Source organism: Glycine max, chromosome 1 (genome assembly GCF_000004515.6).
Source record: "Glycine max cultivar Williams 82 chromosome 1, Glycine_max_v4.0, whole genome shotgun sequence".
Taxonomy (NCBI): Eukaryota; Viridiplantae; Streptophyta; class Magnoliopsida; order Fabales; family Fabaceae; genus Glycine; species Glycine max.
Genome location: NC_016088.4, coordinates 33,612,276 through 33,756,454, shown reverse-complemented (window position 1 = coordinate 33,756,454; position 144,179 = coordinate 33,612,276). Strand labels below are relative to the sequence as shown.

The following is a 144,179-nucleotide window of genomic DNA, read 5'->3' as shown; positions in this document are numbered from 1 at the left end:
GTAAAAGGCACAGTCAAGCACTTTGCGAGCTGTCCTTTGAACACCCAGATGACCTCCCGGTGCGGAAGAATGACTGAACTGCAGGACTGAGTCAGTCTCATGATCTGGAATGCATCATCTAATGACCTGATCACTGCACAATTTCCACAAGTATGGGTCATCCCAAATAAAATGCTTAGCATCACTTTTAATTTTATCTTTTTGGGCCTTAGATGCTAAGGGAGGAAAAACAAAAGCAACTAAATAATTAACAATGTTAGCAAACCAGGGAGTAGAAAGAGAATCAAAAATACTACACAATATATATAAATGATCATTCGGGAAATCATCCCGAATGGGTGAGTTCTCATCAGACACATGTTCGATCCAACTCAAATGATCAGTAACTAAATTTTGTGCTCCGCTCCTATCACGGATCTCCAAGTCAAACTCTTGGAGCCAGAGCATCCATCGGATCAACCTAGGCTTTCAAGAGCAAAAACTACGGCTAGTAACTCTTTCTCAGTAGTAGTATAATTCGCTTGGGAAACATGTAAAGTCCTAGAAGCATAATATATCACCCTAGGCAATTTATCAATTTTCTGAGCAAGGACAGCCCCCAATGCATAATTGATGCATCACACATAAGCTTAAAAGGGGCTATCCAGTCGGGTGCTTGGATGATGGGGGTGGTAGTCAGTGCTCTTTTTAGGCAATCAAAAGCCTCTTTGCATTTATCATTAAAGTCAAACTCCACCTCTTTTTGCAACAAGTTAGATAGTGGAAGGGCTACTTTGCTAAAATCTCTTATAAAGCGCCTGTAGAATCCTGCATGACCAAGAAAAGATCGCACCTCTCGCATGCAAGAGGGATAAGGCAATTGTGAAATAACATAAATTTTTGCAAGATCTACTTCAATGCCCTTATTGGAAATAATGTGGCCTAAAACTATACCTTGCTCAACCATAAAATGACATTTTTCAAAATTTAGAACAAGGTTAGTTTCAGTGCATCTATTCAAAACTTTTTCAAGACTATCCAAACAAACATCAAAAGAGGATCCATATACAATGAAATCATCCATAAACACCTCTATGCCATTTTCTAAAAAATCACTAAAAATACTAATCATGCACCGCTGGAAGGTACCAGGGGCATTGCACAGGCCGAAAGGCATCCTTCTATAGGCAAAAGTGCCGAAGGGGCTAGTGAATGTGGTTTTTTCCTGATCCTCAAGAGCAATAGTGATTTGCATATAACCAGAAAAACCATCAAGGAAACAGTAGTGAGATTTATCTGCCAGGCGTTCAAGCATCTGGTCAATGAATGGCAGTGGAAAATGGTCCTTTTTGATAACCTGGTTCAGCCTCCTATAGTCGATGCATACTCTCTAACTGTTCTTCACCCGAGTAGGAATCAACTCCTCCTTCTCATTTTTGATCACGGTGAGGCCGATTTTCTTTGGAACTACCTGGACGGGACTCACCCATTGGCTGTCGGAGATAGGATAAATGATTTCAGCTTGCAAAAGCTTGGTTACCTCCTTCTTCACTACATCAAGAATCATCGGGTTAAGTATTCTCTGTGGTTGTCTTACTGGTTTAGCCCCATCTTTTAAATTTATTCGATGCATACATGTGGATGGGCTAATACCAGGAATGTCCGCCAAGGTCCAGCCTATAGCCTTCTTATGCTTCTTGAGAACTGATAACAACTTTTCCTCTTGCTCATCAAAAAGGGAGGAAGATATAATTACTGGAAAACTTTTGCTATCATCCAAGTAAGCATATTTTAAATTTGATGGCAGAGGCTTCAATTCTGGTGTGGATGGCTGGATAGTGGTAGAAAGAGATGGTTTCTCAGCCTGTACCTCATAAAGAAAGTTAGAGGTATGTGTACTTCCTGAAACATGGTTAGTTCTATCTGACTCTATAAAATCAATCTCAAGAGGTAAAACATCAGCAAACATGTAATCAATATCAAATTCAGATTCACTCTTAGCATCAAATTCAGACATATGATCAAGTACAAATTTAGATTCAATGCATGAAGAGTGACAGACATGCATATTAGAATGAAGATTATTCATGTATTCATCAACAATATGGTCAATTATTTCAACACGAAATACAGAAAGATCTTCAGATGGGTGTTTCATAGCATCAAGAATATTAAAATGAACAGTTACATCACCAAACTCCATAGATAGTGTGCCTGCATATACATCTATCTTAGTTCTAGCAGTTTTAATAAATGGTCTGCCTAGAATGATGGGAACTGGTCCTTTATAAAATCCCTCCTCTATATTTAAAATATAAAAATCAACAGGGAAAATCAGCTCAACAACTCTAAGACATCCTCTATGAAACCAGCAGGATAGGAAACACTTCTATTAGCTAAATGAATTACCACATCAGTTGACTGCAAAGGACCTAGAGATAGAGAATTAAAAATAGACAGAGGCATAACACTAACAGATGCTCCTAAATCTAGCATGGCATTGCCAAACTTATTGTTCCCTATAATACAAGGTATGCTGAATGTACCTGGATCTTTACATTTTTCAGGGATTTGGGGAACAGATTTACCAATCAATGCGGAGACATTTCTGCCCATACTAATTCTTTCACTTCCTTTAAGCTTCCGCTTATTAGTGCACAACTCCTTCAAGAATTTAGCATATCTTGGAATTTGCTTTATTGCATCCAACAGAGGTATGTTTACCTCTACTTTCCTAAATGTTTCCAAGATCTCCTTCTCTGCCTCTTCCATTTTTTTGTTGGAAATTGCTCTTGGAGGGAATGGAAGAGGGATATGCTGCTTCTCTTTAGATTCACCTGCATAGAAATTGTTAGGCAACTTACTCTTTAAATTTTTGTCATCATCTTTTTCTGGAGTAGAGTGAGGTTGCGCAGGTTCATTGGCGGATGAGGAAGATGCTACTGGTTGAGGTCCTTGACACTGCTTTCCTGACCTCAATGTAATGACACTCACATTTTTGGGATTCTGGACAGATTGAGAAGGTAATCTATCAGAATTATGGGACTGTTTTTGATTTAACTGTGTAGCCAACTGTCCCATCTAATTAGTTAAGCTCTGAATGGAGGCTCTGGTCTCTTGTATAAACTGCATGTTTTGCATAGTCATTTGCCTCACAAGTTCTTCAAGTGAAGGTTGCGGAGAGGCCTCAACTGTTTGCTGTTTCTGGGGCTGTTGCTGTTGTTGCTGTTGGATTGGTGGAGGAACGTATGGTCTGCTTGGGCCAGCAACATTTTGAAAATAAGGCTGTTGCTGCTGTGAAGGATTTGACCATCTAAGGTTGGGATGATTCCTCCATCCGGGATTGTACCTATTGCTGGAGAGGTCATAGTTATTCTGTTGTGGCTGATTTTGCTGCTGAGGTTGAGGAGGTCTGTTGTAGATGTTTGCAGCATAAACTTCAGGCTGTTCAATTGCTTCAGATTGTTGCACAGAAGGGAAAAGGTCTGTGTGGTGGTCGGTAGAGGAGCATAAACCACAGAGTCTGGCGACAGGTGCAGATTTTTGATTCATGGTCAGTTGGGTTACCAGGTTAACCAAGGCATCTAGTTTACCTTCAAGCTTCTTAGTCTCAGCTGATGAAGATGAATTCGTGGCTATTTCTTGCACTCCTCTAATGACAATAGCATCACTTCTGGCACTAAATTGCTGGGAGTTTGAAGCCATCTTCTCAATTAAATTTCTGGCTTCAGCAGGGGTCATGTCTCCAAGGGCTCCACCACTGGCAGCATCTATCATACTTCTCTCCATGTTGTTGAGTCCTTCATAAAAATATTGGAGAAGAAGCTGCTCTGAAATCTGGTGGTTAAGGCAACTGGCACATAATTTTTTAAATCTCTCCCAGTATTCATATAGGCTCTCTCCACTGAGTTGTCTAATACCTGAAATATCCTTTCTGATGGTCGTGGTCTTGGAAGCAGGGAAATTTTTTTCTAAGAATACTCTCTTGAGGTCATCCCAGCTCATGATGGACCTCGGAGCAAGGTAATATAGCCAGTCCTTTGCCACTCCCTCTAAAGAATGAGGAAAGGCCTTCAGAAATATGTGATCCTCCTGGACATCTGGTGGTTTCATGGTGGAGCAGACAATATGGAATTCTTTCAGATGCTTGTATGGGTCTTCACCTGCAAGGCAATGAAACTTTGGAAGCAAATGGATCAGTCCAGTTTTAATAACATATGGGACATCCTCATCAGGGTATTGGATGCATAAGCTTTCGTAGGTGAAATCAGGTGCAACCATTTCCCTTAGAGTCCTCTCACGAGGTGGAGGTTGTGCCATATTATTATAATGCTCAAAATCACCAATATCAGAATGCTCAGGATGCTCAAAAGGTACTAAATGATGTCTAACTAATCTATGAAATGTCCTATCTATCTCAGGATCAAAGGGTTGTAAGTCAAATGGATTTGAACTACAGCTACCATTAACTGTTATCCAAATGATTTGAAATTTTGTGAGCAACCTTATAAAATGATGAGAAGATAGCACAAAAAATTTCAAATGAAAATTCAAAGTCTAACTATATTATCTAAAAATGATAAGTTAAGAAAAATAAGAGAATAATACTTGAAAAATAAAAAACTTTTGATAGAATCACTTTTTTTGGACGATGGAGACCTCAGCCAGCCTATGGAAGGCTGTCACAGCGTAGGAAATTTTTTTCTACACAAATACATATATAATAATTGCGATTCTGATAACTGGAGCAAAAGTTATGGCCGTTTGAAGTTTTGACAAAAATCAAATTTGCTACTTTTTTAGAACTTTCAAATCTGACCAAACTAAAGGCTCTAGCTATTTTTCCCACAAAATATAGATTAAAAGAAGTTACCACAAAGAAATTCAGCCAAAAATAACAACTCTAGCTACTAAAACAAAAAATCCCAAATAATTCAGCAAGGGTGGTCGCTAAAATCCGTCGCTAAAATCCGTCGCTACATGATTTCCACTACTACTCTGTTTTGCCGCTAGCAAAAGTGGTTGTTAAATCTGTCGCAAAACACTATTCACTGTAAAACACCCAAAACTGAAACAGGGGAAGCGATTAACAGAAAAACTAAAATAGAACACACACTAAACAAAATACCAAGACACTAAACAACACTAACACACACACTAACACAACACTAACAATTAAACATAAAACACGAAACAATTAAACACTAACACGACACTAGCTATTATGAACCTTTGGACACCACTCCCCGGCAACGGCGCCAAATTTGATCGAGGCTGTACCCGAATCAAATAAATATTAAAATGTAGTGACTAGGACGTGATTCTAGGTCATTTCCCAACGAGCAATGATACACCAAATGTTCATAACATATAGTAGGAAATAGTAACAAATTGGGGGGGGGGGGGTTGTTTGCTTTTGTAAATTAAACAGCGAGTAAAATTGAATTAGAAATTATCAGAATTAAAATACGTTGCTTCCCCTTGATTCACAAGAAAGTCTCTTATCCTAGGTTGCGAGAATTTATCCTTTATCAGTTCAACCACTTAATCCAACCCTAAATTAAATTACTAAGCAAAATTTAACATAAAGCATTCATTATGTGATTAAGCATCACACACACCAATTACTCATAAACGATCATTAAGCATGAACGTAAATTAAGCGCAGAGACAATTAATCAAGCACTAAACATGCATGAATAAATAGCAACAAATTCAGAGTAATTAGTGAAGAGGAAAAACTGAACAAAATTTAATAGTAATAATAGAACCTCAAAGAGAACTGTGCTTGATCTTCAAGAGAAAACAATGCCGCGAACTTAGTCTTCCATTAATCAAATAGAGAACGAAATTTTATTGATAAAACTAAAAGTCTGAACTGGATTTGTAAAAAACGAAAATAAAAGAGAAAGAGAAGAGAGACCAAAACTAAAAACGAAAAATAGAAAAGAGGGAGGAGAGAGAGAGAGAGAGAGAAAGAGAGAGCTAAAATAGAACCTTGGTGTTGTTATATAGTTTTTCAGCCCCAAAGCTTACAAATCTGTTTTAAATTCAAGCCCATAAGTAAAATCTAATCAAATCTAGATAAGATAAGATAAGATCTAGATGAAATAATATCTAGATGAGATCAAATCTAAATAATATCTAGATAAGATAAGATCTAATTTTGTAGAATAAATTAGTCTGCCCTCTTCAAGTCCAAGCCCAATTCTGGATTCAAGCCCAAGCCCAATGCTTCATTAATTCCTGAAATTAGAGTAAAAACATCAAATTAGCTGAATGGGCCCAAATAATAAAACTGTCTCATAAATTTGACAATTAAGACTAAACAGTATTTAAAATGGTGCAAAAAGGGTTAAGAAATAGGAGAAAATAATGGCACATCAGTAGGTTTCTCTTAGGCTCTTATTCACAAAGGATCATAGGGCTGGGTACCTTAGTCTCTTTTTCTGGGTAGGAACTAAGATTGATTGTGATTGCTTGTAAGAATTCTATATGCATAGTGAAAATCTAATTCGTTTTGGATTAGATAACTGGAGTAGTTTCTCTAGAGATAAAGAGTGAACCAATATAAAAATTGGTGTACATCTTCTCTTGATCTTATCTTTCTTTCTCATTTTATTCTTGATCAATTTGCTAAAGGTTAAAGAAAATATCTTTTTGAATGAGAACTTTAACAAAAGGATTTTGTGTTAAGGGTGATTGATTAAATATTGGTTTTAACAAAAGTTTGTGATATGATCCTTGAAAAGAAAGCTTTTTCAAAACTCTGTTTTTGTTTTGTTTGATTTGATTTAGAACCAATTCACCCCTTCTTGGTTTGTGAGTTCCATCATCTTTTTTCATCTCGTACCAAGCTCTTAGAGATTGTTTTAGTCCATACAAGGCTTTGATCAGCTTGTATACATACTAAGGTTTCTTCTTGTCTTCATACCTAGGTGGCTGCTTCACATACACTTCTTTATTTATGAATCCATTTAGAAAGGCACTCTTGACATCTTTCTGATATAGCTTGATGTCTTTATGTGCTGCATAGGCTAAGAGTATTCTGATAGCTTCAAGTCTTGCTATTGGTGCAAAGGTTTCTTCATAATCAACCCCTTCACGTTGATGGTACCCTTGAGCAACCAATCTAGCCTTATTTCTGACTACTTCTCCTTCTTCGTTGAGCTTATTTTTGAACACCCATTTGGTTCCAATCATTGACTAATTCTTAGGAGGGGGAACAAGATTCCAAACCTTGTTCTTAGAGAATTAAGTCAATTCCTCTTCCATAACAATCACCCAATAATCTTCACTTAGTGCTTCATCAATATTCTTAGGCTCAATGGTTGAGAGAAGAGCCATCATTCCTTTTTCTCTATTTAGAGAATCTCTTGTCTTGACTTTGGATGTTATTTCCCCAATGATTAGATCTATAGGATATGAGGAAACAAATATCCAATCTCTTGGCATATCAACTTTTGTTTTTTGATTTGAGCTTTATCTTTCTGAAGTTAGCCTTTTTGAGCTTCCTTAGAAAGTTCTTCACTTTTCTTTGGGCTTTCTAAGCTAGGTGCAGTGTTCTAAGCATGTTTATTGATCTTTATTATTCTTTCTAGTTCTTCTTCTAGATATGAAACCATTCTCTTCTCAAGTGTATTATTATGTTCATCAAACATAACATGCACACTTTCTTCTATAACTTGAGTTCTCAGATTGTAGATTTTGTATGCTTTAGAAGATAGATAATACCCAAGAAAAATTTCTTTGTCTGATTTTTCATCAAATTTCCCAAGGTTTTTTTTATTGTTTAAAATATAGCATGTACAACAAAAAATGTGGAAGTATAACACACTTGGTTTTCCTAATTTCCAAAGTTCATAAGGAGTCTTGTTCAAAACCTTTCTAATAGAAACTTTGTTTAAAATGTAGCAAGTTGTGTTGACAGCTTCTGCCCAAAAATAGTTTTGTATACCATATTCACTAATAAGTGTTCTAGCCATCTCTTGTAAGGATCTATTTTCCCTTTCCAACACACAATTTTGTTGAGGTTTCCTCGAACAAGAAAATTGGGGGAGATGCCGTTTTCATCAAAGAAATTCTTAAAGAAAATATTTTCAAATTCTCCCCCATGATCACTCCTTACAGAGACAATTTTTAAATCTTTTATTTCTGAACTTTCTTACAAAACATTTTAAATGATTCAAAAGACTTATCTTTATGAGAAAGGAATAAAATCCTTATAAATCTAGAGAAGTCATCAACTATCACAAATCCATATCTCTTCCCATCTAGACTCAATGTTTTGGTTGGACCAAATACGTTTATATGTAATAACACTAGTACTCTCTGGGAAGATATTATATTTTTAAAGTGAAAGTTGGATTTTGTTTTTTTACCATTGACACAATCTTCACAAGCTCTGTCATACCCTAATTTCATCCGGGGACGATCATTGGCCAACATTTGGATTCTTGCCGGCCGAGTTGAACTGCGTAACGTTAATTGCCGCATAATCCATAGGGTTTTGTGACGTTTCGAAAGGAAATGTTCCAAATACTCAAAATGGGGGCAAAATGGTCACTTTGGGGATATTTCCCAGCCCCTGGACCCACTGAAGCCCATTAGAAAACTTAGAGATGAAGTAACTAGCTCGCCTGGGCGAGCTGCTGTGCAACCTCCTCCCCTTATTTTCCTATAAATAGGCGTGAGGGGCTGAAGGGAAGGGGTTCAACATCATTTGTAAGAGGTTTTCACTGAAATTAGAGAGAAAAAAGAGAAAGAAAAAGAAAAATCAAGGCCAAGGCATTTCAGTGATCAATTCCATGACCGTTCTTCCTCGTTCTTCGATCTTTGGCCGATTAGTTTTCTATTTTGAAGCTTTGAATTCATTCTATGCACCCTTAGGGGTCCATCCTTGCTTTGAATGCTTCATCTTCATTCTTCTATCATCGATGATCTTTTTCTGTGTTTTAAGCGAGTTTTGACCGATCGTTTAAGCCATAATCTCACTTAATCAATGTTAAAATAAATTTCAACCAATCGTTTGTGTTGTAATCTCGTTTAATCACCGTTAAAATAAAATTCAACCGATCATTTGTGTTATAACCTCAGTTAACCATCAAAAAAATAAGTTTCAACCGTTCATTTACCTTGAAAATTCTCTTTTAATGATTTGGAAAATAACCAAGTGAAACCAAAACTAAAATCAACTTGTTAGTCGTCTTATACGACTAACTTTTGTATAGAAAACATTTTCCAAAACTTGTATAGTTCCCTAATTTATGGTTATTTTGTAAATAAATCTTGTTTTATTGTTAAAGTTGTCTCTAGAATATTTCCATTGGATTTAATGATGAAATCTATGCAATTTCAGGTGAAAAAGAGGCTAAGTCATGAAGTGCTAAAAGTGACAGTTGAGCTTAGCTCATCAATTGGGCTAAGTGCGCATCCACCGCTAAGCATAGCTTCAGCATGATTAGTGCGATAAAAGAATTTGGCAGAGCATCAATATTAGGGTCGCACGCTAAGTGCGAGATCAATGCACTAAGCGCAGCAGTTGTCTTCAGCCAGGCTCAGCGCACGACTGACACTAAGCTCAAATCCACTTACTCGCGCTAAGCGCGAGGGTTGTGCTAAGCGCAACATCACGGGTTCAGAGCCTATTTAAAGCTATTTTGTGCAGAATTAGGGCAACAATCCAGAGAATCACCCTCACACATAGAAGTCAGAGCACACCACAATGCCTATTTCGGGAGAAGAGCTCTGGAGGTAGCAAGAGGAGTAACTTTTGCAGAGATACCTAGGTCTTGTAATTAGAGAGAGATTAATGAGTTGCAGAGTGATTGTGAAATGCTGAGAAAAGGAGGAGGGATCCCCCTTCTTGTGTAAGGAGCAGTTATTCTCTACTCTTAATCTCATTATTGTTAGGGTTTTTCTGTAATGGCTGGCTAAACACCCTTGTTGGGGATTTCTAAAGAACAGCTGATGTAATTACTTTAATATCTAATTGATTGTGTTTCTTGTGTTCAATTCTTCTTTTAGTGCTTAAATTTTGTATGCTCTTGGTCTGATCAACCGTTTGTGTGCATAGTTAGGTGACTTTAGCATTGGGAAATGTACTGTTGCCTTAGAACTTGAATGAAGCAGGATTGAAACTTAGTCTTAAATGAGGGATTTACGGATTAAGTTTTGGTTTTAAACATGATGTTATAATAATGCTGTTTGGTCTAAGTCTAGTCCAACAAGAGGGATCTGAGGACGAAACTTGGTTTAAGTTAGTCTAAACCTAGGAGGGCTGTCTAAATTGAGTCTAGTCCAACAAGAGGGATTTAAGGATGAAGCTTGGATTGATTCAGCCTAACCAGGGATCAGGGTTTAGTAATTTAGGCTACAACATAGAACACAAAAGCATGATTGATTAGAGAAATATCTTTATATACATCAGCTGGTTTGATAGAAAGACCCAACACCTTTACTTACTGCTGTCAATCTTACTTGCAATTTTTACTATTTTTAGCCTAGACTAAGTTTAATTCAGTTTTAAACCATCAGTTATCAATGTTTCTTTCAACAATGCCTTATTTCTGAATTTAACCCTGTCTAATACTAGTTCCCTAAGTTTGATACTTAGATTCATCCGTTTTAATTTTAAATACTTGACGACCCGATGCGCTTTCCGGCAAACTGGATTTCCCTTGAACATATTTGTATAAAGAAAAATTGGACCAAAAATTAATTACAGGGGAAATCCAACACAACTCATAATCAAGCTTTTGTCCACAAGAAAATCGCTTGAATCCGTTCAAAGGTCCAACGCCTAAAACGGTCTTTTTTACTTCTATCGGTTAAAATGAATTGTTTAGAAGTCTAAAATCAATATCAAAGAACTATGTAGCTCTGAGTTCCTCATCGCAAATGAGGATACGTAGGAGCGAGAGCCTTGCTCTTGTCGACCCCAAAAAGATAAAAAAACATAAAAAGGGGAAAATAAACTAAAAATTGAAGTCATGATATTGCACATTTGATTAAAGGTTGTCGTCCCTTGTGACAAACGCGTGGGGTGCTAATACCTTCCTCGTGCGTAAACAACTCCCGAACATTTATTTCTTAAAACTCATAGACCATTTCTTGGTTTTTCTAATGTTTTCCTCAAATAAACGTTGGTGGTGACTCCACGCATTTTCCTTCCTTGGAAGACGCACCCATGAGCCTCGCTTTTCCCTCCCGCCGAAGGATAGGTTGCGACAGTTGGCGACTCCACTAGGGATTGTTTTTAGAGAGTTAGGCCATTTTAATTTGTGTGCATTCCTTATGGTGACTTTCTCTGTTGTTTATTTCCCTTTATTTCTCTTATGTTCTTGTATGCATATAACTCTTTGATGCTTTTAGTGTATTTGTTTATTTAATGCATGCATTGATAAATATTCGTTCATTTGATGCACCCACAACACCTACACTTTTGCACACACTGTGAGTTGTTAAGGGCCCTATACCCGGGTCCTTGGGAACATAGGGAGTGGAGGTGAATCTATGGTCATGCTAAGTCTCCGACTTGCTTGATGACAGTGAAACCACATCTAGAGTTTTTCTCTTTGATGATACGTTGTCGTTGGTAGTCCCTACCGCCACAATGTTTGATATCAAAGGGGATGATATCTCTAGAAACCTTTGAAAGTTAGATGCAACCACCTCGGGAATTATCACTAAATAGCAAGCTTTTAGTTCCCCCCCATTAGGTTCCTGAAATAGGGGCATTGAGCCAACACATTACATGTTGTTTCCTTGATATTGCCATGCATATCTTTGCAATGTCATGTTTGTGTGCGTCTCTGCTATGTCATTATTTGATGATGTTACCACATGCTTGCTCATATAATATTTTTCTTTTCATTCTATTGCATCGTCACTCATGTGTTGCGTTGGTCTCGTCATTTTGTCACAAGAAGTCGGAAGGTCCGCATCACCTTCTTAAATGCATACATGGGGCACTGTGGTGATGATTGTAAATGAACCATGATGCCTAAATGTTATAAGTAAGAAGAGATGATCTTTCAGGCTCTCGTGTTCGTAAAATGCATTTGTGTCATGCATAGCATAAGCATTCCTTAATGCATTCATCATATTTCCTCCATGATAGGGTGTTGAAGTATTGATTCAAATAGAACTTTTTAGTCTAGCAAAACATGGGATCAAATCAAGCACCCTTGTTTAAGAAAAGGTTCTATCAAGTCAAAATTAAAAGCCTAGAGGTTGCCAGTATGCAAGAATTGGGGCAATTGATGAATCAGCTCCAACGTCAAGCTTTCCGCAAGACCTATGGGAAGATTTGGGATCTAGCTATGATAGAAGTCTCTATTGATGCCATTGCAGCTTTCACTTAGTATTACGATCAACCACTAAGATGCTTCACGTTTAGGGACTTTTAGTTAGTACCAACCATGGAAGAGTTTGAAGAGATCTTGGGATGCCCACTAGGAGGAAGAAAGCCATATCTTTATTCTGGGTTCTATCCCTCCATGGTGAGAATAGCCAAGGTAGTCAAAATCTCGGCACAAGAATTGGACCGAGTGAAGCAAAATAGAAATGGGGTGGTCGGAATACCGAGGAAGCACTTGGGGGAGAAGGCGAAGGCTTTGGTGGATCAAGGTGAATGGGCTTCGTTAATTGATGTCTTGGCGCTATTGGTATTTGGAGTCATCCTCTTTCCAAACATGGATGGGCTAGTGGACCTGATGCAATCCTACCCCGCAAGGGCATTGGATAGAAGACTCCAAGAAGATTGGGCCAGAGATGGAAGAGAAGACCCTAGGGTTCTCATGAGCCTTAGGGTAGATTTCGGGCCCATGGGCTAAGTATGAGCATGCTTGTCTTTGTACATATTAGATTAAGGTTTCATTATTTTTGGGCCTTGTATTTAGGGCTCTATAATATAGATAAGGTACCCTAGAAATGTATGATTTTTCAGCCCTTGTATTTTAGGGCACCTAGACTAGTTTTTGTATTAGGGGTAGTTTTGTAATTTCACATACATTAAGTGAATATTCAATGTGTGTGGTTCGAAATAAATTTAATTGAATTGGGAGAAGCCCAATCCAATTAAATTTTAGAGGGGGAGGTGAGCATTTGCTTGTTACACCCCATTGCCACATCATATAGTCACACTTTGTGCATATCCTTCATGCTTTACATGCCTCATGACACCTAAGCACACTTAGTGGAGAATCTTGGACTTGATCTTGGATTAGTGGGCTGAACCATAGCTAAAATTCACTAATCATAATTAGTGAAATTTTGGCTCCAAAATTTGGCTCCACAAATTCAATTTCAAATTCAAGTGAAATTTGAATAGAAATTCAAATTTTCCTCCAATTTTGTGTGACACTTAGGCTCTAAATAAAGGCCATGTGTGTGCATTTTTTGAAATTTGATCTTTTGAGAATTACACTTCAAAGTTCAGACCTTAATTGAGGCACAAAATTTTGTGCTCCTTCTCTTTTTCTCCCTTCACTCATCTTCTTCTTCCTTTAAGCTCTTATCCATGGCTTCCTATGGTGGTGAGTTTCTTCTTGACTCATCTTCTCCTTAAAGTGGCATCTCCAATCATCTTTCTTCCTTCTCCATTCAGCTGCCATGATCTTTAAGAAGCAAAAGACTCCATTGATGAAGAAGATCCAAGGCCTACAAGCTCCACATGGAGCTATGTCAGGACCTAGCGGCAATCGATGCCTTCCTTGCTTATCACCATAGCAAGGAAAGTCCACTCGTTGTTGTTTTGGCCGATGCCTATGACACATTTGACAGAAGATGCGAAAAGAGCGGTGCAAGGATCATCTGTTGCACACTTACTCTTTATGTATGGCTGGTCTCACACCTCTTTCTTCATGAAAGTAGACCTGTCTGTCCCCTGCAAGGTCACCGCACATGCACTGAGAAAGGGAAGGCCAATTGGGAGCAACTCCTGGCTAGTATAGTGGGGACATCTGTTAATTGGTTCCCCCGATGGAAGGAAGGAAGAGTTGGGGTTCTGTCCTCATGTGAGGGATTCTCAAATGTCCCATTGATGGGAACGAGGGGTTGTATCAATTATAATCCCATCCTTGCCATAAGACAACTTGGTTACCCCATGAGAGGAGCACCGTTGGAAGAAAGTACCACGCGCTTCATCGCACGGGGTTTCAGAGACCCCAATGCAAGGATATTTCAGAGGGTCCAAAAGGCATGGAGCACGGTGCAAATAAAGGATAAGGAACTTAGGGGAAGCAGCAATGGGATTGTCGGCGGATATCACAAGTGGTTGAAGGCTCAGACGCAAGAGCTAGATTGGCTCCTGAAGCTAAAGGCCTCAAGTGGGGAAGAGGCTAAAACCCTGGAGGAGAGTGGAGAGGTGCAAGCCTTAAAGGTGGAACTTGAAAAGGTGCAAGCAGTCAAGGAAAGGTTCAAGACGACGACCATCAAGGTCCGGAAAGAGTGCGACGAACTGAGAAACGTCAATGTGGCCACAACCAAAGCATTGGAATGGGAAACAAAAAAGGCCCGAAAGGAAGAATGAGGCTGAAACAAGTTTCGAGGAGCGTTGTGGGGTAGCAACAACGAGTTTAAGCTTCAAAGGGCCGAGAGAGACCAGTCGAGAGTCGAAGGCATGGTATTGGAAGACAAGTTAAAGGCTTGCCAAAGTTTAAAAAGGAGTTTGCTCGAGCAATTTAGCAAGACGAAAGAGAACATGTGGGCCATCATTGACCAATACAAAGAGAAGCTAAGTTTAGCCGCAACCCATGAACAAAGTCTAGAGGACGAGTATGCAAAGGTGTCAGTCCTGCAAGTAGAAAGGGAAGCAAGAGAAAGAGTGATCGATTCATTACATAGAGAAGTAATGATGTGGATGGATAAGTTCACTTTCACCTTGAATGGGAGTCAAGAGCTTCCAAGACTGCTAGCCAAAGCTAAGGCGATGGTGGATCTGTACTCGTCCCCCGAGGAAGGTCATGGGCTCCTCAATTATTGTCAGCACATGATTGATTTGATGGCCCACATAATTAGGAGCCGCTAAGGCAGTTGTATTTTTGCTTTAATTTTGACGAGATGAACATTTTTGTTCCCTAATAAAAATGAGTTTGGTTCAATCCTATGTCTTTGCTCAAAATTCTGCACGAGGCCAATACTTCGGTAACTTATCTTTAGCATGCATTCATGTTTAGTTCTTAGTCGCATTACTCATTATATTTTTGTTCTTTAGGCAGTAAACACCATAACTAAACACGCTTTAAGACACCCCTATCGAACCCGTTCCAAAACTAGAGTCATGGGTGACATAGAAAAGGTGCAAGAACAAATGAAGGTCGATATGGAGGCCTTAAAGGATCAAGTGGCTTCCATGATGGAAGCCATGTTGAGCATGAAGAGAATAATGGAAAGCAACACGGTCGCAATTGCCGTCGCCAGTGCCACCGTCGAGGCAGATCCTACCCATTCGCATGCCACAAACCAAGCACACCAACCCACCCCGGACATGGTGGGACAAGGAGGAGAGGTGTTGGGCAGCACCGGTGGTCCACTCATTGGGTATAATAGGAATGCTTATCCCTATGGCTTACCCCCCAATTATATGCCGCCCACCGTGCACATGCCCAACGAGAACGCTAATCATGTTGTTCCCGTTACCTTTGAGGGTCAGCAACCCCAGCCTATAGGAGGCGCCCATGAAGAACCTCAGGAGCCTGCTCAAGGTGATTTCGACCTATATCCCACATTCATCGCCGAGGGGCCGACGTTTAATGTTGTGCCTCAACCTAATATCACAGGAGCTCCTTGACCCCGCCATCTGCAACCATTGCATTTCTTAGTAGGGGGCCCGCCTCCAGCAGTGGAAGGGAGAGAGAAACTTGATCTCCTCGAAAAGAGATTAAGGGCTGTCAAAGGGTTTGGTGATTACCCTTTTTCCGACATGACAAAATTGTGTTTGGTACCTGATGTTGTCATCCCTCCAAAGTTCAAGGTACCTGGTTTTGATAAATACAAGGGGACCACTTGCCCCAAAAATCAACTGAATATGTATTTCCGAAAAATGGGGGCATACTCTAGGGACGAGAAACTGCTAATGCATTTCTTCCAAGAAAGCTTGGTCGGGGCGGCGGTTATCTAGTATACCAATTTGGAAGCTTCTCGCATCCGCTCATGGAAAGACTTGATTATTACCATCATTAGGCAATACCTATACAATACTGACATGGCTCCCAACAGAACCCAGTTGCAGAATATGAGCAAGCGGGAGCACGAGTCATTTAAGGAGTACGCCCAATGGTGGAGGGACTTAGCAGCGCCCCCCATGGTAGAAAGAGAGATGATCATAATGATAATGGGCACTCTGCCGGTGTTCTACTATGGAAAGTTGGTGGGCTACATGCCCTCTAGCTTTGCAGATTTAGTATTTGCGGGCTAGAGGATTGAAGTAGGCCTAAAAAGAGGAAAGTTTGATTATGTTGCTCTGACCGGTACGAGCAATAGAAGATTCGGAGCAACTGGGGCAAAGAAGAAGAAAGGGGACGCCCACGCAGTGACTTCAGCTCCTACTTGGTCGAAACCCCTCATAACACTTACCAATATGCCTAACATCAACCAAGCTTTTCATCCCGCATCAGAAACCCCTCCAGTCCAGTAGCCGTCCAGCAAAGGGCACCCGCTCAACCACAAAGTAGCCGTTCGGTAAAGAAGCCTATGGAATTCACTCCCATCCCGATGTCATACGAAGACTTGCTACCTTCTTTGATCGCCAACCAAATGGCAGTGGTATCCCCTGGGAAGATTTTCCAGTCTCCTTTCCCTCGATGGTACAACCCCAACCCAACCTACGCTTATCATGGGGGTGTCCTGGGACACTCGATAGAACAGTGTATGACCTTTAAACATAAGGTCCAAAGTTTGATCGACGCAGGTTGGCTAATGTTCCAAGAGGACAGTCCAAATGTAAAGACAAACCCTCTTGCCAGTCATGGAAGGGCACCGATTAATGCGGTAGAGGAGTGCAGACTCCAGAGGCCGAAGCAATTGAAAGATGTGATAACCTCTAGGAGGTTTATATTGAAGGCGTTGTGTGAGGCGGGCATCATTTGCTTCGACAGGGTCCAGGAGGACGCCTGCTTAATACACCCGGGGGCAGCACATGATGTAGAGGCATGCCCTGTGGCAAAAGACTTGCTACAAGGGATAATGGACCAAGGTTGGTTTGAAATTGGTTATGCAAGCAAGGAGGAGCAACATGTGTGCATGCAATCGGCTGACAAAAGCCCAAGCAAGCCCAAACCATTGGTGATCCATTTCACCAGAGATGCTGCCACCCAAAAGCCCTGGGGCTTCCAGCCTACCTCGGGTAAAAAGCCTATCCCTTTCCCTTACAAGAGTGACAAGGCAGCCCCATGGAAGTATGCCCGTCAAAAACCCGACATAAGGAAGGACGAATCCGTCGGAGATGACTTGTCCTTTGCCAAAGTTACTAACATCTCTGGCATAAGCGGTGTGACCCGTAGCGGGTGAATCTTCCCAGCACCAGACCTGTTGGTACGACCCAAGGACGCGAAGGGAAAGGCGAAGGTGGGCACGGAAGAAAGAAACCAGGTAAGCCCGATTCGCGAAGGAAAAGGCTAAGGGAGAGGAAGACTTCAGTAGAATGAAGATATCCGCCAAAGAAGTAAACGAGTTCCTTCGAATCATCCAGTAAAGCGAGTTCAAGGTAATTGAATAGCTCAACAAAACCCCAACTAGGGTCTCCCTGTTGGAATTACTCATGAACTCCGAGCCTCATCGGCACTGTTGGTAAAAATCTTGAATGAAGCTCATGTAGCCCAAGACATCTCTGTGGAGGGCTTCGGAGGTATCATCAACAATATTACCGCCAAAAGTTACCTCACCTTCGACGATGAGGAGATACCATCGAGGGTCGCGAACATAATAGGGCCTTACATGTGTCCGTCAAGTGTTTGGACCACATCGTGGCCAAGTTTCTTATCGACAATGGATCGTCGCTAAATGTCATGCCCAAGAGCGCATTGGACAAACTGCCTTTCAATGCGCCACACTTAAGGCCGAGCTCCATGGTGGTGTGGGCTTTTGACGGTAGCCGTTGAGACGTAAGAGGGGAGATTGATCTCCCAATTCAGATTGGATCGCATATTTGTCAGATCACTTTCCAAGTGATGGATATCAACCCAGCCTATAGCTGCCTTTTAGGCCGACCTTGGATTCACTCAATCAAGGTAGTCCCTTCAACGCTCCACCAAAGGTTGAAATTCGTGGTGGAAGGGCAGTTAATCATAGTCTTCGGGGAGGAAGACATTCTTGTAAGTTGTCCTTCTTCTACACCATATATGGAAGCCGCCGAAGAATCCTTAAAGACATCCTTCCAAGCTTTGGAAGTGGTAAGCAATGCTTATGTCGAGTCTCCCCCAGTGTAACCGTGCTCATCCGGTGCTACTTTAATGGTAGCCCGTGTGATGCTAGGGCATAGGTACGAGCCTGAAAGGGGTTTGGGTCAGAAAATGATGGAATGGCGAGCTTGGTGGAGTTCAAGGAGAATCGTGGAAGGTTCGGGCTAGGATATAAGCCAACACGCGCCAATGTAAGGAAAAGTGTCCTAGAAAGGAGGGGTAGAAGCATGGGTCGTCCACAAGGACCGCAAGTGAGAAGGACTCCCTTATGTCACATCGGTGAAAGTTTTGTGAGCGCAGGCTGGATGTGTGAAGGGCGGGTCGCCAGGATCCACGATGAAGTCCCTCGAGAGCAACCAAACTGGGTGCGGCCATGCCCTCCTGAGTTCGAGTTGGGAAACTGGAAAATTATCCAACAACCCAGAATTTCCGTGGCAAACATGATGTAATTTTTTAGTCCTAACCCTATAGCTGGGCCTAGGCTTTAGGGTTTTCTCCCTGTTTGGGCTTGTTTTGTGCTATCAAATATATATAAATACAACCTTTCTTCATTTGTTCTTGCACTTTCATCCATTCTCATTGGTTTGCATGTTTATTTTTGTTGCAATTAAACGATACAGATCTGACAAGGATTGAGGGCACACCAAGAAGAGACAAAAATCGTAAACTTGGGTGTTAGTGAGGAAAAGAAAGAGGTAAAGGTTGGCACAGACATGACCACGCCTATCCGAGATGCATTGGTGGCTCTGTGTTAGTCGTCTTATATGACTAACTTTTGTATAGAAAACATTTTCCAAAACTTGTATAGTTTCCCCAATTTATAGTTATTTTGTAGGGATTTGTAAATAAATCTTGTTTTATTGTTATAGCTGTCTCTAGAATATTTTCCATTTAATTTAATGATGAAATCTGTTCAATTTCAGGTTAAAAGAGGCTAAGTCTTGAAGTGCTAAAAGTGGTAGTTGCACTTAACTCACCATTTGGGCTCAGCGCGCATCCAACGCTAAGCGCAACTTCAGCATGCTTAGCACGATAGAAGAATCTGACAGAGCTTAAATATCAAGGCCGCGTGCTAAGTGCGAGATCTGCTCGCTAAGTGCGATGGTTATCTTTAGCTAGCCAGGCTCAGCGCATAACTGGCGCTAAGCTCAAATCCACTAACTCGCGCTAAGCGCAACGTCACAGATTCAGAGCCTATTTAAAGCCTGTCTTGTGCAGAATTAGGGTAGAGAGAGAAACACACAATTCTAGCAAGCAGTACAGAATTCCAGAGCAAGGACACCACAATGCTAATTTCGAGATAGAAGCTCTGGAGGCAGCAAGAGGAGCATCTTTGCAGAGAAGAGGAGGAGGGATCCCCCTTCTTGTGTAAGGAACTATTATTTTGTACTCTAAATCTCATTTGTGTTAGGGTTTTTCTGTAATGGCTAGCTAAACACCCTTGTTGGGGATTTCTAAGGAACAATTGATGTAATTACCTTTAATATCTAATTAATTGTGTTTTATGTGTTCAATGCTTCTTTCAATGCTTAATTTCTGCATACTCTGGGTTTGATCACCCATTTGTGTGTACAGTTAGGTGACTTTAGTATTGGGAAATGTATTGTTGCCTTTGAACTTGATAGAAGCATGACTGAATAACCACATTACCAGGGATGAATTGTTGGGGTTTTGGTTTTCTGAATATACTGTGATGATAATGCTGTTTAAGTTAAGCCTAGTCTTACAAGAGGGATCTGCGAACGAAGCTTAGGTTAAATTAGTCTAAACTTACGAGGGATCGAGGTTTAGTACTTTAGGCTAGAACATAGAACATAAGAACATGATTAATTAGAGAAATATCTTCATATGCATCAATTTGTTTGTTAGAAAGACCCAGCGCTTTTTACTTATCGCTGCCAACTTTTACTTACTTGCATTTATTGTTTTTACCATAGAAGTAGTTTGTTTCTGTTTTTAACCATCGATTATCAATGTTGTTCCAACAATGCCTTACTTCTGAATAAAACTTTGTCTAATAAGCAAGTTCCATGAGTTTAATACTCGGATCACTCCGGTTTAATTTTAAATACTTGACGACCCGGTGCGCTTTCCGGTGTTTCATTTCCCTTGAATATATTTGTTGAAAATTGGAGAAAAAGGAACCATATGGGAAAATGAACACTCTGCTATGAGACTATCAAGACATCTTCGTTTGGTTATACCAAGACATGCCAGGTTTAAGTCCCGACATTGTGCAACATAGGTTGCCTTTGAATCCTGGTTGTTCCCAGGTGAAACAAAAACTAAGAAGGATGAAACCTGAAATGTCCTTAAGGATAAAGGAAGAGGTGAAAAAGCAGTTTGGCGCTGGCTTCTTAGCAGTTGCTCGATACCCAGAATGGGTTGCTTACATTGTGTCGATCCCTAAGAAGGATGGGAAAGTGCGAATGTGCGAGGACTATCGGGATCTGAACCGAGCCATTCCAAAGGACAATTTTCCTTTACCGCACATCGATGTCCTTGTACACAACACAACCAATTTTGCTTTGTTTTCTTTCATGGATGGGTTCTCAGGCTACAACCAAATCAAGATGGCACCGAAGGACATGGAAAAAATGACGTTCGTCGCCCTGTAGGGAACGTTCTACTACAAGGTGATGTCCTTTGGGCTCAAGAACGCTGGAGCAACCTACCAACGGGCTATGGTAGCATTATTCCACGATATGATGCACAAAGAAATTGAAGTCTACGTGGATGATATGATTGCCAAGTCTAAAACCGAGGAGGAACATCTCGTCAACTTGTGGAAGTTGTTCGAGAAACTGCATAAGTACCGATTAAGATTGAATCCCTCCAAGTGTACTTTTGGGGTCAAGTCGGGAAAATTACTCGGTTTTATCATAAGCCAAAAAGGTATAGAGGTGGACCCTGACAAGATGAAGGCCATCCTTGAAATGCCCGAGCCGCGCACCAAAAAGCAAGTCCGAGGTTTCTTGGGACGCCAGAATTATATAGCGAGGTTCATATTGTAGCTCACCGCCATCTGTGAGCCTCTCTTCAAGCTTCTGCGCAAGAACTAGTCAATCCAGTGGAATGACGACTGTCAAGTAGCATTCGTAAGGATCATGCAATGCCTTATGAGTCCCCCTGTGCTTATGCCACCGGTGCCCGGGAGACCCCTTATCCTATACATGACTGTGTTGGATGAGTTGATGGGGTGTATGCTGGGACAGCATGATAAGTTCAGAAATAGGGAATGGGCAATCTACTACTTGAGCAAGAAGTTCACCGCTCGTGAGATGAACTACTCCCTGCTTGAAAGGACATGTTGTGCCTTGGTGTGGGCGGCCCATCGTCTAAGGCAGTACATGCTGAGCCACACCACTTGGTTGGTATCCAAGATGGACCCAGTCAAGTACATTTTCAAAAAGCCCGTCCTCACCGGACGTATCGCTCGATGGCAGGTTCTACTGTCAGAGTTCGACATTGTTTATGTCACTCAAAAGGTGATAAAGGGAAGCGCCTTGGCAGACTATCTAGCTCAACAACCCCTCAATGACTACCAACCCATGCATTCGGAATTTCCAGATGAGGACATCATGACCTTGTTTGAGGAATAGGTGGAGGATGAAGATAGGGATAAGTGGATCGTATGGTTTGATGGCACGTCCAACGCCCTAGGCCATGGAGTTGGGGCAGTTTTGGTCACTCTCGACAATCAATGCATACCCTTCACGACAAGTTTGGGCTTTGACTGTACAAATAACATGGCTGAATACGAGGCATGCGCCCTTGGGATCCAAGCAGCAATTGACTTCAAGGTCAAATTGCTCAAGGTATATGGAGACTCAGCCTTGGTGATCCATCAATTGAGAGGAGAATGGGAGACCAGGGATCACAAGTTGATACCCTATCTGGCCTACATCAAGAAATTGACAGAGTTCTTCGATGATATCTCTTTTCATCACAATCCTAGAGAGGAGAATCAAATGGCCGATGCGCTCGCCACTTTAGCCTTCATGTTTCAATTGACTCTGCACGGAGACTTACAATAGATCGAGTTCAGATGTCGCAAAAAGCCCGCACATTGCTGCTTGATAGAAGAGGAGAAAACAGTAAACCTTGGTACTTCAACATTAAGCGATACGTTGAGGACAAGGAGTACCCACAGGAGGCTTCCAACAACGACAGAAGGACGTTGAGAAGGTTAGCAGCCGGTTTCTTCCTAAGTGGAGGCATACTGTACAAGAGAAACCATGATATGGTATTGCTCCGATGTGTGGATGCCAGGGAGGCTGAGCAAATGCTCGTAGAGGTGCATGAGGTATCCTTCGGGACACACGCCAATGGACATGCCATGGCCTAAAAGATTTTAAGGGCAGAGTATTACTTGCTCACCATGGAAAATGACTATTGTATCCATATGAGAAAATGCCACAAGTGTAAGCATTCACGAATAATGTCAATGCTCCGCCCATGCCTTTGAACCTATTGGCAGCGCCATGGCCCTTCTCTATGTGGGGAATAGATGTGATTGGAGCTATTGAGCCCAAGGCTTCGAACTGACATCTCTTCATCTTGGTCGCCATTGGCTACTTCACCAAATGGGTTGAAGCGGCATCATATGCCAATGTAACAAGGAGCATGGTGGTTAGGTTTATCAAGAAAGAGATAATCTGCCGGTACGGGTTGCCTAGGAAGATTATCACTGACAATGCCACCGATCTGAACAACAAAATGATGAAAGAAATGTGTGAGGATTTCAAGATCCAACATCACAATTCCACGCCTTATAGACCCAAGATGAATGGGGCAGTTGAGGCTGCAAACAAGAACATCAAGAAAATAGTTCAGAAAATGACCGTGTCATACAAGGATTGGCACGAGATGCTCCCTTTCGTGCTACATGGTTATCGAACCTCGATGCGCACATCAACTAAGGCAACTCCTTTCTCCTTAGTATATGGGATGGAGGTCGTGTTGCCGTTTGAAGTAGAGGTCCCCTCTTTAAGAATTATGGCCGAGTCAGGGTTGAAAGAGTCAGAATGGGCCCAAGCACACTTTGATCAACTGAATCTTATAGAGGGTAAGAGATTGGCCGCCATGAGCCATTGACGGTTATATCAAAGCTGGGTGAAGAACGCTTTTGACAAGAAAGTACGCCCACGCAAGTTAAGCGAAAGGGATCTCTTCTTAAAGAAAGTATCCCAAGCTCAGAAAGACCATAGAGGAAAATGGGCTCCAAATTATGAAGGAATATTCGTCATGAAGAAAGCATTTTTGGGAGGAGCATTGGTGCTTGCCAACATGGATGATGAAGAGTTGCCTTTGCCTGTGAATTTTGATATCGTCAAATGATATTATGCTTAGTACTTGGGGTAGCTAGAGGAGTCAATACATGATTATTCTCCAAAAAGTTCATTGGGATCTCCAAAGTTTTCCAATCCTTTGTAAACCATGATCGCAACATTAATGAACATTGGATTGATGATTTGCATTTCAAATTTCTTGTGTTATGTCTTTTATGTCTTTAGAGTACACACTCTCAATCTGTGGGGTGCCGTAAAGCGTTTAAGTAAAATTGAACATAATAAACTCTTGTTTAATTGTTGCACTTAAACTTCCTAAGCATAAGCATACATACATTTGCAGCTTGTCATCTTGCGTGTTGGAAGATAAATGAAGTTTCATTTTGAGTAGTGATCAATATCACACCAAAATCAAGACAAAGGTAAGCAAAAGGTGGTATCGATATTTCGCGGTGTGGTTTCACATTTTACTACTGATGTCGTTTCCTTTAATCAAAAAGCTTAGGGGCAGGTATGAGCAGGTGTTGGGCCCATGATAAATCAACCATCATCCCGCGCCCGGCTCAAGACGTTAAAGAAGCACTACTAGGAGGCAACCTAGTACCTTTAAAATTCTTGCTTTATTTATTTGTCTATTATATTTGAATGCGCCTATTTTTATTTGTGAACATAGGAGTTTAAAATATGTAAATATGGCAAAAGGGGGGGGGGGGGGTAATCAAATTTTGAAAAAAAAAACAGAATTAGCTCACCTGGGCGAGCATGTCTGCACCAGATTTTAAAAGGGGGGAGGGGTGAAGCTTTTCTTCACCCCATTTTTCTCCCCCAAGCAATTCTAAGCACCCCAAAGCTACGGGATTCATGAAAACCAGCAGCCCTAGGTCCTTATTTGCGCCTTTTTGCTTCTATTTTGTTGCGTTTTGGTTCATCCCTACAAGTAAGTGCCATTTCCCTTTGATCTTGGGCTTGCCATTGCTGTATTTTAGTGCCTTGTTTGCCTATTTGTTGCAAAATTCGTGAGGCAATATGTGCTTGGATTCATACTTGTTTGTTTGAATTAGGACGTTGTAGGGGATGGCCATAGGCCTATTAAGAATGAATGGACATGTCACATTGCCCCCATTCCTTATTTGTTCATGTCTAAACATGCGCCCACCAAGTGTTCGGTGAAATGCCTCAATGGCATTTGCGCATGATTTTGTGAAATTCTGCTTGTGGAACGAATTGATGCAGGTGCGGTTGCCATTGTGAGTGTGTGGACAGCTTGTAGAAGCTAGAATAGAGTGCCAAAGTATGACTTAGGCCTAGGAATCCATGCTTTTGGGACTTTAGTGTAAAAAATTGCATAAAAATGAGAACATGTTGGTGAGGTTTCCTTTAGGCTAGCACTTGGTTCGGGCTGCATCATGATGAATACTTTGAACCTAGGTAGGAAAATGCCTTTCGAGAATACAAAATATATTTGAATAAAAAATGGACATATAGCAAAAAAATATATGTATATATGCTTTTCAAAAATGTGAATAGGTAGGGAAATACCTTTCAAGGGTGTTAATAGTTAGCAAAAATCACTTGCAAAACAATATACATGTGAGGAAGCAAAATTGTATATACGTATGATAGGTAGGTAGCAAAAAAATGCCTTGCAAAATGCATATATATGTGAGTCATAAAAAATGCCATTCAAGATGTGAGTAGGTAGAATAGAAAGAATACCTCTCAAACAAAATATGTATACATATGGGTACATACCATGGAAATGCCTTGCAAAATGTATATATGTATATAAATATGTATCATGAAAATGCCAAAAAAAATGTGTGTGCGTATGTATGTGGTTATGTAGCACCAAAAATTCTTTTCAAAAATGTAGGTATATGTCATAAAATGCCTTTCACCAAGATGTATGTATGTGCATGTGCATAAATGTGAATCATAAAATGATGCAATCCTACCCCCTAAGGGTATTGGATAAAAGACTCCAAGAGGCTTGGGCTAGAGCTACTAAAGAAGGCCCTAGGGTTCTCATGAACCTTAGTGTAGATTTTTTAGCCCATGGGTCAAGGTTGGATCCACTCTTCTTTGTAAATATTAGAATAGGTTTTTCCTTCTTTTGGGCCTTGTATTTTGACCATTCTAGTAGTATAGGGTTTTAGCCTTGTATTTCAGAGCATTTTGAGTAGTCTTTGTAGTAGGGACTTTTTTTTGTATTTTCATGTATTTTGTGAAGAAGGTGAGCTTAGTTTTTAGATGGGTGTGTGTAGCTAAGCTCCAGCTTCTCAAGGAAGCTTCTCAAGGAGGTGAGCTTAGTTTTTAGATGGGTGTGTGTAGCTAAGCTCTAGCTTCTCAAGGAAGTTTTCTCAAAGAAGCTTCTCAAGGAAGTTTTCTCAAGAAAGCTTCTCAAGGAAGCTACCTAGTCTATAAATAGAAGCATGTGTAACACTTGTTGTAACTTTGATGAATGAGAGTCTTGTGAGACATACTTCAAAGTTCCACTTCTCTCCCTCTTTTATTCCTTCAATTTCGTGCTCCCCCCTTTCTCTTTCTCTCCCTCTTTCTTTTCCTCCATTGAAGCATCCTTCCAAGCTTCTTATCCAAGGCTCATCTTGGTGGTGAAGCTCCTTCTTCCATGGCTTATTCCCTAGTGGATGGCGCCTCCTCTCACCTCTTCTCCTTTGTCTTCCACTGCATCTCCATGATGGAAAATCACCATTAAAGGACCTCATTGAAGCTCAAAGATCCAATCTACATAGAAGCCCCCCAAGCAAGCTTCCATCATAAAATGGCAAACATCAACGCGTAAGTTTTTTTATTACACGATGACGTTTGCGTTGTTAGAAAGATGTGTGCAAGGGTGCACCATTTTTGTTTGATTGGCCTTTATTGTGATAAATTGATACTTCTTGTAAACTAACTTTACAAGTGTGTCCTTGCAGGAAATGGCTCCAAAGAAACTCCCAGCCAAGAGGTCCAGGAAGGATGCCACTAGAGAAGGTTCCAGTGCGGCCCTGCAGGCAAATATGGACTTTGATGGACACAGGTTCTGGAGTGCAGAACACCAACAACGGTTTGAGGCCATTAAAGGCTGGTCATTCCTCAAAGAGAGGTGAGTCCAGCTGAGGGACGAGGAGTATGCTGAGTTCCAAGAGGAGATAGCCCGTAGGAAATGGGCCCAACTTGCATCACCCATAGCTAAGTTCGATCCGGAGATAGTCATGGAGTTTTATGCTAACGCCTGGCCGACAGAAGAAGGAGTCACAGACATGCGCTCTTGGGTGAGGGGCCAGTGGATTCCCTTTGATGGCATGCCATCAATCAGTTTCTGGGGCATCCACTGGTTTTGGAGGAAGGCCAGCGTTGTGAGTTCTCCTAGAGGAGGATTCAGACCTCCAGCTTTAATGAGGAGTTTATCAGTCAGTTGCTATGCGTTCCGGGGTAGGACTTTGCCCAGAGCGTAGCAAGGAGATGGGTGCGGATCATGCGCATCAGCATGACCACCATCACACATATCTAAATGACGTTGCTGCTTAGCAACATTCTCCCCAGCGACCACAACTCAGACCTCTCCTTGCCAAAGTGTCAGTTGGTTTACGCCATCCTGACTCAGGTGAGTGTCTATGTCACCCAGCTGATCTCTAATGTTATTTACCAATTTGCAGGGATTACGCCTCCGAGACACCCAGTGGACTCGGAGAAGTCCAACAGGGCCCTAGGCTTTCCTGCTCTGATCATAGGCCTCTTCCAGTTCTACAGAGTGTCGGTCACCCCCACCAAGCTCATCCAGCCTTCCATCAATAGGGTTTTCATTGAGAAGTACTGCATGCCCAGGAAGGTGCAGGGTCAGGCACCCTAGCAGCCAGAGGAGGACCAGCAGTAGCCAGCTGCAGATGCGCCACCACCGCCTCTAGAGGTGGTACCATCTCCAAGGTCCATTTCCAATCACCTGTGGAGGATAGAACTCTGGATGCACAGGTACATGCAGCACGTGACTAGCCAGCAGACATATAATCACAGAGGGCAGGTGCAACTAAACTAGACATTCTACCAGTACAATGTGCACCAGCAGAGTTAGGACCCTAGTCCTTTCCCTTGGCCTACCCCCAAGCAGTTCGAGGCCACGATGGCCTGACCTGGAGACATGACCGATTTTGAGACACGGGCAGGACCCGCAATGGCCCCTGGGGATGGCGGAGGAGCTCAGGAGGATGATGACATGGCTGACGTGTTGGATTTCTTCATCTAACGAGGTAGAGTTGCACGACCAGGATGCCAAAAATTATGATTTTGTTTTTATTTGATGTTATTGCTTTCAGTTGTTATTTTGTTATTTCATTGTGGTAAAACTGAACTTGGTATTATTGCTTTCAGTTGTTATTTTGTTATTTCATTGTGGTAAAACTGAACTTGGTGTTATTGCTTTCAGTTGTTATTTTGTTATTTCATTGTGATGAAACTGAACTTGATATTATTGCTTTTAGTAATTTGTTATCTCATTTTGACTAATTTTACCGCTTCTAGCATATTGTCGTATGTACTTTGTGATGGTTTGTCTGAAACGCCAAAAAATAAAGGGTCTTGTGCATTTTCATTCGCACACCTTTTATTCCTTTAGATAAAGTGTAATCTCGGTTACCAACTTTGCCCGGGTTACAAACCTTTTCTAACAAAAAAAAAGAGAAAAGAAGTTTGCTTGAAAGAAATTGATTGAAAGAAATAGCTGAAAGAAAAAAAAACTAACTAAGCCAACACGCTTTTGAAAGAAAATGACCGCCAGTTTTCTTTGGAAAATTCACGGGTCAAAACATTAAAAGATTTTTGAAAAGAAATGTGTGCGCTTGAAGGGTGAATGCAATGAAGATTTTTCCCGAAGCCCTGAATGGACTCGGATGTGTGCATAACTTGATAAAAGAGCATTATTTAGAAACATTGGGTTGATTTGAATAGGGAAAACAAACCCTAAGCCATAGTGTTTATATGGCCACAAAGCTTTATGTATGAGTGTCCACATGGATGTATGCATGATCAGTTTTGCATGAATTTCTAATCATCATTATCATATACGTGTCATGGAAATGATTTAAGGCATTCCTTTGTTCTTGAGCCGCTTGATAAACAAATATACCGACATGTGTCATGTCCCGCCATCCGTTGGCCTTTTGAGCCAAACCTCAATGTTTTGGCCATAACCTTTACCTAGGATGGAAATTTCCAACCTTACCATTGGAAGAAAGAACAGAAGGATCTTCCTAAAAAAGCTTCTTTTACCTTGGGTTATAAATGTGCTTCAAAAGAAAAGAAAAGAAAAAGGAAAGGAAGAAAGTCAACAATCAAAGATTAGAGAAAAGCAGAAAAGAAAAAAATAATAAATACAGACATATTTTCTTTGTACCAGACAATGTCTGAACAATATGAGACATTGTCAATAGCAAAAGGAAGGGAACAAGTAACAATAACTTGGTTAAAACCTGAGGGATGCATGAAGCAATCACCTTCTTAGTTACCAACCAAATCTTTGTGTCTGCTCTTGCTCCGTGTCGAACCAAAGAGAAAAACAAAAACAAAAACAAAAAAGGCAAAGGCCAAAACACCCAAAAGCCAAAGTTCCCCCAAAATTCAACTTCCTAAAAGTCCTATTGATCCATGATTATGCATCTTTGATTTGATAGGAAATGATTTGCAAAGTCAAATCATGACATATTTGTTGTTCGGAATTATGATGAAACACTTGCCTGTGTGAGATTTTATACACTTTGAGCGGTTTTCCTCTATTTCAATTGGACCTAGTGTTTCTTCTAAATGCTCATTTAGAGACAAAATGCTAATGTCCCAAATCTCATTTGTGGTTATGAGAAATTCTATCAGCATGCTTTCCTTCCCCAGTAGTCACATTGTTTTTCTTCAAAAATATATGTTGCTCTGATCGGTTTAGAGGTTTGTTTCTTTGCTAAGCGTATTCACATATTAGTGAAAGATTTCCAGAGACTATTACAGTCTCCCCTTGCCTTCCAGAGACAATCAAGTCCGTCGGCACGCAAAGAAAAATTATGGTCATCTTCCCCCTTTTCGAAGACTTCAATGTCTTTCGACCGAGATTATTACAGTTTCTCTTTGCCTTCTAGAGACAATCAAGTCTGTTGGCATGCAGAGACAAATTGTGGTCATCTACCTCCTTTTCAAAGACTTTAATGTCTTTCGACCGAGACTATTACACTCTCCCCTTGACTTCTAGAGACAGTCAAGTCCGTTGGCACACAGAGACAAATTATGGTCATCTGTCCATTTTCAAAGACTTCAATGTCTTTTGATTGAGACTATTACAGTTTCCCCTTGCCTTCTAGAGACAATCGAGTCAGTTGGCACGCAGAGACAAATTATGGTCATCCGCTTCCTTTGCCTTCCAGAGAAAATCAGGTTTGTTGGCACGCAAAGACAAATTATGGTCATCCACCTCCTTTGCCTTCCAGAGACAAGCGAGTCCGTTGGCACGCAGAGACAAATTATGGTCATCTGCTTCCTTTGCCATCCAGAGACAATCAAGTTAGATGGCACGCGGAGACAAATTATGGTCATCTACTTTCATTGTTTTTAAGACTATTACAGTCTCTCTTTGTCTTCCAGAGACAAGAGAGTCAGTTGGCATGTGGAGACAAATTATGGTCATCTGTTTTCATTGCTTTCAAGACTAATTACAGTCTTTTTTTCCTTCCGAAGACAATCGAGTCCGTTGGCATGCGGAGACAATCAACGTCCTCCGCTCTTTATCTTTTCTAAGACTATCAGAGTCTTTTGTCGAGACTTCAATGTCTCCCTTATTTTGCAAGACTTCAAGGTCTTTTATTGATGTACCTGATGCCTCTTATGCTCTTTCTTTTGACAGGTTTTGTTGATTGGGCTAGTGGTCGTCAGGTGGTGAAATCGCTTGAATGAAATTAGTGTCTTTATCTTTACTTCTCTTTTATCTCCAATAAAAGATAAGTAAAGAGGGGCAACTGTCATACCCTAATTTTGTCCGGGGGTGATCATTGGCCAACATTTGGATTCTTGCCGGCCGAGTTGAACTGCTTAACGTTAATTGTCGCACAATCTGTAGGGTTTTGTGACGTTTCGGAAGGAAATGTGCCAAATACTCAAAATGGGGGCAAAATGGTCACTTTGGGTACATTTTCCAGCCCTTGGGCCCATTAGAAAACTTAGAGATGAAGTAACCAGCTCGCCTAGGCAAGCAAGTTACTTCTGAAGGAAGCAAGCCTCCTCCCCTCATTTTCCTATAAATAGGCATGAGGGGCTAAAGGGAAGGGATTCAGCATCATTTGTAAGAGGTTGTCACTTAAATTAGTGAGAAGAAGGATACAGAAGAAGAAAAATCAAGGCTGAGGCACTTCCGTAACATTTCCGTGATCCATTTCGTGACCGTTCTTCATCGTTCTTTGATCTTCGACCAGTTAGTTTTCTATTTTGAAGCTTTGAATTCATTCTATGCACCCTTAGGGGTCCATCCTTGCTTTGCATGTCTTCATCTTCATTCTTTTATCATCGGTGATCTTTTCTGTGTTTTAAGCGAGTTTTAACCGATCGTTTAAGCCGCAATCTCACTTAATTAATGTTAAAATGAATTTCAACCGATCGTTTGTGTTGTAATCTCATTTAATCACCATTAAAATAAAATTCAACCAATCGTTTGTGTTATAACCTCGGTTAACCATAAAAAAAATAAGTTTCAGTCGATCATTTACCTTGAAAATTCTCTTTTAATGAGTTGGAAAATAACCAAGTGAAACCAAAACTAAAATCAACTCATAATCAAGCTTTTGTCCACAAGACAATTGCTTGAATCCGTTCAAAGGTCCAACGCCTTAAATGGTCTTTTCTACTTCTATCGGTTATAATGAACCGTTTAGATGTCTAAAATCAATACTCTGCATAACTTTCTTGCTTTTCAAAGAACTATGTAGCTCTGAGTTCCTCATCGCAATTGAGGATACGTAGGAGCGAGAGCCCCACTCTTGTCAACCCCAAAAAGATAAAAAAAAAAACATAAAAAAGGGGAAAATAAACTAAAAATTGAAGTCATGATTTTGTACATTTGATTAAAGGTTGTCGTCCCTTGTGACAGACGCGTGGGGTGCTAATACCTTCCTCGTGCGCAAACAACTCCTAAACCTTTATTTCTTAAAACTCGTAGACCGTTTCTTGGTTTTTCTAACATTTTTCTCGTATAAACGTTGGTGGCGACTCTGCGTATTTTCCTTCCTTGGAAGATGCACCCATGAGCCTCGTATCGCCCTCCTGCCAAAGGATAGGTTTTGACAATTATGTTTATAAATTTTAGAAAGGGTTTTCATGTTGAGATGACCTACTCTTCTATGCCATAACCATTTATCACTTTCAAAGGCTGTTAGATAGTATTAGCTAGGTAAAGTCTCTAGACAAATCCTATAGAGGTTTCTCTCTCTTACACCAGAGAATAAGATTTTTCTAGTTGATGTTTCTTTTATCAGACAAGCATTAGGTCCAAACTTAACTTCATAGCCATTGTCACATAGTTGACTAATGCTCAAAAGATTATTTTTCAACCCTTTTACATAATAAACATTTTCAATTCGAGTAGAGTTTGGTTTACCAATTTTACCTAGATCTTTGATGAGGGATTTTCTATTATCTTCAAAAGCAACAAACCCTTCATTCTTTCTCTCCTCAAGGCTGAGGAATTTTCTTTTGTCTACAATCATAAGCTTGCAGCATCCACTGTCCAAGAACCACAACTTTTTCTTCTTGTTATGGAGTAGACATTCCTACATCAGAAAATAATAAGATCTTAGGTACCTATAATTTCTTGGATCCTTATGTGTTAGTTACCTTTTTGAAGGGAATATTCCTTTTTTCTATAATATTTTGAGGTCTGGTGTCCCCATCCATTAAAGTTGGAGCATTTCCTTTTAGCGTTTTTGTTTTTGTTAGGCTTTTAAAAAACCCTTTTAGGATTCTTATTGAAGCCTAAACCATCTCTATCATAAAGGTTGCTTTGGACTCCAACAAGCTTATCCAAATTGTTTTCTCCAACCATAAAGTTAGTTAAATCTTTTAATATTTTCTCAAATTTTTCTTTCAAAATTTTGTTTTCATTTTCATGTTGAGTTTTTTCAAAGGAGATAACTTCTTTTGTAGTTGTCTCTCTTCTCAGTTTTGACTGTACATAAAGCTTGAAATGATATTTTGCAAACAATGGTTTTTCTTAAAAAGGATTTCATTATCCATTCTAATTTTTTCATTTTCCTTTTAAGCATTTGAAAGTTGATTTTTCAAATGAGCACATTTCTTAGTAAAAATATGAGAATCATTAAGTTATCAAAAGCTTGTTCTGATTCTTTTTTATTAGAAAAATCCAAATCACTTTCAGAATCAGATACCTCATCTTTGTCTGAGTCTTACATGAGGCATAGGTTGGACGCATACTCCTCATCTTTCTCTGAGGATGATGAGTCTATATCATCCCATGTGACCATCATTGCCTTTTTCTTTGGATCACTTATCTTGAAGTCTTTCTTAAGGAAAGGGTAGTCATCATTCATGTGGCTAGGTTTGTTACACTCAAAGCATTTAACTTGTCTCAAACTTTCTCCTTCCTGGAAGTCTCTTCTAGAGAAGTTCCTTCTTGGCCCTTTTCTTCTTCTATGTAGTCTTTGTAATCTTTTGTATAAGAATGTCAGTTCTTTTTCATCTTCTTCAAAAAGATCATCATCATTGTTCTCATCATCAGAGGCTACTACTAAGTTTAGTGCTTTGAACTGAGGTTTTGTTTTGGTTTTCTGAGAGGCCTTGAGATCTATGATTTTCCTTTAGGTAATTGTATTCCATTCATCAGCTCTTGTTCATGAACTTTTAAAGAACCAATAAGTTCATCCATAGCCAGGGTCTTCAAATTCTTGGTTTCTGTTATGATAGTGACTTTTGATCTCCAAATTTTGGGCAAACTCCTCAGAATCTTCTTGATTCTCTGATGTGTTGTATGCTTCTCTCCTAAAGCATTTAGTTCATTCACTATAATAGTGAACCTTGTAAACATTTCTTCTATAGATTCATATTCATGCATCTTAAACATTTTGAATTTAAGTTAAAATATTAACCTTTGAGTCCTTTACTTGATCTGTACCCTCATGTACTATTCAGAGTGTGTTCTAGATTTCTTGTGATATCTCATATTCTTCTATTTTTTTCATATTCTGATCTACTCATAGCACATAAAAAAATTGGCTTTAGAGTTCATAAGTGTTGGACAAGTGGCCTCAATAACTTAAGAGGGGGGGTGAATTAAGTTTTAAAATTTTCCTACTAACAAACTTTCACCCTTTTTAAATGATATGCTCAGAATGCAAAAGAAGAAGCAACAATCAATTTAATTGATGTTCTTTAAAAGTGCAAGACAAAATTGATTGCAATAAAATAAATGAGATAAGGGAAGAGAGAAATGCAAACTCAATTTACAATGGTTCGGCCACTTCCCGTGCCTACGTCCAGTCCTCAAACAACCCACTTGAGATTTTCCACTATCTCTGTAAATCTTTTACAGACTTTGAACACACCTTGGGGTCCCTCACCCTTGTGTTCAAGATTCTCCAAGAGACAACCAATCTCTTGATTACAATTCTCACAATCCAAGAGACAACCAGTCTCTTGATTACAACTGAGTTTCTAAGATGAGCAGAAAGATTTCTCTTCTTTAGAGTAAATGATACAAATTGAGGATCCTAGAAGAATTTCTCTCTTTTAGAGATGATAATACAAATTGAAGTTCCTAGATGAATTCTTAATAGATTTGCAAGTGTTTGCCCAATAGTTGTTGAGACAGCATTTGATAATTAAGTTCTCTTAGAACATTTCTCTCTTGTTTTTCAAAGTCAGACACACACATATATAGGCCCATTGTGCCTTTTCAAAATGGTTTGAAGAGATGTGTCTTTTCAAAAAGCTTTTCTGAAATTTTCTCACTGGTAATCGATTACAGGTTTCTGGTAATCGATTGCACGGTTATATTTTGAAGAGTCATGACTTTTCAATTTGAATTTCAGGAGTTCCATTATTGGTAATCGATTACAGGCATCTGGTAATCAATTACAAGATTCAAAATTCAAATTTCAAAACTCTTTTGAAAAGTTTATTTCCAAGTTTGTCTCTGGTAATCGATTACCAGTGCCTTTGATCTCTTGGAAACAATTTGTTTTGAGGCAAAAACCAATTAACCAAGGAGATTATTTGAGGCCTTATCTTTTTCTTGATCTTGTTTGCTTGACCTTGAATTAATCTTAACGCAATGTTTAACCTTTGAATGGTTGTTGAAGAAACCTTGTATGATTTTACTTTGACATCATCAAAACTTTGTATTCATACATTCACATTCTCCCCCTTTTTAATGATGACAATCATTATCAAGTGAATTCTTTTCGGCATCATCAAAAGCTGCATGATTCATATTCTCCCTCTTTTTGATGATGACAACCATTATCAAGAAAATTCTTTTTAGCATCATCAAAACCTGAAACCTGCATGATTCACATTCTCCCCCTTTTTGATGATGACAACCATATGTAGGTTAGGAGTAAAAAGAATATCTATGTGGATTGTTTACTCCCCCTTGATTTTGCAATGATTGTTTATATAAAACAATTTGAAGATTTCATAGAAAAAAAATTGTCCCCAAAGAATTAGATAATTCACTATCTTATCTTTTATCTATCTCTCCTCCTTTGTCAACATCAAAAACAAATCATGAGCAGAAGGAAGAAAAACATTTAGCAGTTTATAATGAATTAATAGAGTAGAGCATGCCATATCGTTCAAAGTACCATTTCTTGGCCTAATAGAGTTAATCTTCATCAAAAGAAATTATGAAGATCAAATGATAGCAAAAGGCCTTTATGACATAATTGGTGAACACGTGATAAACTATATTTAAGATCATTAATAAGTAAAACATTTTTTATGGAGGTAGAGGAATTCGTACCTATTTTTCTAACTCCAACAATTTTACCTTTGTTGTTGTCTCCATAGGTCACATGTTCACTATTTTTTAGAGAAATATGAAGAAACTTTGATACATCTCCCGCCATGTGTTTGGAGTAACCGCTATCAATGTACCAACTTTGCTTCAAGGAGTCCATCATTCATATAATCATATTTTGATTTTGGTACCCAAATTTTCTTGGGTCCTTGAATGTTAGTTTTGACTAAAGATCCTTTTGGAACCCATACCATTTTTTCCAATGCTACTACCATTCTTTCTAATATAACATGTTGATGCACTATGACCTTTCTTACCACAATAAGAGCATGTTAAGAAGGGAAAGAAATTTTTATGCATCCTTTGTTGATTTTCAGGATTATGTCCTAGTCCAGCCTTATCAAAAACACTTCTTTGTTTGCCTAATATAATATCTAAATTATTTTTACCAAGAGTAAATTTGGCAAGAGCAATTTTTAAATCTACAATTTCTTCTTTGAATTTATCACAACATTCACATGAATGAGATGCTTTATTGTTTTCTTGTAATAAGCATTTTGTAGATGATTGGTCTTTATCTACTGATTTTAATGTTTTAACTTCATATTTAAGATTTTCTAACTCTACATTTAAATTCAAAATTTCCTTTTCTAAACTTGAAATGGTTTTCTTAGAATATGAAACTAATTTGGCAAGTTTGATAGATTCTTTATGCAAGTTATTGAATGCATCTTGAAGTTCATCAAAAGAAATAGATAAGTCATAGTTAGAAGACATCACCTCTTCTCCGCTTTCATAATCATTGGCCATGAGGCCCAGATTTATGATTTGATTTTCTGAATCACTTGATGAATCCATGACATTATCTTCCCAAGTGATGTATGCTTTCTTTTCTTTCTTTGAAATTTTTCTTGTCAGATTTTTCCATTCTTCTTTTAAAGACAGGACATTCAAATCTCAAGTGCCCGGGTTGATTGCATTCATAGCATTTCAGAACTAAGGAGGAATCTTCTCCTTTCTTCTTTGGATTGAAGTTTGATCTCCTTTTATTTCTTTTGTTTCTCAAAAATTTATTGAATCTCTTCACAAAGAGACTGAAATCATCATCTTCTTTTATTTCATTCAAGTCCTCTTTGTCACTTTCTTCTTGAATAGAAGATGAGGCTTTAAGTGCAATTCCTTTCTTTTTCTTGCCATTTTCTTCATGTTGGTTTAGTCTCATAAGTTCCATTTCATGTTCTTGAAGCTTTCCAAAAAGAGTTGCAAGAGTCATGTTAGCGAGATCTCTCGATTCTGCAATTACAGTTACCTTTGGTTGTCATTGTCTGCTTAAACATCTTAACACTTTGTTAATGAGATCTTCATTAGGAAATATTTTTCCCAATGATGCAAGATGATTAACTATATGTGTAAATCTCTTTTGCATATCTTGTATGGTCTTATTTTGATTCATTCTAAACAATTCATATTCATGTGTGAGAGTGTTTATTCTAGATCTCATAACATCAGTTGTGTCTTCATGTGTAACTTGTAATGTATCTCACATTTCTTTTGCATTTTTAAAATTTGAAACTCTGAAATACTCATCCATGCCTAATGCAGAAGTAATTATATTCTTGGCTTTTAAATTATATTGAACCCTTCTTATTTCATCTTCATCCCATTGTTCTCTAGGTTTTTCTATAGTTGCATTGTCCACTATCATTGTAGGAATGAAGGGACCAATTTCAATGGCTTCCCATATATTTAAATCTATGGCTTCTATAAAGATCTACATTCGGGTTTTCCAATAGTGATAACCCTCGCCATTGAAAATAAGAAGCCTATTAATAGAATTTCTCTCAGGAAATGGAAAGTTAGATGAAGCCATAATTATTCTTGAAGCTTTTAAACTTTAAACAAGAATCCTGCTTTGATACCACTTGTTGGACAAGTGGCCTCAATAACTTAAGAGGGGGGAAGGGTGAAATAAGTTTTAAAATTTTCCTACTAACAAAATTTAACCCCCTTTTAAATGATAGGCTCAGAATGCAGAAGAAGAAGCAACAATCAATTTAATCGATGTTCTTTAAACGTGCAAGACAAAATTGATTACAATAAAATAAATGAGAAAAGGGAAGAGAGAAATGCAAATTCAATTTATACTGGTTCGGCCACTTCCTATGTAAATGTCCAGTCCTCAAGCAACCCACTTGAGATTTTCCACTATCTCTATAAATCATTTACAAACTTTGAACACACCTTGAGATCCTTCACCCTTGTGTTCAAGATTCTCCAAGAGACAATCAGTCTCTTGATTACAATTGAGTTTTTGAGATGAACAAAAAGATTTCTTTCCTTTAGAGTAGATGATACAAATTGAGGATCCTAGAGGAATTTCTCTCTTTTAGAAATGATAATACAAATTGAAGTTCCTAGATGAATTCTCAATAAATTTGCAAGTGTTTGCCCAATAGTTGTTGAGAGAGCATTTGACAATTAAGTTCTCTTAGAACATCTCTCTCTTATTTTTCAAAGTCAGACACACATATATATAGGCCCATTGTGACTTTTCAAAATGGTTTGAAGAGATGTGTCTTATCAAAAAGCTTTTCTGAAATTTTCTCACTGGTAATCGATTACAGGTTTCTGGTAATCGATTACACAGTTATATTTTGAAGGGTCATGACTTTTCAATTTGAATTTCAGGAGTTCCATTACTGTTAATTGATTACAAACATCTAGTAATCGATTACAAGATTCAAATTTCAAAACCCTTTTGAAAAGCTTATTTCCAAATTTGTCTTTGGTAATCGATTACTAGTGCCTTTGATCTCTTGGAAACAATTTGTTTTGAGGCAAAAACCAATTAACCAGTGAGATTGTTTGAGGCCTTATCTTTTTCTTGATCTTGTTTGGTTGACCTTGAATTAATCTTGAAGCAATGCTTAACCTTTGATTGTTTGTTGAAGCAACATTGTATGATTCTACTTTGACATCATCAAAACTCTGTATTCATACATTCACAAGAAGAACTTTGTCTCTCTCATCTGGGGTCCATTGTTCTTTTAGTTTGTGTATTTTAGCTCTAGTTTGATTTCTTTTCTATGGTTTGTTAGGATCAATCTATATGATGTCCCATAGATCCTCATCTTGAGATTCTAGGAATAGCTTTATTCTACCTTTCCAATAGTACATATCTTTTCCATCAAAACCAGAAGGCCTATTGGTTGAGGCACCTTCAGGTATGAACACTATTGGAACATGTCCAACCAACACTTCTTCCAGGATCTTCCTCTCACACTATCAAGTGTGCCTAACCCTGAGAGTTAAGCTCTAATGCCAATTGAAGTGGCAAGAATACCACAAGAACGGGGTGTTGAATTGAGATTTTGAAAACTTCGGTTTCCTTTGAAAACAAAAGGTTTGTGATGTTTGTTAAGAATGAACTGAGTTCCGATGAAGAACTGTTCTAAGCTCAAAATAGAAATATAAGTTGCTAAGAATGAAAATGCAACCAGTTCTAGAAATATCTTTTTTTGCAATTAAAAGCTTTTGCTTCAAAGATATTCGTATTTGATGAATTCGGTTGATAAAGTTCAGATTGATATCCCATTCTAATGTAGCACAATCTCATCACTCTTTAACACTAATTCACATGTTCATGCATTCTGAAGTTGGTTACTTCAGAAAGACTAAGTAGAAGTTTAGTTGTTGGATTGTTAGTGTTTTGTCCAAGGTCAGATTGAGTGACATTCTTCAATCTTTCATTCTAATGATTCTCATCAATGTTTCTTATGGATAGCTTCAACTTTCAACAGACTTGTATCTTCCTTATGTTGATGGCTTTCACTTTCCAATGTATCTTCAGTATATGTGACCTCATATGGAAGAATAGATGTTATCCTTGTGATGCATTCTGATGTTCAGAAAATCGTAGTCCAGATCTTTACCATTCTGATGTAGACTCTGCCATAACTACATTTTGAGGTTGGATTCTCTTCATGTAGCCTTTGATAAGTCTTCTATGTAAGGCCATGTTGTTTAGTTTCTTGCCAAGAACCAAGTACTCAGAGTGAAACAACCTTCATCATTCTTATGGGCTTCAAGAAATCTTCTGAGTTCTTAATTTGGACAACTGTTTTGAACCATTTTGAGCACTTCAGAATGAATGAACATGTCTACTTCTTAAAGTAGTAAACATTGAAACACTTAAGCATAAGGTTAGTTATCACTGAAACCCATCGTCTTTTCAATTTGTATTGCTAATGATTTGTCATAATTAAAACCAAGGATGTGGATTCAACACAAAGGAGACCTTTTTCCTCTCCTTTTGATGTTGTTTGCCTAAGCCTTGGAGTGGCAAACACCTCTTCTTCCTCCCTTTAACTTCATTTTTGTTTTTCTCATAAAGCACCCATTAGAGCTCATGAAAAAGCTTTATTTTTGGGTTTTTGATTTTATTTGTGGTCATTTTTGGATTTTGGGTGATGTTGTGATGGGCTTGCTATTAGAGTGGAGGAAAGCTCCTCCTTGGACCCAAAGCTCATTCCTTTATCCTTCTTCTTCACAAAGTTCTTTTTCTTCTTCTATAGAGGTAAGAAAAGCTTAAAATTCTTGTTTTATGATATGTTCGATGTTTTAAATGGTGATCTTTGGCTTATATTGTTATAAACTATGTCTTTTTGAAATTATTGAAGCATTGGGTACCATTTTGGAAAGCCATGGAGTGATTTTCAAAATTTTCTAAAAGTTGCACACCTCAGGCTTATGCACGAGTTTTTTGGGGCTTAAGCACGATAATTTTTAGGGATTAAATAGAGCATTTTGGGGGGCTTAAGCATGAAACTTAAATGAGCTTAGTTTTCTTTTATATATCCCAATATGATTCTGCAAATCGAACCCAAATGTAATTAACTTATCTTGTGAACTAATATGAGATTTATGAAGTTGATGTCATGCTATTATCATGTAATTAACTTTGTTTTACGAACTAATATAAGATGATTATGATATGTTATGTTGAGTAGTTATATGTACATGAGGACTTATAAATATTAATTGTTGAAGTGGAGATACATGTATATTTCTTAATTATTGTAGTATGAAATGTTCTTAATTTTGCATGTATTGATGAAGGATTAGGGTTGTGTTGGTTGATATCTTGATTATGATATGAGATGTGGTTGAGATGATGTTGTTTTATGATTAGAGTTGACTTTATGTTGAGATCATGAGATTCACATTCATATGAGGCGGCTAAGAGGTGGCCCCGTGTTCTTGGGAGACTCCATGGATATGTGTACTTGAATGTGAAGATGTGATTTTGTATGTTGTTTCTTTCTTAGCATCTTGTATAGTGTTGACTGGTTCAAAGTCTAAGAAGTTTACCTTTATAGAGTTGTATATGTTTATATGCATGTTATGAAGAGTTATGAGTTGCTATGATATTGTATAAGTTTATGTTATGATGGAGTGCCACAAGACACATAATTATTCAGTTGTATAGATATATCAGATGATGTTTTATCTTTGTATCATATGTCTTAACTTTGGCCTTTAAAACATGAAAAGTTTATGAGTATTTTCATAATTAAATTAATAGAAGAGTTTAAAACGAATTAAAGTTAAAGTCTTCTATTTGAGTTAGTCCTTAGTTTCATGTAATGGCATTGGGTCGTTACATTTATGGTGTAAGAGTTGAGCATGTCTTTTGGGAACAAACCTATAGGGAATTTGTTTGTTGTGTCTTCCATTGTATAGTTTTGGTTGTTAGTTTTGTTACGAATACCTTTCCAAGAGTAGAGTATGACATTTTGTTGGTCCTAGTTATGTGTTAGATCTCTAACTTGAGTTAAAAATCCTTTGTTTGATTGTCTAGTCCACTAGAAGTGGTTAGAATGCGATTGTGAGATTGATCACCTCAAAATCATGTTTGGGCACTAAAGGTGGGAGACGACATTTTATGACAAACTTGTTGAAAAATAGGTCTTTAGTCTTCTTCATTGGGTGTTGTGAAATCATTTTCATGAGATAATGATTATTTGTTGTTAAACCATATTTAGTTGATTCTATAAGGAGATCACTAATATGATGTTTGTTGCGCGTTGAGTACAGTTATTCTTAGAGGAGAATAATTGTAGTCGATGAGTATGCTTGTGCAATCTTACTATGATACCTAATCAATTCGCATTATTAGAGACTCTTTGTGAGATATGGGTTGTCACAGTTCTTCGTGTGAGAGCCCTCAAGTTTGTGATATATCGATCATATGGTTTATGATAGATGAAGATGTGAGTAAGGCCAAGATTCCCTAAACTGAGAACTCATCTCAGATAGAATATGTTGAGGCTAGTAATCCTCAAGGCAGTATTGTGTACTGAGTGAGATTTCCTTTTGATATAACCTATGATGCTGATATGATATTTTCATTGTTATTTCTTTGTTTCCTTTCAGTGTTTTAACATGTTTGGTGTTGTTGGAAATTGGTTTTTCCTTGAAAATGAAGATGTTGTTTTATCGTTTTGCCCAAAGTGGTTTTACAAAGGTTTTTGATTTATAGGTCTTGTTTTCTATATATGTTGGTGTGACCTCATATAAACATGTGTTAACTTGTTTGACGTTGTCTAAAGTGATTTCTTCTTTGAGAATAAAGATGTTTCTTTTAACCTTATTTACTCAAATTGTTTAGTAAAGGTTGGTGTTTAAACAATTTGTCCATTTATGTTGTTGTGTTTTCTCAATGGTATCTTTTTGTTTTAAAAAATCGGTTGATTTTATTGATTCAATTACAATGTATTTAACTTGGTTTTGCTTATCTACTTTATGTAAAAACAAACTACATCTTTTGATGCAAGATTTATGTTTTACAACCTAAGGTGTTCTAAACTCGTTTTGTGAAGTTGTTTCCTTATGTTTTTTTTTCTTTACATATCCCTTAATGCTTGTTTATTTGAAAGTTAGTTATGATGCATGTAGTGTTTTTCTATAATATCTTTTAGAACTTATTTCTAAAGATGAAAAAACATTTTAGTAATTTTCTTATTTCCGATAGAAAGTTTTACTATTTCTTCATTGGTGGAAATCAATTTTGAAAGATTTAATCCTTTGCATACATTTCTTCAATTTTGGAATTTCATTTTCTGAAATAGGAAATTGATTTGTTATTAGTCTATTATTGGTTCTTTTTATATTTGTGTTGATTTACCTTAATTGTTTCAAGAGAAATCTAAATTTGAATTAAGTGATATAAAGCCAATTAAAGGAGCATCTCATAATAACTTGGTTCATTGATTGTTTTAATTTGAAAGATTTCAAAAAGAAGTTTGGAAAGATTTTTAAAAAATAATAAGTTTTTGAAAAATGTTTTTAGTGATCCAATTCTCTTATTGTATTTATTAGATTTGCTATTGCCACTATTGATTTGACACTGTGGTTGTTTTTGACTCATCACCGTAGAAACACTCCCTTAAACTAATTTTAATGGTATTTTTAAAGCATATTTTAGTAGGGTTGAAAACTTTTAAAAGGAGTTTTTCTTGAAACTAAAATTAAATACTAATTGTTGTTTTTTTTAAACTCAACTAAAAGTCACTCCAAATAAACCCTTAATTTTTCTATTTCAAATAGAATATCTTTAAAAAAAAAACTTGTAGTTAGTAGTAGATATAAAAAATATGATTATTCTTCTACATTTAAATTAGTATAATTATCTTAAATAAAAATATTTTTAGATGTTATTGTGTAACGAGATTATTTTAGCCTTTAAGTGTTCTTTTCTGATGTTACAATGTTTTTAATCTCTTATTTCTTTCTACCTTTTTTAATCTTTATTTCTAATTTAAATTTTATTATTTTTAATAAAATCATCATTATTTAAAAAAGTCTCATATCACAAAATAAATTATTTATTATAAACTTAAAACATAATTTATAATTTATATATTAAAAAATTATTATAAATTTTATTGTAATATAGTTTTTAATATTTAAAAATATTTATTTATTTATTATAATTTTTAGGTTAAAATATATTTTTCACCCTCACAAATATGAAAATGTTTAGAATTCATCCCTTCAAAAATTTTAATATGTTTTTTATCCTCACAAAATTAAAATGTCTCAAATTTTGGCTTGGATGTAGGTTTATATAACCAAACCTAAATCTGAACCTATGTGTGCATTGATGTGGGAGAGATTAGGTTTTTTTAACTTTTTGCATCGGTTAGATGTATAACTAATGTAAAAAAAATGACACAAGCAACTCTCACCTCCATCGTCATGGGTGTCATCACCTACCTACCACGACTCCATTCAATTTCCCCCTTCTTTCCTAAATCCTATCTAATCTTCGAGAAAAAAAGTTCCTTTCTACAAGGCCATCAATCACAAAGGGAAAGAAAAAAGTTGCAAATGGGAGCACAATAACCAATTAGCAAGGGGAAAATACCAATAGAACAGGAATTTCAATCACTCCAACATGCAACAAAGGAAGGAATTAATTTAGAACAAACAAATTAATTTCCTACCACATTAAAACAAAGAAAATAAAAAGATTGAGATGCAACATTATATCTACAATACAATTGAAGAAGTAGCATTGGATAAGAACCCAATGTTACTCCTTAGTTTTGTTGTTCTGACCTTATATATGGTATTTCGAACACTAGATTTGGTTTTTTCATCCTCAGATCTGCCACAAACAACACATTTGGTTATAAAGAGGTGGCGTTGATAACATCAAAGAGACCTCACAACAAGAGGACGATGTCGTTGGCAATGAATCTAGTTATCACTTTGCAGCTACAAGAGGAAGACGTTGAAAGGAGATGGGTTCACTGCTACAAAGATGGACCACTACGAGCCACGAGAGAGTGAGAGGAGCATAGAAGAGACAACTCTATGAGAGGGAGGAACAATAGTGGAAGAGGGAAGAGAGCTTTGTGAGAGGAAAGAACAACAATGGTAACAAGAGAGGGAAGGAGAAGTCAAGAGCTGAGAACTATGGATGAGGGTTAGTGGGTGGGTGATGACGTTGGTGGATGAGGTTGTTGGAGGAGTCACCAGAGACAATGGAGGGGGTGTCGTAAAAGAAGATAAATAAGAGGGTGGGTTTAATTGGCAAAGATTTTAACACATGTTGGTGTCCAATTGACCAATAGAGTGACTCATGTATATAGTCATCAGAGATGTAGGTTCCTTATATCTGAACTGATGTTCAGACCAAAATTTAACACATCTTAATTTTGTGAGAACATAAAATAGATAATTTTTTTTTACAAAAACAAATTCTGAATATTTTGATATTGAAAAACATATTTTAGTCTAAATTTTAATTATAAAAATAGCTGATAATCATTCACACGCATAATAACAAAAGTTGCTTCCTCCCTAAAATTCCTATCCCTTTGTTGCTTCTCTCACATTCTTCGTACGTGGACACCAATGCATCCTAATGAAGTTTCTAACTTATTATTTATTAATTAAAAATAAAACAATTTAGCCCTCCCAAATCCCAATTAATCCAAACAATTATTTTTCTAATGACATTATTAAATACAAGTAATCAATCAAACAAAACAAAGCCACCAAAGTAAAAGAAAAAAAAAGAGGATAAATAGTCACTTTTGTTCTTAAATGTGTAATTCGCTGATAAATGTGTTCTTGAAAGATGAAAATACAAAATTTAGTCCCTATAAGTGTAAAAAGTGCGACAAATATATTTGACCGTTAACTTTCGTCCATCACTGTTAATAAAATACCATACGTGGCACAAATAGACAAATTTATCACTGAAATGATTACCAACATGACCATCTCTAATTTTCACCATAGAGACATATTTGTCATATAATATTTTTTGACTTTTCGATGTGTCCCTGAACGATGAAAATATAAAATTTAGTCCCTGAAAGTATAAAAAGTGCGACAAATATATCTGAACGTTAATAATAGATTGTGAATAATTATTATTATTTTAAAAATTATATAATGATTGTGACAAAATTTTGGGAGAGTTATATTATGGTGGTAAGTGTTTGTGTTCTGTTATATACGTTTTAAACTATCAACACAAAAAATATAAATTTTACTGTAAAATGATAAAAAAATCATTGTTTTTGTTTAATCAAACACTATTTATTTAATTATTTTTTTTTATAAATTTTTCATAATAAAATATGAATGTCTATTAATATATGCAATGACATCAAATTCCCAATATACACTACTTGGGTCACTTTTCCCCGTCCGAGAATATCCATCTGCTCTAATTGGGCAAGCTAGAATCCTTATGTGAGGTTGGTTGTTCAAAAGACATTTCTTTTCTCTTTACCCTTTGCATCTTCATCTTTTCGAAAGCCTAGACCCATTCTTCTGGATCTTTATTAGTCCTAGGTGCAAAGCCTCTTCAATCAATAAAGACCTTTTTCTCCTCCACTCCATTTATCATTTGGTTGATTGAAAGAGGATAAGTGTTATCCATTGAGTAAAGGGAGGGACGTAAGCCTGGTTCTTCAATGAAGGACAGGCGAAAGCCTTTCCTGCCCTGCCTTTCTAGTTGGATAGGCATTCAAGCTGTTCTATTATCCCCGATCTCTGGGCTTATGTTGGACTATTTATGATCTCTTATCCCTAGGCTGATGATAGAAGAAAAAAAGGTCGGTAGACAGAGGACTTCGCTGCATAAAAGACCACATTTTCTGATTTAGACGGCACAAGTCAATGAAGCAGTAGAGCTTGATTAAGCGATGGCAGAATCTTCTATTCTACTAGAGGTTCTCCCTTGTTCTTTGAATTCGATGGATTGATCAACCCATGACACTAGACGCTTAGATAAGATGTTCTGAAGAAAGATCTATCTGACTGATAGGGATTCTCGAGTTATGTAAGGTTCTCCTTTGTAACCTCAGTCCGAGAACATCCCATCCTCTGCAACAGAAGACTATTTGGCTAAAACAACCTATTTTGGAAAAGATCTTATGTTAGTGTTAGGAGACATTAGATGAGTCTTAAGTGGGCGCGGGTGATGAAGCTGTAGTGGACTCCCTTTTCCTTTGGGTAGTCTCTGTTTCATCTCTCTCTTTTTTGTTTTTGTTTTAATTTAAAATATTATAAAATATAAATATTATATTATATAATTTTTTTAATTGGTTTTAAAATTACTTATTTATAAATTAAATTTTATAATTTTGTTTTTTATTTTTTTAAAGAAAAAATATACAGATAAAGAAAAATAAAAAAATTGAATAAAATTATAATACAATTTTTTAGTTACTTTGTATGTACTTTTGTAGTTAAATTTATATGGTGTTGATATTTTTTTTTGTTATGTTTGTTAATTAAAAAAATAAGAAAATTAGTTAGTAGTATTAAAATAAACTAAAAAACACACTAAAAACATAATTGCTACATCTATCGTATACAATACATAGAATTTCAAAGAGTAGTAAATGAATTATTTTTTATAATAAAAATATATTAAAAATATCTGTAAAGATATTTAATCAGCAGTTATTTTTTTATGGCACCCGAATCAATGCGACAAAAATGCGAACGAGATTAGTGGAATCTTGATCCAAGGAGAAAGAGGACGGTAAAAGATCGTCCTGAAATCTTCTCATTTTCAATTAAATCTAATGACATGAACAAGTTAATTATATTTAATAATATAATTATATTAAAAATAATTATATTAGAAAATTTAGATTTTAAATAAAAATATTCATCTAAAAAATATGTTAAGTAAATTAAATAATAAAACAAAAATAATTATATTTAATAATATTATTTTTTAAAAAAAATTAAAAAAAATTATAAAATTTAATTTAATAAATAAATAATTTTAAAACCAATTAAAAAAATTATATAATATAATATTTATATTTTATAATAGTTTAAATTGAAAAAAATAAAAAGAAAAAATAAAATCTCAAATAATATATATTAAAAATTAAACTACAACAGTAGATGGAGAAAAAATAAAAGAAAGGAAATATGTATTTCCGAACAAAACCATGCTAAGGTCATAACAAATTTATTCCCGTGTCATAACATTTTGAATACTAAATTTTATATTAAGTATTTATTAACGAATTACACATCCTAAACATAAAATGTTGATCTCTCCGTAACACTGAAAATTTTCTTAAAGTAAAGAAAGTATCTATTCAAAAAACTTGGGAAGTTTTCTGACCTCAATCCGTCGTCGCGTCCTTCTTGTTCTCAGAACCAAAACCCGGTCTTCGTTTGAGTTTCTTTGGAGAATCCGTTTTCGATATTCGGAGTCTAGGGTTTGTGGATTCGACGGCGGCGGCGATGGCGCAGGCGGCGGGGCGGAGCAGGGTGGTGGGAGACTACGTGGTGGGGAAGCAAATCGGCGCGGGGTCGTTCTCCGTGGTGTGGCACGGGAGGCACAAGGTGCACGGCACCGAGGTGGCGATCAAGGAGATCGCCACGCTTCGCCTCAACAAGAAGTTGCAGGAGAGCCTCATGTCCGAGATTTTCATCTTGAAGCGGATTAACCACCCTAACATTATCTCTTTGCACGATATCATAAATCAGGTTAGGTTTCAATTTTATTTTGTTTTATTTGTTTTCGTTGTGGATTGCTTTTGTTTAGTTAGGACCTTTTAGTTTCATGGTAGCACCTTAGGGTATTTATTTCCGTAAGTTTCGATCCTTTAGGCAGATTATGAAGCCAATCCTAGGCTCAGTAGCTACTTGTCCCTCTCTGAGGATGTATTATTTGCCAATTGAATCATACTATTGGATTGGTGTGGATTGTTGAAGTTATAATCCTAGGTTTAGTCATACTTAAAGTTTCTTGTCTCTCTCTGAGGATGCGTTATGCGGGAATTGAACACAGGTCCTCTTCCGTTTTGTCAACTAAGTTATATCCGTTGGGTTGGTGTGGATTGTTGGAAGTTTTATTTGTTAGTGTAGTCTGATGATGTGGTTTGGTTGTTTAGTTTGTAAGTTATAACTTATAACGTGATCTAAGTTTACTGTGTGATTTGGTAAATTAGGAAAAGTTATTAGTGTGAGGATTATTATTTTTTTTTTGTGGGGTGCAGGAGTTTTTACACACACACACACATAATAGTTGTTTTAATTAAATTGTTTTCAGGGCATGACAATGGCTGACATATTATTAAAATATATGGGCTTATATATATATATATATATATATATATATATATATTTATTTATATATATATATAGACTTCTTTACAATGAACTAGTGATGTTTTAGTTTTAGGAGCTTGAGGATGTGCGATGAGTTTGGTAATTTTGAAATTGGTGTTTTTGCTTTTCTATGTGGTTGGAACTAGAAAGATTTGAACAGTTTGTTTTTTAGTGGTGAGAATGTTGGCAATCTTCTGTTTGACCTGAGGAAGAGAAAAAATTCTTTGGAAAAAGTGCCTTGGTTCATGACAAAACCATGGTTGCAGCTGTGTGGGTTCTGTACTGTAGGATTTGAAGAAGAAAAAGATTTGACCATTATGGGGGTGTGTGTGTTAGATCTAAGTGATTATGTATGTTACTATTTATAAGAAACTATTTTGCTGTGGAGTGTAATTGCATCCCACTGGCATTTCGGTTCATTGCTTATCTCTATTTTGAGAAAAACAATATGCAAGTTCTTGCTATTAACGATGATGCAGTATTTTTCTGTCTAGTTGCATCGGGGGTGGGGGGGATTCGTGATTATAAAGCACTGTGTGGCTAAAGCTGGGTTTAGTGTAGGAATGAAGAGCATTGTATGGAAAACAAAGGAGTGATGGTGACCACTTGATTGTAAAATGACATTTGTTGTTTAAAATCTGTTAGTATGCTTCTGGATTTGTGCCGGCAAAATGGTAGCCTGCCTTAGGTAGATGATAAGTGGAGCATCATGGCATTGGATCTATCTAGGCTGGATTTATCTTGTGCTGATGGCAGACAAAATATGGTTGTCTCATAGGGTATGAATCATGGTTTAAGTATTAGGTTTGGCTTATTTTAGTCAAAACCAAAAATATGAGGTTTGAGTAAGAATTGTAGCCAGTAAAATTCTAAGAATAGATTGGTCCGGGTTAAATTATTATTTGTGGCAGGTGTGATGCCAAATGAAATACACATTCATTGGTGCATCAGAAAGTCCCTGCTTAGAAGTGTCATTCACTTTATGTAGGTTCCTGGGAAGATACATCTTGTGTTAGAGTACTGTAAAGGAGGAGATCTTTCCTTGTACATTCAACGCCATGGAAGGGTACCAGAGGCAACTGCAAAACATTTTATGCAGCAGTTGGGTATGTTTCAACTGTATACAGTTATGCTTTCTTTAAATGTTCTGGTATTAAATGACTACTCTGTGTTTCAGCTGCTGGTCTACAAGTTCTTCGGGACAATAACCTTATTCATCGAGACCTGAAACCACAGGTTTTTATTTTGATTCTATTCCTTACAACATAAATGCCTATCAATTGGTTTATGTCTCATTAGTTCAGAGTTCTAGCTGATCCCATTCCACATAAAACTTAATCTTTGTATGAAGATTGAAGGTTGCTTTGTTATTTTATCCAAGTATGGTAATCACTATCGTCCTTGAAACAGAACCTTCTTCTCTCCCGAAATGATGAGAAGTCAGTGCTGAAGATTGCTGACTTTGGATTTGCAAGGTAGCCTACTTATTTCTACTTCATTCATATCCGTATTCTTTAAAACCAGAAAATGATTAAGATCTCAATAAAAGCCTAATTTTTTCCAGAAGTATTACTCTTTATGTTTGTGGCTCACTATTTGACTTGAGATAATTAGTGAAAATATGCTTTTAAATGAGTTCAATGTGATCATAATAATACAAATAAATTTGGGTTTCAAGCCCCCATGAATTTCTAAGTCTTTGCACTGTGATCTGACAAATTACACCATGTTGCTTGCTTTGACATTCATATGTTCTTTATGCCTTCCAAATTTCTGGGTATTCTTTCAAGAAAAAGTTCTTCTCTCTATACTCCTTTCTGTAATCTAGCCATTAAAGCACATTTTTCTTCTCGGGCAGATCTTTGCAACCTAGGGGGCTTGCTGAAACCTTGTGTGGTTCACCACTCTACATGGCTCCAGAAATCATGCAACTACAGAAGTATGATGCGAAGGTGATTTTAATTTTATATCTTCAGAACACAAAAGCATTCATGATTAGTTTCCTTCCTATTTATCTCAAATTAAATATGCAGGCAGATCTCTGGAGTGTTGGTGCAATCTTATTTCAGCTTGTTACAGGAAGAACACCTTTCACTGGAAACAATCAAATACAGGTATAGAATTGATAATAGTGCCTCCTTTTTTTGTAGTCTTTTGAGTATTCTTTCAATGCTAACAAAGTAATTCTTTCTAACCAATAATCTATATTGTTTGGTGCTATAGTGTTGTCCTCCAATGGGCATGAGTCTTTTTGCCACCTTAATTAACTTAATGTAACTTGTAATCATGAACTCTGCAGTTACTACAAAATATTATGAAATCAACAGAATTGCAGTTTCCGTCTGATAGCCCAAGTCTGAGTTTTGAATGCAAAGATTTGTGTCAGAAAATGCTACGTCGGAATCCAGGTATGTTTTGATTTTAGAGCAAATTACATTTGCACTCCCTCAACTATGGACTTATTACGCGCACACCCCGTCCAATCATAATCCCTACACAAACCTCCCTCAGGTTTACATTCTCATTACACTCGCACCCCCTCTGTTAGAACAATGTTGGTTCTGTTAACCCAAGTGGTCACATGCAAGGCACATGGGTTATATAATGAACTTTTTGGACAGAATTGCCCTAATATCTTTCCCTGCATACATTAGACAAACTTCCCAGCTTAACAAATATTCCCCAACAAGCAACACTGTCCCTGCATATTCCATTTGCTTTCAACATCTAAAATACCAATTCATGTGGTATTTTCAATCAAGAACAAAAATGCCTCGTGACAGATGTTCAACTAATACTGAAACCACAAAAATTGGATAAGTTTCCCTGCATATTCCGCTCCTCATCTATGATCCTTTACATAGCAACCTCCCGCTCCAGACTTAGAAAATAACCAAGACGAGCCAACACACAAAGAAAGTCCTCTCAGATTCACATGAACAAAGCCCTATGTCCAGATGATCTAGCAATCTCCAAACAAAGCCCTTGTAGATTCACACTGCCGCATTTCGCAAACCCTAGTAGAGCAGATTTGGGGATTTCTAATTTGAGAGAGTTTACATGAAGGTCTTCAATTCAGGGTGGGGTCAAGTGTTAAGGGTAAATTGGACATTTCATTTATTTTATCACTGTCATTTATGGTGAAGGTTTAGGGGGTGTGGAAGAAATGTATTTGAAGGGAGGAGGTGAGCATGTAATAAGTCCATGGTTGAGAAGGTGCAAGTGTAATTTGCTCTTGATTTTTTTGAAGATTAAAATTTGAGACATAAATGAAGGGTGAATCTGTTGGTCAGTTTAAGATATTTAACAGTATCATTGGTAATTATTAAATCACTGTTACTTGTCTAATATGGTTCGTGATTTCCTTGGTATCATTTGTGACTAATTTCCTGGGAAACTAGCTCCAATAGAGAGGGTGGGGGAATGCATGTGTGTTTCAAACTTTCCTATGTAAAATTAGGTTTGCTTTGGTTAGCATCAGCATGACAGCTCCTTCACAAAATTGAGCTGACAAATCTGATTTTCCTTGGTGTTTCAGGCTTTTAGCTAACTGAAATCATCCTCCTGCTAACCAATAGCATACTAACAAGAATCAAGGGGTATTTTCATTTTGTTCTTTTTGCTAATGTAGATCAGACCACTTGATAGGTGAATGCTTATTTTAGCTTTCTGTGCAAGATTTAGATACATAACTACTTGATACAAGGGTCCTGTTGCAGAGGTTAGTTATTACAAATTGTTAGGAGTATAGGCAAGGCAACTTTCAAAGAGTCTTATGAATTAAGGAAGGGTTGCCCTACGTTCAAGGGGTAGTTAATTTGGGGATTGATAACAGACGATTAGTTGGAGCTTGATTTAGTGATGATTGATTGATAAAATATGCTTGTACTAATCTCTAGTTTATAATATAAAATATAAATTGAGGGAAATTTACATCTTGTGTTCCAACCTACAGCCCTTCATGCTCTACTTTTTCAACAGTTTTTTTGTGAGATAAACAAGGAAAAGGGGATGATATAAGTTCATAGGGTGCTTTTCATGATTTTCAGTACAACCCTACCTTATTCTGATACACTGTTCTGACTTCTGTATCTTTCTTTAACTTCAGTGGAACGTCTAACTTTTGAAGAATTCTTTAACCACCCTTTCCTTGCTCAGAAGCAAACAGAACGGGATGAGTCATTGAGGTAAAAACAAAGGCTCTTAGAATTTATGATTATTATGGTTTTTCAGTTTGCAAATATAAATAATGTGTAGTTTGCAGGAATAGAAGTTCTTCAAGGATGGATGGTGGGTTTTGTTCTACAGTGTCTGATTTGAGAAGAACCGAGGAAAATTATCAAGAAGATTGTTTGCCTTTCATGTTAGATGACGACTCTAGTGGCCCCGAGGGGAGTTCATCCTTTTCAAGGAAGAAGTCCTCAATGAAGTCGACCTATGGATTTGATCTAAATGCTAAACTAGATAAAGCAGAGTCATCATCTCCTATTTCAGGATTTGGTAGTATGACACAAAGATCTGAAAACACTACTAAAAGATTGGACAACCATACAATTTCAAGAAATCTCACTGATCCTCTAGAATCTCCAGAGCAGCTTTTCGCAAGTCCTTATCCAAAAGGTAATGCGATACTAAAATTTCTATCTTCCTTTTCTGTTTTTATGGTTTGATTAAGCACATATTTTTTTCTGAATAATGTATAATACTGCTTATTTATGTGGAATATGTTGCAGTTATGGATTCGCTGGAGAATATTGATCAAGAATATGTTCTGGTGTCTGGCCCCACTATAGATGTTTCATCTTTGTCAGTGGGTGCTTCAAGGCCCATCCATACCCCAAGTCGGTCAGGTAGTTTACCCCAAGAGTCTTCTAGTACAATCACAAGACTAAGTGCTCCAATGCCAATAGTTGGTGTACCTACCAATAGTGTATGCCAAATTGGAAGTTCAGGAAGTCAGGACTCTGCTCCTGGGACATCACTTGGATCAATGGATACAGGTGATGAACAACCATCTGCTCACTGCATGACAAGGGTGAAATCATTGCAACAGTGTGCATCTTCCATCACAGAATTAGTTAATGAAAAGGTAAATGCTGCTAAAAGTTTGCTTTCTACCATGTCTTAAAGTGACTGTAATTTTGCTCACTACATGTGCATGTATGGGAAAATCATGAACTAATTTTTCATTCTTTGTCTGTTGTGGAGCCTATGAAATAATCTTTTAAACTAATCAGAATCAAGACATTGCTTGTAGTGTGAGTGATACAATATGTTTCATATAATGGATACATGCATTCTATTTAAACAATAGGTTAGCTAGGTGTTTTTGTTTGGCTTTTACATATAATAGAATTAATCAACAGGATAGGGCTTATTTAATGTTAACAAGTTAATACAGGATACTGGTCTTAAATTACTGTGGAAAGCTGCGGATGTGAGATAATGCCTAAAGCCTAATGCAACTTTTGGTCACCCCCTCCTTGCCCATTGCACTAGAAACATGCTGGCATTGTTATTACTTATACGATAATAAAAAAACAGTATAGCAATTAGTTGTTCCTTCAGTATGCATTATGAGGATCTTTCCCTTTGGTGGGAAATGAAAATGATTGAAACCTGTTTCCTTTTCATTGACCCTTGGTATGTCTTGTGCTGCTGCCTTTGGCATTATGTAAAGTGGTTATAGTGTCTGAATGCTATGTTTTTATTTGTGTGGTGATAATATATTAATGATACTCACCCTGTTGATTGCTCCATGTCTGTCTCTTCTCTTAAAAAAATGTAAAAGATGGAGGCAGGAAAGCATCTAGAAGCATTTTCTATTCAGCTTGTAATTCTTGCAATCTGGAAGCAAGCACTTCACATATGCCATACACAAGCTGCCTCAGCCATGGAAGGAAGTCCAAATCAAGAAACTTCAAGATATAGAAGGAGCACCAGTAGGAAGCATGGTAGTCCTGATTCTGAAGAATGCCTTGATGGAAACACCCTAGGGCCAAAGGATATATTATCTCAAATTGAAAGTGAATTTTTGAGGGAATTTGAGCATGCTGAAGAACTTGCCAAGACCATTGAGCCTGGTATGGCTTCTTTTATTTTAATTTATGAGCTGAATGGATAATTAAGTTGTCTTTTTTTTTTTTAAATAAGCTATCTTCTGCACTGATGCTCATAAGATAGAAGTTTCAATTCTCAGATAAAATATGTCCGCATTTCCATGCTTCTTATGTAAAAGAGTTTTCTATGTTTAAACATTTAGATTTTATGAGCTGATGTGGTGTCAACTAAATTGGATGTGATGTTGTTGAGAGTCATTATTGGAGATGATGAAGAAAGAAAATTGTTGTTAGCTATGGATAATGATAGATTTATTCCAGCAAATATTTGCAAATTTTTCAAACTTGAGAATCTCATGAACTCGTAAAGCTTCCATAAACATGACTTGTAGATTCAACTTATAATGAGGCATTTACTTGCACTTTTGTTTTCTATTTTCATTTTCTGTTTTTACTTTTTAATTACCAAACTGCCACCTTGTTTTCAATTTGTTTCCTGTTTTCAAAGATTTGTACAGGAAAAAGAAAAAAACGAAAACCCAAAAAAAATGTTTTCAATGTTTCATGTACAAATCTTAGAAAGCAAGAAACGGATTGAAAGTAGGTGGTGCTTAGTTTGAGTTTTTTTTTGTTTTCATTTTCTAAGAAAACAAAAAATAAGTGAAAATATGTTTGCTTAAAATTTAGAAAACATTTTCTCTGAAAATATTTTTAAAAACAAACCCAAAACTGAAAATAACAAATCAACGTTTTCAGCCTTTTCTGATGAAGTGAAAATGCAGTGGTACCTTAGAGTACTTTCTTCTAATACATGTTCTCTAGATCTTGAAAATTTGAAAATGGAAGTTATTTTCAGAAAATGAAAACAGAAAACAGACACTCAAACCAAGTGCCACCTAAGGTGGCAATTTTGTAATTAAAAAGTGAAAAAAAAAATGAAAACAGGAAGCAAAAGTGAAAGTAAACGCCCCCTAAACTCTTCAAGAGTTTTACCTAATATAAAAATGTTTAAAAAACTGGTAATATTCAAAGCTTCAAACATAGAGGTAAAAACCTATCACAGGTCATGGTAGAGACACAAAAAAAAAGGATGTGTGTTATTAAAATGACATTTGATTTGGTTCCAAAACTCTAGTAAAAAGGATGTGTTATTAAAATGTCACAGGCTATAGTTATATTAGGTTTTGTGACATGATATATTAGATGGATATTATGGTGTTCATCTAGAAAGTAGTGCATATCAAAGCACAAGAGCTTAGTTCTTGTTTGTGCAAAGCCCCCTATTTTATATATCCTTTCTCCTTCACAATGGGCTTTACAATATTGGATTCTTGCGTTGTTGGGTTCACACTTCACAGATGTTGTCACAATAGAAAGCAACAACTTGACAATGCTTAAGTTTGAAAGCAACAAAACTCATGCTATTATTAAGCTTTGATTAGTTTGCAGAAAACATACAACAGTGATGATTTGATCAATTTGTGTTATTGATTTGATCCCTAGATAAATGTTACAATTATTATTTATGTTGCCTTTAGAGAGTGTGGGTAGCATATAAGACTGTTGTCGTAGATCAATTCGGAGTACAAAGTTAGATTTGATTTGAAACTCGACTTCTTCACTCAAGAATTATGCAAGGTTGCATGAATTAACTGAGTCTTCCGGAGTTTATTCAGAAATGATTTGACGAGTTAACTCAATTTCTCTACTTACGATCATAAACTCATAATATGTTGACTCGAATTTTAACAACAGTGACTATTTGGAGTCTATGGCCTTGTTACAATATGTGTATGAGATAGTAATAACTAATAAATGAACATTTCTCCTTTCTCTCTCTGTGCGTGTGTGTGAGAGAGATTCTAGTTTCATTCCATAATATATGAAATATATAACAATAGAGACTGTTTCTATCCTGATTGCAGGAAACACAGAGATGCCAGATGCAATGGAGACAATATTTCAATCCGCCCTTGCTTTTGGAAGACATGGGGGTGTCAGTATTTCTTTCTGTTTCTCATTTCATCCATCTTGAAAATACAAAATTGAAAATACCATCTTGAAAATACAATTTTAAACATCTATGTACCTAAATAAAAAGAAAGGATGCCACATCATTGATTATACAAAATTATGGTTATCTTCAACATTTTATGGATGGTAAAATTGAACAAACATGGGGATTTAATTGGTGATCCAAGCTGAAGTTGTGTGTTCTCGTTGTCGGCAGGTAGAAGAGCTCATGGGTGAAATGGAAAGTGCAGCTGCATTGTATTCAAAAGCTGTCCGTCTGTTAGTTTTCCTTCTAGTGGAAGGACCATCCCTGATTCTTAATCCTCCATTTTCACTGACAAACTCGGACCGTTACAGGCTTCGGAATTACATTGATATTCTTAATAACAGGCAAGGTTATTCAAGGTCCCAACGAATGACACTACTGAAATGTGAAGACTGTCAAGGTATCCTTAAGGAAAAGTTTTAGCAATGGTTATTTATCTCCCATTTCACACAACAAATTATTTATTTGTACAGTTATTCTTTTAGGGAGGGGAAATTGGGGATGCTGATGGGAGTAAACCAGCACAAGATAGGTTGTAAAGTTCAACATATCTGTGATTAGAATGATGGTCAAATGTGCATTTGATTATGTATGCTGTCAGTTGTCTCGTGAATTCTGTGATGTGTTTGAAATTTGAATTTGCTTTTTTTTTTTTTCTTATTAAAACATTAGAATATTAAAATAATAAGCATATAATAGCACTAGTTAAAATTTGATCGATGACTTTAATTTGGTTGCATTGGCATTTAAAGAGAAAGTTCCATGTGACCTTAGTTAATGAAGTATTATGCATGATCGATTAAATTCATGATGCAAAGCTTCTCATTATCATGAATTGTCCATTAGCCGCTAAGGTGGAGAGATGTACAAGGGCTCCAGTCGTTCATGATAATATCATTGGCTAACACTAGAAGTTGATTTCATTACTGGTCAAAGCAATGTAAACGACTTTTACTTTAATGGAAGATTGAACATTATTACAAATTATTAAATTTTGTCGCTACTAGCTCACTTTAGACTTTAGAGGGTTGAGAAATGATTTTCTGAAAAAGAAAAAGAAAATTGAGGGGTCCAAGTAAAGTGGAAGGTCACCTTTTGGTGGATGGAAATGGGAAAATGCAGTAACTAGGAAGTGATCCTAGGTCGTTTCCCAACGAGCAGTGACAAGCCAAATGTTCATAATATACTTGCAGTAACAGTAACGATGGGGGGGGGGGGGGGTTGGTTGTTTGGTAATTAAAGAGCAGACAAATAAAATGGAATACGAAACTACTAATATTAAAAACGGGTTGTTTCCTCTGATTCAGAAGCCACTCTCTTATCCTGGGTTATGGAGAATTCGTCCCTAACAGTCAACCACTTAATCCAACCCTATTTCAATTTACTAAGCGAAAATCAACTTAGGGTTTTCAATACGTGATTAGGCACCACATACACCAGTTAGCCCTTCGTCCATTAAGCATGAACGCAAGTTAGGCTCAAAGGCAATTAATCGAACACGAAGCGTGCACTGATTAATATTCACGAAATTGGGATAACTGGTGAAGGGAAAACTGCCAGGAAACCACATTACAAACGAAACCTCAAAGAGAGTTGGGCTTCGTCCTCAAAAGGAAACAACACCAGAAAATCTAGTCTTTCATGGATTCAAACAGAAAACGCAAATGAAACATGAAGCAGAAACGTAAATGAACAAGAACGTAAATGAACATAAATGTAAATGAACAGAAACGTAAATGAAAGTAGAAGAAGAAGCAAGAATGAACTCGTAATTAGAGGCAGAAAACGTAAAATTGCATTACGAACTCAGAAACGTCAAAACAGAAAAACGAAAACCCTAAAACAAAGCTCTGAATAATGAATAGCATAACAGAATAGAATGCCCTGCACGAATCCCAAGGCAGCTATTTAAAAAGAGTCACTCAAAGTCACTGGGCCCTATTTCAATACTCTGGCCCAAAACGAAATAAACACTGAACAACATAAAATAAAATTGCGAAATTTCCTAATTAGAAATTAACTAAGGTAAGCGCTGCTTTATTTGCCCTCTTCAAGTCCACAACCAAAATCCGGATTAAGCCCAATGTTTCATTAATTCCTGAAATTAGATTAAAAACATCAAATTAGCTAAATGAGCCCAAATAATAAAACTGCCTAATTAATTGACAATTAAGACCAATCAATAATTAAAATGGTGCAAAAAGGGTTTAGAAAATAGAAGAAAATGATGGCACATCAAAACCCCCCATACTTAGCCTTTTGCACTCCTGGGCAAAATGAAACAAAGAACAAAATCCAAGGATATGAAAGGGAGACAAACAAAAACATTCACATATTTCTCAATGAACATCAAGGAATGAAAGGAATGGGTAACATCTAACATAAGGAGATCCAAAAAGTCAAGACATTCATGAAAATCATCCAAGCAACCCAATCATGGCAAAATAGTTAATCAGCTCAAGAATGAAAAGTGATAAAGCCTCACAAGATATACACTCTATCTCTCAAGTGTCTAGGCTACTATTTACCCTCAAAGCACCCATGAAAGCAAACACCACATAAACTTGGCAAGATTCTAAAATTGACAATCAACCCATAAACACGAGCACATGAGGATCAAAAGGTCTTTTAAGGTTGTAATGGGGCCAAGGACAAGGTATGGAGAAATATGGAATAAGTGGCTAAATCCCAAAGGAATAGAGGAGCAAAGGGGAATAAGTGCATATTAAGAAGAAGAAAAAAAAAAGAAGTAAAGATAAAAATTAAACATGAAGAGTAGAACCAAGAGTTTCATCATTCTTATGCCATTTAAGATCTTATTCACTCAACTTTATTGCTTTTCTTTTTTTTTTTTTTTTTTTTTTTACTCTTTAGCCTTTGAGAAATAACATTTCATTCAGCATGTCCAACATTTAACCAATATACAATGTACATCAAGTATGGCCCAAAATACATCATGAAGCATAGCCAACAAAACAAGTTGTCCAATGAAACAAAAACCCCCCACACTTATTCCCAAAACAATTCCAAAGCTCCAAAATTCCTTAAGGATATGGTAATATCATGGTTTTTCACTTAAGGCTTGTAGTGAGCTTCAAAACAAGGAAAGGGAAACAAGGCTCAAAAGGGCTATCAAAGGAATTAATTCAAGGTAAGTCCATTTGGCTAGAAGCTTATAAGAACAAAATTGCCTTAATCATTTCCAAATATGCATGTGAATTAGGACGCATCAACAAGAATCAAGCCAAGGCTATTGTGCAAGCAATCAATGGGGCAAAACACACCAAATGATTATAATGATGGATGGCTCAAATTCTCACAAAGGTAAAATCATCACTTTCAAATTGAGCTTTCAAAACTATCATGACATGTAGAGAAGAATCAAGGATTTCAAGTCACAAAATGTCAAGAACTTTTATTTTCAAAACAATTACCCATTTCTTGAACATATCCTATAATTCAAAGAAAAACATGCAAAGTTGTACGTGCACACGAAATTGACCCAAAATATTAAACTGAAAATCCGATGAAACTAACAACATTAACAAATTAACAGAACTAACAAATTAACAAAACCAACAAAACTAGCAAAACCAAAGAACACTCCCCCCCCCCCCCCCCCATACTTAAACAACACATTGTCCTCAATGTAGCACAATTAAAAGATTAAAAAAAAAATTAAATCATCAAAGAGAATCGGACAAGTGTAATAAAAGCAAAGAAGGAGATAGGAAAAGAAAAACTCCCTGAGTCATGGTGGAGGAAGAGTAGGGTGGAGTAAGGAAGTCTCTTCCACCACTACGTCCACTAAAGAAGGGTTCGTGAGGAATGGCTTAAGTCGATGTCCATTGACCTTGAAGCTCTTGTTTGTGGAGTCGCTTTTGATCTCAACTGTACCATAAGGAAAAACATTAGTAACAACAAAAGGACCAATCCACTTAGACCTCAACTTACCACTCATGAGTCCAAGTCTAGAATTATACAATAACACTTTTTGCCCAACCACGAAGTCTTTTTTAACTATCATGCTATCATGGAACTTCTTGGTCTTTTCTTTGTAGAACTTGGCATTCTCGTAGGCTTCTAGGCGGATTTCATCTAACTCACTCAGTTGCAACTTCCTTTCCTCGCCAGCTTGATCCATAGAGAAGTTGCAAGTCTTCACTGCCCAGTATGCTTTGTGCTCAATTTCCACTGGAAGATGACATGCCTTTCCAACCCGATAAGGAGACATTCCTATGGGTGCTTTGTAGGCAGTCCGATGTGCCCAGAGAGCATCATCAAGCCTGATACTCCAATCTTTCCTGCTTGGCTGCACAATCTTCTCTAGAATTCTCTTGATTTCCCTGTTAGAAATTTCTGCCTGTCCATTAGTCTGGGGGTGGTATGGTGTGGATACCCTTTGTACCACCCCGTACTTTTTAAGCAGGGCATGCATTGTCCTGTTGCAAAAATGGGTTCCTTGATCACTAACAATTGCTTTAGGTACTCCAAACCTGCAAAACAGATTAGACCTGACAAAGTCTGCGACAACTTTAGCATCATTAGTTCTAGTGGGCTTGGCTTCCACCCATTTTGAAACATAATCAACTGCAAGGAGAATATAAACATAACCAAAAGAGATAGGAAAAGGACCCATGAAATCTATACCCCAGACATCAAACACCTCACAGAATAGCATAGGTTGCTGAGGCATTTGTTGTCGCCATGTAAGTGTATTTCCTGCTCTGTGACACTGCTCACAAGTGTTGCAGATCTACCACGCATCTTTAAAGATGGTGGGCCAATAAAAACCACAATCAAGCACTTTGCGAGCTATCCTTTGAACACCCAGATGACCTCCTGGTGCGGAAGAATGACAGAACTGCAAGACTGAGTCAGTCTCATGATCTGGAATGCACTGTCTAATGACCTGATCACTGCACAATTTCCACAAGTAGGGGTCATCCCAAATAAAATGCTTAGCATCACTTTTAATCTTATCTTTTTGGGCCTTAGATGCTAAGGGAGGAAAAACAGAGGCAACTAAATAATTGACAATGTTAGCAAACCAGGGAGTAGAAAGAGAGTCAGAAATACTATACAATATATACAAATGATCATCCGGGAAATCATCCCGAATAGGTGAATCTGCATCAGAGACACGTTCGATCCGGCTCAAATGATCAGCAACTAGATTTTGTGCTCCGCTCCTATCACGGATCTCCAAGTCAAACTATTGGAGCCAGAGCATCCATCGGATCAACCTAGGCTTAGAATCAGCCTTCTTCAACAAGTACTTTAGAACTGCATGGTCAGTATAAACAATAATGCGAGTACCAAGCAAATAAGATCGAAATTTTTCAAGAGCAAAAACTATGGCTAGAAGATCTTTCTCAGTAGTAGTATAATTTGCTTGGACAGCATCTAAAGTCTTAGAAGCATAATATATCACCCTGGACAATTTATCAATTTTCTGAGCAAGGACAGCCCCCAATGCATAATTTGATGCATCACACATAAGCTCAAAAGGGGCTGTCCAATCGGGTGCCTGGATGATGGGGGTGGTAGTCAACGCTCTTTTGAGGCAATCAAAAGCCGCTTTGCATCTGTCATTAAAGTCAAACTCCACCTCCTTTTGCAACAAGTTGGACAGTGGAAGGGCTACTTTGCTAAAATCCCTTATAAAACGCCTGTAGAATCCTGCATGACCAAGAAAAGATCGCACCTCTTGCACACAAGAGGGGTAAGGCAATTGTGAAATAACAGAAATTTTTGCAGGATCTACTTCAATGCCCTTATTGGAAATAATGTGACCTAAAACTATACCTTGCTCAACCATAAAATGACATTTTTCAAAATTTAGAACAAGGTTAGTTTCAATGCATCTATTCAAAACTTTTTCCAAACTATTCAAACAACCATCAAAAGAGGATCCATATACAGTGAAATCATCCATAAACACCTCTATGCAATTTTCTAAAAAATCACTGAAAATACTAATCATGCACCGCTGGAAGGTACCAGGGGCATTGCACAGGCCAAAAGGCATCCTCCTATAAGCAAAAGTGCCGAAGGGGCAGGTGAATGTGGTCTTTTCCTGATCCTCAGGAGCAATAGTAATTTGCATATAACCAGAAAAACTATCAAGGAAACAGTAGTGGGATTTACCTGCCAGGCGTTCAAGCATCTGGTCAATGAATGGCAGGGGAAAATGGTCCTTTTTGGTAACCTGGTTCAGCCTCCTATAGTCAATGCAGACTCTCCAACTGTTCTGCACCCGAGTAGGAATCAGCTCCTCCTTCTCATTTCTGATCACTGTGAGGCCAGTCTTTTTCGGGACTACCTGGACGGGACTCACCCATTGGCTGTCGGAGATAGGATAAATGATTCCAGCTTGCAAAAGCTTGGTTATCTCCTTCTTCACAACATCAAGAATCACCGGGTTGAGTCTTCTCTGTGGTTGTCTTACTGGTTTAGCTCTATCTTCTAAATTTATTCGATGCATACATGTGGATGGGCTAATACCAGGAATGTCCGCCAGGGTCCAGCCTATAGCCTTCTTATGCTTCTTGAGAACTGACAACAACTTCTCCTCTTGCTCATCAGCAAGGGAGGCAGATATAATCACTGGAAAACTCTTGCTATCATCCAAGTAAGCGTATTTTAAATTTGATGGCAGAGGCTTCAATTCTGGTGTGGTCGGCTGGACAGTGGTAGAAGGAGATGGTTTCTCAGCCTTTACCTCATAAAGAAAGTCAGAGGTATGTGTACTTCCTGAAACATGGTTAGTCCTATCTGACTCTATAAAATCAATCTCAAGAGGTAAAACACCACCACCAGGCATGCAATCAATATCACTCTCAGATTCACTCTGAGCATCAAATTCAGACATATGATCAAGTACAATTTCAGACTCAATGCATGAAGAGTGAGAGGCATGCAGATTAGAATAAAGATCAGTCATGTATTCATCAACAACATGGTCAATTATTTCAGCACGAAATACAGAAAGATCTTCAGATGGGTATTTCATAGCATCCAAAATATTAAAATGAACAGTTATATCACCAAACTCCATGGAAAGTGTGTCTGCATAAACATCTATCTTAGTTCTAGCAGTTTTCATAAAGGGTCTGCCTAGAATGATGGGAACTGATCCTTGAGAAAATCCATCTTCCATATTCAAGATATAAAAATCAACAGGGAAAATCAGTTCACCAACTCTAACTAAGACATCTTCTATGAAACCAACAGGATAGGCAACACTTCTGTTAGCTAAATGAATTACCACATCAGTTGACTGCAAGGGACCTAGAGATAGAGAATTAAAAATAGACAGAGGCATAACACTAACAGAAGCTCCTAAATCTAGCATGGCATTGTCAAACTTACTATTCCCTATAATACAAGGTATGCTGAATGTACCTGGATCTTTGCATTTTTCAGGAATTTGAGGAACAAATTTACCAATCAATGCGGAGACATTTCTGCCCATGCTAATCCGTTCACTTCCTTTAAGCTTCCGCTTATTAGTGCACAGCTCCTTCAAGAATTTGGCATATCTTGGAATTTGCTTTATTGCATCCAACAGAGGTATGTTTACCTCTACCTTTTTAAACGTTTGCAAGATCTCTTTCTCTGCCTCTTCCATTTTTTTGTTGGAAACTGCCCTTGGAGGGAATGGAAGAGGGGGAATGTGCTGCTTCTGCAAATCAAAATTACCTGTGGAAGAAGATTCACCTGCACAGAAATTGTTAGGTAAATTTTTGTCATCACCTTTTTCTGGAATAAAGTGAAGTTTGGCAGGTTCATTTGCAGATGAGGAAGGTGCTACGGGTTGAGGTCCTTGACATTGCTTTCCCGACCTCAATGAAATGGCACTGACATTTTTGGGATTTTGGACATCTTGAGAAGGCAGCTTGTCAGAATTCTGGGACTGTTGTTGATTCAATTGGGTAACTAATTGTCTCATCTGATTGGTTAAGCTCTGAATGGAGGCTCTGGTCTCTTGCTGAAACTGCATGTTCTGCATAGTCATTTGCCTCACAAGTTCTTCGAGGGAAGGTTGTGGAGGGGCCTCAACTGTTGGCTGTTTCTGGGGTTGTTGCTATTGTTGGATTGGTGGAGGAATGTATGGTCTGCTTGGGCCAGCAACATTTTGGAAGGAAAGAGCAGGCTGCTGTTGTTGCTGAGGGCTGGACCATCTGAGGTTAGGGTGATTCCTCCATCCAGGGTTGTATCTGTTGCTGGAAAGGTCATAATTGTTCTGCTGTGGTTGATTTTGCTGCTGAGGTTGAGGAGGTCTATTGTAAATATTTGCAGCATAAGCTTCAGGCTGCTCAATTGCTCCAGGTTGCTGCATGGATGGGCAAAGGTCTGTATGGTGGTCAGCAAAGGAGCACAAACCACAAACCCTTGCGACAGGTACAAATTTCTGATTCAAGGCCAGCTGGGTTACCAAGTTGACCAACGCATCCAGTTTGCCTTCAAGCTTCTTAGTTTCAGATGATGCAGATGGGTTTGTAGCTACCTCATGCACTCCTCTAATGACTATGGCATCATTTCTGGCGCTAAACTGCTGGAAGTTGGAGGCCATCTTCTCAATTAAATTTCTGGCTTCAGCAGGAGTCATGTTTCCAAGGGCTCCACCACTGGCAGCATCTATCATACTTCTCTCCATATTACTGAGTCCTTCATAAAAATATTGGAGAAGAAGCTGTTCTGAAATCTGATGGTGGGGGCAACTGGCACATAGTTTCTTAAATCTCTCCCAGTACTCATACAGGCTCTCTCCACTGAGTTGTCTAATACCTGAGATATCCTTCCTGATGGCTGTGGTCCTGGAAGCAGGGAAAATTTTTTCTAAGAATACTCTCTTAAGGTCATCCCAGCTCGTGATGGACCTTGGAGCAAGGTAATACAGCCAGTCCTTTGCCACTCCCTCTAATGAATGAGGAAAAGCCTTCAGAAATATGTGATCCTCTTGGACATCTGGGGGTTTCATGGTGAAGCAGACAATGTGAAATTCTTTCAAATGTTTGTGCGGGTCTTCACCTGCAAGGCCATGAAACTTTGGAAGCAAATGAATCAGTCCAGTCTTAAGAACATATGGGACATCCTCATCAGGATATTGGATGCACAAGCTTTCGTAAGTGAAATCAGGTGCAGCCATTTCCCTTAGAGTCCTCTCACGAGGTGGAGGTTGTGCCATGTTCTCAGAATGTGCAAAATTAGAATGCTCAGAATCAGAATGCTCAAAATTATAATGCTCAAGATCAGGATGTTCAAAATCACCAATAACAGAATGCACAGATTCACCAGTTATGGAATGCTCAGAATGATCAAAAGGTATAAAATGATGCCTAACTAATCTATGAAATGTCCTATCTATCTCAGGATCAAAGGGTTGTAAGTCAGATGGATTGCCTCTAGTCATACACTACATTCAGCATGCACACAACTAGTTGCCTTGTCATGTAAATAAAGGTGTAGGTTTGAACTACAGCTACCCTCAAATGATATCCAAATGACTTGAAATTTTGTGAGCAACCCTATAAAATGATGAGAAGACAGCACAAAAAATTTCAGACAAAAAATCAAAGTCTAACTATGAAAGCTAAAAATGGTAGGTTAAGAAAAATAAGTGAATAAAACTTGAAAAATAAAAAACTTTTGACAGAATCGCTTTTTTTGGACGATGGAGACCTCAGCCGGCCTACGGCCAGCTACCGCGGCGTAGGAAATTTTTTCTACCCCAAATGCATATATAATAATTGCGATTCTGATAACCGGAGCAAAAGTTATGGCCGTTTGAAGTTTTGACAAACACAAAATTTGCTAGTTTTTTGGAACTTTCAAATCTAACCAAACTAAAGGCTCTAGCTATTTTTCCCACAAAATATGGATTAAAAGAAGTTACCACAAAAAAATTCAGCCAAAAATAACAACCCTAGCTACTAAAACAAAAAATCGCAATTAATTCAGCATGGGTGGTCGCTAAAATCCGTCTCTAATTGATTTCTACTACTACTCTGTTTTTCTGCAAGCTGATTTCTACTACTACTCTGTTTTCAAGCACAATCTTCACAGCAAAACACCCAAGACTGAAACAGGGGAAACGCTTAATGGTAAAACTGAAACAGAACACACATTAAACAAAATACCAGGACACTAATCAACACTAACACACATACTAACACAATACTAACAATTAAACATAAAACACGAAAGGATTAAACACACAACACTAGCTAGCTATTATGAACCTTTGGACACTGCTCCCCGGCAACGGCGCCAAATTTGATCGAGGTCGTACCCGAATCAAATAAACATGAAAATGCAGTAACTAGGAAGTGATCCTAGGTCGTTTCCCAACGAGCAGTGACAAGCCAAATGTTCATAATATACTTGCAGTAACAGTAACGATGGGGGGGGGGGGGGGGGGGTTTGGTTGTTTGGTAATTAAAGAGCAGACAAATAAAATGGAATACGAAACTACTAATATTAAAAACGGGTTGTTTCCTCTGATTCAGAAGCCACTCTCTTATCCTGGGTTATGGAGAATTCGTCCCTAACAGTCAACCACTTAATCCAATCCTATTTCAATTTACTAAGCGAAAATCAACTTAGGGTTTTCAATACGTGATTAGGCACCACATACACCAGTTAGCCCTTCGTCCATTAAGCATGAACGCAAGTTAGGCTCAGAGGCAATTAATCGAACACGAAGCGTGCACTGATTAATATTCACGAAATTGGGATAACTGGTGAAGGGAAAACTGCCAGGAAACCACATTACAAACGAAACCTCAAAGAGAGTTGGGCTTCGTCCTCAAAAGGAAACAACACCAGAAAATCTAGCCTTCCATGGATTCAAACAGAAAACGCAAATGAAACATGAAGCAGAAACGTAAATGAACAAGAACGTAAATGAACATAAATGTAAATGAACAGAAACGTAAATGAAAGTAGAAGAAGAAGCAAGAATGAACTCGTAATTAGAGGCAGAAAACGTAAAATTGCATTACGAACTCAAAAACGTCAAAACAGAAAAACGAAAACCCTAAAACAAAGCTCTGAATAATGAATAGCATAACAGAATAGAATGCCCTGCACGAATCCCAAGGCAGCTATTTAAAAAGAGTCACTCAAAGTCACTGGGCCCTATTTCAATACTCTGGCCCAAAACGAAATAAACACTGAACAACATAAAATAAAATTGCGAAATTTCCTAATTAGAAATTAACTAAGGTAAGCGCTGCTTTATTTGCCCTCTTCAAGTCCACAACCAAAATCCGGATTAAGCCCAATGTTTCATTAATTCCTGAAATTAGATTAAAAACATCAAATTAGTTAAATGAGCCCAAATAATAAAACTGCCTAATTAATTGACAATTAAGACCAATCAATAATTAAAATGGTGCAAAAAGGGTTTAGAAAATAGAAGAAAATGATGGCACATCAAATAACATCTAAGAAAAAGGAATAGCCATATGAGGGAAGTCCTTATGAATTACTATTTGGTATGAACGAGGAAAGTAACGGTATCATGATGGCATTATATTGTTTTGGTTTCAGGTAAAACATGATCTATTTGGTCAGAATTTTGAGACTAAATTTCATATTCAAATTGGCTGCGTTTGGTGACATAGAAATAGGCTCCCTGTAGTAAGCTTATTCCAATTAAAAATGTTGATGCTAATGCTAAATGTAAGGGTGTTGTTAGGTGAACCAGAAACCAGCAATAAAATAAAATTTCGAAAATGTCCTTAAGTGTTTTTTTCCCTTTTAAGTTGCTTTTTTTTATGGTAGCGCATTCATTTATTCCTTTTCTCCGTTTCTTTTGGTTTTTTCATTGTCGTGAGAGGTCCATTGTGCCACTTTGGTCGAGGTATAAGTTTTACGGAGGTACGTCAGTGGTGGTTGGTTTGGTTGTTAACAGATGTGCGTTATTTAATTTATTTTTTTTTGCGCAAAATACGGATTAAAGAATCCGTAAGTTATATAAAACACGGATTCGTTAATCCGTAAGTTTTATATAACTTATGGATGGCTAATCCGTATAAGTTATATAGATTGAATAATCCGTATAACTCATACGGATTGGTTAATTTGTATGAGTTATACGGATTTTTAATATTTTTTTAATTAAAAGAAATATTTAATTTTTAAATTTTATTAAATTATAAATATATTAATATGATTGTTATAAAAATGAATGTGTAAAAAAAATTATTTGTTTATTTGTTTATTTGAAGTGTAGCTTGATAATTTGTAAGTATTTATTTTTATATTTTGAAAATGGTATTAATTGTAAAATAATTTACACTTATAATTTATGTATAATTTATTTGAGTTGTTGTGGTCTAAAATTAATTTTTTTTTTGTGGTTATAATTTCATGAATTAGAATTAAGTTGAATAATATAATTTATTGTAGTACATATGGTTAGGTTATAATTTTTTATCTATTATATGGTTATCAATTTTAAGTAGAAACACTTGATAGTATTGGTTTTTAATATATAGGGTTATCAATTTTAATGTTTTATAATATTATATGTAGTAAAAAAATTACCTAGGGTTTTGTGTGATAGTATATGTATGGTGCGATTAGGGGTTGTTTGTTTGTGATTGAAATTTTTTAATGTCTTGTTAAGATGAACGAAGATCAATGGATGCATGACAATATAATGTCTAAAGAAGTTGATATAAATGAACAAAATGAAAACGAGCTGATGTGAATGAAGAACATGTTAATTGTTCTGATACGTTTAATACTTCTGAGGTATTAATATGATTTATTGCTATTAAAGTAATTAAATGAATGTTCCTTGAAGACTAAACTAGACATCAATACGGTTAATTTTAGACAGTCATGTGAGCGGCACATGAATTTTAGAGATTTTTTTTTGAAAATATCTTCTTCCTTGAATTGCAAATGTTCAATGCTAAAAAGAGGGAACTATGCACAATGATGCAAAATTATGACCTTCATTGTTCTTCAAAACAATATCACTCTCCAACAAAACCGAATTAAGTTCAACTGTCAAGCAAACCAAGTTAATTGTGAAACAAAATCAACATTCCTGCGAGACAAGAACTAATTTATCCAACAATGATGCAGGGAAAGAAAAAGAGGTAAATGACCAAAGTAGAGCAAGAATGTAGTCATTCTCAATTTATACCCAATCAGTAGACACAATGTGACCAACAAACATCATATAAAAGAGACATCAATTAGAGTATAATGAAGAAAAACAAACAAACAATTTTGAAGAGATATCTCATGCATGATGAGTTGAAAAGAATAACCAGTATTGGTAATTATACTAGTATTAGTCAACAAAGTTGTTACTTATATTTTAAGTGACAAAGCTTAATAATTATTGTTCATTCTTTGCAGATGTTGAAAATAACATCTCTAAAATTCTTGAGCTTATTAAGAACAAAAGCCATAGCACAAAAAGATGATGGGAACCACAAACATTCTACAAGTGGGACAAAACTTGTTGGGTTAATAAAGGATTTATACAAGAAGCAATAATCACTTTATGCCCTATATGATTGTGTCACTGAAGATTTTGAGAAAGTAGTTTCTCGCAAAAGAATCAAGAAGGTTGTAGTGTCTTCCTTTGACTTGGACTCTGAATACTTTTCCCCAGAGGAAGTAGATGGTATTAAGAGAAAGTTAGAAAAAGAATATCACGGTGTATCTGATCTAAATAAAGCCCAAGTTGGCTCAAACTTAAAACCAAATTGAACAACAATTGGGTCAAGATTTTCTTCAAATACCATACGAGCGTTTTCAATTTGCCAACTTTAAAATACAACTCTATAAACCCTACTTCAAAGAACTCATTGTATTGCATTCCAATCTTGATATCAACAGAATGAACTTGTCAATCTTGTTTGTCATGTAGAGGATTACCATTTTTCATTGAAGAATTGAAGGTAAAAATATAATGGTTCCTTTTATTCAAAAAGATATAATGGGATACTTGTCTGAGGCAAATGACGACACATGAACAAGCCAAAGAGAACACAACAGAGGACACCTGAACGACAATGTCAGAGGCCGCAAAGGTGACTTTGGCGCAACAGAGATGAGTGCCACTATGATAAAGGAAACACGAACAACAATTAGGGTGAGGACAACACAGCCATAGTGCAAATTGAAATTATAAACCAAATACGAACAACAATAATGAACAGCTTGTCATCTGGTATCCGTGAAAGGCACAAATGGGGGAGGAAGGGGAGAAGAATGCAAAAAATCGACAGTGACTCAGACGACTAGGGTTGTCGTGCTTTGTTTTGAGAAATTTTAGTTTCCAACGGATCTCTATTCCATCAATATAATCCGTTGAAAATATCAACTTTCCAATAGAAAAATCGATCGTCAGTAAGATCCATCGGTTTTTTGAAAATTTCTGACGAAAATTATTCCTTTGGTAAATTGCGTGGGAAAATTGAAAATTTTCGACGGAATATTTCCCGTCGAAAATAATGATTTTTCTTGCAGTGTATTTTGTTGTGTAATGTAGTTAATTTGGGATGTTTCGAATTTTGAGTTCATCATGAACAAATGTATTTCATATGTTGGTCAGCGTTGGAGAGCATTTAAGACAAATCTCAGTACCCATTATATATATGGGAAATTGAAGGACAAATCTCCTTGTGATGTCTATGGGTTCATCGACGATGAAATGTGGGAGAAGTTTGTTTAGATTCGACGGGACCCTGCCTATGAGGTTAATTGCATTTTGTTGTGTTTTTTACCTTAGCCATTTTTTCTATTACTCAATACAGTAATGGGGGTGTTATTATTTATAATAGGAGAAAATAAAAAAAGCACACAAGATTCAGGCACATAATCTCTACCCTTACACTGTCTAATTGGGACTATGAATTGCTTGAGAAGAATATAGTGAAAGAAAAGATGAAAGCACTTGAAGAATCTTCCCAATCAGATCCCATGTTAGTTGTTGATCCTCGATCTCCACCTAAACGCCATGAGAAATGGAAGAAAGTTTGACAAAAAAAATCAGGAAACTTTATTAATGAAGAAACACTCATTATGGCTGAAAGGATTGTAAGTTAATATTTTATTCTACATGTACTTGACAAATCACATTGGGATTGTAATTAACTATGGTAGTGAATTATATGTTGTAGGATTCCCTTGTCAAGGAGAGCCTGTGACACCCTCTACCCCTCACATATATATTAATAAAGGAATAAAAATTCAAATATTAATTAAAAGTATTTTTAAAACATTTTTAAATACAAGCTTTTCAAATGGGTAAAAGGCTCACATTCACTTTCTTCTACATCATATTCAAACTTGTCCAAATAAATAATAAAGTCATCTCGACTCAAAGAAAGTCATATAAGTCTCATACAATTAATATAGAACCTATATCCTAATGTCACATCCTATCAGAGCGTGGTGTTCCCGTGTCCTCTAGCATGAGGTTCTTCATAGTCATCCACCTATTCATCTGCTCCCCCGAACACAAAGTTCAAGATCATCACAGGATCCAAACACAAACAGCAAACCGGGAGTGAGTTATCACATTGCTAACTACTAGAGAGAAACAACACAACATATAGTAGCCAAATACAATTTACTTAGCATATCTCACATTATTTCATCACTTTGTCATTCATCAATCACACTTTTCATCCATCAATCACACCTTTCAATCATCAATCATTATACACAGGAATCACACACTCTGATCAAGACATAATAACACATCAATTTCATAATAAACAATTAGCAAGCGTATGCGAAAATTATGCTAAGACTCAAGCCTATATGCAATGTGGTACCATGTCAGTGAAAAACCACCCTGGGGCGCTTAGGAGTACATAACAAGACACACCACACAATGGGTTTGTCAGGTCACTCTCACTAAGTAAGATCATAGGGAGACCAGTCAGGGTCACGATGTTTTGCAAGAATGCTCCAACCATATGGGATCAACATAGGTTTAAAGGAGCACTCAAACCCGGTGACCCCCAAGGCCTACACTCCGAAGAGTCCGTCAGGGCCTCTCCCTCCTGATTCAGGTCCAACCCCTAAAATTATTTTAGCACACAGAATCTATCTATGAACTGTACAAAACACACGACTCCTCAATTGTTCTCAAAATAATTTTAACTCGTCGCCCTTTAAGGGTCTTATCATTAACTCGTCGCCCTTAAAGAGACTTAACATTAACTCGTCGCCCAAAAAGAGACTTAGCATCAACTCGTCGCCCTAAAAGGGACTTAACATCAACTCGTCGCCCTAAAAGGGACTTAGCATTAACTCGTCGCCCTTGAAGGGACTTATGATCGTGTGATTGTACAATTCATAGTTCACAACTCAATGCACATATATATCTCAATCATATACATACTCAATTTATCACATACACTTAATCCCAATCACAATGGTATAATCTCAATTTAACATGTTATCACACCTCATGAATCATGTACACTTTACCTATGAACTATGCAATACACACATCTACTCAATTGTTTTCAAAATCATTTTAACTCGTCGGGTTCCCACAGTGGATCCCATCACAATACTCGTCGCCCTTAAAGGGTCTTACAATTGTGTGATTGCACAGTTCATAGTTCAGAACTCAATACACACATCTCATCTCAATACACATGTATTTCATCATCCGTCACATGTTCAATTTATCACATACTCACAGTTTGAATCATCATTTCATAACCTCAACATAACAATTTATACAAAAGATTTCATCACAACATGGGGTGTAAAATCCCTGAAATAGTTTCTCACAATTATATCAAAATCAATTAATCAAATTCATGGGTTAAACACAAAGACATCAAGAGCACTCAAGTTTATCAATCAATTCTCATCAGGACATCAATTGGTACATAGAACACAATAATATTATATTTATAATCGTAAAGAGAAAATTATAATTCAATAAACATCCTAAAATAAACCCAAATTTAGTTCTCTAAGGATCCCTACACATGTTCATTTTAATTCCCAATTGCGATAAACTCATCCCTTACCTCTGAGCGGACTCACGTGTCTTTAGCCAGCGATAGTAACATCTCTAGCGGTTCCTTGAGATTCCTTCAGTTATTCCTCCGAATGCTCCGATAGAATTCTCAAACGTTAGAGAGACGGAGAAGAGATTTAAACCTCCACTTGTACTGTCTTCATGCGATTTCTTTTTCTCCCTCCGCGAATAATATCACGAAAATCCCAACGGTGGAAGTGTGCGCAATTGAATTTCTAATAACATATCCAAATTTCATGAAAATCCAACGGTTAACGAAACCGGGATCGTAGTTTTACCGAGACAGTTTTGGGTTTCTGCGGGAAATTAAAATGATACAATGCGAAGGGTTTTCCTCTAAGCTCAGATATGATTTTGAAATTCCCAAAGGTGAGAATGTTCGAAATTGGGTTACGAACGTGGTATTCAAATTTCACAACGATCCAATGGTGAACGAGTCCGAGATCGTCATTTTTCTGAGACAGGTTTGGTGGGCTGCGGGAAAAAGAAAGGGTTTTGGAGAGGAGGAGAGGGAAAACGAAAATGAGGGAAAGAAGAGGCATCATCAGTCTAAAAACTGACCTAACATCGCTATTTATACCTAGGGTATACACAACTTATTATTACTCTATTTATTTATTTTTAATATTTTATAAAAAGGAACTCTATTTTATTTTCTATCAAACAAATAAATGAAATACCCTTTTTATTTTCTCTCAAATCATTATTTTAATTAATAATTATATCTCCTTATTTATTTATTTATAAAATCTCATCATTTTTCTAAAACTTTATTTATTTATAAATAACAATCCTTTTTAATCTAGATTACAAAAATTGGGATGTTACAGAGCCCACAAGGATCCTTTGTTCCCTATGTGTGTCAAGATATCTTTACTATTGCCATTGGCAAACTCAAGCACCCTGGTCGTGTTCGTGGTGTTGGTTGAGGTATGGGCATTAGACAATATTTCAAACCACCTACCCATTAATGCTCTTCCTCAACAACTATCAGCTGCGACATTTAGAATTGTTTACACAACAAATACGAGTGACTAAACAGGTCATTGATTAGCTCACTGAGCAAGTGACTTGACAAGTTACATAGTAGTTCCAACAACAACTTTCATCTCTAGTTATTTCCCAACAAATTAAGGTTGTAGATACAATAGTACATTGTGTGAGCACAAAAGGGAGTTGTGTTGTTGCTGATCCATCAGGGGAGGATAATCACATTGATACCCGTAATCAATGTGAGGTATATGTTGACGTTGATCTTACCCATTTAGTGGCAATTCGAAAAGTGTACAATTTAGGGTTAGCTATACACCACAAGAAAATAGAGGATCATAATGTGAGGGTGGTGGTTAAAAAGGTTAGATATGCAGACGCTCTAGCACCTTTCCCCACTGATGAGGTTCAAACAGTGGGGCAAGCCCACAATAATTTCATTCAGTGGCCAAGAAGACTCGACAAGTTTATTTCAACAAAGGTATTCATAATCAATTATTTAGTTGTCTTTTTCATTTTATAGTTGTAATGACTTAATAATGTTAACTAATATTTTTTTACCTTTATTATTTAGATTATGGAGGGATGTAGCAAATATGTTCCAAAAAAAAAGGTTGGAACTTTAAGTTGATTCACTTGAACATTTATTCATGGTAACAACCAAAATTAAAAATCCTATAGATATACCTTGGGATCCTAATGCATTAGGCCTCCCTTTTGACATGCCATTTTATATTGCTTAGAAGGATCTCTTGGAAGTATATATATGGGTGAACAAATGCTTAACATCTCGATTATACAATTTTGGTCGATGTAAGTATATTTAATTTGTAAATATGATAATTAACTAAAAATAAATTTATTATAATTAACATATATGTCAATATCTTAGATATCTTCACCACTTATGTACTAATATGGAGGATGCACATGTTTATGGATGCATGGACCCACAATTCATTCATAATGTTGACAATAAGATAGATGACATCCAAAGCTATTTGCAAAATAGGTTGCATGAATGCAAAAAGCAATATTACTTTGTACCTTACTTCCATTTGTAAGTTTTAGCTAATTTAGAAGTTATTTCAAATTATTTGTTAATAATCATTAATTATTCTCCAATGTAGGAATAATTGGCAATTGTTGATTCTTTGTCCTAAGCAAAATGTTGTGGTGTTATTGTGTTCATTAAGTAAGAAGGAGATCAACCGACAAATGAAAAATATTGTTGAATCGTATGTTTTTATTTCTAAAACATTTCCTTTCTCATGTATTTATAACTCCAAAAAAAACCTATAATGTAATCCTCATGATTATTTTCTTATGTTATTTAGTGTCATTGACGGATATCAGAGGTTGGTGGGTTTACAGTCAACAAGTGGAAGGAAGCCTCAATGAATGTTTCCTTGTGTAAGAAATTTTCAAACTGACTATCAATTAAAAATTATAATACTTAAATAGTTACTAACTATATTCAAATTTGATGTTCATTTATAATGTGAAACGCAACCTTGGGGGTTATAAGTATGGCTATTATATCATGCATCATATGCTCACCATTGTCACTACACATTGATTCATGGAAAGATGTAAGCATTACTAAAAAAATAAGCTTTTTAACATCAGGTTTTTTAGACTTTCAACATCAATTGTGAACCGATGTTGAAACTACCATCGTTAAAAGTATCAATTTTAACATTGGTTATGAAAACCGATGTTGAAATCCACTATACAACATTGGTTCTTTCCAAAATCAATGTTGTTTAGTAATAAATATACAAAAAAAGACAAAAACAACATCGATTTTAGTGAAAATCGATGTTTTTGCATTACATCTTTTTTGACAAAAATCAATGTTGTTTTTGCATATTATTTTAATATTTTATATATTTTGTTAATATTACACAAATTAAACTTGCAAATTGAAAACATAACCAATCCAGACAATAAATTATATTATGCTCAAATTATCATTGAATAATAACTATCAAATAACGAAACAATAATTTTAATACATAAAATCATTTGTAACCTAAGCTAAACATAACTCTACAAATGTAAAATTCCTTAAACACTTAGTGTTTTATTTGTAACTCTTAGAAAACATCTTGTCCATTGGATGCGAATTATCTTTATTCTCTGTGCTTCCAAAGTTCTTGGATTAGTAAAATACTGCATGATATACCAAAACATAACTTAATTAGTGTAAATAATAACTATAACAAATAAAATTATTAGATTTCTTTATAAATTTGTATATTATTATGTTTATTTTTTTCTAATCCAAAGAGCATAAACTACCCACTAGCAACGCGCAACTTCCATTTTAGTTACTTTAGTTCAAACCTTAGTCAGAACCTAAAGGAAAAAGAACCAGTTGAATTTTTCTTCATTAACTATCATTACCTTGTTCTAGGCATGCTCTCTTTATTTAGCTTTCCTTTTTTTTTTTCTTTTTCCGAACGTCTAGCATTTTAACTTGTGACCTAACCATCCTAACCTCTGTCAACACCACTATTTCAAATAGACCGACCATTTTTATTTTTTTATTATGTGTGGAAACTGCATGATTTATGTGTGAAGGGATTGATTTTTTCATTCTAAAATTTCAATATCAATTAAAAATTTCCACCAAATTCATTCTTAAAAAAATGACCTGTGATGATATTATACATAACATATTTATAAGATAGTAGAAAATTGCCTTTGTGGGAAATATATTTGAATAAAAATATTATCAACTATAATGAATATAGCAAACAAACAAATTTATATACCAAATTTAAATGCTAATGTAAAAGAATTTGATTATGGGCCTGTTTGGATGCACTATTGTAAAAGACCTTATAGAGAAAGACCTTATCCAAGAAGCTCTTATCTGAAAAGTTACTTTTACATAAGTTAATTTGATGTTTGGATGATAAACTCTTAAGTGCTTATTTAAATTAATATGGTGTTTGGATGAAATTGTAGAAGATCTTTTGCATAATTAAAATTACCAAAAAGGATATTATATGCTTTGACATTATTAAAACTAATAATTAAATACTTAAACATTATTATATAATTATTAAATGCCTTAAATAATTAAATATTATTGAAAATAATAAAAATTATTTTCTTCTTCTATTTCATTTATAAAAATATTTTAACTTTATCATTATATTTAAAATATTGTTATATATTTTCTAGAAATTTTGATTAAAAAAGTGTAGCATATATATATAACAAACATAACTTGCAAGGTTTGAATTTTGGACCAAAAAAGCAGCAAAGTAAAAGCAGGGTAGTCTCAACATATATATATATATATATATATATATATATATGTTTGAATTTTGGACCAAAAAAGCAGCAAAGTAAAAGCAGGGTAGTCTCAACATATATATATATATATATATAAGTATTAGGATTTCTGCATCCAAGATTTTCTTGTAGTGGTATTCAATCACTGTGTTTGGAAATGAACATTTATCACGGCTTCTCTGGAAAATATCAGCATATAATATGCATGATTCTCCTTCCTTCTTGTGGAATATTATAATATGTTGTTTGTTTGCTTGGGGTGGTGTGGAATGCAGTGGCATGGTGTGATATGACATGGAATGAAATAAAAGTACCATACCATTATTTGGATGTTCTATGATAGAATGTAATATAGATTCCATTCTATTGCTGAGAAATGTTAGAATGATAAATAATAAATCAATTGCATCTCATTCCATCTCATACCCCTTAAATTGGAAGAAAAATAGAAGTATCAGTTCAGAATTGAGATTTTTCTGGCTGTCATAATATTAAATGTCTCGGCAGTTTCTGATTTCCTGTAAAGTTGGTTAAGAGCTGCTTTTGTTTCATAATAGCTAATTGGACACAATGATCCAAACACTTTCCAATAGTCTGAAGTTTAAATATTAGTCGGATAGACTATGTTTGGTCTTTTAACAGAATCATAGGGAAAGTAGTGTCGATTTGAAACAAGCAATTGGGCACACTTCTCATTCACAGAATGCCTTTTCCTTTCTGTGCTTCTTTTGTATATACTAGAGACTAACTCAAATACTTGATTGGTGCATTTTGAAAAAATTGTGAGGCAATCCTGTATTTAAGTTAGTTCTTTCTAATAAATAAGAGTTTTAACTGTCATGCAGGATTGAACATCAAAGGAGAATGTAGGCTCATTACTTCTCAGATTGACCAAAAGCAAAACCAAAGTGGCTTTGCCAAAACATTCAGATGCACCACTTCTTTGTACTGGCTGTGGGACAAGAACTGAGTTGTCTATCAAGGAGTCAATGAAGTTCAGCTACTCTGACATAAAAATGCAGCAAATGATTTTTCAAAGGATAACTTATTAGGTGAAGGTGGATATGGTCACGTATATAAGGGTGTGCTTAAAGATGGATATGCAGAAATCCTAAGACATATATATATATATATATATATATATATATATATATATATATATATATATATATATATATATATATATATATATAAGATAGGGTAATTGGATACTCTAATTGATCCATAAAGGTTATTAAGTCCACCAATCTCCTTAATATATTCTTATACATGTACCTGTAAAAATTGGATAAAGATAATTATGGTTCCCACTTAAACAACCTAGCTTAAAAATTGGATAAAGAAACTCAGGATACCATAAAAATTTGAGATGAGATCCTAAACAATACAATATATGGCTGGAATTAGATCATCTAGCCAAACAATTTGAATACAAGAAAGGTTCATAACAAGACAACCGAAACAATGAAAGTCCAAATTGTAGTGATTGCACAAATGATTCAAAATAGCTAAGAAAATAAAAAGGAAGCATAATTGAAACCAAATATGCAGAGCAACATTAGCTTCAACCCCAAGAATGCAAGCAATATACATAAGCCGAATGATGATAAAAAATTCAACTACAGAGCTTATATCTACTTGTAATAGTGTAAGCCGGTATAATATAATTCTTTTAATTGAAAATCTAATTTAGTTGAACCAAGCTACACAACAAACAGCTTAACAATAAGACCTTACCACCTCTCCCGCTCCTTCAGAAAACAAAAAAATCCATTGAGAGAGGGTGTCCAATGCCCTCGAATATACCAATCAGAAAATTTTGCTTGGCACCAATGTAAGTAACAGTTGGATAAATGGAAGCATAGCAAATGCTAATAATGAGACACACACGCCTAGCATTAAGAATCCAAATCGATTCGAAATGGGTTTAAGTGGGATAGTATGCAAGCAATCCAATGAATTGATAAGAGAGAAAGAAAAGGAATTGAAGAAGAACCAGAAAGTTGACTCAACAACCTCTTTCATTCTCTCTTTGAAGAAGAACATAACTCATATAATGGTTCTCCATTTATGTCAAGAATCTGAGCATTCACAAGGCCAATTTGGGCCATGTTGTTTCTACAACCACAAGCACAAAAAACTTACAAAATTATAAAATAAATTAACTAATCATATTTCTCTCTCCATGTGTACACAAGAAAAAAGACCCATGAAATTGCCAATGCTATGTCCCCAATAGCATGCCTAGGCCATTCATGTGCAAGATCCTCAAGCTTCCTCTCAAAGAAGAATCTCCACACTGCAATGGAAATGTGAAGCATCACACACCCTTAGGCAAAGAAACTCTGAAAGTCTATGTCCTTAACAAAAGCAACCATCAAGAGAAGAAATCCTATTGTGAACAACAACAAGCCAGAGAAAGAATCAGAGGTGTCAATCAGAAGCTGATCATGGGGTGTTGTCCCTTGAAACTTGCTTGCGGTCTCGGATCTGTGGCCAAGCACAAAGATCTCTTTGGAGTAGAATATCATCAAAGCTCCACAAGTAAGAGCTATTGTGGAATGAAGAACACACATAAGGGTATATATAGAAGAAACCATTTATCCGAATTCACTTCAAAGGCCTTTAATTGCTTTCTTACTTTTAACTCAATGGAGCCTTTGCCCTCTAAACCAACAATGGTAGTTGAAATTCCAATCACTTCTTTCTAGTTTCTAGTATTGTATAAGAACTAAGAACGTAAAAAACAAACACCCATAACCAATTCTAATGCTAGTTTGATACACATGGTAACTCTTCTATCAGTTCTAAACTCAATCTTTGTAGTTTCAACAAATTAGAAACTGCAATTTGCCTTTGGCATATCTATCAAACAAAGCTCAAAGCCTCAGACTAAAACAGGAAAACTCACAGAACAACTTGAATCAAAGATATATTAGAGTAAGTAAGCCTTTGGAAGTTGACTCCTAGAACCAAGCCTCTGAAGTTGTGATGATATACAGAGATGAAGCAAAATAAAAACAAAAATGCATAACCATTCTGCTTTCTTTCTTTTCACAGGAACTTGATTGAGAGACATTTCACAAGCTTAATGAAACAAACAAAAGCATAACCCTAATCCATAACAATATTGAGAAGAAAAAGAAATTAATGAAGAACATGTGATGCTAACAAAGGAAGAAGAAAAAATGACGAAGGATGATCGGAAGAGATGACTAAGGATGACCGGAAGAGATGACGAAGGAGATCGGAAGCATGGGAGAAAAATTCCGAGGAAGGCACAGCATGGCAATCTAAACTTGTCATTTTGAAATTTTCTTGAGGACATTATAGTCCAAGTCTTATTTTGGGATCAGATTCCCGAAAAGGAGATTTGAGAAGCTGAGAATCTAAGCTTGAGAGGAAGATCTGCTGACAGATTTTGCTTTTGTAAAAGTTAAAAAAAAATAATAACCAAACACTCTTAAAAAATAAAAAAAAATCTTTTTTCAGTAGATAAGATAATAAAATATCTTTTGGGCCACATCCAAACGGACCCTATGACTTTAATCAAAGTCCTTCTAATTCTTAGTTCTCGATACCTCATATTTCCACGTCAAATTCTTTCTTTTTACTTAAAATAGTGAGTTTTTCTTAAGGGATGATATACAAATAGTGATATATTGTCTGAACCAAATTTAAATACTAATATGTATAAATACTAATAAAGGATGACATACTAATAGTGACTTTTCAAGGTAGAACATTCTGACCTTTATTTATTTACAGGTCATGTGCTATTGCTTTATTCATTGTTCAGAGAATAATGAGTAACGCAAGATAAATGATTCTTTGAGAGCAAAGAAATTACTTAACTGTAACCTACGATAGCATTTTCTTAGAGAAACTTTAAGTTTATTTTAAGAAAAACAATGAACAATTATAACTAATAGATTTTGAGATTGTTAAAATTTATTTCCGTAATTGCTAAACACAATATGAAGCATATATAAATTATTCGACAAATTTCAGTATGGTCACACGGGAGGTCAAGCCCAATTGGTTCCCTTGTTAGATCACTCTCTAAATAAAAGAACCGGTGTTGGAAAGTTACACTCACAGTCATAGCCAAGCCTACCTTCAGATTCTCGTAAAAACTAACCAAAAAAAGAAGAAAAAGAGAGTCCTTGAAATTATTCTTTTCTTATTGACCAAAAAGAAAACAATGACAAAAATAATAACAATTATTATTATTATTATTATTAGGAAACAAAAGAGGAAAATCATACTTACCTTGTCCTCGTCCAACTCAGCCGTGAAGCTTGAAAATCAGAGCCACACCTATGCCACCAAAAAATCAGAGCCACACCTTAATCACAAAGAATAAAAGAAGGACCTACAAATACAATAGAGGATCCAACACTCATGGAGACGGGCACATACTTTGATCTTTGATCATAGTACATTAATTTTTTTAAAAGGTTCTGATGAGTCTCCCCATTAGATGTTCTGCTATAGATTAAAGGATCATACCTAACATTACTATCTTAAAAAAAATGTTTCGTTCTTTTAAAAATACTTTTTATACTCCACGGGTAGTAATACTTATTTCATTATTCTGTCTTCCCTTTCCACGATTAATGATCATGAATAAAAAAAAATTATTAATCGGAGTTCATTCTGCTTTTTATTTTTTATTTTTATCAAAGACAAACATATACTATATTAAGAAGGCATGAAATGTGACCCAACCAAAGATACATCAAAAAGCATAAAGCAATACAAGAAGATCAAAACAAGAGCATAAAAGCTAAGTCCTTCAAACCCTCCAAAGGGGTTAAGCAAAAAGCACCAACTAGCAAAGGGGAAAATTGCAGCTGAGTTCATTCTTTTAGTATCCTTTTTTTGTATCTTCGTATTCCTTCTTAATTATAGGAAGGAAAAGGAAATACAAGCACCTTTGCTAAAGAGAAATAATTGGAAATATATTTCGAAACTAAAGGTCAAATACATTCAAATACAATTTAGAGAAGATAACATGCACCTACAAGAAGTTATTTATCACGAATAAAAAAAAAGTTAAGAATTTGTCCTAACAGTAATTTATCATCCATAAATATCCCTGAACCATGTGAATTCACAAACAGCACCCTACCCTCAAACTCAGAGAGAAAGAAATGGGGTCTCTCGAACCCTCTTTGCCGCTACATGCTGTCATACTTCCATTCATGGCCAAAGGCCACACCTTGCCCCTTCTCCACTTGGCCGGCGTCCTCCTGGGCCGCCAACCGCCCCTTTCGTCTCCCAAACACTGCAAGACACTGACGCCCCTTCGTATGCAATGGTTATTATTCGTATGCAAACACAAAATGGCCTTACAAGGGGATCCGAATTAGAGAAAGAGAAGGGTATTGTTGTAAGGTTCATTAATCTTTTTTATTGCAGCAACTCTCTAATCACGCAATCACCAAATCTCAGCCAGGTTCAATAGATACGTTATCTAACCTTGTGACCTCTCCTTTTGTAAACCGAAACAATACAAAAGAATTGAAAAGTGAAAATGCTAACCTTTCGTGACCTTGTCGCCACTGCGGATAGTTGTGAGTGAGAGTTGACAAGTACGGCTGCGAATGAGAGTGAGAGTGAGAGTGAGAGGATAGGACAAAAAAGATTAAATATATATAAAAAATACAATATGTTTTTTTTTTTATGAGAATTGATGTTAACAAATGTAAAAATAATATTGATTTTTGAAAAATTGATGTTAACAAACTTAAAATAACATCCATTTTTTTAAAAATTGGTGTTAACATCACCACTTTAACAACAGAACTTTAATATTGGTTTTTAACAAATCGATTTTAACAAATTCATGTTATTTATAAATATGTCATCGTTCTTTTGTTAATACTGGTTGTATAAAAAATCGATATTAAAGTATCGATGTTAAAAGCCTATTTCTTAGTAGTAAAGACAATTTTCGACAAATTAGATTAACTTATATGTGTAGGATATTTGTTAGAACCCAATGAGTACTTATGTTTTGAAGAATTTGTTTAGAAAGTTTGAGTATAGTTTGTTTTCAAGTAATTAGTAGTAGTAGTGTATAATACATTTTGCTTTTATATGTCAATGAAACATAAGTTGTGGAAAGTTGTGGATGATAACAATTAGTTATGAGTATATTTTGGGGTTAAAGTATATATGAATTTGTAATTTTTCTCTCTTAATCCTTCCTTTTTGATCAAAATGTTATTTTCTAATAGAACTGAGAAATGGTATCTAAATAAAGTCATCACTAGAGATAAGTTGATATTTGTTTAACCTGTTATACATTTATATTCTTAATATAATTTACTATTTTAGCTCTGCAAAGAGATTTGGAAAAGAAAATAGATAAATTAGACTCTTTCATGCGGGACCAAAGTTAGAGTATATTAGTAGATAGAGATATAAATTGGAATATTTATAAATAGAAAAAAATCCTTAACATTACATCAAAGAGTAGTTTTGGTAGACTAAGTTTCTAACATTCTCATTTTCTAAATTTTCTTCTATAATAATATTGAATTTTTTCATTTTTTTTCTTTAATTAATTAATTTAAATTCTTGTTTAATTTCTCCTCTTGTTTGATTTAATTTTCTGTCAATTTAAATTACTCTTTTTTCTCATAACCTTTTTAAATAAATTTTCTTTAACTTCTTTTACTAATCAAATATGAGTGAATAAGCAATTTAATCCCTGAGATTGTACCCATTTTGCATATTAGTCCCTAACTTAATATTAAATTCAAAATAATCTCTATCTTTGCATAAGTGTTGCAAAATAATCCTTCCGTTAAATTTTAAAGTAACGCCGTTAGTGAGATCAATTTTAGTGCCACGTGGACTATCCAACGTGGCACTAAAGGATGACGTGGCATGACACGTGGACGTGTCTCCTAAAAGATGCCACGTCATTTGATGATAACAAAACGAGTAAATAGGCAATTTAGTCCCTGACTTTGTGCCCCTATTGCATATTAGTCCCTAACTTAATGAAAAATTCAAAATAGTTCCTATCTTTTGCATAAGTATTGCAAAATAGTCCTTCCGTTAAATCTTAAAGTAACGTTATTAGTGAGGTCAATTTTAGTACCACGTCATTTGATGATGATAGAATGAGTGGCTTCTTCAAATTTGATGGTTCTGAACCAATTGAGACATATATACGGAAAAAAACCCACACACACTTGCACAAATAAAAGAACCAAAAATCCACAGCAACAACCTTATCTCTGTAGTCGTCAACACCAATGGGCGAGGTCTGCATAACCATTCTCTTTTCCTCTTTTTTTTTTCTTCAATTACCATCAATGTATCATTTCAGATTCTGATTTTTTTTTTTGTGTTTTGAATAGGAAGAGAAAATACCAGAGGAAAATAAAGTGAAAGAGAAAAAAACAAATGAAGAAGAAAAGAAAGAAGAAGAGAAAAAACTAGAGGAATCAAAAGATGACAAGGAATCCAAGGAGGAATCTGCGCCGTCAGAAATCATGCAAGACACAACCTTTGCAATGCATGGATACTTTAAGCACGATTTTTGACATCTTTTAAGTTAGGGACTATTTTGCAACAATTATGCAAAAAATAGGGACTATTTTGAATTTTTCATTAAGTTAAGGACTAATATGCAACAGGGACACAAAGTCAGGGACTAAATTGCCTATTTACTCGTTTTGTTATCATCAAATGACGTGGCATCTTTTAGGAGGCACGTCCACGTGTCATGCCATGTCATCCTTTAGTGCCACGTTGGATAGTCCACGTGGCACTAAAATTGACCTCACTAACGGCGTTACTTTAAAATTTAACGGAAGGACTATTTTGCAACACTTATGAAAAGATAAGGACTATTTTGAATTTAATATTAAATTAGGGACTAATATGCAAAATGGGTACAATCTCAGGGACTAAATTGCCTATTCACTCAATCAAATATTCATCTACCTAAGTACAAACAATGTCTTTGTGGATACGATACTCAGACTTTCGTTTTAACTTTACTACTTAGGACGAATTGGTGCACTTGTCAATCAATCAATAATGGATCAACTTGTTTGTGTTATGGTATATATATGTTTGGTTGTGATTCTGTTTACAGAGAGAAAAAGAAATATTAAACATATATATAAAAAATAAAAATCTTTAAGATCGGTTATAACCATAACCAATCTAAATAATATACTTTTTAGAACGATTTTTTCCTATAACCAATCTAAAAGGTTAACCTTTTAGACCGGTTAAAGGAAAAAGTCGTTCTAAAATGTTATCTTTTTAGAATGGTTGCAGAATAACCATTCTAAAAACTGAATATTTTAGAACGGATATAACTGACCTAAAAAAGTCATGACTCTTTATAAAGTAACTTTTTAGAAGGACCATACAACCGATTTAAAATATCATTTTTAACTGTTCTAAAAAGTATATGTTTTAGTAGTGCTAGAATGGTTCTTTCCTACAGCCTATGTAAAAGGTTAACATTTTAGATCTATTGCTGGAAAGAACTGTTCTAAAATATTATCTTCTTAGAACAATTGCAAAATAACCATTTTAAAAGCTGAACTTTTTAGAATAGATATAACTGACCTAAAAAGGTCATGACTTTTTATAACGTACCTTTTTAGACCGGTCATACAATCGATTTAAAATATCATTTTTAATCATTCTACAAAGTCATTTTTTAGTAGTTAGAATAGGTCTTTCTTAAACCTATCTAAAAGGTTAACATTTTAGATCGGTTGTAGGAAAGAATCATTCTAAAATGTTATCTTCCTAGAACGATTATAAAATAACTGTTCTAAAAGATAAACTTTTTAAAACGAATATAACCAATCTAAAACTGTTATGACTTTTTATAATGTGACATTTTAGAACGGTCGTACAACCGATCTAAAATGTCATTTTTAACCATTTTAAAATGTTTTTTTTAGTAGTGATATAACTATCTTTCTTTTAAAAAAAAAACAATAGAAGTCATCCAAGACTCAAAGATTATCTTTTAGTCTTATTTCTTGATGCTTTCATTCTCCTTCTTTTATTACTAAAAAGTAAAATCACAAAAATATAAAAAAATAGAGAACCTAATTAAAACTAAGAAAATAAAACAGATAACATCTCTTTTAATATTCTGAAATTCATTTATTTGAGGATAACATGTGTTAGAGTTTATAATAAATAATTCAAAATTTCCTGAAAATAGTAGGAAAAATTAGACAATCCAAATCATTGTCAGGAGTGAATGAGTGGAATGGAAGGTTTTGTATTTCACTCATTGTTGCTTGGTAGAGGGTGAAAACTCAATTTCGTGGTGCAAAGTAGATAACCCAAAATTTGTGGGGATATAGAGCAAAATTTGTATTTCACTGATTTGTGGGGTTATACAAACATGTGTAATTAATAGTTTAAAATGTTTTACCTTCTCATTTTTCAGTTATCAATTTTCTGCGCAATGATTGTCACCGTTGTCCTCAAGGATATTGGATCTCAGAGACAATTAGCGGGCAACATAGTAACATAGTCCTACACTTGAACAATGGAAAATGATTCTTTGGATATACCTTGTGATTGCATACACCTTTAAAGAGATACAAAAAGAGGAGAGAAAAGTGATTAATAAGATTAATAATATTGATTTGATAGAAAAAGAAAGATAACAAAAAATGAAAGGTGTTAATATTGTGTGTAAATTTTGGGTTTTGAAATATCATCACTCCTTGAACAATCAAGGAAAGCAGGATCCAACAGGCAAGAGGTTAAGATCATCATTTAACTGTTCAAAAGATATTTCCTGTATTCATTGAAAGAAGCATGGACTCTCAGAATTGTAACTCCAAACATGCATCTTGAAAGAAACACACTCTTATGTGACTTCATAATAGTACTTGGCTTATGCCATATATGATGTGCTCATTTAATTAAATGCCTGAATGTTACCTAAAGCCTCTACCCATGGTTTTAAATTGCGGTTGCGGTTAGCCAGAAAAGCTTTACATTGCAGGCAATTGCGGGAAAATACAGCTGTTGTGGCCGCAATAGCAGTAATGACTTCTCTTTCACTGCATATGGTTAATTATATCATTATTACATTTGAATTTGCTAGGAAACATTTGATAAAGTATATATGGAGCTTTGTATAATAATGTGTGTTTGGGGGATAATATGAATCTGCGCGCATAATGCATTTGTAGAAGTGCTGTTTTCTATCAGAAGGAGATAATGGAATTTCTGGTCTTCTAATGTGGGAGGGAATTTCATGTAAAATCAAATAAGAAGCTATCGAAGTGCTGCAGACAGCTTAAAGCTAGAAGTGAGGTTAAATACTCACATTCTTCACTACAGCTATGTCTAGTAGTAATTCAAGTAGCTGTCCCTAATTTCGATGTTCTGAAAGAATATAAACTTTTTCATGAATAGCATAAAAGGCAAAGCATGTTTATAGGTTAGTAAAGAAAACTTCATCAAAATGAACAAAAATGTTGTACAGTGCTGGCAAGGAAGACGTAATCTGCATCCCAAGGACTAGAAACAAAACAAAGGATATTGTCCTAAACCTCAGGATGCAGATTACCTAATCCGGACCCAGCAATCATTCTTCAAAGAAGGATTGAACCAAAAACACTAGAAACATGAACAAAGAACATTCTATAAGTCTGTAACATGTTACACTGAGGGCCATTTACCTGATTTAGCAATTTATAATGTGGTGTGATAACATTTGGGTCCACAGGAATGATGATTTTATATATATACATATAATATATATATATATATATATATATATATATATATATATATATATATATAATCTTTATTCTTATCAAAATCAATCTGACACATATCCAATCTTACTTAGGGATCTTCCTTAATTTCTGTAGAAAATGATGTTCTTATAAGAAAAAAAAATTACATCTTAGATCTTACAAGTTTGATGAAATATTAATTCTTTCAAGATTATGTTAAAACAAGGCTTGTAAGTTGTAATACCAAAATAATTCGGTGTGCTTCAAGCTAATACGTACTCTGTCATGTAAGTATCTTTTATTCTTTATCATTATGAACTCTGTATAATGAACTGAAAAAGGGAAGGAATCTCTGTCATGTAAGCTAACATGTAGTCCCACTGGCTTTAGCAGTAGCGCATTCTATTCCATTGTGGCCATTCAAAAAAGTTATTCATTGTCCCTAGCTTAATTGCATGTAAATCTTAAAGATATGTATAAATTATTTTTAATGCATTCTTTCAATTTTTTTATAAAGTTTTTTGTTAGTATCTTAACTATAACTAGGATTAAAACTCCATTAATCCAGACTTCACTCATAAGTTTTCAAAAAGTAATTTTGTTTTAATCCTATTCCCCTTTCTTTCCATTGCGTTTTGCATAAAAAAAAAGACTAAAATAGATTATGATTTTACTCATAAAATGATGACTTTGCCAAAGTCATTTTTTTAGTAACCATATTATTAGTGTGAATTATTTGCTAATTTTACTGATTATTAGTGTCCGTTAAAGAATTTGACCAATCACCATGGCATTTTCATTTATAAGGTTCAAATATCAAATGAGATATTGCTTAAAGAATTTAAGTTTAATTCTACTTAGACCAACGACTTGTTAATGTTATTTAAATTTTATTTCATGCTATTTTTTAATATCCTCCTCCAAAAAAAAAATATAGTAAATGATATTTCATTAAATCAAAAACTAAGATGAAGAGACTACGTACAAATTGAAAGATTTAATGATCAATGCTTACAATTTCAAGATTTAGAGTGAGGAATCGGAATTTAACCCGTGACCATCAAGTAAAAATGATGGCTTCATTACGCAATGTAGATTTTAAGTAGATAAATCGACATTTTAAAATCTGTATTGTACTCATTTAATTTCATGCTTTCAAATTCTGAACTTATGTAAGAAAATTTGAAGGTAAAATAGAACAATAATTGAATAAAGGATCTTATTTATCAGTACTTTTAGGGTACTAATTAAAAAATTATTAAAAATCATGTGAGAATACATTTTAAAATCATAAGGAAACATTTTTTTATTTTAATAAAACAAGTTCTTTTTTATTTCTTAACGGGTATTCTAAAAGTACTTATTAGTATTTGTCTTACAAAATATTGTGTAATATATATATAAGATTCTAAGTCAGCTGTCAGTACCCCTTGTCCATTGGTATAAATGATAAAAAGATAGCTTATGCTTCTGTAATGCTATCATAAAAGGCCTACGTTGTCTTTATCATATATATATATATATATATATATATATAAAGATGGAGTTGCATCATGACCAAATTTCCATTAATATATTAATGTGGCATGTTATTATCAGCTGTAGAATTACCCAGTACGTAGATCTTGTAGATCGTGTCCTGTACTTAATTAAGGACCATAAGAATGTTATTCTTGAGGTTGATTTGAATTGAAAGGCATAGAATTAAGAATCCCAGATTGATAAGAATAAATGAGCCTGTGATGATGTCTGAGCATAAAACATGTTGATGTACCCTAGTTGAGGACCATTTTCTGCCAATAACCGATTTCCATAAAAAAGAAAGAAAATTCTCGAGCTTGCTGCCCTTACTTTTTTTTTTCTTTTATATATATAGACAAAATAATGAATATTAAAAAGTACAAGGGACACTCATTCTTATACCACAGTGCTTCTTTCCGGTTGAAGAGTAGAATACAAGAATGTGTTATATGCAGTGTAAGGCATGCATGATCATAAGTGAATTGAGATTTCAACTCTTAATTTTTATGCATTTTAAAGCTATGTTTGCATTGATATAATGCAAATAAATAAAATGGAATGAGACTTGTGGTTCTGTTGTTAAGATAGCAAAAAATAGGATAAATAATTAAGTGGATCCTTCCATTCTATTCTATCTTAACTCTTATTTTTCCTCATCTCTAATATATAGGATTTGTGATAGAAATAATAACGATCAATATGAGCAATCAATAATTAGATAATTAGAAACACTTCATTTAATACATATGAATGTGTTTCCATAGACTTTGTGATTAATACCAATGCTTATATAACATGGGAATTAATTGAATTACCTCTTGGATGCAAAATAATAGGATGTAAATGGACCTTTAAAAAGAAACTAAAGCCTGATGAAACGATAAGCCAGTTTAAGGCTATGCTGGTAATAAAGAATTTAGGCAGAGAGAACATAGATTTCTTTGACACATTTTCACCCTTATCTAGACATCTATTTGTGTGTTGTTATCGCCGGTTGTTGTGCATGATATGGTTGTGCATGAAATATATGGATCAACCATGTGATTTAATTTGTTGTCTCTAGCCATGAAAATAAAGTATGTAAATTGAATAAATCTTTGTATGACTTAAAACAAGTACACAAGCAGTGGCATGAAAGGTTGGATAATCTAGTTGTCTCACGCAGATTTATAGCCCTAATGAAAGTTTGGATCAATCTCATTATATTGAGAAGATTTTAAAGAAACATAGTTAATTACTTGGATTGTAAACTAACATGTAACACCAATGATCATAATGTTAAGTTGTGCGAGAACACTGGTGGCAATGCTAATCAATCTGAGTATGCAAGCATCATTGCAAGCCTAAAGAATTAGAGTCATTATTATAATGGTAAGACGTGACAAATACATCGAAAGCATAGCTAAAGAGTCTCTCCATTAGGGGTAGAAGGATTGATCAAGTGAGGTCTAAATAAAATTTGGCTAACCCTTTGATGAAAGGTTAGCAAGAGAGAAAATTTTCAAAACATTAAAAGAAACGAGACTAGTGCTCATAAAGGATAACCAAACCTATAAACTGAGATATCAAAATATAGATTCAAAGGGTAATAGGTTCAAAAGAGATGTGATAAACGTGCTATGAGTAAATAATTTAAGTCTCATTCATAATATGCTTAGAGCAAGATATCTAGTAGTGTTGAAAGGTTGAATCAATGATTGATTCTTAATGAGTTTTATGCTCTATATGAAATGTAGTACTTAGCTACTGAAATACTTTCATAGACTCACCTACGTGATTGTGGAAGTGGAGCCACTTCCTATAGAATTTAGGGCATAATTAAAGCATTCATTATATTGTTATATATGTGTGGTCATAATGCATGCACGCGCGTGCTTTTATATTACACCTAAAAGATTATGTATGTCATGTTGTTAGAGATAGATTTAATGATTATAAGTTGTTAAGAGTCTCACATCGGATGATTCATAAACATGATAAGTGCTTATATAGCTGGATAGGCCATTTTCTTATGAACTGATTTTTAAGGGAACTTTTTGAATGTTTTTGCTGCACTATAAATTTAATATGGTATCAGAACCATATTTTACCTCATAAACATAATAAATGCTTATATAGCTGGGTAGGCTATCCCCTTATGAATCGGTTTTTAAGGGGACCTTTCCGATTATAAATTTAATATGAGTGACTATAGTACAATCATCTAAATCATCATTACTATGAAACGATTCAAGTCTATGGGCACCATTTCACATGCTCAATTTTACGTGTTTGACTTTAGGACCTGCTAAACATGCATATTCATGGTTATAAAATAGTTGCTTAAACTTGGAATAGACAACAATTTTGTAGATGTTGTCAATAATTAATTGTTGCCTATTTACATGAGATAACGAAAGCATTGACATGAATAGACCACAATTTATAAATCATGCTTTAGACCACATATGCTCAATTGTTTCCTTTAGAAGTGCAATAAATAACATATAATAAACTGCCGGCCAAAGTAATAAAAACGAGTTACTCCCGTGAAAACCAAAATGCAAAGAGTTAGAGAGAAATGCAAAATAAATTAAACAAGCTAAACACCCGATAGCCTCACTGCAAGAACCAAAAAGGTGACACAAAAATGAATTAAACTTTGTACACACCCTATTTCATCAGGAAAAAAAGACAAAATTAATTCCATTTGTCTTCCATTTCCACATTCTTAATGAAAATGTTTTTCGAAATAAAGTAGGGTTGTTGAATGATTTGTTAAAAAAAATATTTTAATATATTGATGCATGCTAATTTTGTACATTGATGTGCAACATTCTATTTTGTATATATTTCGTACATTGTTGTACAGTTTTTGTTCATTGATGAACAACTTTATTTTGTCAAAAAAAAAAAATAGTACCAGTGTTGTTTTATAGCCATTATGAAGCCAATTAATCTCAATTACTGTTTTTTAACATATTCCAATTAAGTAAATGGATATGGGTTTCATGCTATAAAATGCGATTCTTGTGTTTTTCGCTTTTTGCTAAATTCCAAACAATTTTAAGCATTTTTGTGGCTGATTATTTGTTGGGTTCTCTATGCAAACAGTGCCTTAACTCAATTTTTGACTAGACGACTATATACATTGTTGCAAAATTCTAAAAGAATTGGAAAACATTTTGAAGAGAACTAGTTCCGTATCCGTGCGTCAGCACGGGTCAGATGAAAAATACAAATTAGAATATAGGTGTGGACTATACAATTATAATATTATACAATATTGTTATTTATTCAATTTGAAAGCAAGTAAATGAGAAAAAAATAAATATAAGCTAAAAAATGAATTATCAGCATGTATAAATTGATTTGAAGATGAAACAAAAAAAATAGATATTATATAACAAAATGGATGCAAAGTATGTTATTATGCCTTTTTATGTGCCCTAAACACTAATAAAGTCAATTATGTTGAAAGCAACGGTAGAAATAATATTACATGTATAGAAAGTAGGAAAAAAATAGAAATATTGTTCACATATTCAACAAGATGGTAATTAGGATACATTTATACTTTCTTTCTAAAATTGCATTTCTTTGAATTTTCTAAAATCACATTTTTTGTCTTCCTTAAACCGTCATGGTTACTAATAGGTAAGTTGTAAAATTAAATGTATAATATAATTGTATACATTTAATAATAACCATGCAAAACTTATTAAATGATAATTAAAACTAATATGATTGAAATATATATATTTTATAAAATAACATGGTCTATTTAGCTTTGATGATTGCATGGTTATTCATGTTTTAAAATTTAATAAAGAATGAAATACATATTTAATTTTGGTGAGGTTATTATTGTTAAATATGTTGTTAGTATATTATTTAAAAAGACTAAACTATGAAGAAAAAATCTAAAACTGCTAAGATATTGAAATGCATTTGTGATAAATATATTGAAGAACAATTGCAAGACTAAGTTGGCGCATCACCTTGGCAATGTCATATAATAAATGATTTAATAAAAACATGAGAAGAAATTAAAGTATTTTTTAATTTAGAAAACAAAATTAAACCCAAAAATAGAAAAAAAATTAAAAAATAAATTAATCTTATGTTTATGTATAATTATTTTTTTAAAAATATATAAATGATGATTAAGATAAGCATGACAATGGAGCACTCACCACGAGATTGGATGTTATTCCTTGTACTTATTTCCTAACATTGTCTCCATCCCGTCCTTGATTCTCGAAGATGATAATAAACAAGTATAAAAGAGAGAAAATGAATATTAATAACAATAATAATAGTTACGGTAGATACTTGCATAATATAATTGTAACGATATATAACTTATTTAATGAGAACCAAAACTAATATGATTGAAATATATAATATATTTTATAAAATAATACTGTTTATTTAGCTTCAATGATATTCATGATTATTCATATTTTAAAATTTTATAAACAACGAATACATATTTAATTTTATTGAGGTTATTGTCATTAAATATGTTGTTCATATATTATTTATAAAAGATTAAAATATGAAGTAAAAATCTAAAATTTCTAACATATTGAAATAGATTCACGATAAATATATTGAAGAACAATTACAATACAAATTTGGAGCATCAACTTGACAATGTCATATGATAAATGATTTAATAAAAACATGAGAAAATATCAAAGTATTTTTTAAAAAAATTAGAAAAAAAATTAAACCCAATTTAAAAAAAGTATTTAATTATATATATATATATATATATATATATATATATATATATATATATATATATATATATATATATATATATATATTATTAAATCCGTATAAATGATGGTTATGATAAGCATGACAATGGAGCACTACCATATTGTAGGTTATTTCTCATTCTTGCTTCCCAACATTGTCTTCATCCCCGTCCTTGATACTCGACGATGATAAATTTTTTGTATCCATCCACGACTTTGTATATACTTGTCCAGTCTTCATCCTAGCCTACTAAAAATGATTATTATTTTGTAACAATATATTTTTACATATTTTTTGTCTAATTTTAAATGCAATTAAATTGAATGTCATAAAATTATAATCTTAGGTCATCTATATTATAATTAATTGTTACTCTAAACTCTAGTAGACAATATATATTTTTAGAATAAATAAAATATGAATTTTGTAAAAGTACAATGAATCAACGCATAATAATGGATTGCATTCATCTCTATGCATGTTTTAGAATGACTTTTATATATTAAACATCAAAATAATACATAAAAAATTTAATTATGTTCACAAATATTTTTGGGAACTAAATGTCTTTACATTTAAAAGATCATCATAATGATAAACCAATTCTTCATGTTTTTTTTAGGAAATTACTCATGTAATCTAAACAATCATATTATAAATATTGCATATAAGATATGCTTCATATTACATGCTACATTATACTTTTGCATGGAAGCATTATCATCGACTGATGCAGAGATGCATATCTTTGCAATATAGTATTTTGTATTAAAAGTAAGTAATAGGGATATATGAATCCCAATAACATTAATTTTTAAAAAATAATTACTTGTGTATATTGGAAATAAGAGGTTGAATTGTCATTGCTATAATGCTGGAAGAGGTGTCGTACGGAGCTCGGAGTAGAAGAGCAAGAACATGAGAATGGAGGAAGCGAGTGTGATGACACCGCCAAAGAGCTAGCGGTTGAAGAAATCCTCATTGATTTTAGGGTACACGTCGAGGTTGCGGAGCTTGCTTATTATGCTGTCCATGATTATTGTGTGGATCCAAAACCAAAGATCTAATAATAAGAAGAAGAAATTAGGAAACCTAACTTCTATTAACGATTTTTGTGTGTTTTAAAATCAGAAACACTCTGTTCAATTGAAATTCTTTTGAAATTGGAATTGTAACGGGGTGTTTCAAATTGAATTCAATGTTTTTTCCTGGAATGGCGACACTATAACTTTGATAATCTTCTCTTCTATTTTTTAACTTCGTGTCCGTGAGTTTTTCTTATGAATAATAAATAAAATATTCTGATTATTACTATTATAAAAAATAAAAGAAAATAGGTTTTTGTTAATTGTTAGTGTGTAAGGAAGTTTTTTTGTGTGCCGTGTACTCTCTTCTTTTTAGATTTTAGATCTTTTCATCACCTCACTTTCTCTATAACTCTGTCAACTGCATGATGATACTCTCGGTCCTATGGGGAAAAGTTCATGAAATTAAAAATTACACTTGATCATTTGAAAATATTTTATTTTTTCTAAATTAATGACTTAATTGTATAATTTTAGTCGATAAATTCCAAGTAATTGTACGATTTAATCTATAGTTTGATTGAATTCAAACAAAAAAATTATTAAAAAAATTGTTTGAATCTCACACTTTTAATATTCCTTTAATATAATTTTTTTTCTTTTCATTTCTTTCTATTTCATTCTAATCAACCAATCTCACACTTAATAGAATATCCTACCATGACAATTTTATAACGTCATGTTGATATGGTGACTCAATTGGCATGTACGATTTTATTCATTTGATTATGTGTATAATTATTTTACTTAAAAAATAAATAATAAATTATGAGACTCAATAATCACTTCTATCATAATGAAACAATTTGATTAATCTACTTATATTTATAATTTTTAAATAATAGATTAGATGAGAAAAAATCAATCACCTCAACCACAATTCATAATTTGAAAATTCTACTTATATTTTTTAATACATTTAAGAAAAGTAAATGACTTTATTATGGGCAAGGAGAGAGGTTGTAATTCCAAAAGTCCAAAGAAGCGAGATTACTTCCTAAGAAAGTCTTATACCAAGGATTATTTTCGTAATATATTTCTCTCTTTCGTTAACACTCACATGATTTCTATGTTTGGATATTCATTGTCGAGGTCCTTTGTATTTGATGGTTTCATTCCTTAGATTATTAGATATCTATATATCTAGGAAATTTTCAAGAAAATTTGACATTGAATTTTATTTAAATAAATTATTTTAATCTCCTAAAAATATTATAGAACAATAATATAGAATTCTTAAACATTTTATATTTTGTAATTAATACTTAGCAACAAAAGTATCAATCTATAATAGTACTTAATTTTAGAACAACTGCAATCTCGATCGTTATAGAAGTATTCTTTTTTTTATAACTACTATATAGGGTGTTCTTAAACATATAGTCCAAAAGAAGATTTCAGTGTTGCAAGAGATAAGAACACTAATAATAAACATGGTGAATTCCTATTTCATTTAAAAACAAAAGACTAATCATAGTAACATTCTCTTATCGTACGTATGACAAATTTATTTGTAGCATGTCTAATGGCTCCAATAGCTTTAGAAAGATCAGCACCAAGAGCAAAAACATTAGTTCCTATAACATCAGAGAAATTGACAATTGGGTTTGTTGTCAACCTAACACTGGTGCTTATTCCAGCATAATCATGCAATTACTGAACTTTCACCTGTTCCTTAAAACAAACAATACAAATTACTGCCATAAAGGAATAGGATGCAAGAGTTTAATAAGGTTTGAGAGAGTCTTAATGAGATTGTTTTCTCAAACTATATAGTTTACTCGACACACCTAAATTTGCATTAGATTTTCCAAGCTTGTTATGCAAAATGGTTGACTATCTTACCTTTCTAGAGACCTTTGATCATGAACTTTGAAACTAAAGATAGCCTTCAGACCAAGAGCAAGTTCATTAATAGTGATAGTTGTGAAGAGTTGGAATTCACAAGCAATAACTAACATTAGTGAAATGGTCATAGGAATATAAAAGTCATTTGTAGACAAAAAGACATTAAAGAAGAAAACATGAGGAAACATCCACCCTTCAACCTCTGCCTGCACATAATCATGTTCATGACAGTCCCATTTTCAATCTTTAACCATGTCCATGAGGAAACTACATAGTTTTCAATAATGTACACATCATTAAGTTTGATTCCTTTTAGAGGTTTCTACTTTAAATAGTTAAGTAGACAATCTACTTAACCTCCACAAAATAAGTAGTACTTTCAATCAACATGGTGAATGTAGGATGAAATTTTTGCCTTAAATTAATATATATAGTAAGAACAACTTAACTCTCAACTTCTTATTTCTTCCAATTAATTCAACTTCCAAGGTGTCTCTCTTCTTCGAACCTTTTGTTCTTCCATGCTTTGAATGACTCCATTTTATCTACCTGCAGCACTCCATTTCATTTATATTACCATTGAGACTACTGATATAGTTTTATGGTAGGAAATATATACACTGATAGCAGAAATAAGTGATCAAACACCAGTTGATATGCACAAACATTCAGAGTTATATAAAAACGCAGGGTTTCAATCCAAATACCGGATTATGTCGTACCATTTTTAGGATAAGATTGATAAGTGGATTTGGTTGAAGATGCATCATGTTCTTGAAATTTAAAACTAAATGGCTTACTCTTGTGGCATTGTTGTGGAAGAACATGCACTTTCAAGCTTAAACTTCTGGACATAGATATTCGTTGGACTTCAAATTCAGAACTCGCCTATGATGGGCATCCAAGAACATAGGGAGTTGTTGAATGAGAAGAAAATAGACTAGAGTCTTTCTCACATAAGCAATTCTTTATTATCCTGGCTCAATATTATTGAAAATAGAAAAAAGTATAGCTGACCTTGAGTGTTTGTATGCAAAGTAAAGAAAAAGACAAAAGTATTTGGTTGTAAATTTGTAACGGTGTGAGCTCTTGATTTCTTGACTTAATATCAACATATTGTTTCTTGATTTCTTGATTATTTGGTTCCAACCTCAAGGCAAATTCAGCATCTGCGTTTTAAGCAAATGAGAGTCAACAAATCAGAATGTTTTAATATTAGGATAATGGACAAATACATTTCTTGGATATTAACACACTATCCATTGATTCTTTAATTTTTTTTCAATTTCTTTTCTAGCTATTATTTCCTTTATTATAGAAAGCTAGACAACCCAATAGTTCAACAGAGCATATAAGACATGATTCTGATTAAGATTTACCCAATAGGAAAACTGGCATGCAACAATTTCTTATTCCTAAAATTAAATTTATCTCAAAGTGAAAAATATAAATTAAGAGTTAATAATATAAAGAACTTAAAAAAGCAACAACAACAATTTTGAATACAATACTCATGAAAAGAATATTAATATAGCGATCAAACAGAAAAGAAAAGTAATAGTTACATTGGTAACAAAAACAAAGTATAGAAACAAAAATATTACCTCTCATTGCATGACTTCTTCCTAAAGAAAAAACAGCCTAGGAAGAAGCAGCCACACTTGTACTTCGAAACTGGAAACGATGAAATATGTTCTTGGGAGATACCATATGGCTCTGAGTTCCAACAATTGTTTAAGTTCACTTGGCCTCTCATAAGATTTTCCCAAGTAGGTGGCAGTGCATCTTCAAAATTAGCTTAAGAAATTGAAAATAAAAATAAAATCAGAAACAATAACTTTCAGTGCTTTAGTTTCAAGATAAACTGAAGTCAATCGACTCTAATATAATTAAAAAAACAAAAGACTTCATTAACCTTTTAATCTCTTACTCTTACTTGTCGCCTGAAATGAATGTTTTTTTTCTTCTTTTTTTGTTGGGTGTATGAAAAAAAAAACTTTGTGTATTTCTTTCCCAACAGGTTCCAATCTTTAGTACCTCTAGCCCTTTGTTATGACCTTCTTGAATCATATAGCTTAATTACTTGGTGAAAAAACATCCCCTTAAAGTTCTCTTTTTGGCTGGAAAACAAAAATTATAGTTTAGGTTGGGAGCATGAGCAGAATATGTTCATAGAAGTTTCATACAACACACCACTTTGAAATAAACAAACTGCTAACACAGACTGATGCCAAGAGTACTTGGCTTTATTATCTTCAAATAATAGAGAATATATTCCTTTCAAGTTGAAGGTGTTAAAGAGTGTTTTGGACTACCCTTAGTGAGATATGCACTACAACAATAACATCAAAAGCCTTATCCTAGGAGGTGAGTTTGGCTACATGGAAATCTAAGTATATAGCCCTGAAAATTTACACACGCGCACATAGAATAAAAAAATCGAGCATGCAAATCACTAACATTTGATAGGACTGTATACTTAAATAGTACTCCAAAACACTTATAGTTTTGTCCTTTCCTTTTTCCTTTTCTACTGTTGTATATTTTCATCTAAACCTTTTATTAATTGCTTTCCTAAAGCTTTCTTCCAAGCCCTTGGTACATGATGGGATGTTCACGGTTCAATCCAGATTATCTATGAACCAAAATATTTATTTTCTATTTTAGTTCTCCAAATTTAATTTTATCTTACCCCAAACTTTAGATTACATTGGAGTTGTTGGTGTCGTATCATTTGTTGTATATATGGACTATTGTATTGATAGTATTGATAGATAGAAGACCAAAATGAAACACAACTGATTTTTCAAGAGGAACCTAATAATTTAATCAAACACATCATAAATACTTTTTCATGAGCTTTGATTTCAATCAATTGAAATTAAGTTACAACTAAGTAATTGAACCAATTTAACATAGCACTAAATTGCCAAATCAAATGATGGGTTACTTAACAGTTTTCGAATATTCTCAACATTACCAGGAATGTGCTTGAAGAGCAAACCATTTGTTACCGGGAAAGGAAGGAGAGACAAATATGAGAAATTTAATAGCCATCAGCCAGGCCAAAACAGAAAAGATTAAGCAAGGCTAGAGTAGGTATAATAAGGAAGCATGCTGGAAATTGTTATCAAATGGCATCATCAATTAAATCCAGCCTCACCATCAACATATGACGCAAAGTTTATAACACAGGATATATTGACAAAGAATAGATATGGAGACATGCCCAACATGTAAAGAATAATTCCAAAAACAAAGTCACGGAGATGGAAATTTACCAAGAGTCATACAACAGCTTGCCACAAAAGTCAGCAAAAACATCATCATGGATTTTACTAGGGTTAATTGGGCTATGGCAACCAAAGCAGCAAACTGCTCAGTCATATTTGTAGCAGTTTTATACTCATGCAACACAAGCTTGGTGAATTCTTGTTCATGAAGGCATCCAAGATAAGCTATAAATTGAAAAAAAACATGAACTTGCTACCATCTTGTATAATATATCTTAGTATGCAACAAAGACGTATATACCAAGAGCAACATTCTTCAGAGCATGTCAGTTTGAGTGATTGAAGACACATTCTTTTGAGCTCATATTATTTTCCACATGAAAAAAAAAGTGAACATGGAGGAGAATCATAAAATGAAGGAGATATTTAATAATCCCAAAGCTTCAAACAACAGACCAGTTGTGCTGAGAAACTCTGATCTCAGTTCACTTTCAGCTGCTTCCTGATGGAAGTCCGAACAACATGAACAACAACCCCATCATGTCCATTATTTTTTTCCTCGCCAGGTAGTGTTATTGCCTTTGCCACAAATTCCTAGATGATAAAAACATAAAGTACAATAACTGAAATCACATGATAAAACCCATTGTGCACAAAATGAATAATCTTGAGGAAAAAACGAAGCATACTTGTATATACACATACAGTTTTCTCCAAAACATGATTTTGACAACTATCACTTTTTAACAATCATGCTTCCTCACGGGTCTGACCTTGTAGGTAATTAGCATAAACTGCCAACACAAGAATAATTACTGTGTGTCAGCAAGCAGTGTCATTGTCTTCTTAATAAGATTTGAAACATAATATTTTTAAGTATGATATATTAATTACACACAAAAAGATGGAAGTAAGACGAGGTGTTTGTCACGCAAATGCTAATGTATGACAAAAGATTTTTAAAATATGATATAAGTAGTAGATAATAGAAGTAGATTGTTGCAAGGATATGCACATAAGGCTGAGTAATTGAAGGTGAATGAAAAAAGCTATTAAAATTTTAAAATTATCATCTTTATAAGTTTCAATGTTTTGAATTAACTCTCCAATCTCTCCTCCTTTTGTTTTTTCCTTTCAAAATCATGCATTGATATTAGATAGGCAGGTTGTAAAATAGGAGTGTTATAAGAAATTTAAAAATTTATCCTTTCCTATGCTACCTATCAAAAAACCGAAGATTGATTTGCACTATAGATTATAATGTCCATGTATATAGGCAGAGAAGAAACTTCAAAGCTAAAGAAGCAAGCTCATCGCAACACTTGGTTTGGCTAAATTATGGATCATCCTTCCTAATCTTCTAATGAGCTACATTTTCTGAAAATGTTAGAACCTTCACTTTCACAGTCTCGTTTGTCCCGTTTGGGCCATTGATCTCTATATCAGTATCTTCACCATCTGTATATTCATTCTTTGAAGTAAAAAAGACAAGCCTACATAATTGTTTGAGTTCATAAATCACAATATTTTCACCCAAAGTGCAAAATGTTTACACTGCTCCATTAAACTTTATGAAAACTTAATAAAGGATTTATTTGAGCTTGAAATTGACCTTAATTGAATGCATAAGATCATATATCTTATGAGTATATATAAAATCTTTGTATGTACACATAGAAAATAAAAAAAGTAACTCAACTAATGGAAGAGGAATATTTTGCATTTGTTGTAAGAGCTCTAGATACATACTTATTAAGTGGTCTTATAGTCTTGATATACACAAAGTGATCATGTCAGTGGAATTTTCTAATGATGCATAGACCTGAAGTCATATCTCACAAGGAAGATATTTGAACACACATAACTCTTAAAAGGAAGCTTAGACAACATAGTTAAGTTACACTAACTGACGACTACTTACGGGAAGCGATGAAATGTGGAAAGCATATAATCGTGTACAAATATCAATAATATGCACATAACACAACATGAAGGACCCAAAGGAGGAGATTGTGGAAAGCATAACATAAAATGAAAGGACCCTGCCTTTTTGTATAACTCTGAATGTTTTTTTTCCAAACACGTGGATATTAGAGGTAATGGATAGATAGAAGTTTCCTCTTGAATAATTTATTATGATAACTAAATCCTAAAAATCTCAAAAAACTACAAAACTAATCAATACAAACAAACATAGATTTGGACCCTTCACTTTATCCTCAAAGCACATTCTTTACTTTCCTGCATCTTTCGTTGAATTTAACTGTGCAAAAGAAATAACATGTTCTCAAGAGAATTTTATATACACAAACTACCAAAACTTTATAAATAAAATTGAAGAAAATAGGTATGCGCCAAGAATTAATGTCCAGCCAAAAAACATGCAGTAGACATATCAAGAATCAACTACTACCTTTCCAAAAGCTTAATTGTAGTTGTTTCATCCAATACATTCTTGTTGTCACTGAGAAAAACACGAAACTCTTTATTAATTGATTGGTCCTCTAAGCTGTTATTCTTCGATGCAGAGTCATCTTCCAAGAGCAGTCGATTTATCTAAAAGATCCATATAGGAAATCCAAATTAATTTGCATGCAAAAAATATTTATAAACTCACATGGATCTTCATTGACAATCTTATTAACTTTTAAGTAATCAAACATGCTCAAGAGAATTTCATATGCACAAACTAAATATATATTAATCAAAATCACAAGGGGCAACACAATTAATTTTAAGAAATCAAATGTTAATTTTCAAACTATAAAACTAAAATATAATAAATAGTAACTACCATCAAATTATCTTAACTTAGACACACCTGTATCTTAGAATTGCTTGAGCACTCATAGCACAATCCATGATGATTTTTAGGTTCAATAACTGCAAACGCACAGTAAAACGGATACTATAAAAGGCATATTGAATTTCACCATCTTCTCACTTAAAACATGGTAATCTCCAACAATATCATATCGAACAGTTCAGTCCTGGGGGCCTAGGTCTGCAATTTTTTTCCCTTAATCAGCAAGCATGCAATAATGCATTGTAAATGAAAGTCAATCATCTGAAAGCTTGAGAAAAAAAATTATTTGATTGAGCTAACCATGTGCAATTTTCTTTTCAAAGTTCATGTTTTATAGTAAACTTAGGCATTATATCAGCTAAAACATTTCAAAGTTCATTTGGGCATTAGATCAAACACATAACTTGCAACTCATAAATCAGTCCAAAACAAATAGAAAAGAACAATATCATTCAAACAAAATGCAGTATCCAGATAAAATAGAGCTTTGGACAATGCTACACAAATACACAAATGACAATTATTATAAATAGAACCGCTACATTACAAAAAGGATAGCAAGCAACAGGCTTAAATCCTTACCAGTAACCATTAAACTTTCAACAACTGCAAAATTTAAAAAACATTGAAAACATGGTTGTTAAAAAGTCTTTAAAAATCCATTAATGTAAATATAAAACAGACCATGAGTCCATAGATAGAAACATGCTTACGAAGTGAGGTGAGGTTGTTGAGTTTAAGACGTGTAGAAGCTTCCTGCATCAGAGAATGAAAATGCAAAAATGAGATGAGGTGACTGCAAAAAGAAGTGCGATAAGATAGAAAAAACACAAAAATTCAAAAAGAAGGTTGTTAACAATAAATAATACACCATTAACCCATGTATAAAACAGAGCATGACCTTACCATGTAAGATAAGCTTCTTGAATCAGCACAAGTTGAGACCCTTACTACAATAGAGAATGAAAATGCAGGATCCCATTTTGGTTGTCGAACATGCAATTGGAATGGAGAAATGAGGTTGAAAGAAAACTAATCGGAAGCTAGGCACAAAGGTTGAAATGGAAACACAACAACTGATATTTGGTTGGCATTTTTTGCTATAGCGTGTAGAATCAACATAGGTGGCCTAGGTCACCTCATAGGTCTGGAAGCTAGTGAGACAAAAGCTTCTATTTTTGAAATTAAAATTTGAAATAAGCCGCAAAATGATAGTAGAACGAAGAAGATGAGGAAGCTCAGCGCGGGTCTTTGAAGATGAGCTTCAATGACGTGACCTCCGAGGCCTACAACCTAGCGTTGTCATAGCCTAGTCTATTGAATTTGAAAATGAAATTTGGAGAAAATCGCGAAACCGTAGAACGAAGAAGCAGAGGAAGTGAGGCGCTACTGGCTTGTGCAAGCGGAAGTAATAAAATAATGCCAAAAAATGGAGGAGGTGACGCATGGAAGAACTGATCGTTCTTTTATTACTAAAAATGGATAAGATATTTCGTGACTAACATTAAATGTTTAAGAACTAGAGTAATCATCGAAGCGATTAAGATACTAGATTAGTGGATGACTGATTAGATCAATAGATCACTAGTCGAACTAATTTGATTAGATAAATATTAAAAAAATTTAAAAATATAATATAGTTAACATAATTTAATCATTTTATGCTCTAAATTTAGAAAAAATATTAACAATTTAGCATATTAGAAAATTCTATGCATGTTACATATTGTAACAAAAATAAACTAGTTTAAATGTATCAAAAAGATATATATCTTACACATATGGAATATTATTAATAAAAAGTGTCTTTATTCTCTATGTTGAGTTGTTCGGAGAACAATTGAACAAAAAAATGTGTTGTGTCTTCTTGTGATAAAAAAGATTTATGATTAAGAGAAATTATATCTCGATTCAAGATGAACGCATCAATTATGATTCTGATCAATAACCATCTTAACACCTATTTTAAAATACTCACTAATAAGTAGTTAATATTCCGCTCAGTAACCATCTTGACACCTAGACTATTTTAAAATACTCACTAATAAGTAGCTAATGGGGTTTTACGAGCGTTTATTTTAAGTTTTAAATTTTCATTGATAGTAAAACTCATGCAAATTCATATCACCCGATTAATATGAACTTTAAAACAGTCATTTTCTCTTCTCCAAAGATTACTGCTCCATCCTCGCTACTCTCTAAGACAATGCCGGAATTGAGATCAAGCCCCGTGCCATTGTTGTACGAAACCGGGGGATAATAGATTTGTTTTTCTCTTTTCAAAACCTGTTTTGGTCCTTTCAAGATTCAAATAAATTTGTAGACGCACAAGCTTTATATATGTTTCTAGAATATTTTGCATATGGCTGATGCGTAGACTCATACACCCGATCACAATATGATAATGTCAATTTTGGAGCATTAAGCTGTTAATTGAATAGGGTACTGCACCAACCATAAAAGCTATTCCTCCCCACTACCCACAAGACATGCAGCTTGGTACAACAATGGCGCAGCTCGATCTGCACTTCCATGATGGAGCAGTTACTTTGAAGAGAAAATGTGGTATTAATTTGTGATATTTGCACGAGATTTGCGGTAGATAAGGATAAAAATTTAAAACTTAAAACAGATATTCCTAAACGTCATTAGCTACCTATTAGTGACTATCTTAAAATAATTCAAGTGTATTCAAGCGAGTATAATGTGATAGTCTGAACCAAGGTATAATTTCTCGTATGACTAGTCAACAAAAACAGAGAAAGAGAATATGACATACAAACATAGGATCACATGATGTTGCATAGAGAGAGAGTGATAAAGAAGAAATAGAAACTTTGGGCAGTGTGTAAGCAGGTGAACCTGAAGAGACTTTGAATAGTACCTATATATGGAAGAAGATGAGTCACAAAAACAATATTTTTAGACTTAAAAACTGGTTTAACTAGTGATTGAGTCTATTGGTTTTGACCGGTTTTGACCCGAGTCCATCAGTTTTAACACTATTATATATGTTATATATGTGATATTTAATAATATTTTATTATTTAACATTTAATGAAAATGTTATTAAAAATCTTTAACATGTTAAATTATGAATAAATATTTTAATATATTTTTTGGACATTTTATTAAATAATGTATATAACTCATGCTGTAAAAATATTAAAAAAATTTAATAACAGGAACTATAATAATATCAAATTAAATATATAAAAAAATAATTAGTAACATTTATTTATAATTTGACGACATATTTTAATATTGTAAAAAGTTTTTAACAAAATTTTGATCAAGTGTTAGGAAAAAAATATTAATAAATACCATATGTATGTGTATTAGTGTAACCAGTTCAAATGCATTTTTGATCCAATTACCTGACCGAATTGGCTATTAGCTTGGTTTTTGATTGAACCAATTAGACCGGCATATCTAGTCCAATTTTTAAAACACTGAGAACATCAATATAGTATTTTCTTTTTTTGGTTAGCAAATAAATATATATTAATATTAATGTGGGTATGAGAGGTATATACCCAACCATTTACATGAGAAGCAATACTCAATCAGACAAATCTGCACAACAAATATGCATAACAACAATGGTTCCAAAATATTTAAACCAATAAACATCTAAATATAATGTAACCATCATATAATCGACCATGCAGACCCGAGACAACCAACCAAAAACTAGAAAGGAACTTGCACCACTGCTACACATACTCCTGATACATGGTTTACAGTACCCTTAACCAAAGTGCCAATCCAAAAAATTCTAGTGCACGAGCCACCAGCCAATCATACTCCAGTAAATTGATTTCGACCAACACCCATAAGTCATCTTAGAGTTCTTCTAGTTGATCTAAAGCTCTTTGATTGGTCCATACGCACAATATCCTAATGTTGCCACAATATAATGATATCGAATGCCATTCGAAAGCCAAAACAGCAACATCAGACCTTCCTTCCCAAAATACATACATCCGGGGCCATGGACCATTGAGTAAATGAAAAGTTGAAGTCTGGAAATTTACCTTTGATCCATGCCCAGGTTGTGAAACTTATATGCTGCATTAAAGCTTCAACATCAAAGTTTGCTCCCTAAAAATACATTCATTTCTAAGCTTTCACACACACCAAATCACCGCTGCCCACACCACTCTCCATAGTTCCACTTTGGTTGTAGCCAAACGTTTGCTTCAATTGAAAATAGCAACACTGTTGTGACATTCAACCATGAGTAACAACATCCTTGCTCTTAGGTCACATCCTCACAACAAAAGATTGGTTGCTACTGTGGCGACACTGCAATCTGTTCTTGCCACCGTCATCGCTTCCTCCTTTCCATCTCCCTCTTCTCTCCTCCTTGCTTTTCTCATTGCTCTTATTATGTATCCATCTTTTCTAGCTGCTGCTGTATGCTTGCTAGCCTTTCATTGACTATTATAATTCTGTTTTTCTTGTAGGCTCACAGTTCGTGACCTCTATAATAATATATATCTTTGCCTTTCAAAAAATATGTATCCATCTTTTCTCTTCAAAAAATAAGGGATGATTTTAGCAAGGAGGCATTCACTTTTAGATGTGAGTGGGAATTTATAAATAGCATCGGCTTGGTCGATGCTCATATTTAAAAGTCGATGCTCATATTTAAAATTTAGCAATTAATGTCGGTCATGATCGATACAAGTTGAAAAAGACAAGAAACAATAACAAAAATCAATTTTGTGTCAGCTTAGCATTGGCCTGGCTGGACACTCATTATTCATTAGGTATGACCGTATGAGTGTTAAAGTAATTATGTATTAGTATGGATATAGATTCTTAAATACGAGAATGGACATGGATAATTTGAGGAAAGCTTTACCATATATAGTGTCTTACCCAAATCTTATCTGTTTTCAATTTCTTATATCCTTCTTAATTATGTGGCAATTAAATTGAGAAAAGCTTGATTATGAACTAGGAACAAAAAAACAAAGTTCTACAAGATCAATATTTTAAGCTTCTTCTATTTAGATACTTTAGCCGGCAAAGAAATTTAATCGTGTATATCATAGCAGGCTTTAATTGAATTGTCAGCATTGTATCACAAGATATTGCTACACTTATTTTTACAGTGTAGTTGATGTGTATATCTTTGAGTATCGAATTAGTCTTAGTGGTATGGTGCACTCAGCTGGAATTGTTATCAGTATTCCTTATTACATAAAACATGTTCTCTCAGAGCATCTTCATCGCATGCTTGGGAAGCAATATTGCTACCAAAGCAACTGTTTTTGTAGTCGCATACAGACGGGTTGCTTACTCGTCACAGTTGCTAGTTAAAGTAACATTGCTTTGCATTATTAAATTAATAAAAAGATAACATATATAATTATTTTAAGTTGTTTGTCACTCACATAAAAACATTACTTTGGAATAAAACATTATTGTTGAGACTCAATAGAAGTAACTAAAGAGAATAGCACCATTGTAAAGATTTATTATTTAAAATTGCTTGTATTGAAAAAATATAAATAAGTAATGTGTACACGCGGGTTTCATTGGAAATAATTGTTTTGAGTTACTACAACGTGGATTCTCTCAATTGCTAGGGAGAGAATTGAAGAAGCTGGTACTTACATTTTTTCCAATTATTGGCAAAGACTTCCAAGATTTTGTATTATGAAAGTTAAGAGCTAAGAAGATTCATTTTCTATGAATTGATAAAGAAATAATGTCTAGCCTTCGAGGATGGAAAGGACTACGCTGAAAGCAGGGAAGAAGTAATTAGAAGCTTGATAAAAGTTGTAATTTATAATTCACTCATGACATCATATCTAACGTAAAACTCAACTACGTACGAGTCCCGAGTTAGCCTGTACTATACTCCTTTAACCTCGAAAGAATAACAAATATGTGACATAAGAATGGGGATGTATAAGCGGTCAACAACGTAGTATACGTAGAAAAATGTGACATTGAGAATGGGAACATTACAATGTTTCCAATTAGCTTTACAGAGTGCATTTCATCTTTTCTTTTCTTATAACAATTAATTTAAATAATAAAAAAAACAGGTCAACTCAACCGGTTCAATTCAACACAAAGTCATTTTAATTAACTTCTGTGTTAAGTGACTCAAGTTAAAATGACCCAAGATGAATATTAGATTCAATTTTTTGAGCCAGTTTATCTAGTTAGTCAAGTTGAACCAAGTTGGCTTATCATCTTTTATTCATTTTGACACCTCTACATAAAATACGTGGAATCTCTCGTACAGCATGTTCTCTTGAATAGTCTCATCCAATTCGACAAAATGCTGCCTTGTGAATTGTAGTCGTAATCCATAATTGTATAGTTGGCTCCTAGAAGCAGAAAATACAAACATAAAAATCTGAAAATTACTGCAGCTAAAATTGTCCAATACAAAAATACAAGGTAAGTAACTGTCACTAAAAAGACTAAAAAAACTGTTGGTTTAAATATATTATTCATCCCTCAATTTCGGGTTACTAGCATTTTTAATCTCTTAAATTTAGTTTTTTTATCATCTTTTTATTGATTTTTGATGGTTTAATTGCATAATTTGTGATGATTTTTTAGCACGATAGGAACTAAACAAAGTAATTTTCAAAATTAAGATACTAAAAAATCAAATTTAAATTTAGGAAACCAAAAATAACAATAACTTAAATTTAAGAGATAAAAAACATATGTAAATCAATGATTCTTGCTCATATCAAATTGATTAACTTGTTTTATATTATTGGTGACAAGGAATAGCTAGCTAATTAATCTACATCCCAAGGATTAAATAAAAAAAAATTACTGCTTTAAACCGCATAATGTAATGTAGATTATCCAACTCTTACCAGAAGCATGAACTGGTGGAAGTTATGAAATTGATTATACTATTTCAAATTGGTGAAAAGGATGAGATAATCTGTATCCCAAGGAGGAGATGCAATAAAAATATTGCTCTACACCTCAGGATGCAGATTAACACATCCTCAACCAATACTATCTTTTCTTAATTTGAAATATTGGCAACATGCACAAATAATCTTAGGGAAGAATGCATAGGTAAGTTGAGAGTAAGTTGCTAGGTAAGTTGAGAGTAAGTTGCTGCATGATGACATGAATTTATAATATGGCTTTCAAAGTATATATGTGTCATTATTCTTACAGACAACGACATGAGAATTTTAGACAATGACAAGCTAAAATTTTAACTTCCGTCTTATTTTCTGAATTGTTTTAGCTCGAGTCCGAATTCATAAGCTGATCATTTGGTAACCTAAGAATCTCAAGTTGTGGGACAAATCTTTTATTCCGAATCCTCCAAGAAACCAAACAATGAAAGTGAAGTGAAAAGGAATGTTAATTATGCCACATACTATGCCTTTTGAGAGCAACTGGATGTCATCATGCATCTCACAACGTACGCAGGTTGCTTAGTTTGCAATTAATCAATGCATTCCTTGAATTTCAACATACGTTCATAAGTAAACAAAATATAATTAATATATATTATAATACGACATCCTAATATAATGCAGGATCAAAGTTAGTACATAATATTATCATACCCATAATGAATTGTTGGAGCACTTCTATAAAAGTATATTTTCAAGTGAGGTTTAAGAGAGGTTAAAATTTTTATTCCAACAAACATAATTCCCTAATCAGATAATTATTTAAAATAAACGAGAAAATGATACATTTACATAAATTTTATGTATTAATCTATTTTTAATTTTTATAAATATTATATTTCATTTAAAAATAAAAAAAAAATTGTCTTTCTCTTTTTTCCCTTGCAAAAATCCATTGTTCCCTAACACGCCCCTAGGAGAGTTTAATTCATTTTTTTATCGGCTTCATAATAATAGAAAAAACTGAAGAGTGGAATGTTGGTTCCTTATGAATTGATATAATATCTAAAATCAATATAACTAAGATTTTCAAAAATAACAAATAGCAGGCAAAGAGAAAAGGACGGGAAAAATAGAAAATAAAGAAAAATATTATGGTTTGGATGAACGGGAAAAAATTCAATTATTCAAATACATCAATCTACATACATGTCTACCATTATTTTCTCATAGGTGTACGGAAATAACGAAATTTTACAGTGACTGTTCTTTTTTTAATGTCTGAACTGCAGAATTTTATTTCAAGGAATAGGCTAGAGCCTGTATATGAAAAATAAGCAAAGGAGTATTACTTGATGTGGAACATCCTCTATATCCAGTGTAAGTTATTATTATAAGTAAAAGCTAATTTAGCTAATTTATCAGCTACTATTGCATGACCCTTTTGGTAGGGAAAGAGTGCACAAAAGTGATCATACATGCAATGACTGCTCTAATTTTAAAATAACAGCTCTTTTATTTTTCTTATGCAAAAAATGGTAGAACGCCCCTCATATGTTTCCTATGCTACCGAAACAAAGAAAAACACTGTTTTCACTCCTTAAGTTTCCTTTCATTTCAATTTCACTCATTTCAAACAAAGAATATAGATTCTAAAGTTGTTCAATATTTTATTGGTGTTTTTAAAGACACGGTAAAAACCATTATAAGTCACTCATCAAGTTTTTTCATGATTTTTAAAACCAGATAAACCGGTTCGACCCGGAACTAATTTGCTGACTGATCCGTTAACACAAAAAAATAAACTGACTATTTCAGAACCGGAGAGAACCAGTCTAACCGGCCAAAATCAATCAAGAGCCGGTGGAAAAAAACCAGTTTAAACCGGTACTTTTTAAAAAAAAAGTATTTTTCTTTTAATTTTTAAAGTTTAATGTAAAATATTTAAAAGTAAAATCACATATTTAATAAAAACACACATAAAATAAATTTAAATGTGTATAAATTATTTTACCAATGATTAATATTTTTTTTCTAATAAAACATATAATTTACTCATTTATATTTAAATTACAATTTTTTATTCTAAATGTAAACGTGTTGTTATTAATGGATATTATTGTATTTTATTAAAACTTAAATTTATGTATTGGGATATATTTCATTTGAATTTTAAATGCTAAAAACCTATAAAATAATGTTTTTATTTTAATCTTTAATATCATAAAGTTATGATATTATATTTATTTAGTACTAATTTAATTATTATTACTATTATTATTATTATTTTATTAATATCAATTCAATCACAGTTTACCTATTGTTAAACTACTGAACCTTGAACCAATGTATTAACGGTTCAATCACTACTGTTTTAGTTTTAATTAAACATGAAGGATTAATATACTTTGTGGAGGAAGGAAGCAATTGTCCGCCCCCACTAAACTTTTTTTTTTCTTAATATAACATGTATGTATAATTAAAATTATCTCGATAATTAATCATAAAAAATTTATCTCTATAATTTGAAATTTAGTTAAAAAATAAGTTATAATATGAATTTTGATCTCATTTTATAATGTGAGTTTTGGTTCCAAAACTAAAATATTCTGAATCGGTCACTGACTCACTGATTTTAAAAACATTGAATTTTTCTTAATATTGAAAGAGGAAGACATGACAAATGAATCATACGAACCGTCTTTCATTTTCGTGCTTCGTTCTATATCTGTCCTTTAACTCAAAATAGATACCTGACGTAAATGATGCTTCAATTCAACCTGATGCATTCCACTGCAAATTAAGATGAGCTACCTTCCTAAAAACACTTCCATCTAATCCACCAAGAATTGATACCACCACATGTCCTGCATTGATATGCATAAAATATTACCGGTACAGTTTCTATTAACTAGTCTATTACCTTCTGGCCCATGCCCTACATTTGAGGACCATAATATATAGCATTATTCTTGAGTGAATTTAATTAAAAGCTGTAGAATCTTAACTTGTTAAGGATAAGCCTATAATATTGTAGAGCATAAAAGATGATCTTCTTGCCCGAACGAATATATAAGATCGAGGACCATTTTTTGCCAATTACTTGTTCACAACAAAATAAAAGCAAATTCCAAGATATCTACAACCTAGTTTTATTGAACTTATATATAACTATATACATTGCATCACCCTTAAGCTACCGTGTGGAATGCAAACTGTGTGTGCACTTGCATGAAAGAGTGGTGTTGAGAGGGACATTTTCAAGTAAAATCTTCGGAATTCTTTCTTTTCCTGGTTGATATATTGAGAAATGTAAATATATGTCACATAAAATGAGATTTTAATTGGAATAGAAGTTTGTAACTTTTTAAATCCAACATAATTATATATTTACAGCTATAGTTTCAATGTAAAATATAGAATAAAATAAGATTTTAATCTCTGTAACTGGTAAAAATTAGTATGAGTCCCCATATTTTAAATTTGATTCTTTAACTTTAGAAAAACAAATATTTTTGTACTTGTTCACATACCATTTTCACTGTGATCAAAGAGGGACGAAATTCATTACTTTTGTAAAGTTTAGGGGTTAAATTAACTGATTAAAGTTAAACTTTGAAGAATAAAATAAAGTTTCACCCAAAATACTGAAAATATATTTTACCTTAAAATATATGTGGACCTTATTTTGGATGCCAATGTTAAATCTGTATGATGCATAGGGTTCTGACAGAGACCCTTAATACCAACAGTCAGAGATAATGATTTGCAGTCAAACCACTGAATGGACCAGATTCCATCCTAGCCCACCAATAAAGAAAAGAAGAACCTCGGCTCTATCTACCATTTGGCATGGGGTTGTTTAATATAGCATGGTCTGCGATTGACAGGATTAAAATTCATTCAAATTTCTTTTAAGTATTTTTAATTATTTTAAAAATAAATACTAGATGTTTTTTATTTTTAATATATTACAATTTTTTTTCTTTACTAATATTGTAAGACATTGATCTAGTACTTATTTTCCGTAAGAAATTGATTAGGATTTGTTTTGCAGGTAATATTGTATTCTACTATAATATTTTTTATTATTTTCAATACTTTATTGATAAATATTAAATGAATAAAATAATATATTTTTATGGGAATTTACTTGTTAATGTATACTCCTTTTTTAAAAAGAAATTAGTAAGTTATAACTTTAATTTCTTAATATACATTTAAGGTTTAACTTTATAACATACTTTATCTAAAAAATAAGTGGATAACCTCTTAACAAATCTTTATGGAGTTAGTTAACATACATGAGAAGTACTATCAATATGCTTTTTAATATTGTCTAAAATTTATTAGAAATTACAAATTTTGATGAGTTTTATTTCTTATTCGATAGTCTCTCTCTTGATTTTATAGTTTATAATAAATTTTAATCAATATTATAATACAAAGTGTGTGTGTATTGGAAAGAGTACATTACTAATGCTCCTCAATAAATAAGTATTAATGTAAGTTAGAAAAAGACTAGCAATATACTATTTTGAACACATTATTATTTGTTAACATTATTGAAAACTACAAACCAAGAGAGAGACTCATTATTTTATCATAACTTGATTTTCTTAAAATATTTTTAGAGTGTAGTTTACTTACACGTTGTTTAGAATGGTTTTAGTTTTAAGTTTTCAAATTTCTAAAATCTAAAACTAGTTTTCTATTTTTAATTTTTAACTTTAAATTGTGTTTCCAAATTTAAAAAGTTGTTGCCAATTTTTAGTGCTTTTTTCTTGTATAAAGATTAATGAAGAAGCCCAAAGTGAAAGAAACCCCATCCAATCTAATCCTCATGACATAAGTGATGGAAACCTTGATAGGTCCAACAATCTCAAAGAACCATCACAAAGAATTGAAAGCCCAATGACTAGAATAAGAGCTAAAAGAGTGAAAGAGGTTTTGCAAGGCCTAGGTCATGAAGGTGTAAACTAAAGAAGATTCAGCTGAATTTGAGCTCAATCAAAAGATTATCACATTCATGCAACTTGAAGATAATTTTAGCCCAACTTAAGATTGTCACATATGTGGACTGAAGCTTCTTTGGGTTGATTACTTAGTTTGGGTTAAAGAATCAATTAAGGCCTAATATATTTTTCTCTCTTTCTATGAATTTTCATATTTTATTGTGATTGTAATAAGTTCAGATAACACTTGATATGTTTTTGGTCAATTTTTATATCTTCTTTAGGTTTCCTAAGCCACTAAAGTGGTTAGTAGGATTTTATTTCTAGTGAAAATTTAATTCTTAGTGGGAATTAATTCCTAGTGGGATGTTTAGAGGAAAGCCCAACCTATAAATAAAGAGAACTTTGTATATTTGAGGCAAGTTGAATTGGAATGTGAAGTGAATCTGCTGGTCATTGGAAACGAGGGTTGAATAGTGACACGAAAATGGATCAAGCTATTTTTTGCTGAAGCACGCTTTGCTTCTAATTTTCTTCTTAAGCTTCTTGCTTGGAAATAAGAAGACTTACATGAGTAATACCTTTCCTTCATAAGTATTTGGATAAAAGAATATTTCAAGTTAAAACCTTCCAAGTAGTCTTGTAGTTTACTGCTACAGAACGTACTCTCAAAATCTCATATTTTGTTATCCTACAGATTTTAGTTTTCTCTTTTCTTGCTTAGAGTAGTAGTTGTTTTTTAATAAAAAAAATTGTTTTACGAAAACCTTTTGATAAAATATCAGTTGTAATTTTTCAAAAAAAAATCAAAAGAAAATTTTAAGCACACAACAATAAAAATAAACAAGAAGCAATAAAGAAGGGAACAATCACACCAAGGAATTATACATGGTTCACCCCAACCTGAGCTACATCTAGTTCCTACACCTATAGGCTTTTTCCACAAAAACCAAGCACCCAATTGTGGTATTCTTTCTTTCCTAAAGTCTACACAAGCTCCTACAACCAATATTCTCTAAGCCTCTATAGGCTCCACTAGAAGATTACTTTCAAAAAGCCTTTTTAGGCTTCACTAGAGTATTCTTTTCTAAAGCCTCTCTAGGCTTCCTCCAAGTATTCTTTCACAAAGCCTCTCCAGGCTTCCCTTCAAGTATTCTTTCTTAAGGCCTCTTTAGGCTTCCTCCCAAGTATTCTTTAAGCCTTTGCAGGCTTTACCCAAGTATTCTTTCAAAAAATATCTCCAAGCTTCACACTCTCAGTAACAATTGCTACTGGACTCACACAACTACCTATTGTGTTCCCTCTGAACTTCAAAAGTAGTAGTCCCCTAACTACTCATCTAAGGAGATAGACTCTACACCTTTTGGGATGTCTTCAACTAAGGCTCCATTGATGAATGTGTTTACAAGCACACTTTTAGATTTGGCTTTATTGACTCCACCTAGAGTGTTCTAGATATGGAAGTTCTTTCTGATAAGGGGTTAATTAGCTCACTTGACATTAACCTCTCTTTTTGGCACTCATTCCTCGTAATTTTCTCCTTCAAATGTGATCAATTTATAGAGTGATTTGGAACTAGCCATTGTTGTGGCCATTAGAGGTTGAATTCAACTTTCAAATGTTTTATAAGTTATCTAAGTTCATATAGCCAGTCATTCTGCACACATTCAACATCTATCTTTTACAACTCATTGAGTCGTCTTCTTTATCTTTGCTCTTCTCCCTAGTTGCCAGCTTGCAATCATTGAGTTTGAAATGAATCCTTTGAAGGACCCATTTAGAAATAATCATTAAGAGTTAGCTATTAAACTTAGTGGAAGTCTTCTAAAAATTGTTTTTGCAATATGTCTTCCGTAGATGCAATGATACGATCTTCACTCTACTTGGTTGGTTTTTCTTCGACTAGGACAACATTCTTATTGAGTTCCTTTGATTGAAATTCATTAAAGATAATAATGGAACTTGAAGCTTTAGAATCTGTGTGTTCCAAATATTGATGCATGTCTTAACTGGTGTGTCCTTCTGGATTGGTGAGATATGTTTGTCATCATGAACCACTTTGCCATGCAACATCTGATAATCCTTAAGCCATGTGTAGCTTATGATATCTATCCTTTGACTTAAGCTACCCCAAGCATCATGCCTTTAATCAAGCACAACTTCTAATAATACATAATACCTACACTTTGACCCAAAAAATATGACAGTCTTTCCATCATCTGAATAGCTCTTCTTTTGGTAGTCCTACTTCTAATTGTAGAATCTATGTCATGAAAAGTTTCCACTATAGGCCTATGCTTTACACTTGTACCATACTTTTGAATTTTTCTTTGTCTTAATAAAGAACACTCAAAGCAACCATTAGTAGCTAAGTTCACTTATTGCAATTTTGCTTCATAGTGGTTTATCATCATTTAAACATTTATCTTTTGGAAGGATTTTGTCTCAACACACTACTATAAAAACACGGATTAGCAACCAAAAATGACAAAAAATGACCGATTTAGCCACTGATAACATCAATTGTCATCTGCAAAAATTAGCGACCACTTTTGCGACCGATATTAATGATGACAACACAAGTAGTCGCTAATTTGCTAGCCAAATGGTTCAAATAATTGATTTTTGAAAAGGCTAGCTATTGATTTTATACCAAAGTTTTATTTAAATTAGCGACCCATTGATGTTTGATCACTAAGACTTAGCATTAGCTATTGAATCTGTTTCCACACTGGCTAGCAACACTTTTATTGCTTAGCGACCGAAATTTTTTCAGTCACTATTTTACTCACTTTATATTTCCCAAAAATGGCCACTAAAAATGATTTCGTCGCTAGAAAAATATAAAGCATACAAATTTAGCAATTGACAAATTTGGTCACTATTGTTATATGATTGTTTCCACCATTACTACTATTTATTTATTAATGTGAAAAATATTGTTTATATTTCATATATAATTAAAATATAGATAATAATAATAACATAAAATATTTAGGATGTAATTTTTTAAAACTTTTTTCAATTTTTTTAAAAGACTTACAATAGTTTTTTTTTTAAAAAGAATAAAGGCACTTTACATGTTGTCATGTTAATAGTAGTTAAGCACTATTTATATAATTAATATTATAAATAATAATAGATTTATAATATTTTTTGGTACAAAATAAAACTAATAAAAATATAGATATTTAACATATATTACAAATAATAAAAAAGAATAAGTAAATAACATTAGAAATATAATATGAAGTGTTCCATTAAAAAGAATGAGAATATAATGTAAGAAATACAATTTGACCCAATAAAGCTCAAGTGTAACACCAATGATTGACAAGGCCCAATAAGGCACAAATATAAAATTAATGATTGATCAAAATCTAATAAGGTCCAACTACAACATTGATTATTGATTATTGTCGAATAACACCCAAGTGTAACACTTATGATTAAGCAATGCCCAAGTATAAACTAATGATTAACCACACCCAATAAGGTCCAAGTGCAACAATAATTGTCCAAGCCCAATAAGGTCCAAGTATAAAACTAATGATTGACCAAGACTCAATAAGACCAAGGAGATTGATATTGGCCCCTCCAAATTTTCTATTGGCCCCTACCAGTACACAACAAAGACCAAAATATCTTTATTGGCACCCACCCTTCCCCACCACCCTTTCTTCCTTCTTTCTTTCTTCATTTCCTCTTTCCATTTCTTCATTCCTTCCTGCCTTTCCTTTTCCCTCCTTGCCTCACGAAGCTCTCCCCTGTCCACAACATTTTTTTTTGGCTTGTCAACAAACGAAATCACGATTTTGTTGTGCAACTTATACAATTGAATCATAATTCCATTTTTTTCAATTTTCTGGCAACCTAATGAAATCATAATTTCATCGTGTTTCAATTTCTATTGTACTATGGGAGTAGGAAAAAAATGTTTCAATGGAAGTGTGATTTCGTTGCAGTGTGTTGATGGATTGACAAATGTACCAATTCGTCCCAAGTTGTAAAGTTAAAATGTAAGTCCAAGTATTGAATCCACAAGGACTTTGTTTGTACTTAGGTAGATGAACATTTTATTAATAAAAGTGGTTAAAGAAAATTGATTTGAAAAGGTTATGAGAAAACAATAAGTTAAATTGGCAGAAAATTAAATCAAACGAAAGGAGAAATTAAATGAGAATTTAAACTAATTAATTAAAAATAGTTTGGAAAAGAAAAGCCAATTATTATAGAAGTTAAATTTAGAAGATGCGAATGTTGGGAACTTAGCCTACTAGAACTACTCCTTGATGTAATGTTAACGATTTTTCTCTTTTTATAATTAGTCCAATTTACACCTGCATCTATTAATATACTCTAACTTTGGTCCCCCGCATGAAAGAGCCTAATTTATCTATTTTCTCTTCCCGAATTCCTTTGCAAAGCTAAAATAGTAAATTGTATTAAGAATAAAAATGTATAACAGGCTAAACAAATATCAACATATCCCTAGCGATAACTTTATTTAGATACTATTTCTCAGTCCTATTAGAAAATAAGGTTTCTCTACCCCTAAAATTTACCATGCAAATGGGTGATCAAGCCACAAACAATAATATTAAGCACAAGAAAAGATAATACAAATGTAATATTCATAAATAGATAGGAAGAAAAATGTCAAGTTCCCAACAAAGGGGATTTATCCTCTCATTGTCACGGAGGTTTTACAATTACAAGAGGGGAATATTTAGTAAAGAAGAAGAAGATAAGAAATAGAATGGAGGGAAGGGATAGTTAATGCTTGCTTCTCCTTCTTCTAGCCATTGTCTTCTATAAGAAATTATATTCTCTTGGAATTTTTGAGTTTTTTTCTTCTTCTCTCTTCTTCTTTTATAGATGCAGATTAGCTTAGCTAAGCGGACTTCTCTAAATTAGCTTGCTTTCCTTAATTAGTCATGCTTTCCTTAATTAGCATATTTTCCATAATTAATCTGCTTTCCTTAATTATCCTTGCTTTCCTTAACTAACTTGCTTTATTTATTTTTTTTTGCTTTATTTTACTCACTAAACATCATAAATTCACCACTTTTAATATATTCTGCACAAAAACTTAAATGATGTTAATTTAACAATTATTTGCTCAAAAAGGAAGAATTATGAAAGAAAAATTACAAATTCTTATATAATTTAACCCCAAAATTTACTCATAATTAGTAGTTATCAAACTCTCAAGTTCACAGTTGTCATAAGTTCATGAAAGGAGCAAAAGAAGATGCACTTCAAATAAAATGGTTAACAAGAATGACAGATCACAAGGAACAATCACCAACTTCAGTCCTCACAAGGCTAGTGTTTCTCTCAATCCCACAAGTGTCTCGGTGAAAGTGTTTCAATTATAACAATTGAATAGTAAAATTCCTAACTTTGCACATCATCTTAGTCAATGCTATCATACATGCACAATGTGGATCACTAAGGACTTTATTAGGCTTGTAACCTGGCTAGGCTAACAAAGAAATCATGATTTTTCTAGGATTCAAAACTTAGGATCTAAGAGAGCATTCATTCTCCCAAATTATTAACAAACCACAACTTAGAATTTTTCACAACGCCAACCTTTTTGTTTTGCTACGCTTTTTAGCATATTCATTTCCTTTTATGATGGTTTACCCCGGCTTTTATTCTTTAAAATAATAGAATAATAATTTTTTTTGCAATAATATTCATATCGGGCTGGAGTAAAACCAAATTTTGTGACTCAATTTAACTTGTGTTGTTTATTCATTTTCCTGCAATAGAAAATCACCCAAAAATATTCCCCCAAATTTGGGACAAATTTGCTTGGATCCATGAGTACTCTCCTACAACCTAAGAAAGTGTAGTTAGTAAATATCACATTTTGGGCTTGAGTTCCAATGACAAAAATGTTACATTAGGCTCAAAAAGGGTGCAAGGGATGTATTCATTCACAGGATGGCTTTTTGGCTAAGTAGTTTAATAAAATAACAAACAAGGCCTTGATCATTTCCACATCATACATGCATTTCAAGCAATCCAAGAATCATGCAAAATTAGGAAATTAAAACCAGTCATTCTCTCACAGTTTAAAGTTCGCACAACTAACTGGTTTTCATTGAAGTATTCAGGTTCTCATTCTATGCTTTTCTAACAGAAATACTAACCTTTTCACTCTTGTACTGTTTGTTCACACTCCATCACTTACACTGACACCTACTTACAAGAGAATTAACAATTCACAAAAATACTCATTAGTATGCAGTTAGTCTCACTCATGCAATCGATTCACTCAAAATGTGATGCAACCAATTAATAACTTCATACTTCTCTATCATAATTAAAATTAAATGACTGAATTTAAATTGCTAAAATTAAATTGTCCTAAATGCAAGAAATTAAAATGAACAAAAAATGAAAACAAAACAAAATAAATAAAGACAAATAAATAAAATTAAAGAAAAATCCTTATCAAAATGGTCCTTAATCCTGTGTGGACCCTAGATCCTAAGCTTTATGTGCAATAGTGATGTACGCAATGTAATCATCATCAACTCCAGTCTCTGTTGTGTCATCATTACTAGTACCAGAGGTATCACCCCTCCCTCCTTATAGAAGGAAGTTGGACTCCTGGTCAGTAAGAATGCCTCTGGTGTCATCACTGGCTGCTGAAGGGATAGTTGGTGAAGGCTTTGTGATGTGCCATTATTTTCTCCTATTTCTTAACCCTTTTTGCACCATTTTAAGTACTGATTAGTCTTAATTGTCAAATTAATTAGGCCCATTCAGCTAATTTGATGTTTTTAATCTAATTTCAGGAATTAATGAAGCATTGGGCTTGAATCTAGAATTGGACTTGGACTTGAAGAGGGCAGACTAATTTATTCTACAAAATTAGATCTTATCTTATCTTATCTTATCTTATCTAGATATTATTTAGATTTGATCTCATCTAGATATTATTTCATCTAGATTTGATTTGATTTTACTTATGGGCTTGGATTTAAAACAGATTTGTAAGCTTTGGGGCTAAAAAACTATATAACAACACCAAGGTTCTAGTTTAGCTCTCTATATTCTCTTCTCTTCTCTTCTCTCTCTCTCTCTCTCTCTCGCCTCTCTCTCCTCTCTCTCTTCTATTTTTCGTTTTTAGTTTTAGTCTCTCTTCTCTTTCTCTTTTATTTTCGTTTTTTACAATTCCAGTTCAGACTTTTAGTTTTATCAATAAAATTTCGTTCTCTATTTGATTAATGGAAGACTAAGTCCGTAGCGTTGTTTTCTCTTGAGGATCAAGCACAGTTCTCTTTGAGGTTCTATTATTACCGTTAAATTCTATTCAGTTTTTCCTCTTCACTAATTACTCTGAATTTGTTGCTATTAATTCATGCATGCTTAGTGCTTGATTAATTGTCTCTGCGCTTAATTTACGTTCATGCTTAATGATCGTTTATGAGTAATTGGTGTGTGTGATGCTTAATCACATAATGAATGCTTTATGTTAAATTTCGCTTAGTAATTTAATTTAGGGTTGGATTAAGTGGTTGAACTGATAAAGGATAAATTCTCGCAACCTAGGATAAGAGACTTGCTTGTGAATCAAGAAGAAGCAACGTATTTTAATTCTGATAAATTCTAATTCAATTTTACTCGCTGTTTAATTTACAAAATCAACAACCCCCCCCCCCCAAATTTGTTACTATTTCCTACTATCTGTTATGAACATTTGGTGTATCATTGCTCGTTGGGAAACGACCTAGGATCACTTCCTAGTTACTACATTTTAATATTTATTTGATTCGGGTACAAGCTCAATCAAATTTGGCGCCGTTGCCGGGGAGCAGTGTCCAAAGGTTCATAATAGCTAGTGTCGTGTTAGTGTTTAATTCTTTCGTGTTTTATGTTTAATTGTTAGTGTTGTGTTAGTGTTGTTTAGTGTCTTGGTATTTTGTTTAGTGTGTGTTCTGTTTTAGTTTTTCTGTTAAGCGCTTCCCCTGTTTCAGTTTTGGGTGTTTTGCTGTGAATAGTGTTTTGCGACAGATTTAGCGACCACTTTTGCTTGCGGCAAAACATAGTAGTAGTGAAAATCATGTAGCGACGGATTTTAGCGACCACCCTTGCTGAATTATTTGAGATTTTTTGTTTTAGTAGCTAGAGTTGTTATTTTTGGCTGAATTTTTTAGTGGTAACTTCTTTTAATCTATATTTTGTGGGAAAAATAGCTAGAGCCTTTAGTTTGGTCAGATTTGAAAGTTCCAAAAAAGTAGCAAATTTGATTTTTGTCAAAACTTCAAACGGCCATAACTTTTGCTCCGGTTATCAGAATCGCAATTATTATATATGTATTTGGGGTAGAAAAAATTTCCTACGCCGTGGCAGCCAGCCTACGGCTGAGGTCTCCATCATCCAAAAAAAGTGATTTTGTCAAAAGTTTTTTATTTTTCAAGTATTATTCTCTTATTTTTCTTAACTTATCATTTTTAGCTTATATAGTTAGACTTCGAATTGTCATTTGAAATTTTTTGTGCTATCTTCTCATCACTTTATAAGGTTGCTCACAAAATTTCAAGTCATTTGGACATCATTTGATGGTAGCTGTAGTTCAAACCTACACTGTTACTTGCATAAGAAAGCAACTAATTGTGCATGCTGAATTTAGTGTATGACTAGAGGAAATCCATCTGACTTACAACCCTTTGATCCTGAGATAGATAGGACATTTCATAGATTAGTTAGACATCATTTAGTACCTTTTGAGCATTCTGTTATTGGTGATTTTGAGCATTATAGTTTTGAGCATTCTGATTTTGAATATTCTGAGAACATGGCACACCCTCCACCTCGTGAGAGGACTCTAAGGGAATTGGTTGCACCTGATTTCACCTACGAAAGCTTGTGCATCCAATACCCTAATGAGGATGTCACATATGTTCATAAAACTGGACTGATCCATTTGCTTCCAAAGTTTCATGGCCTTGCAGGTGAAGACCCACACAAGTATCTGAAAGAATTCCATATTGTCTGCTCCACCATGAAACCACCAGATGTCCAGGAGGATCACATATTTCTGAAGGCTTTTCCTCATTCTTTAGAGGGAGTGGCAAAAGACTGACTATATTACCTTGCTCCAAGGTCCATCACGAGTTGGGATGACCTCAAGAGAGTATTCTTAGAAAACTTTTTCCCTGCTTCCAGGACCACAGCCATCAGGAAAGATATTTCAGGCACTAGACAACTCAGTGGAGAGAGCCTATATGAATACTGGGAAACATTTAAAAAATTATGTGCTAGTTGCCCTCACCACCAGATTTCAGAGCAGCTTCTCCTCTAATATTTTTATGAAGGACTCAGCAACATGGAGAGAAGTAGGATAGATGCTGTCAATGGTGGAGCCCTTGGAGACATGACCCCTGCTGAAGCCAGAAATTTAATTAAGAAGATGACTTCCAACTCCCAGCAATTCAGTGCCAGAAATGATGCTATTGTCATTAGAGGGGTGCATGAAGTAGCCACGAATTCATCTTCATCAGGTGAGACTAAGAAGCTTGAAGGTAAACTAGATGCCTTGGTTAACCTGGTAACCCAACTGGCCATGAATCAAAAATCGGCACCTGTCGCCAGACTCTGTGGTTTATGCTCCTCTGCCAACCACCACACAGACCTTTGCCCTTCTATGCAACCATCTAAAGCAATTGAACAGCCTGAAGCTTATGCTGCAAAGATCTAAAACAGACCTCCTCAACCTCAGCAGCAAAATCAGCCACAACAGAATAACTATGACCTCTCCAACAACAGGTACAATCCCAGATGGAGGAATCATCCCAACCTTAGATGGTCGAATCCTTCACAACAGCAGCAACAACAACAGCCTTATTTTCAAAATGTTGTTGGCCCAAGCAGACCATACGTTCCTCCACCAATCCATCAACAACAACAACAGCAACAACCCCAGAAACAACAAACAGTTGAGGCCCATCCGCAACCTTCCCTTGAAGAACTTGTGAGGCAAATGACTATGCAAAACATGCAGTTTCAGCAAGAGACCAGAGCCTCCATTCAAAGCTTAACTAATCAGATTGGACAATTGGCTACACAGTTAAATCAACAACAGTCCCAGAATTCTGATAGATTACCTTCTCAATCTGTCCAGAATCCCAAAAATGTGAGTGTCATTACATTGAGGTCAGGAAAGCAGTGTCAAGGACCTCAACCAGTAGCATCTTCCTCATCCGCTAATGAACCTGCCCAACCTCACTCTACTCCAAAAAAAGATAATGACAAATTTAAAGAGTAAGTTACCTAACAATTTTTATGCAGGTGAATCTAAAGAGAAGCAGCATATCCCTCTTCCATTCCCTCCAAGAGCAATTTCCAACAAAAAAATGGAAGAGGCAGATAAGGAGATCTTGGAAACATTTAGGAAAGTAGAGGTAAACATACCTCTGCTGGATGCAATAAAGAAAATTCCAAGATATGCTAAATTCTTGAAGGAGTTGTGCACTAATAAGTGGAAGCTTAAAGGAAGTGAAAGAATTAGTATGGGCAGAAATGTCTCCGCATTGATTGGTAAATCTGTTCCCCAAATCCCTGAAAAATGTAAAGATCCAGGTACATTCAGCATACCTTGTATTATAGGGAACAATAAGTTTGACAATGCCATGCTAGATTTAGGAGCTTCTGTTAGTGTTATGCCTCTATCTATTTTTAATTCTCTATCTCTAGGTCCTTTGCAGTCAACTAATGTGGTAATTCATTTAGCTAATAGAAGTGTTGCCTATCCTGCTGGTTTCATAGAGGATGTCTTAGTTAGAGTTGGTGAGCTGATTTTCCCTGTTGATTTTTATATTTTAAATATGGAGGAGGGATTTTCTAAAGGATCAGTTCCCATCATTCTAGGCAAGCCTTTTATGAAAACTGCTAGAACTAAGATAGATGTATATGCAGACACACTATCTATGGAGTTTGGTGATATAACTGTTCATTTTAATATTCTTGATGCTATGAAACACCCATCTGAAGATCTTTCTGTATTTCGTGTTGAAATAATCAACCATATTGTTGATGAATACATGATTGATCTTCATTCTAATCTGCATGCCTGTCACTCTTCATGCATTGAATCTGAATTTGCACTTGATCATATGTCTGAATTTGATGCTGAGAGTGAATTTGAATTTGATATTGATTACATGTCTAGTGATGTCTTACCTCTTGAGATTGATTTTATAGAGTCAGATCAAACTAACCATGTTTTAGTAAGTACATATACCTCAGACTTTCTTTATGAGGTGCAGGCTGAGAAACCATCTCTTTCTACCACTATCCAACCGCTCACACTAGAATTGAAGCCTCTGCCATCAAATTTAAAATATGCTTACTTGGCTGATAGCAAAATTTTTCCAGTAATTATATCTGTCTCCCTTGCTGATGAGCAAGAGGAGAAGCTTTTATCTGTTCTCAAGAAGAAGAAGAAAACTATAGGCTGGACCCTGGCGGATATTCCTGGTATTAGCCCATCCACATGTATGCATCGAATAAATTTAGAAGATGGGGCTAAACCAGTAAGACAGCCACAGAGAAGACTCAACCCGATGATTCTTGATGTAGTGAAGAAGGAGGTAACCAAGCTTTTGCAAGCTGGAATCACTTATCCTATCTCCGACAGCCAATGAGTTTATTCCTACTCGGGTGCAGAACAGTTGGAGAGTCTGCATCGACTATAGGAGGCTGAACCAGGTTACCAAAAAGGACCATTTTCCCCTGCCATTTATTGACCAGATGCTTGAACGCCTGGCAGGTAAATCTCACTACTGTTTCCTTGATGGTTTTTCTGGTTATATGCAAATCACTATTGCTCTTGAGGATCAGAAAAAAAACCACATTCACCTGCCCCGTTGGCACTTTTGCCCATAGGAGGATGCCTTTCGGCCTGTGCAATGCCCCTGGTACCTTCCAGCGGTGCATGATTAGTATTTTCAGTGATTTTTTAGAAAATTGCATAGAGGTGTCTATGGATGATTTCACTGTATATGGATCCTCTTTTGATATTTGTTTGGATAGTCTAGAAAAGGTTTTGAATAGATGCACTGAAACTAACCTTGTTCTAAATTTTGAAAAATGTCATTTTATGGTTGAGCAAGGTATAGTTTTAGGCCACATTATTTCCAATAAGGGCATTGAAGTAGATCCTGCAAAAATTTATGTTATTTCACAATTGCCTTACCCCTCTTGCATGCGAGAGGTGCGATCTTTTCTTGGTCATGCAGGATTCTACAGGTGTTTTATAAGAGATTTTAGCAAAGTAGCCCTTCCACTATCCAACTTGTTGCAAAAGGAGGTGGAGTTTGACTTTAATGATAAATGCAAAGAGGCCTTTCATTGCCTCAAAAGAGCAATGACTACCACCCCTATCATTCAGGCACCTGATTGGACAGCCCCATTTGAGCTAATGTGCGATGTATCAAATTATACATTGGGGGTTGTCCTTGCTCAAAAGATCTCCTTACTTCAGCTTACTTCTTTTCCACCATGACTTAGGGAGTTTTTCTTTCCTACCTCCTTCTTTACTTTTATTACATTTGTCCAATTCTATTTGATGGTTTAATTGCTCTTAATCTTTTAATTGTGCTACATTGAGGACAATGTGTTGTTTCAGTATGGGGGGGTGTTCTTTGGTTTTGGTTTTGTTAGTTGTGTTAAATTAGTTTAATTTTGTTAGTTTTGTTGGGTTCTAGCTTAATTTTGGTCAATTTTGTTTGCATGTACAACTTTGCATGTTTTTCTTTGAATTATAGGATATGTTCAAGAAATGGGTAATTGTTTTGAAAATAAAAGTCTCTTGACATTTTGTGATTTGAAATACTTGTTTTTCCTCTACATGTCATGATAGTTTTGAAAGCTCAATTTGAAAGTGATAAGTTTACCTTTGTGAGAATTTGAGTCATCCATCATCATAATCTTTTGGTGTGTTTTGCCCCATTAATTGCTTGCACAATAGCCTTGGCCTGATTCTTGTTGATGCTTCCTAATTCACATGCATATTTGGAAATGATTTAGGCAATTTCGTTCTTATAAGCTTCTAGCCAAATGGACTTACCTTGAATTAATTCCTTTGATAGCCCCTTTGAGCCTATTTTCCCCTTTCTTTGTTTTGAAGCTCATTATAAGCCTTAAGTGAAAAACCATGATATCACCTTACCCTTAAGGAATTTTGGAGCTTTGGAATTGTTTTGGGAATAAGCTGGGAATAAGTGTGTGTGTGTGTGGGGGGGGGGGGGGGGTATGTTTCATTGGAAGATATGATTTTTGGCCATGCTTAATGTTTTATTTTGGCCATGCTTGATGTATATATATATATATTGCCTAGTTCTTTCTTTAATCTTCAATTTTGTATTGTTCAATAAAAAAAATTCAAAAAATAAAATAAAATTAATTCAATTGCTGCAAATTCGTACTGTTCAAAAAAAGAAGAAGAAAAGAAGTGAAGTTGAATAAATGAGGTCTTGTTATGAGGACTTGATTTGGGAGCCTTGATTGATTTTGTTGATATTAGAGGGTTTGGGTTTACTACTTGTGCTTAATTTCCACTTATTCTCCATTGCTCCTCTATTCCTTTGGGATTTAGCTACTTATTCCATATTTTTTTCCTACCTTGTCCTTGGCCCCATTATAACCTTTAAAGACCTTTTGATCCTCATATGCATGTGTTGTCAAGTTGTTTGTCAATTTTAGAATTTTGCCAAGTCTATGTGATGTTTGTTTTCATGGGTGCGTCGAGAGTAAACAGTAGCCTAGACACTTGAGAGATAGAGTGTATATCTTGTGAGGCTTAATCATTTTTCATTATTGAGCTTATTAGCTATTTTGCCATGATTGGGTTGCGTGGATGATTTTCATGAATGTCTTGACTCTTAGGATCTCTTCATGTTAGATGTTACCCATTTCTTTCATTCCTTGATGTTCATTGAGAAATATGTAAATGTTTTTGTTTGTCTCTCTTTGATATCCTTGGATTTTGTTCTTTATTTCATTTTGCCCAGGAGTGCAAAAGGCTAAGTATGGGGGGTTTTGATGTGCCATTATTTTCTCCTATTTCTTAATCCTTTTTGCACCATTTTAAGTACTAATTAATCTTAATTGTCAAATTAATTAGGCAGTTTTATTATTTGGGCCCATTCAGCTAATTTGATGTTTTTAATTTAACTTCAGGAATTAATGAAGCATTGGGCTTGAATCCAGAATTGGGCTTGGACTTGAAGAGGACAAACTAATTTAATCTACAAAATTAGATCTTATCTTATCTAGATTTTATTTTGATTTGATCTCATCTAGATATTATTTCATCTAGATCTTATTTTATCTAGATTTGATTTGATTTTACTTATGGCCTTGGATTTAAAACAGATTTGTAAGCTTTGGGGCCGAAAAACTATATAACAGCACCAAGGTTCTAGTTTAGCTCTCTCTCCTCTCTTTCTTCTCTCTCTCTCTCTCCTCTCTCTCTTCTATTTTTCGTTTTTAGTTTTAGTCTCTCTTCTCTTTCTCTTTTATTTTCATTTTTTACAATTCCAGTTCAGACTTTTAGTTTTATCAATAAAATTTCGTTCTCTATTTGATTAATGGAAGGCTAAGTCCACGGCGTTGTTTTCTCTTGAGGATCAAGCACAGTTCTCTTTAAGGTTCTATTATTACTGTTAAATTCTGTTCAATTTTTCCTCTTCACTAATTACTCTGAATTTGTTGCTATTAATTCATGCATGCTTAGTGCTTGATTACTTGTCTCTGCGCTTAATTTACGTTCATGCTTAATGATCGTTTATGAGTAATTGGTGTGTGTGATGCTTAATCACATAATGAATGCTTTATGTTAAATTTCGCTTAGTAATTTAATTTAGGGTTGGATTAATTGGTTGAACTGATAAAGGATAAATTCTCGCAACCTAGGATAAGAGACTTGCTTGTAAATCAAGGGGAAGCAACATATTTTAATTCTGATATATTCTAATTCAATTTTACTCGCTGTTTAATTTACAAAAGCAAACACCCCCCCGCCCAATTTGTTACTATTTCCTACTATCTGTTATGAACATTTGGTGTATCGTTGCTCGTTGGGAAACGAACTAGGATCACTTCCTAGTTACTACATTTTAATATTTATTTGATTCGGGTATGGCCTCGATCACTTTGCATCAAAAGGTATTGGCCATGGTGAAGGCTTTGTAGCATAGGGAGGAGTTGCTCTAACTGAGAGGAAGAGGGAGAAGGCTTGTTAGCTGTAGCTGGATGAGGGATCACCGGAAGTGGAGCTGGTGCAGTGTCTGGAGTGGCTCGGACCCTGACCCACCTTGGCCCCAGGAAGACACTGGAAGGGTCTGTCAGATTCTCAACTGGCTTGTCCTCATCCTCTTCTAGAAACATAGACTTCAAGTGTCGCCCAGCAAGGTCAGCTTCTTGCTCAATTGCCTCCACCTTAGAGAAGTGTTGCTATCATTGTGATGCTTTATTGCCTCAAACAAGTTAAAGGTGGCTTTTTAGTCCTCCACACTCATCTCCAAATTGTCATTTCCCATGTCCACAACATATTTTGAAGTCAGTATGAATGGTCTGCTCAATATTAAGGGAATATCATAATCCTCTTCTATGTCCATTATCACAAAGTTCACCGAAAAAGTGAATTGGAGAACTTTAACTAGGACATCTTCAACTACACCATATGGTTTGATAATGGAGTGGTCTACTAGTTGAAGAGCATTTTAGTAAGAGCAACCCTCAGATGTCTGATTCTTCGCCACATAGAGAGGGGCATCAAATTGATGCTTGCCCCTAAATCAAAGAGAGCTTTACCCATTGACACATCCCCAATAGAGCATGGGATGGTTACATTCCCTGGGTCTTTGAATTTTTGTGGTAAAATTCTCTGGATCACAGCATTGCAATTTCCTTCTACCACGATGCTCTCATTGTTGATATATTTCCTTTTCTTTGTGAGAAGGTCCTTCAGAAATTTGGCATACAAAGGCATCTACTGTAAGGCCTCTATAAAGGGAATGGTGATCTCCAGCTTATTGAAGATGTCAAGAAACCGAGCAAAATATCGCTCATTATTTTTCTTTGAAGGTACCAAGGGATAGGGGATGTCTTTCACTGGGATTGAGGGTATCTCTTTTCTAGCCTCCCTAGCTAACTGACTTTTGGTCTTAATATGCAAGGCCTCATCACCTCTCTCCTTACTCTCATTTTTCTCTCCTTCCTCATTACTCACATCCAGATTCCTAATGGCGAACTCAGTGCTCTTGTGATTTGATAGAGAAACCTGTATAAACTGAGTCAAAGTATCCTCCAGCTTGGTGGTCTTCTCATATAGATTAAGCCCTTGAATGGGAGGCTGAATATATGGACCGCCTTGATCTTTGTTAAAGTTATTCCCAGGATGGGATCTCTAACCTTGGCCTTAATGTTGAGAGAAATTCCCCCCTTAATGGTATCCTAGAGGCCCTCCTTGATGGAACCCTTGACGATGTGGATTGGTCATATAGTTAACCTCTTTAGATGTATCATCTTGAGCCATGCACATGCCTGACTCATAGGTCCCACCACAAATGTCACATCCCCCAATTTGCATGATTGAAGAATAGGCAGGTTGCATTGTATTCAATTGTTGAGGAAGCTTGTTCAACGTCTCTGTGAGGGTCTCTATTTGCTTGGGTATGAGCTTGTTTTGGGCTAATAGTGCGTCTTGTGATGTGAGCTCAAGAAGACTCTTCTTTGTAGGCGTGTTTTTGCTATTAATATATGTATATTAAGCATATGCACTATCAAGGGTCACAACTCAGTGGTAACACTATACACTGCTATGCGTGAGGTCCTGTGGTTGATCTTACATTCGCGCAGAAGGTGTCAAATATTTTTTTCCTTCATTTTACTCTCTCTCACCTACATATTAATTGTTATTAACCATTGCAACACTAGAAATGAAAAGTCCATCTACTACACATTTAGAAATAAAAAAATCTCATTAACTCATTTAATTTTTTTAATTTTGAATAAAAAAACACCCTTCTTTGGTCCTATAAATCAATAAAATAATCTTCTAAATTTTAAATCTTCATCTCTTTCGCCCTCTTTCTCTCAAAAGAAAAACTTTTTCCCTCTCTTAGCCTAACAGTGGCATCATCTCTCTGACTCTCTCTCTCTCTCTCTCTCTTTCTTTGAGTTTGTAATTGTTTTTGCATTTTTGAAATTTTTATCAAATAGCAACCCCTTATATTCATTCCAAAAAGTAGAACAAGATTTTCAAAGAAAATCGCCACCGGAGTCAACGAGTTGTCTTCACCAATAGTCGCTGCTAATACAATATATCTACACTTGTTCACTTTTGTTCAATCAGGATTTTTTGTTCTAACCTCTCTCTTTAATCTTGATTTATAGTCATTTTTTATTTTAAAATATATAAATGTCAACTCAAAAATATGAATTTGGTTATTTGAAACAAAAAAGAAAAAAAATGCATTGAAGCTTTAATTGAACCACAAAATGGGACTATAGATAAATTTATCATAACAAGCAAGAAAAGTAAATTTGAAAATATAGGTTATTTTTCATTGAATGAACATGTAAAATAGAGAAGAAATATTAGTTAACCAACAAGACTATATTGATTCTCATACTCATAATGAATTAGAAGAATCCACTACTAAAAATATATGTGATCCAAGTCATTGGACAAATATTGATACAAGTTTGAAAGATTTATTAGTAGAAAAAGGTCATGTTAGAGTTAGTGATATAGAGTTTCCTAAGAATGAATCATCAAGGCGCTTTTCTTCATCCCTTTACATTCAAAAGTTACCCAATGAAGAAAAACGTGAAAGAAGATGGTTGATCTATTCTCAAGACTTAGATAAAGTATTTTGTTTTTGTTGCAAATAGTTTGATACTATTCCTAGTACGAGTAAATTAGTATGGATTGGAGAAACATTAGTTCTAAGTTAAAGAGTCATGAGAAAAGTAATTAGCATATTGTTAACATGAGTTCATGGATTGATTTAGAAATGTGATTACTAGAAACTAAAACAATTGACAAACACATTCAAGAACAAACAAATAGAGATAGAGAACATTGGAGAAATATATTATTTAGAATTTTTGCAGTTGTTAAAACACTTGGAAAAAACAACTTAGCCTTTCGTGGAACAAATGAAAAAATTTACGAGGAAAACAATGAAATTTTTTTTAAGTATAATTGAAATGATTGTAGAATTTGATCCTACAATGCAAGAACACATTTTTCAAATCAAAGATAATGAAATTCATAGTCATTATCTCCACAGAATACAGAATGAGTTGATAAATTTACTTGCAAATGAAATCAAAATGAAAATTATAAAAAAATTGTGAAAGCAAAATATTTTTTTATTATGCTTGATTGTACTCCGGATATAAGTCACCAAGAGAAAATTAAATGTCTTTTGTTTTACGATTTGTGGATATTTCTTCAACCTCAATACAAATATCTGAATATTTTTTAGAGTGTTTAAAAGTAAATGATACAACTGGAAAATACTTTTTTATGCTATTATGAATGATATAAATATAATTGGACCTGATATTAGTGACCTAAGAGGATAAGGTTATGATAATGGGTCTAATATGAAAGGAAAACATTAAGGAGTGCAAAAAAGGTTTTTAGACATTAATCCTAGAGCATTTTATACTCCCTATGGTTGTCATAGTCCAAATTTGATACTTTGTGACATGGCTAATTCTTGTCCTAAAGCTATATCTTTTTTTTTTGGTGTACTGCAACGTATATATACACTATTTGCTTCTTCTACTAAAAGATGGAAAGTTTTACAAGATTATATCCCTAACCTAACTCTTAAATCATTATCACAAACACGTTGGGAAAGTCGTATGGAAAGTGGAAAAGCTTTAAGATTTCAAACTTCATAGATAAGAGATGCTTTATTGAAATTAAGTGAAGTTAGTGATGATCCTAAAATAAAAAGTGAAGCTAATTGTTTAACAACTTATGAGCTTGAAAATTTTGAGTTTTTGTTGGGCATGACTTTATGGTATGACATATTGTTTGCAGTAAACTAAGTTAGTCTTATTTCATTTTTTTCAAAAATACAGGAAAATGGTTTTGAAAATGCTTTAATTTCTACCAATAAACTTGCTATTGAAATGAATATAGAACCTAAGTTTCGTGAAAAGCATATTATACGTAGAAAAAAACAATTTGATGAAGTTATTGACAATGAAGTTGTAAGATCTCCAGAAGAATCATTAAAAATTGATTACTTCTGATACATAATAGATCAAGTAATGACTGCATTTCACATAGATTTGAACAATTTAAAATGTATGAAGATATTTTTGGTTTTCGATTTTGCATTAAGAATTTAAAGTCATTGAATGATGGTGATTTAAAAAAATGTTGTCTTAACCTTGAATATTGATTAAAACATAATGGCAACTTAGATATTGATGGATTAAATTTATTTACATAATTAAAAATTTTGAGACATATTATAACAAAGAAAAACGAAACACCTATTGACATACCTAATTATATTAAAAGGCTTGATTCTTTTCCAAATGCCGATATTGCTTATAGAATAATGTTAACAATTCCAGTAATTATTGCTTCAGCAGAAAGAAGTTTTTCAAAATTAAAATTAATAAAATCTTATATAAAATCAACAATGTTTCACCAAAGATTAAATGGATTGGCTTTATTATCAATTGAAAAAGAATGTTACACGAAATTGATTACAATAATTTAATAAATGATTTTGCATCCCAAAAAGCCCAACAAAATAATTTTAAATAAAATATGAATAACTTTATTAAATATTTTATTAGTTTAGAAAAAGGTCCCATTTGTTTGTCAACGAAAAAGCTCCATTTCGAAACTTGTTTTAGGCCTACCAATGTGTATGGCACAAGTTTAAAGTCTAATGTATTAATATTTTACACTTTCTTTCCTTTTTGGTAGTCAAACTATTTGACAATTTTTGTTGAAAAAGTGAGTGAAAATCTTTTCTTTATTCCTTTTAAACTACTAGAGGCAAAAATTAATTTCTCAAATCCATGAAAATTTAAGTGAAATTACTAAATATTAGAAATTAAAAGAAATATAACGAGAGAGAGAGAAAGTGCAACAGTTGGCAACAAACGCCAACATATCCTAGTAACACACTTGAATATCTAATAGAAATTAAAATCAGAACAAAATTTAAAAAGAAAAACCTCATCATCACGAACATTGCAATGACATGTGTGTTATTTTACTTGTTTGTTTACTTGGAATATATATAATACAGTAAGCCTTATTCTTATACATCGTAAAATATTAGTCAATATGTTCAAATTAAACATAGCATTCAAATAATTAAGCAGCCAAATTGAGGTGAAAGCTTTCAATGATTCATACTATGTACAATCATTGTCTGTGAATGGAACTAGAGAGGGCTCTAGCTAGAAGGGATTAATATCAAACTTGTCATAACAAAGAATGGGCACAAATTTGTTAGTCCATAGGTTAGCAGCAAAAATGCCATCAGCATAGGAATGCAAATACACAATGTCCCCATCGTAAGGATGGAACCCTCCAATGCAATTAAAATAATTTTCACAAAGCTTGGCGGGGAGATGTTCAAAGAGATTGGTCTTGTGCACCAAATCTCATTTTCCAGACAACATTAGTTCCCACACTCTCAAATCATTATCGCCAATATCAATCATCTTCAAAGTTCCACCAAAGCACCCTAGGTATCCAAAACTTATTATATTCATAGCATCAACATCCTTTGGACAGTCAATGATGCTACAAAACATGAAAATGGGGCCAAACACAAAAACAACTGTCCTCCACATAAAATATAGATTTCCTCCAAATGCGAAACCCAACAACATCCATTGAGGAGCAAAATCAAATCCCTCCGAGCTTTGAGGAGAAAATATCAACTTCAAACTCATGTGTTCTTCTTAGAAAGGATCTCATAATCACCACCCAAAAGTAGCGATTAGATTTTCCTTCTTCGTGATAAGTTTGGGAAAGGAAGCCAACAACATTCATTCGTTCTTGCTTGTCCATTGCAAGAAAAGGAGATATCACTACTGCAAAAAAATGTTTCTACATCGGTTCTACAACACATTCAAAGATGGTTCTTTCAACCGTCTTTGAACTAACGTCATAGAAAGTTTTAACTTTCTACGATGGTTCTTAAAAAATCGTCTTAAAAAAGCTACACATTCGAAGACGATTCTCAGAAAAATAATTGTCTTAGAATGACAACATTGTAAACAGTTTTCAAATAATCGTCTTAGAATATAATTTTCTTTTAAAATAATTAAAATAAATTTAGGATTCTAAGACGGTTTTCTAAAAAACCGTCTTAGAATGCCTACAATCTAAGACAATTTTTTCAGAGATCCGTCTTAGAATGTTTTTTTAAACAAAAAATATTTTTAGACGATTTTTCAAAAAACCATCTTAGAATGTATTTTTTTTAAAAAAAATATATTGGCATACAAATATTTTGACATACAAATAGATTGGCAAGCTTTGTCTTGTCTACTTGATAAGCTTATTCATACACCACCCATTTGGTAAACTACTCAAATATAGCTTATATTTATCTACTCCAATCCACTACTCCAAGCACAAAACAATTAGTGATTGACAATTGAAGAATCAAAGCATTATGCAATTAGTTGCCATATTGGAGAAAAAGTAACGTGTGTGTATATATATATATATATATATATATATATATATATATATATATATATATATATATATATATATATATATATTACTTAATGTACAACTCAGGCAAGTTGATTAACCGTGTAAATATACATATAATATATAATAAATAATTACTACAGTAACGTGTAAATATATATAATATATAATATATAATATATAATTAAAGTTGTTAATTGGAAATTACAATTTCACATTCCTTAAATTGAATCAATCACAAATTAAGCATAAATCTAGCATAAAATACAAAATGCAATAATACTAGCAAGAATCAAACAACAAGGTTACAAATAAAATGAACCTAAGTTTATGGTTAAGGAAAATCAATTTAAGCTACAAATCATCAAAATATTTAATAGTGATAAGATAAAATATATAGAAACTTTTATATTATCAAATATTTTTTCATAGCCAAATTGCGAATAAGAGGTACAGTTTATCCTATAAAAAAATCTATTTAAATATTTAGTGCAAGTAAGAGAATATTTTTTGATAGTATAGAAATGGAAAATCCCTTCATAATGAATAGTTGTATACATAACACATGCTTTTTGAAATGGTGGCTAGTTTCATACTATCTAATCTCATTCAGTGCAATAATGCAAGAGTTGTACATTACTAGCAAGCACCAAGGAAAATGCAGAACCACTCAAACAAAAAATAAACAACCTATTTTTTAAACCATTGATTTTTTTTTATTCTATCTGAAAGTTCTAAATGAATAGCTTGGCACCATACATGCCAGAGCCAGGGCATATTGTATCACATAATTGCAACTAAATAGTTGCAACCATGCATTGATCATCAGTAGTCAGTTTAGTTCCTGAATGCATCAAGCATCCTTTATGTGCCTCATAACTAAAACACTTCCAATCCATATACAAAGTCCGAAATATAAGTAGACCAAACCAAGTACCATAAAGCATAAAACACTATTCAAATGGAGAAAATGCCGGTTAGGCTTTTCTAAGAACGAAAGAATAAATTAAAAACAATACACATTTAATCACGCAAACCTTTATTATCAATAAATCCACGCGGCTAGGATTTTCCCCACGTAGCAAATCCAAAAATTGGACCAAGTTGCATCCTCTTGACACGTTGCATTTCCTTGTATAGCTGGTTGAACCAAAAGGATTGATATATATATATATATATATATATATATATATATATATATAAATGCCTGAGTCCCTATTGTTGTTTTGCTAGCCTCTCTAGTCCTCCCCCTCCTGTTTCCAGAATAGTATTCTTCTTCTGTGTTTTCCCTTGAATTTAGCATACTTGTAGGTCTAAGAAACTAAAGAACAACCAATAAAATGCCTAAAAATTAAATACTTATATATCTTACATATAAAGGAGATAAGGTAGTTTATGTATTCATTTTTCCATGCAAAAACTATCATAGATGCTTTTCACTTAATTGAATATCACACAAAAGTATAATTACAACTTAATGAATATCACACAGAAGTATAATCACAGCAAATGACATCTTACCGTCAAATTACGCAACTCAATTATTGAACCAAATCCATTAATCTAAGATAACTTGGCGACGCGTAACTATATCACATGGCAATGGATTTGCTTACCCATATCAAGATGACCAATAGTTCCACAAAGACCAAGCATTGAAGCTGTTGCAACTTCATCCATAATCACCTTTCCATCCGATCGACCAACGTGGAAAAGATAAATCACCTCCTCCGATTGTCCATTCCGAGCATAGCCACATATCATTGTCGTCCAAACCACAAAGCTAAACTCCTCCAACACCCATCTCAAAAATATCTTCTCAGCATCCACCATCCTCCCACACCTCGTGTACATGTCAAGCAACGCAGCCTCAACATAACCATTCGATCCAAACCCAAACTTCACCGCAAACCCATGAACCTGCTTGTTGACCTTGTAATCACCAAGCAATCCACAAGCATCAACAACACTAGTCAAACTAAAATTTGTCAATTCCAAACCCTCATCCACTATTCTTACAAACAACCTCATCACCTCAAAACCTTGCTCGTTTCGATAGAACCTAGCCAGAACCATGTTATAAGACACAAAATTCTTCTCTAGCATTTCATCAAACACCTTCAAAGCCAAATTAACCAATCCAAACTCCATATACGTTGTGACCATCTCAGTCCAAGTTATAACATCCCTGACTGGCATTCCCTCAAACAATCTTGCGTGGTATTTGGTTGAAGAGTTTAAGCGCGGCGTGGAAAGAGGCGTGCTTAGTGTAGAGAGAGACAAGGGCGTTGGCGACAAAGGGGGAGTCAAAGTGCTCCGTTTTGAGTGTAGCGGCATGGAGCTAGAGGCTGAAATGGAAGTGGTGGAGGAGTGGAGAGCAGGCGGTTAAAACGGTAACGTATATGTACTCGTTGGGGGGAGGTGGGAGCGAGTGGTGATGCGGAGGAAGAGATGGAACGCGTGGTGATGGCGGTGCTTGGAGAGGAAGTAGATGAAGGTGGTGTAGGAGACGACATTGGGGGAAGGGAGGGAGAGGAAGAGGCGAAGGGCGTGGGCGAAGAGGTTGAGTTTGAGGTAAGTGGAGATGAGGGCATTGGAGAGATGGGTGTCTTCTTCATCGCATTTGAGGAGCATGGCGTGGACGGTCTTGGTGAGGTGGGTGTCGCCAGAGCAAAAGGACATGTGGAGGGCGTGGAGGAGGGAGTGGGACTCCGGGGGAAGGTAGTGGGTGCCATGGCAAAGTTTGTGGCGGAGAGAGAGGACGATGGTTTGGAGTAGGGAGGAGAAAGGGAAGAGTTAAAAAAGGCAGAGTTTGAGGGTGAGGGACAGGAGGTGGGGGTTGAGCGGGAGAAGGAGTCTACGGAAGCTTCTAGGGCACGGAGGAGGTTGGAGTACGCAAAGAAATTAAGGGTGTACGAAAGAGGATGGGTCAAAATAAGAAGTTGCACGATATTTCAAATGAATATTTTAAATACTTAATTTCTAAGACGGTTTTGATAAAACCGTTGTTGTATAACTTTTATTATCTATAAAATTGTCACCACGTGACATTCTAAGATGGTTTCATATAATCGTCTTAAAATGGGTCGTAAAAAATAACTTTTTTAGTGGTGTATGTGTGTGCATTCTTTTATCGAGGGGGTCATACACAAAGTAACCCTTACCAGACATGTAATTGTTTCTACGACTCATAAACCATTAGAATAACCACACACGTTCCCATTTACGAGTAGATTTGGAGATAAAGTATCCTTGTGCGTTTGGATATTCCGGTTAGGATCTTGTGGGAAGAAAGTGAGGATGAGTTGGTGGGGTGAAAGAAAGGTTAAGTAGGCATTGATGAGTGACTGTTGGTGAGACACAAATTTTGTTGGAAATGATGAACTTCAAATCACTCCCCGACCAACGTTTGCACATACACTTGCATTTTGTGGTAGATTTAAATGGAAGTCTCATGAATATTTCTCCCAAAACATCATCTAATACATCGTTTATATTGCTCAACAACGAAGAAGAGCGATTCACAGATGATGAGGAGAATTCCATGAGACAATTGGAGATGCAGAAACACAGTACTGAATATTGATAAATTTAATAATGTTTTTCCTCACAAAACAGAGGGTACACTACTCTTGACGCAAGGAGAAAGAGAAAGAATGAGGAAATGAATTGTTGGTTTGGTCTTATATATCAATCCTTATTCCTCATCCCTATAAACCTATTTATAATATGCTTCAACTTTTTATGCTTTTCTTTGACTGTGGGATTTTTTTAAAAATCTTTTCTCTGATTTTTATTAATATATCATAAGTGGGTTACATTTTCCTTCAAACATTTTAAAACTAGTTTCCCATTCAAAGGTGTGCAAATTATTGATGGGCAACCTTTGATGAAAGAGTACGAGATATATATACAAGGAAAAGTATCGGAAGAAAAAATGTTGTCATTTATTAAAGTTCGTTTTGTTTTATTTTTATATAGTTACTAATGTTTAGTCAATTTTTCTCATTAATTTATTAACATCTATGGGGAAAAATAAAGACATTTATACGAATTTGGATACGACAGAAGAATACTATCAACTTTCCTTCTTAGGAAAGAAATCTTTTACCGTTATATTAATTAATATTTGGAATTCTTTGTAATATTAATTGTTTCAAATATGTATATTTAATTTGAAACTATTTACTTGTCTAGAAAATAAATATTTCAAATTCATTGAGAATTTTGGTAGTAATCCAAATCATTAATTAGTTTACCTTAGAAGATATATTTGTCTATACCCAATAGGTAGATGCATATTTGAAATTATAAAAAATTTAATTATATTAGTGATTTATTAAGTTTTTTTAAAAAAAGACTGAATACAAACAATTGAGGTAATGTATAATTATTAATCAATAGTTAAATCAATTTAGTTATGTATTCAATATGTTGTTGAATAATAAAAAATAGTATTGAAGAGAGAACAAATTACAAGTTTAAATTTAATGTTACATCATTTAATAATATTTTTCCAAAAACATTCATTCAAAATTAGCTATTAGATTGAATGTTTTTATTATATAAATCATTTTAAAAAATAATAAATTAATTGATGATGATTTAATATTTGATTTAAATATGCACAAAATCATATTAAATGTATACTTTTGAAATATATTTTAAAAAAATATCCTTTCACATAATTTATGTACTCAAATGTCGGCTATTTCTGCAAATTTGAAGGTTTTAGGAAAAATTGATATTAAAAATTTAATTTAATATAACTTGTCAAATCTTATTTTATTTTATTTATCAATGTTTTATAATTATATAAAGTTTCTAACACTTCACTATTAATATATAAAATAACAATCATTCAATTTATTCCCTGACATAGTTAATATATATATATATATATATATATATATATATATATATATATATATATATATATATATATATATATATATATATATATATATATATATATAAAAGAAGATTTGAATAACTTTAATTATTTTAAAATAAACTACTTTAAAAAATAACTAATTATATATATTGTCAATAATTTATTAAAAGTAATGCATGTCTTTAAAAAAGAATACAACTTCTTTATAGTATAATTTAATATTTTAAAGGAGTGCAAATTTCTTTTGTTTGTGGTTTTTATAATATCTTTATTTTTAAAAATAAATCAAGATCTTTAATTTAATACTATAACACTCACTAAAACATAAAAAAATTTCAGGATTATAATACAATATTCTTTTGAATCATCCGCTTGCAAAATTTCCATGTTATTCAATAAATTAATACGATCTTAAGACTACATGCTATTACTTATAAAAAATAATAAAAGACAATATGCCATAATATAACGAAGTTATCACCTTAAAATTCAAAAATAAATAGACCATTATATATATATATATATATATATATATATATATATATATATATATATATATATATATATATATATATATATATGTATGTATATGTATATGTATGTATGTGTGTGTGTGTGTTTTTTAAAAAGCTTAAGTAATTTTGTGTCAATGTTACTGCCGCTAATGACATTTCAATAAGGAGTTGTTGACTAAATTATTATTTATTGGATGGGAATTAAGTTAAGAGTATAATTTGCATAGTTTACTTTGTTTGATAACTTTTAATATACTTTTTTTTAACACTTTTTCTTCTATTAGTTTAAATTAATTGAAAATCACCTAATTTTGGAGTCTAACATCTTATTTAATGAATCTTTAATATTTTTATAATTTTCAATAAACTTTAATCATAATATAGTGAAGAGAAGAATAGAAATAGTGTGTTAGATAGTATTTTCTTCATTTTAAAATGATTGATGTTTAAGTTTTTTCCCCCACACAAATTAAGAAAAACAATAAGTATTTCAAGATAACAGTATTTATTAGAGACCAATTTTACAAAAATATTCTTATTTTTTCTTAATTTCAATAAATATATTATTAATTTTTTCAAGATAAATGCATTTATTATGACATAAAATTGGAATAGGTATTTCACATTAAAAATAAATGTAAAAAATATTACTGAATAAGAATTTTTTTGATAAAATTGGAATAAATATATCACATTAATCAGGGTTTTTTATATAACAAAAATAATAAGGGTTAAGGACCAACAATTAAGCCTTATTTTCATTATTTTTACAATTAGTATTACTGGTTAATGTGATTTGAGTTACGATAAAGGACCATATTATTTTTAAATGGAAAGAGGAGAAAAATAAAAAGAAAAAAAGATAAAGAAAGAAAATAATAAATGCAAGGCTTACATAACTTCTTAAA

The 144,179-nt window shown here is 34.3% G+C and overlaps 3 protein-coding genes, 4 non-coding genes and 1 pseudogene across 7 annotated transcripts; 4 read left to right on the top strand and 4 right to left on the bottom strand.

Annotated features, from left to right (window-relative positions):
• The first annotated feature begins 3,814 nt into the window (after positions 1-3,814).
• LOC112997880 (small nucleolar RNA R71) lies at positions 3,815-3,921 on the top strand. The gene has a single exon (XR_003262938.1). It is a non-coding gene; the product is annotated as a small nucleolar RNA R71 (small nucleolar RNA).
• Positions 3,922-21,553: 17,632 nt separating this feature from the next.
• Positions 21,554-22,417, top strand: LOC113002368 (uncharacterized protein Mb2253c-like). The gene is made up of 2 exons (XM_026129512.1): positions 21,554-21,700; positions 21,983-22,417. Exons 1-2 carry the CDS (start codon positions 21,554-21,556, stop codon positions 22,415-22,417), a joined length of 582 nt encoding a protein of 193 aa, XP_025985297.1.
• A 25,330-nt stretch (positions 22,418-47,747) lies between these two features.
• Positions 47,748-57,561, top strand: LOC100789255 (serine/threonine-protein kinase ATG1c). Its single transcript, XM_006574048.4, has 13 exons — positions 47,748-48,206; positions 49,819-49,936; positions 50,008-50,066; positions 50,241-50,305; positions 50,689-50,782; positions 50,864-50,944; positions 51,130-51,238; positions 52,939-53,017; positions 53,095-53,450; positions 53,564-53,919; positions 54,622-54,913; positions 56,815-56,885; positions 57,120-57,561. Exons 1-13 carry the CDS (start codon positions 47,961-47,963, stop codon positions 57,369-57,371), a joined length of 2,178 nt encoding a protein of 725 aa, XP_006574111.1. The 5' UTR covers positions 47,748-47,960; the 3' UTR covers positions 57,372-57,561.
• Positions 57,562-65,656: 8,095 nt separating this feature from the next.
• Positions 65,657-65,763, top strand: LOC112997830 (small nucleolar RNA R71). The gene has a single exon (XR_003262902.1). It is a non-coding gene; the product is annotated as a small nucleolar RNA R71 (small nucleolar RNA).
• A 14,576-nt stretch (positions 65,764-80,339) lies between these two features.
• On the bottom strand, positions 80,340-83,833 carry LOC102660161 (uncharacterized; annotated as a pseudogene).
• Positions 83,834-86,489: 2,656 nt separating this feature from the next.
• Positions 86,490-86,590, bottom strand: MIR10197 (microRNA MIR10197). Its single transcript, NR_161655.1, has one exon. It is a non-coding gene; the product is annotated as a microRNA MIR10197 (primary transcript).
• Positions 86,591-88,793: 2,203 nt separating this feature from the next.
• Positions 88,794-88,901, bottom strand: MIR2111A (microRNA MIR2111a). The gene has a single exon (NR_048911.1). It is a non-coding gene; the product is annotated as a microRNA MIR2111a (primary transcript).
• Positions 88,902-138,555: 49,654 nt separating this feature from the next.
• LOC102659807 (pentatricopeptide repeat-containing protein At5g03800) lies at positions 138,556-140,884 on the bottom strand. Its single transcript, XM_006573244.4, has 2 exons — positions 139,479-140,884; positions 138,556-139,183 (listed from the first exon to the last, which is right to left on the bottom strand). The coding sequence occupies exons 1-2, from the start codon at positions 140,197-140,199 to the stop codon at positions 139,176-139,178; spliced, it is 729 nt and encodes a 242-aa protein (XP_006573307.1). The 5' UTR covers positions 140,200-140,884; the 3' UTR covers positions 138,556-139,175.
• Between the last annotated feature and the right edge of the window lie 3,295 nt (positions 140,885-144,179).

Coding starts and splice junctions, on each gene's coding strand:
- LOC102659807 (XM_006573244.4), bottom strand. CDS start 140,199: ATGCCGCTACACTCAAAACGGAGCACTTTGACTCCCCCTTTGTCGCCA.
- LOC100789255 (XM_006574048.4), top strand. CDS start 47,961: ATGGCGCAGGCGGCGGGGCGGAGCAGGGTGGTGGGAGACTACGTGGTG. Junction 53,920..54,621: donor CAGAATTAGTTAATGAAAAG/GTAAATGCTGCT, acceptor AAAATGTAAAAG/ATGGAGGCAGGAAAGCATCT. Junction 54,914..56,814: donor TGCCAAGACCATTGAGCCTG/GTATGGCTTCTT, acceptor TCCTGATTGCAG/GAAACACAGAGATGCCAGAT.
- LOC113002368 (XM_026129512.1), top strand. CDS start 21,554: ATGACTGTGTTGGATGAGTTGATGGGGTGTATGCTGGGACAGCATGAT. Junction 21,701..21,982: donor AAAGGACATGTTGTGCCTTG/GTGTGGGCGGCC, acceptor TTTGAGGAATAG/GTGGAGGATGAAGATAGGGA.